This window comes from Eptatretus burgeri, chromosome 1 (genome assembly GCF_056783735.1).
Source record: "Eptatretus burgeri isolate ZD-2024b chromosome 1, Ebu_testis_v1, whole genome shotgun sequence".
Lineage (NCBI taxonomy): Eukaryota > Metazoa > Chordata > Myxini > Myxiniformes > Myxinidae > Eptatretus > Eptatretus burgeri.
The window spans coordinates 120240201-120352700 of NC_140961.1; the positions used below are offsets into that span (position 1 = coordinate 120240201).

Below are 112500 nucleotides of genomic sequence, written 5' to 3' on the forward strand. Positions count from 1 at the left end.
ATTTTGACAAATTTCCCTGACAATATCTGCTGCTCTTCCTTCGCTCCAATTGGTTCTTCTGACCACGTCCTTGTCAAAGTGGACATCTCTCTGGCTGTTATCAGAGAACCACCTCACCGCCGTCGAGTCTGGCATTTCACTCAAGCCGACTGGCAGGGTCTCCGAGCAGCCATCAAACTGACAGACTGGTCTCCTATCACTACTTTCTCAAACATCAACTCATCCTGGGAATTCTTTCAAAGAAACTTGCTCTCCCTCATGCACAGATTTATCCCCTCTCGTGTTCAGTTGTCTTAACCTTCCTCCCGCCCTTGGTTTACTGAAGCTTGTGGCGAGGCAGTTGTCCTGAAACAACTTGCCTTTGCCTCATGGAAAGCAAACCCAACTGAGGGCAATCTCAGTTCTTTCCACAAAGCTCGGAACAAGTGTGTATCTACCCTCAGGAGAGCCAGAAAGCAACATCTTTCTCATCTCAAGTCTGAACTCTCAAACCTCTCTCCCTCCTCAAAATCCTGGTGGCGTTTAATCAAATCTGTTTCTGGTGTATGTTCCCCCTCCATCCCCTCCCTTACCTCAAATGGCCGCACTGCTGATTCCACACGTGATAAAGCTGAATGTCTAAACTCGATGTTTGCAGCTAAATCTTGTGTCCCAAACCCATCACTATCTCTACCCACTTTACCCAGTCGCACCCAACTGTCCCTGGACTCTGTATCCTTTTCTCCTGACAAGGTGGAGAGCTTGCTTTCAAACCTCGAGTCAGATTCTGCAACTGGTCCAGACGGCATCAGCCCACGTGTCCTCAAAGCCTGCTCTTCTGCTCTTGCTCACCCACTCTCTGTTCTATTCACCCTCTCATTTGCCCAAGGTCATCTGCCATCTGCTTGGAAATCTGCTAACATCACTGCCCTGCATAAAAAAGGTGCAAAAACAGATCCCTGTAACTACAGACCAATCAGCCTTCTCCCAATCATCAGCAAGGTGATGGAATCCATCATCGCCTCAGATATGAAATCCTTCCTCTTCTCCAATGGCTTGATTTCCAATCATCAATTTGGTTTCAGACCAGGTCACTCTAGCCTGGATATGCTGCTTCTGCTCTCCCATCAATGGATGGAGGTCCTCAATGCCAGACAGGAAATCCGAGCCGTATCCCTGGACATATCACGTGCTTTTGACACAGTCTGGCACCCTGCCCTACTCACCAAACTCTCTTCCCATGGTATTCAAGGCCATCTCCACTCATGGCTCGCAGACTTCCTCTCCTGTCGCAGTCAACGTGTGGCCCTAAATGGAGTTCTTTCATCCCCTCTTCCTGTGCAGGCTGGAGTTCCTCAAGGTAGCGTTCTGGGCCCTGTTCTTTTTCTGGTTTTCATCAATGATCTCTCGGACTCTCTGGAAAATCCTCTATTTCTCTTTGCCGACGACTCCACCCTCTGCCGTACCATCTGTCATCCCTCAGACCGGCAAGCAGCAGCTTCTTCACTCACTGCAGATCTGGATAAAATCACAAACTGGTCCAACACGTGGAACATGTCTTTCAATCCAGACAAATCTCACACTCTCACTATGTCTCTTCGAAAGGACCGTTTACAAAACCCCCCATCCACTTTCTCAACAATCCTCTGGAAGAAGTCTTTTCTTTCAAGCTTCTAGGTCTCACTATCTGCCATGACCTTTCCTGGGAAAGTCTCATTTCCAACCTCGCCTCAAAAGCCAGTCGCCGACTGGGAATCCTCCGTCGTGCTAAGTCCTTCCTCGGCCCTCTTGAGCTCCTGACCACTTACAAAGCTTTTGTCCGTAGCCTGATGGAGTACTGCTCTCCCCTCTGGGCTGGTGCTCCTGCCTCCCACCTTTCTCGGCTTCACGCTGTCGAAACCAGGGCATTTAAGATCATCGGCATCTCCCGCAATGAAGCTGAGTCTTTGGGCCTCTCACTCAATCACCGCAGGTTGGTCGGTGGTCTTTCTGTCTTCTACCAACTCCTCTCCAGCCTTTCCCCCCCTGCTCTCTCTGCGATTTGTCCCCACCACATTTCCACAGGGCGCTCAAGGTCCGCCAACAACCCCCTTCTGGTAAAACTACCAAAATCACGAATCACTGCTCATCTTCACTCTTTCATTCCTCTTTTTTCCTGCCTTTGGAATAAACTTCCTCACTCTATTCTTTCCCATTCTTCCCTCCAGGCTTTCAAAACAGCTGTTCACCACCACCTCTTATCTTCCCCCATCCAAATCCTCGATCTTTTCTACCCCAATAATCCACCCAAGCCCACTTCCTTCATTTCTCCTGCATTCCTTCCTGAAAGTCCCTGAAATGTCCATCTTCTCTTCGCCATGTTCCCCGTCCCATCCCCATCCCTCTCCCTTCCACAGTTCACCTAATGTGTCTGTTCCCCACTGTTTTGTCCCTTCCACTCCCGCCCCTCTTGTCTCATGCCTCCTTGCTGTGAGTTGTGTGTTAGCTCTCATACGAGCCTCGACCAAGGTATACAAAAAAAAAAAAAAAAAAAAAAAACAGTTGATTAAAAGTAACAGAACAAATAAAACGTTAAGAAATAAATTCAACATCAGTATCAAATGAGTGTTTCAACATTAAACATAAAAGTAACATAACTACATCAGGATATGATTGCAGAATACAAACAATTATGCTTTACAGCCCACTTAACCACACCAAAGAAGAGTATGTGGAGGCAGGGCCAAATCGCAGCCATTATGGAGTCCTGCAGGTGGTATGACGGCTCTCACACTGATGTCTTATCAGCAAAAGTGGCCCCCATCTAAACCAATTATGAAGATCACTGATCTCAGCTGTCAAAATGGATCTAATAGTCTGAAGGGTCAATGGGGTCTAACGGTCCAAAAGGTACATTCCAATAGTGGTTGGGGTCTAAATGGGTTTTTAAAGTATAGAGATGTCTATCGGGTCTTTAGGGATCTAAAGGGTGTAAAGTGTCTGAAAAGGACTAAAAGGGTAAAAGGACATTAAAAATGGACTGAAACGACACCCACCCCATATATCTATATCTCTATATCTCTATATCTCTATATCTCTATATCTCTATATCTCTCTCTCTTTTTCTTTCCCATCCTTCAAAGCATGAGGGCATTCATGGCATTAAGAGATTAAAAAAAAATCAAGGCGATAAATTAAATTTAGAGATTCCATTAAGAGTTTTCATTTAAACCACAAAGATGCCTTTAGATATGTACATTATTTACACCCATTTCAGACCATAAATACACATTTTTACCTTTAGACTATGTAGACTGGACTTCTTTATACCTTTTAATACCCTTAGGACACTTTAAACAATTCACACTCTTTTTGACCCTATAGATCCCTGACGACCATTTAAACCCCGATGGACACTTTCGTCCTTTTAGTTGTTTTAAGTCCCTTTCAACCCTTACACTGTTTAAACCTCTTACACCCTTTAGACCCATTTGACCGTTTAGGCATCTCAGACTCTTTTACACCCCTTTAGGGTCTAAAAGGGTTCAAGGGTCCCTTCACTAGACATAAACGAATGGAACGTTTTCATCAATTCAGGACCCACTCACCCTACATAATTTTCACTGCGTGAATACAATCATGTTATTAGGCCTTTCAGCCCCAAATTTTCCATCAAATTAATCTCTCCGAGTTTGGACTATAATATAATATATATATATATATATATATATATATATATATATATATATATATATATATATATATATATATATATATATATATATATATATATATATATATAATTCCAGCAATCTCTGTGTGTGTGTGTCTGTCCGTCTGTCTGCGACCTCCGTTTCTCGACGACCGCCGGTCCGATCTGATTGAAACTTGCCAGGAATATTGCCGGGGCCCTGCAGATGTGCGTTTTCGAGGTTTGATGTCGATCGGACGAGCAGGTCCAAAGTTACGGCCATTTTACTGCTTTTTCAGTGTTGAAAAGGTGTATATATGGCAGCTGAAGGTGTCGTTCCACCTTCTCACCTTATCATGCCAATTTTTTCCCAAATTATTAATAACCGGACGATCACCGGTCCGATTGGATTGAAACTTGCCAGGAATATTGCTGGAGACCCGCGGATGTGCCTTTTCGAGGTTTGATATTAATCGGACGAGCAGTTCCCAAGATTCGGCCATTTATCTGTCGACCAATATCTGCAAGAGAGGGGGAAGAGAGGAAGGGCGAGACTCGGGGGGATAGAAGGGGTGGCAAGAGAGGGGGGGAGAGAGAGGGGGCGAGAGGAAGGGCGAGACTAGGGGGGATAGAGGGGGGCAAGAGAGGGGGTAGAGAGAGGGTGGTGAGAGAGAAGGGCGAGAGAGGAGGGGGAGAGAGGAGGTGGGAGAGAGGAGGGGCGAGACTAGGGGTGAGAGAGAGGGGGAGAGAGGGGGAATAGAGGAGGGGTGAGAGAGGGGGAGAGAGGGAGAGAGAGGGGGAGAGAGGGGAGAGAGGGGGAGAGAGAGGGGGAGAGAGAGGGGGAGAGAGAGGGGGCAAGAAAGGGGAGAGGGGAAAGAGAGGGGGGCAAGAAAGGGGGTGAGAGAGGGGAGGGAGAGAGGAGGGAAAGAGGGGGTGAGAGAGGGGGCGTCACAATTCAAGAGAGGGAAGAGAGGAGGGGGCGAGAGAGAGGGGGTGAGAGTGGGGGCGAGAGAGAGGGGCGAGAGACGAGGGGGGAGAGAGGAGGGGCGAGAGGAGGAGAGCGAGGGGGGCGAGAGAGAGGGGGCGTCACAATTCTTCTTCATTTGATATGATGTCACAATTGACGCTGGGGACCTGAAAATGTTTCCCAGGTGTTTCCCAAGTTATGGCCATTTATGATACGGTTGGTCCGATCCAATTGAAATAATGCCCCAATCCAGTCATCGTTTACGCCCCTACGGGCCCGTACTAGTATATATAATATCGATAACCCTTTATGCAGCAAATAACTTTCATTGCAATCGACATACGGTGACACGGTTTCATCGTTGTGCATACAATCGACTGCAGTCTGAGAGTTTGTGGGTTTGAATTTGACTGAAGGCAGCAGGATGAAGGATTTGAATTCCAAGCTTATTATGCCATATTGCCGTATTATGTCATCAGCAATAACCCAGCGGGCTCACTAATGACTTTAGTGGAGGGGATAATCGGCTTACCCCTCTTGGATAGGTTTACATCATGACAAGCCATGCCATACAGCATCGTTGATTCTTTGTGCTGTCTTGGCATGTCGGAAGGAGCAAGAAACACGTTACCTTTGAAAAGACATTGCCACCCATATCCCCTGGATGGAATAATCTATCTATATTTCCAGCAATCTCTGTGTGTGTGTCTGTCTGTTTGTCTGTCTGTCTGCGACCGCAGTTTCTCGACGACTGCCGGTCCGATCTCATTGAAACTTGCCAGGAATATTGCCGGGGACCCACAGATGTGCCTTTTCGAGGTTTGATATCGATCGGACGAGCGGTTCCCAAGTTACGGCCATTTATCTGTTGACCAATGACAAGACACAGTGCTATGACATCACGAATAACGTCACAATTAATGTTTATTTATTTATTTATTTAATTAATTTTTTTATTTAATTTAATTTGAAGTTATTAAAATTATTTATTTAATTTAAAGAGAGATAGAGAGATAGGGGAGAAAGAGAGATAGAGAGATAGAGGAGAAAGAGAGATAGAGAGATACGGGAGAAAGAGAGATAGAGAGATAGAGGAGAAAGAGAGATAGAGAGATAGAGGAGAAAGAGAGATAGAGGAGAAAGAGAGATAGAGAGATAGAGAGATAGAGGAGAAAGAGAGATAGAGAGATAGAGAGATAGAGAGATAGAGAGATAGAGAGATAGAGGAGATAGAGGAGATAGAGGAGATAGAGGAGATAGAGGAGATAGAGGAGATAGAGGAGATAGAGGAGATAGAGGAGATAGAGGAGATAGAGGAGATAGAGGAAGATAGAGGAAGATAGAGGAAGATAGAGGAGATAGAAAGAGAAAGAGAAAGAGAAAGAGAAAGAGAAAGAGAAAGAGAAAGAGAAAGAGAAAGAGAAAGAGAAAGAGAAAGAGAAAGAGAAAGAGAAGAGAGAGAGAGAGAGAGAGAGAGAGAGAGAGAGAGAGAGAGAGAGAGAGAGAGAGAGAGAGAGAGAGAGAGAGAGAGAGAGAGAGAGAGAGAGAGAGAGAGAGAGAGAGAGAGAGAGACTGCACATACTGGCACTCACCTGCAGGCACGCACCTACGGGCCCACCCCTACGGGCCCGTACTCGTAATAATAATAATAATAATAAAAAATACACACTGCTTGGCAAAGGGAGTCAGTCAACACCAAAACGAAAACTGTACAAAAAGCAAAGTACTTGTGAGTGTATTCCACAACAATTATTTTCCACTTCATGGCAGCGAATTTGCATACAACAAAACAGGCAGCTGAGGTAAACTAGATTAAGTTTACAAAAGTGAAATAGTGCAACAAATCACCTTTAGCTGTTCTCCAACTCATGTATTGTTGAAATGATAATTCCCACTCTGCAGCACTGAATCCTGCTCTCGTTGACATTTATCTTCTTGTTGCAACCAGGTTGAACTCAGTTAAAATAGCCAGGATAAATTATTCTGCCTTCAATTAATTACATTCTTGGCACAATAAAAAGTAAAACAATGTCACGATATTTGAGGAATGTGTGAGGACTGAAAATTCCTTCGTGTGGAAGGGGTTAAGTTTAGTGGACCTCATGGCATGAGCAGAAAGATGATGCTGAGCATTCCACGACGACCTTGGTGGGTTTAAATAGGATGCTCGAAATAAGAAGGGACATAGGAGAAACCCAGGAATGCTCTATTGGCCTCTTCAACGCTGGCTGTGACGTCACAGTGCTCCGGAGAGCGACCCACAGAGTTCGGAACAGGCTCTCTCGTAAATTCGGGGTCAAAGTGGCTCAGGTCTGAAGGCCCCTTCTGCAAAATCACAAGCGAAGCCATGAGTATCAAATTAGTATCACATTTTGATTATCATGTTGGGAATCGTTTGAAAAATATGCAATTGTTTACTTGTATTTAAGGAGGACTTCACTCATATTTAAGGGATTTCCCTCTTATTAGTCTGTTCCACCACAAAATATGAGATGGGGTTTTGCAATCGTGTGTGTGTGTGTGTGTGTGTGTGTGTGTGTGTGTGTGTGTGTGTGTGTGTGTGTGTGTGTGTGTGTGTGTGTGTGTGTGTGTGTGTGTGTGTGTGTGTGTTGGTGAATTTGGAGAATCATTTTCCGACATAGTACACAACACTTAAGAAGCCTATTACAGGATTGGTTTTCCATTTGATAGATATTGGAGAGACTCCAAAAGAGTGGGCACAACAATGAAACGCAAGCATGGCTTACAAAGTGTGAGATGTCCTGCAGAAACTACAGGTCAAACATTATGCCACTGGAAGAAAACAAAGAAGATCTTGCCTTGTTTCTATCAGATCATCTGATTGAACTAGTGGGCCTGTTGTTCCATTGGACCAAATTTCCATCAGTTGTCACAGCCTTGTAACATACCTGCCTGCTGTACTGCTTGAGCATAAGCTTGCCTTTCACCAAAGCTCAGATGTGTTTGGGCAACATGGGGATTATATGTTCATTCTCATTCTTATTATTGTTGTTAATATTGTGACGGTTTTGGAAATGTACCGCAGGGGGAGAGCATACATGGACACGGAGGAAACCCGAGGATGAGTTATTTATTTCGTCTATGTGTAGGTACTCCTTTGCCCTTGTCTAAAAGTTTTGTGTGGCATTTGTTGAGATTAGTTCATGTTTTCCTTGTATGATTTCTTCTCTCCTTCCCACCCCCCTCTGCTACTTTCAATCTTTCCTCCTTCACCCTATTGAAAAGTAAAACTGATGGGGTGAATGCGGTGTCAAAATGAGGCTTGGTGAAGGGAATTATTGGTGGATTAAGAAAGGCAAAGGAGAGATTGTTGTAACAGAACAATCAGACCAATCTGTTCCAACAATCTCTCCTTTGCCTTTCTTAATTCACCAATAATTCCCTTCACCAAGACGCATTTTGACACCGCGTTCACCCCATCAGTCTTACTTTTCACCCCACACCAGGTCAGTCTTCCCTTGGACTGTCTGTGGTCATTAATCCTTGGGGTCGATCATACAGACAAGGTGAACCGATCTGCTCCGGAGGAACCGATCTGCTCCACATCAGAGTTTGTCTCTTCTCACAAGCATGTCCGTGGCACGAAGTGCAATGCTTTTCCCCATCGGTATTAAAGTGTGGCACATCTTGCAGGCAGGATACAGTGGCGCACTGTACAATGAATGCTTGCGCGCGTGAGGGAGGGACGGGGGCTCTCGTCATAGCCTTGGGTGAGTGAAAGGATGGGTGGTGGCTGTGTAAAAGTTCCTTCAGAAACTGCGCCGTTTCCCACATCGGATGTGGACAATTGAGGAAGAGGCTCACACAAGACAAGATGGGAGAAAGCCATCATGAGAGGAGAAAGGGGCTCGGAGCTGGTCCTCATCCTATTTGGGAGAAACGTATGTCGTGTGGGGGGGAAAAGGAGCTGAGAGCCGGTCCTTGTCCGTGTCCTGAAAGTTTGTCCTGAGAGGAGCAGACAGGTGCGCAGAATGTGGAGGAGAGGAGCAAAGAGGTTGTGGTACAGATGAGAGCAGTGTAGAAAGCTCAAGGTGCAGTTTGATTTGTGTGGGGCTGCTTGTCTCAGGTGCATTGCGGAGATGGAGTTGCTTGCAGCCGCTGTACCGGGGATGCCTCTGAGAGGGGTTTGCCTGTGTCTGTTTGAGCTGCTCTCGTTGGAGTATGGAACAGAAGGACGTTCGTGTGTGAGCTGCTTGCAGTTCACATATCTTGCACGCCAAAGAGGACTTTCCTACTGGGTCTGGATGCCTCAAAGATGCAGCTATGCATCCCATCGCTTCGCATTGTTACCCCACTGCCAATCTCCAATCTCCGCATCGTCACTTCACGGCCAATCTCCACATCCTTGTTGGGCTGTGTGAGGTGAGGGAATGAGTCAACCTCACACTCCATGCTTATATTTTCTTCTCAAGTTCTTGTCTTCTTCTTCTCCATGGAATGAATGATGGCCATGTGTCTTTTGTGTAAACAAGATTTTTTTTGTCCTAAAATTGATGACACCCCCAATGAAGCATCGCATGTACCTATACTGTTGGAAAATCCATAGCTGCAAAAATGAAATAAAAGAATGACATCAACATGACGTCATAATGATGTCATTTTCCCGAATGCATTAAATATAGCGTGTCGCTGAGATCAAAGATCGTTATATAGATGAGAAATGTGCCACTTTATCACCGGAAACTCCTTGTAGATGATCATGCTTTCAGAAAATATAAGCTTGCGGGGAAGATAATGTACGTAAAACGTCAAAATGATGTCATAACGATATAATCTTGACGGATTTTCATAGATTCATATATAAAAGCTGAAAATCTTAAAGATTACTCCCCAAAAATGAACCAGATTACTGGTTGAACCAGATAAAAAATGAATGAAAATCTTAAAGATTACTCCCCAAAAATGAACCAGATTACTGGTTGAACCAGATAAAAAATGAATGAAAATCTTAAAGATTATTCCCAAAATATACATGTTTCTCACCGTTTTATGTTCAGCTCTTTCATGTTCTCGCTGATGAAACGCCACTGTTTGCTCTCATGTATGACTAAACATGGCTTCCAATACGGATTGGCTTTGTTGCATCCTCTGTTGGGCGAAGACTTCTGAGGACCTGCGACGTCCTATGAAGAATAACTTGAAATTTTTGGCAGAATTTTGAAGAATTCCAAGCTCTTGATGCAGCACCCATCAACGTCAGCATTGGGAACGTAACGGCACAAATACTTCTGGGAAATGGTGCATCCTGGAAGAAGGCTTGTCACCAATAGTTCATTAATTCAATGCTTGAATGTGCAATGGCAAAGCGACATAAAGAATCAACAGACTCAGATGATCAACAGACTGTCTGCACAGTCAACTTGGAGCTCTTATCGGTAGGTGACACAAACCTTCTTGCACATTGCCGAGAACCACTTTCAGATGATCACTTCCTCGTCACCTCATTTCCTCACCTTGGAAAGATCTACATTGCGACTATATGATAAGACCAGCATGAGCGGTTTGGTTAAAGAAGCGCGCTGTGAACTGTTCAGCAAGAAAGGAAGAAGTCTGGAGACTATTCCCTCCACTAACGTATCTTTATGTGGAAACAAGACCGACCATGCACATGAACAAATCTTGCTGTTGATATGATATGAATGGAAAATAACTATCTTTTAGGTAATCATTGAGTCATATTTTTCTTCAGGATGCCCTACTTCAACATACAAAGCGAGTTGTGTATCACAGTGGTATCTGGATGAAAAGCCAAGCAGCTGTCCAGTCTATTCCTTAGCCAGAGGGATGGGGATGGATGAAATACCTGCCGACTTGGAAACCCGTCTGGATGACTATTCCCGAAGCAGCTCAGGCCTGCAGTGAGCTCATCAGGTATGGATGCAAATTAGAGAGAGGGTGCGTTAACTGCAAATACATGAAGGCAGTACTCCCATATACAGAACTCTGTTCCTGTGTAATTGATATCTGAAATTCAAACACAAAATCCAGTCTTAATCCATTTTGTGTGTAGGACTGCTGTGATCCTGGTGAACTTTGACTTTTGGCTCATTAAGATCACATATCGGGACAATGAACAAATGCTTGAGATACAGCCTTGAAGGGCACCTTCTTTGAACACTGATACTTCAAAGCAAGCAGTGAATTGGACAGTTACTTCACGGGGTTGGCTCTTTTCAAACTATGAAAATACAAGTTGAATTCGGTGAAAGAGTAGAAATGTTTCACTGGAATTTAATTTAGTTTTTCTCAGAACTTAAGCACCAAAACACCTAATGAATCTCATTGTTTGCTTGTAAGTCACCATGTTTTACACTGGACATTCTCCATATTTCCTGAATTATTTCACTGAAACGACAGAGAATATCTTAGAACACCAATGTACAATCAAGGACCAGCACATTACACAATTACATCCATTACACAAACAATGAGCTACTTCACACTAAGCATAGGTTTGTAAAACAAATGTAACTAGAAAGGCACTCAGTAGAGTGCATACCTCTGCCACGTACTGCCTCATTCAGTAGAACATATTGGGGCCAATAATTTTTTGAAAGATCATGTTATATTGTTGCGGGGCCGGGTATCGGTGGCGAGCACGACCGTTAGGTGGAGCAGTAGAGTCGGCTCCACCGAACACACCGGAATTTAGGTCGTGACCCTCGGATAAGTCTGAAACGCACGGGGCCCTTACAGGACGATGGATCGCCAATAATTCGACCGCGTGGAGTAGGGTCAATTGCCAAACTTTAATATACCTAATTGCCCACGCGGCAAAGCTACCGGGGAATTCACACCCTCGACGGACCTCGAGCAGAACGAGCCGTTACCGTGCCCGAACCGTGTGTAACCCGAACGGAGGTTACCAAGGCCTGTCGGTCCAAATGAACAATTTACAGCCTCGCTATTTCTCAAACCCGCACCATGCTAAGCCAATGAAAGAAACACAGAAACAAGCTGGAGCATTTAACAAAAGGGATATTTACTTATAATGGGGCAGAGGATCATGCAAGAAGGCAGAGTTAACCGAATAAAAGGAATGGAATTTACAATGAAAAGAAAACACTTAAACAGCTCTACTTAACAGACGGGGCCCTCAGACATATACACACGCACACGCACACGCACACGCACACGCACACGCACACACATGCACACACACACACACACCCAAAAGAACTGGACCCCGTGGGTCTATCTTGGTCAAGCCGGGCCGGGGTACCTGTCCGCTTCGTGCGGCCACACCAACTCCGAAACCACCAATGTGGGACCTGAACCCACGACCCGAAGTCCACGGCCCATGAACGAAGCCGCTCAACCATTCATCACCAGGGTCTGAGACCGCTCCTCGACAACCACAGACCGCGCCACAATTGCCACGATCACCGTCTGCAGAACGCATTCACCACGATTCTTGTCTGCCCAATTATCCTCCAGACAACCACTCTACTCTTCCTTTGAGAAGGGAGGGGCTTCTTCTCCCCGCCATTTGCCTCCTGATTGGACGGTGGGTTGTCAGGCGACTCGTGGTGGCCTCCCAATTTGCTGGGGCGCACGTGTGGTGCTCGCCCTCCGCTCATTGGCCGGGGTGTCATGGGAAAGTCGCCCTCTGTGCGTGATTGGACAAGGGGTGGAGTCAGAGCTGAGGCGATGAAAATCTCCGCCCACATACGTGGTCAAACGCACGTGGGCAATGGCATCAGTGTTGTTATTGTAGTTGGTGATGTAGAGGATGTAAAAACCTGACTATACAATAATTCGTAGCGCACACATGTAATTCCCATTAGACAAAGGGGGGATTCTAACTGTAAACACATACTTATCAAAATAACTAAGCTCAGGGACTGCTGTCTGTCTGTGTGCAATATGGCTGCCAGATCCGTAACAATATATCGTTTTTTGCCCAATCTCTCAATGGTGAAGAATCAGTTTAAAAGTTTAAAAAAACCTCTTGTATCCAGATCTGAATTAGGATCTTCACCAAAATCGAATCAATTTGTCCTTGTCATATACCCAACCTGTCCACCAAGTTTCGACCGATTCCATCCACAACTTTTTCAGATATTGTGATATATATATATATATATATATATATATATATATATATATATATATATATATATATATATATATATATATATATATATATATATATATATATATATATATATATATATATATATATATATATATATATATATATCGGTTTAGCCCCATCTCTCAATGGCAAGGAATCACAAAAAAAATTCTCGTATCCGGATCCAGTTTCGGATCTTCAAAATTGAAACAATTCGTCCTTGTAACAATACAAACATGTCCAACAAGCTTCATCTGAATCTGAATCTGTCCACAACTTTTTGAGATATGCTATTTATCATTCTTGGCCCAATAATCTCTCAGTGGTGAAGAATCACTGAGAAATTACAAAGATGCTTGGTAGGACAAAACTTTACTATAGGCATAAACAGAGAGATTTTGAAGGACATTATCAGAAAAAGAAAACCACAAAGCTTTTCGTTGTGCTCTCTTCAGGTGAAATTGGCACAAAGTGAGTGAGTGATGATGAAGAACAGTCTAATAGACACCGATCAACAAAGTCAATTCTGATTGGACATTCTCCACTGATGCATCATCACCTCCCAATGGTCGAGGTGGAAGGAGCCTGATCGGTGTTCAGCTCTCCAATTGGAGGTTGCAGAGTCTGAGGCTGAGCCGCTGAGACTGTGATACAATTTTTTCATAACCATCCGTGATCATGAGACGAGTTCGTTTTCCTCTTATCCTTTGTACAAATAAGCAAAGCGAGTGGACAAACTCTTTTTGCCGACATAACATACAGTAGGGTCCATGGAATAGATAAATGTCACTTCTACTATTGAGATGCATGAACTTCATCCTCTACTCAATATCTTCAATGCATCCACATTATACTGTTCAGCATAGTTTGCATTCTCAATCAAATGCTGTCCAATAGCAGATGCACACGATGTTGGGATTGATGCTGGGACCTTCCTACAAGCACGTACCGGCTGTGTCCTTGTACCAATTGTGTTCCACCTGATGGACAAAGGGACATGCTGTTTGATTCTGTCAGTCGGAGTCTGGGTAGTTCTGCTTACATACCGAGCATCACATCGGCACTTGAACTCATAAATAATATTGCTAAGTTTTGAGGCAGGCAGAACATCCGTCTTAACTGCAGGAATCAGACGTCGAGAGGTGAAAATCACTCTTGGACGAACGGCCAGATATGTGTTTGAGACATCTTTTGATTTGTTCCTCATATCTTTGTGACATTTTCCCTTTCTAAGGAATCTTGATGTGGATCGGGCACTCTTCAGGACCCATCTTCTGTTCATCTATAGCAGTGAGGAATTTGTGCATAAACCTCCTGATGATATACTCAGGATATCCATTCTCACTGAGGATGCCGGCAATCTTGTCCATCTCTGTATGAAACTTGGAGTTGGAACATATTGTTACGTTTGAGGGGGGGTATGCATTCAAAGGGTAATTAGGATGTTTAATTAGGTATGCCATGCTGTTCGAGTTTACCAGGATCTCGATGTAATAAGAAGCAATTCAGTGGTGATAAGTTGTCTAGTAAATGTTCATTTCTTCAAGGGGGAAATGATAATTGTCACGTAATTAGATAGGGACACGGGATAGGGTAAGTGTGTCTGCGTAAACCCCTTTTAGTAGTCCCTGGAGGCTGGCCGTGACATCACAGAACAGTGCAGCGGATGGCTCCGCCCCGTGATCACGATTGGCAGAAGGCGACGGCGGTGGGCCAATAAACGGCTCGATTGGAAGTGACGAGGACAGGAGGATAAATAGGTTCTGTTCGGGGTCGAAAAGGAAGAGGAAGAAGATCAGGACAAAAAGATCATGTTTTTTTGGTGTGGAGGCTGTTGCGCGGAGAGCATCCTTGTTGTTGTGCTGATTCGATCGTGTTCTTCATCGTGTCTTGGAGCCTTGCTGAGCCTCGTGCCTCACCTTGGTTGGCTCTGGGGTTCTGCTGACTCGGAGTACGGGGTCGAACGGCGGGCAGACCTGCCTCCCTCTCCTGCTCGCAACTTGGCGCCAGAACTGGTTCCCTGGCGGCTGTGAGCGGACTTGGGCCAAGACCAGGAGGTCGACAGCACCACGGTTTCTCCTGCCCCCCTGACAAGAGCAAGGCCAGCTCGTCCGACGCCGATCCAGGGACAGTTGCGTCCACACCACGGTCCAGCCTGACCACCAGAAATAGTTACGTTTTGTGTGTGTGTGTGTGTGTGTGTGTGTGTGTGTGTGTGTGTGTGTGTGTGTGTGTGTGTGTGTGTGTGTGTGTGTGTGTGTGTGTGTGTGTGTGTGCTTGGCGCCTTAGAGGGTTTGAGATCTGTATATTCATTGGAATTGTCTGTGTTTTTCTCCACGCCCGATCACACACCATCCCGTCGAATCGCCCCGGATCCCTCTTCTTGCCGAGTCTTGTTATTTCTGGTTAATAGTAAAAACAAATAAACATCATCAACTCAGTAAAAAGTGACTCGTGCCACCTTCCTCGTCCCGTTTGCGGTAGAGCGATTAGAACCGCCTTGTTTGGGTTATAAATAAATAAACCGCCTCCATCGCTTCGGCTCATTCTACGTTGGCGGGACTGTTCAGGTCCCGTGGACGTCACATTGGTGTCAGGGTGTTGGATGTTTGAACCCCTCTAAATTATATTTGGTATCGGGAGAATATACCAAGATTAAAATCTCGCTACAAATTGGAATATAAAATTACTACAGAAAAGCGCGCGAGCGCGGGAAAATTTTGGCGGGATTTTTCAAATTTAAATTAATTGGTGGCAAACGGGACTTCTGCACCATGGCGGATGCGCAGATGTTTGAGGAGGAAGGCCACGTGTCTGGCAGCGAGTCGGGGGAAGAGGGGAGAGACGGGGGTAGGGTTGGAACCTCCCCCATTCCGAGCGTGGACCGTGCTTCATTGCCCGTAATGGAGCCGGCAGAGCCGGAAACCAGCGCGATGTCGATCCAGACACTGTTGGAACGTTTAATAGGGGACATGACGGTACAAATGGCAAATCAATTCGTGACACAGAGGGCAGAAATGACGGCACAAATGGAAAATCAATTCGTGACACAGAGGGCAGAAATGACGGCACAAATGGCAAAAATGACGGCACAGGGGGCAGAAATGACAGATCAATTGGGGGTAATGGGGGAACATTTAGGTGCACGGATTGATTTAATGAGGGATGAGTTGGGGGAAAAGATGAAGAAAATGAAAACTGAGATGCAGGAGTGTGTGGATGTTAAATTGGGAGAAATACAAAGTAAATTCGAGGATAGATTGGAGGAAACAAAGGTAGAAATTACATTGGAGGGGGAAAATATACGAAAAAAATTGGTAGATAAAATTGATGCAACGAACATTCGGGTTGATAAAGTGGATGAAAGCCTGGAACGTCATCGTGCCTGTGTGGATGCTCGTATGCAGCTGCAAGTTGAAGAGTGGGGAGAGCTGAGGAAGCAAGGGATGAATTTGGCGGAGGAGGTAAAAGGATTGGAGGCTCGTTTGGACGAACAAGATAAAATTATGAGCCAAGATGAAGTCTTGGATAAAGGCCTGGTAGAGCCGTCTTTTGTAAGTAGAGTGTCCAGGTTGGTTGAGGAGCAGCTACAAACTCGCGACGGAGGCTTGGAGGAGGTTGTGCGGACCCAGAAGATCCTGCGGGAAGAGGTGAATCGGTTCATTCAACGTTTGGAACAGGAGGCAAAATTGACCCATGAGACCCTCACCACAAAACGTCTTTGGCCACAGTGGGCTCCAAAATTGGATATGCAGCCACAAGGGTGTTTGATCCCTGGGCTGGATTCGGACAAGGGAGAAACTGAGAAGCCGGCCACCGTAAAAGTGATCCCCCTGGTAAATTTTGACGGGTCAGGGAGCCTTGAAGCTTTTCTGACGCAATTTGAGTGTATTTCCCGACTAAACGGGTGGAATGAGTGGGAACGTACAGGGAATTTGGTGGCAACGTTGCAGGGACCAGCCGCAGATGTGTTAAACGTGATCGCGGAGGGGATGTTGACCAGCTCCCACATTTGCGAGGCGTTGAGCCGTCGGTTTGGGTTCGCGGCAAACTGTGATCTGGTGCAGGCCCAGCTCCAGCACCGCAGATTCAAGCCGGGTGAGACAGTGCAGGAGCTGGCACAGGACATTTACCAATCAGTCAGGATCGCGTATCGGGACCTAACAGTGGAGGCGTGGGACAGACTGGCACTAGAGAAATTTTTAGCTGCTCTTCCTGACCCTGAGGTCCGAGCGCTAGTGGAGCTACAGGATCCACCCACCGTGCACCAAGCGGCCGGGTCGGGTGCCCGAGAGGCCATTGGTGACGATCCGACAGGCGGAGATCCAGGATCAGGGAGGGGGGCTGGGAGAAATTGGCATTACCCAAATGTTTCAGGAAATTTGCCAGAAACTGTCAAGTTTGATAAAGGTTAATCCGGTAGTTGGTGCGCCAAAGCGGCGGGGTCCAGCCCAGCCAATATAGCAATTTGATTATGGCCGAGGGGGTCCGGAACCGGAAGAGACATTACACCGATACTCACAGGGGCCTTTATGGGGAGTTGTTTCCGGTGCGGGCGAAGAGGACACATGCAACGATATTGCCGGTACCCGGCGATGGAGGGACCCTCCAATAGACTTTTAGACTCGGAGAGGGTGAATCCTCCTGCTGAACCGCCAGGTCTATCCGAGATGCCCTTTCATAGGTCGGGTCCGGAGATCACTGTCGGAGGTCGGGGAGACTAGATTGGGCTGAGCATATACGGCCATGCTCGGCTGCTGAGGTTGTGGCGAAGTGCCCTCCTTTGGTGGAAAAAAAATGAATTGTGGGAAAATTGGCATGGGTTTGTAAGTTCTGCTGGGTTTTAGAGTGACAATCGGGACAGTGGGTAATTGGTAACAAAGCAGGCCCAAGTGGCTGTTCAATGGCAGGTGCGTGGATCGGGTGAGAAGTGCTGTGTGAATTGTTTTAAGTTAAGAAGTGAAATGTATGGTGCACACATTGATTTTTTATTGGACATGGTGTGGTAACAGGGAAGGTCATGGTCGGTGAAGTGTTAGAAATGCAGGTGTCACATGTAAGGCAGATGGGGTGGAGGAGTCATGTGGGTTTTGTGGGTGGGGATGATGTGCTTGTCCACAGGGATTGCTGAAGCTCACGGTGAGCGGGAATTGCGACCCCCTTCAAGGAGATTCACCCCTGGTGGCTAATGGTGACAGTGTCTGGAGCCAACTGGGAGAGGGTCTGGTTGGGCGACCAAGGCAGGTAGGACCTTGGCGACCCAGGAAGGCCAGAGGAGCCAGTGAGACCGCTTCCAGAGTGTTGTACGGGATTAGAGCTGATGGCTACCAGGGGGGAGGGAATCAAAGGGAGCGGGGCGGAGAAACGTCCGGGTTGGACTAAAGCTTACCTGTGGGCATGGTTGCACCTGAGATGCCCCCATCATCTTGTGGTAACCCACCCCACAGCCATGACGGGATTCAGCCTGCATGATTAAAATGAGGACCATGACCTAGAAATGTGATGATGACCATGGTGTGAGTGTTGTGAAGATGTATGAGTCCCACTCGATCCCGCACAACTTGACATGTGCAGCAAGGGCATGATGTCCGCATAATTTTGGGGCAAGCAAATTTGAAAATTGGCTCCCCAGGTAACGCTGGGTCTATTAGCATCCACTGGGGGAGGCGGTCAAGTGTAAATATCCTGTGAATAGTGTCGTTAAGGCTTAGAGTAGGAATGTAAAGTATAAGTGTTGTGTTTTTGTGGAACCTTTTGTTTCCCCTCCCCAGATCACTGGAAGAGTGCTGGGCAAGAGCGATGATCCAGACGATGGAGTGCAACTTCGCTCAGTGCTCTCATGTGATAAAATAAAATAAAAAAATAAAAAAACGAATGATTGTTTAGGCGAGGATAAGGCCATAAGGGGGTAGGTAGTACATTAAGCAGGATAGGTAAGTTAGCTGCGACTCGCTGCCCATTGCCCCTCCTACTTTATTTTGTTAGGTTAATTAGGTGTGAGTCAGTAAGTGTTAAGGCTGGTACGGTAGCGCCTCTGATATACCTTGCAGGAGCTGCGGTACCAGAGGAGGGGGCAGTGTTACGTTTGAGGGGGGGTATGCATTCAAAGGGTAATTAGGTATGCCATGCTGTTCGAGTTTACCAGGATCTCGATGTAATAAGTAGCAATTCAGTGGTGATAAGTTGTCTAGTAAATGTTCATTTCTTCAAGGGGGAAATGATAATTGTCACGTAATTAGATAGGGACAAGGGATAGGGTAAGTGTGTCTGCGTAAACCCCTTTTAGTAGTCCCTGGAGGCTGGCCGTGACGTCACAGGACAGTGCAGCGGATGGCTCCGCCCCGTGATCACGATTGGCAGAAGGCGACGGCGGTGGGCCAATAAACGGCTCGATTGGAAGTGACGAGGACAGGAGGATAAAAAGGTTCTGTTCGGGGTCGAAAAGGAAGAGGAAGAAGATCGGGACAAAAAGATCGTGTTTTTTTGGTGTGGAGGCTGTTGCGCGGAGAGCGTCCTTGTTGTTGTGCTGATTCGATCGTGTTATTCATCGTGTCTTGGAGCCTTGCTGAGCCTCGTGCCTCACCTTGGTTGGCTCTGGGGTTCTGCTGACTCGGAGTACGGGGTCGAACGGCGGGCGGACCTGCCTCTCTCTCCTGCTCGCAACTTGGCGCCAGAACTGGTTCCCTGGCGGCTGTGAGCGGACTTGGGCCAAGACCAGGAGGTCGACAGCACCACGGTTTCTCCTGCCCCCCTGATGAGAGCAAGCCCAGCTTGTCCGACGCCAATCCAGGGACAGTTGCGTCCACACCACGGTCCAGCCTGACCACCAGAAATAGCTACGTTTTGTGTGTGTGTGTGTGTGTGTGTGTGTGTGTGTGTGTGTATGTATGTGTGTATGTATGTGTGTGTGTGTGTGTGTGTGTGTGTGTGTGTGTGTGTGTGTGTGTGTGTGTGTGTGTGTGTGTGTGTGTGTGTGTGTGCGCGCGTGCGCGCTTGGCGCCTTAGAGGGTTTGAGATCTGTATATTCATTGGAATTGTCTGTGTTTTTCCCCACGCCCGATCCCACACCATCCCGTCAAATCGTCCCGGATCCCTCTTCTTGCCGAGTCTTGTTATTTCTGGTTAATAGTAAAAACAAATAAACATCATCAACTCAGTGAAAAGTGACTCGTGCCACCTTCCTCGTCCCGTTTGCGGTAGAGCGATTAGAACCGCCATGTTTGGGTTATAAATAAATAAACCGCCTCCATCGTTTCGGCTCATTCTACCTTGGCGGGACTGTTCAGGTCCCGTGGACGTCACAATATCCTCTTATCTCGACTCACTAATACATTGATCAAACCAATCTTGTATCTCGTTGAACTAAAAGAGTCCCATCGAGTATACTGGCCGGTGAAAGTGGGCTTTCTATAGATGGACGTCGTAAATTAAGATGCTGATCTCGACGAGGACGTCCAGAAAGGGTAAGCAATTAGAGTGTTCCAATTCCGTCGTGAACTTGAGGGCAGGGTAAAGAGAATTCAATGCATTCAAGAAGCGGTCACAGACCACGAGATTCAAACAGACAAAATATGTCATCCACATATCTGTAATATACGATGGCGGATTGTGTCACCTGCAACTTGGTCAATTTCCACAGTTCTTTATAGCCAAAAAGATGTTTGCTAATGACGAACCTAAAGGAGAGCCCATGGCCACTCCATCAATTTGGACGAACATAATGTTACAAAAGCTCAACTCAACATCTCTTGTAGCCATGTTCATCAGTTTGACGAAAACAGATTCAGAAATGGGAGAATGCTCAAGTTCCATGTGATACAGCAAATGTGTGCATATATCGATAGTCTCTGTCAAAGGGACATTTGCAAATAGGCTATCAATGTCAAAAGAACACATCGCATTCTCCAAACCAGTAGGACACGTCTCTCTTATGGCATCAGCAAAAGTGAAAGAATCTTTGATGACGAACCTGGAGATTGACTCGAGCGCTGGTTGCAGTAACTCTCACAGCCATTTCGCCAGCTGATGCTGGGCAGAACCAACCATGGACAGAATTTGTCTCACTGGAACATCCTGCTTGTGAACCTTCGGTCGACCATACATTCTCGGACGAAGAGAGCCTACTGGCTTGATCCTCTTGTAATATTCCCTTGACAGTTCACCCCGTTTATGCAGTTAGAGCAACCTCTTACCGATTTCATTCTCCAAACGTGATGTACAGTCATGTATATCCACGCATCCCAGCTGTCGAAACTGGGACTGATCCTGTAGGATAAACAATATTTTGTTCACGTAGTTCACCTGGTTTAAAATAACCACACCAGAGCCTTTGTCAGGTTTACAGATGTGGATTTCAGGGTTTCTTCTTAAATTATTCATGGCAGTCATGCATTCCCTTTGTAAATACAATTCAGAAAGGTCGTTTGGGGCCCCATAGTAGGCATATGCCTCATCACAACGTGGAGCCTTCATCGCCTGATCTGCTTCAATGGAGACTGCATTATGTTTACTCAACTGCTCATAAAGAAGCTCAAACTCTGGAAAAACTTCCTCTCTTTTAATGTTGTTGTTTGGAATGCTGAACTCAAAACCATAAGCGAGAACAAACCTCTCGGTGTCAGATAAGGTATAGTCCGACAAATTGAGAACATGCTTTGAAGAATCACGAATGATAGAACCAAAATGTTTCGATCTTTTCTCTGTCTTGCAGCCAATTCGACACGGTCATCAATCTTTGCGATATATCTACACAGACGGACCATGTCAAAGAAGGACATAAACAACAGTGAAAGCCGCCACTCTGTTCGCAAAGCGTGACGTCAGCCCGAGGATCGACGTTGTGTTCTCCAAAGTTCATCCTGCAAAAACATGCACTCAACAGACAGACTTGATCTCATTCTGGAATGTTGAATGCTTTTCTGGATAAATACAGGAACGACTGTATGGTGGAGACAGGCCCGGAGATATCTCTCGGTCAATTTGCCCGTCCTACATTTTCCATGTAGACAAACCAAGTTGTTTAACTGCTCCACCTGAGGACGTGAGTACGGCCCTCCAAATTAATTAAACAAGCAGTCATAGAATGGTACTTACGAAATCGTCAACATGAATTCTGACCTTGTCTAATAAAAGCTGTCTCAAGAGAAGGTGGCGATGCAAACCAGAAATTTCTAGGATGATTCTGTACCAAACCATCAAAAATCGAATGTTTGACCTAACTGTGACCTTGACCTTTGAGCGATTTTGACCAAAATCTAATTAGCGCTAGCCATCACCCTCCTGAATCACGTGGTGTAATTTGACCTTGGTAGCTTCTCCCCGTTCTCGAGTTACCGCAGATTAATGTAACGTAAAGGTCACAAGCGACGCACCCCCCCCCAACTCGAAAGGATGCCGGGGCGAGCGCAATGACGTCAGCGCGCACACGCAAAACCTTTACGTGACTCAACGACGCGTCTGCTCGAGAGAGCTGTGCCACGTGACGAGCCGAGACGCGGCGGGTGAAATATTTTTATACAATCTTAAAACGTCTCCAAAACATCCGATTTTTACCAGAATTTTGACACCCGAGTGTTAAGCGCCCTAAGCGATCGCAAAAACCGAAGACAAAATTAAAATCAAAGTTAAAACAAACTCGTAACGTCGAACCAAGCAAAAATACTCCATTTCTCCACAGGAATTTGCGGAATTATTTAATATTATTTTATCAAAGTCATAAAACCGTTATATTCGGCCATCCACAAACAATCTTTACACCATCCAATGGCGTAGCGAGTCAGGCATGCGACGATAAGCTTCATTGGGATGAAAAATGACTTTTAAGCACAATCTTTATCGAAAACACGATGCGGCCTACAACTAGGCAAGGCGTTCTGCGCCATGGGTGCTAACACTGAGAAATTTAAAACAGCCATAACTCGACGAATTCACACACAAATTCTGCCGAACTTACTTCGATCTTCCAAATTCATGCTCCGTCAACAATACCTGTGGTAACTATTCTCGAGTTATGTTTTGGATGTTTGACCTCACTGTGACCTTGACCTTTGACCGATTTTGACCAAAATCTAATCAGCGCAAGCCATCACCCTCCTGAATCATGTGGTTTAATTTGACATTGGTAGCTTCTTCCGTTCTTGAGATATCGTGCCGACAAACAAACAAACAAGCAGTCATAGACTGGTACTTAAGAAATCGTCAACTTGACCTCTGACCTTGTCTAATAAAAGCTTTCTCTGGAGAAGGTAGCGACGCAAACCAGAAGTTTCTATGATGATTCTGAACCAAACCATCAAAAATCGAATGTTTGACCTCACTGTGACCTTGACCTTTGACCGATTTTGACCACAATCTAATCAGCGCTAGCCATCACCCTCGTGAATCACGTGGTGTAATTTGACATTGGTGGCTTCTTCCGTTCTCGAGTTATCGTGCCGACAAACAAACACACAAACACAAACACACAAACAGAGGACGGAAGTCATCAATATAGTTACGAAATCTTCAGATTTCGTAAGTAACAAGCAGCCATAGACTGGTACATACAAAATCGGCAACTTAACCTCTGACCTTGTCTAATAAATTCCGTCTCTCGAGAAGGTAGCGACGCAAACCAGAAGTTTATACGATGATTCTGTACCAAACCATCAAAAATCGAATGTTTTGGATGTTTGACCTCACTGTGACCTTGACCTTTGACTGCGTTTGACCAAAATCCAATCAGCACTAGCCATCACCCTCCTGAATCACGTGGTGTAGCTTGACATTGGTAGATTCTTCCGTTCTTGAGTTATCATGTTTTGGATGTTTGACCTCACTGTGACCTTGACCTTTGACCGATTTTGAGCAAAATCTAATCAGCGCTAGCCATCACCCTCCTGAATCACGTGGTGTAATTTGACATTGGTAGTTTCTTCCGTTCGAGTTATCATGCCTACAAACAAACACACACACACACACACACACACACACACACACACACACACACACACACACACACACACACACACACGAGGAAGTAATCAATATACTGACGAAATCTTTAGATTTCTTAAGTAAAAAGTCTGAGCGCCTCCACCTCAGACTCTGCAACCTCCAATTGGAGAGCTGAACACTGAACAGGCTCCTCCGACCTCGACATTTGGGAGGTGATGATGCATCATTGGAGAACATCCAATCTGAATGGACTTTGTTGATAAGTGTCTATTAGACTTTTTCTCATCATGACTCACTCACTTTGTGCGAATTTCACCTGAAGAGAGCACAACGAAAAGCTTTGTGGTTTTCTTTTCATGATAATGTCCTTCAAAATGTCTCTGTTTATGTCTATATTAAAAATTATAGTAGCCGGATCCAGATCCAGATCCAGAACTGTATCTTCACCTAGATCAAACCACTTTATCCTTGTCACACACCCAACTTGCCCAACAAATTTCATCAGGATACGTCCACGATTTTTTGTAATATCCTGCGCACAAACAAACAGACAAAGAAACAAACAAGCAGTCATCGACTGGTACTTATGAAAACGTCAACTTGACCTCTGATGTTGTCTAATAAAAGCTGTCTCGAGAGAACGTAGCGATGCAAACCAGAAATTTCTATGATGATTCTGTATCAAACCATCAAAAATCGTAACGTCGACCGAAGCAAAAATCTCCATTTCTCCACGCAATTATTTAATATTATTTTATCAAAGTCACAAAACCGTAATATTCGGCCATCCGCCAACAATCTTTACATAATCTGACGGCTTTGCGAGTCAGGCATGCAATGATAACCTTTATTGGGATAAAAAAAGACTTTTAAACACTATCTTCATCGAAAACACCGTCAGCGCGCACACAGAACACCTTTACGTGATCAACGACACCTCTGTTCGAGCGTGCTGCACCACGTGACGAGCTGTGACACGGCAAGTGAAATATTTTTATACAATCTTAAAACGTCTCCAAAACATCGGATTTTTACCAGAATTTCGACAACTGAGTTTTAGGCGTCCTAAGCGATCGCAAAACCAAAGACAAAATTAAGATCGAAGTTAAAACGAACTTGTAACGTCGACCGAAGCAAAAATACTCCATTTCTCCACATGAATTTACGGAATTATGTTTGACCTCACGGTGACCTTGACCTTTGACCGATTGTGACCAAAATCTAATCAGCACAAGCCATCACCCTCCTGAATCACGGGGTGTAATTTGACATTGGTAGCTTCTTCCGTTCTCGAGTTATTGTGCCTACAAACAAACACACAAACACACACAGAAACAAACACACAAACACACAAACAAGCACTGATAGACTGGTACTTACAAAATCGTCAACTTGACCTCTCACCTTGTCTAATAAAAGCTATCTCGAGAGAAGGTAGTGACGCAAACCAGAAGTTTCTACGATGATTCTGTACCAAACCATCAAAAATCGTAATGTCGGCCAAAGCAAAAACCTCCATTTCTTGACGCAATTATTTAATATTATTTTATCAAAGTCACAAAACCGTAATATTCGGCCATCCACCAACAATCTTTACATATTCCGACGGCTTAGCGAGTCAGGCATGCGATGATAACCTTTATTGGGATAAAAAATGACTTTTAAACACCATCTTTATCGAAAACACCGTCAGCGCGCACACGGAAAACCTTTACGTGACCAACGACGCCTCTGCTCGAGCATGCTGCACCATGTGACGAGCTGTGACGCGGCGAGTGAAATATTTTTTATACAATCTTAAAACGTCTCCAAAACATCCGATTATTACCAGAATTTCGAAAACAGAGTTTTAAGCGTCCTAAGCGATCGCAAAAATCGAAGACAAAATTAAAATCGAAGTTAAAACGAACTCGTAACGTCGACCGAAGCAAAAATACTCCATTTCTCCACATGAATTTATGGAAATATATTTGACTTCACTGTGACATTGACCTTTGAGCGATTTTGACCAAAATCTAATCAGCGCAAGCCATCACCCTACTGAATCACGTGGTGTAATTTGACATTGGTAGCTTCTTCCGTTCTCGAGTTATCGTGCCGACAAACAAACACACAAACACACACAAAAACAAACACACAAACACACAAACAAGCACTCATAGACTGGCACTTATGAAATCTTCAACTTGACCTCTGACCTTGTCTATTAAAAGCTGTCTCGAGAGAAGGTAGTGACGCAAACCAGAAGTTTCTACGATGATTCTGTATCAAACCATCAAAAATCGAATGTTTGACCTCACTGTGACCTTGACCTTTGACCGATTTAGACCAAAATCTAATCAGCGTTAGCCATCACCCTCGTGAATCACGTGGTGTAATTTGACATTGGTAGGGTCTTCCGTTCTCCAGTTATAACTTTTTTTTGGATGTTTGACCTCACTGTGACCTTGACCTTTGACCGATTTTTACCAAAATCTAATCAGCGCTAGCCATCACCCTCCTGAATCACGTGGTTTAATTTGACATTGGTAGCTTCTTCCCTTCTCGAGTTATCGTGCCTACAAATAAACACACAAACACACAAACAGATAAGAGGACGGAAGTCATCAATATACTTACGAAATTGTTAGATTTCGTAAGTAACAAACAGAGGACGGAAGTCATCAATATACTTACGAAATCTAAAGATTTCTAAAGATTTCGTAAGTAACAACAAGAAGACGTTGTGCAGGGCATGATACTTGCAAAATCCATAAAACAAATTTGACCTCAAAGATATTTGGCTGGTTTAATTCAGTGACCTGAAATATAAATCCTTTTCAAATTTCAAGTCAATCGGATGGAAATTGAGGATTTTAGAAATACTGCCTTCGTTGTTGACCTTCGGCCTATTTTGATCTTTTGACCTCAAAAACAATAGGCTTCTTCCTTATGACAAACTCTATCATGTGGTGAAGTTTCGTGAAGATCGTCTTAAAATTGTGACCTGTTGGTGATGAACAGAGAGACAGACACAGACACACAGACATGCGCAGTAGGGCGTTTCATATTGCAACTTTTTTGGGCTAGTCAAGTTGGCTACCCGTTGTACCTTTCCAATATGGATAAAAACGCCACTCGCCGATTTTTTGAATATTGTTCCAAAGAATGGCCGCCGGCGGCCATTTTTTCCAAAATGGCGGCCTTTTCGCGTTTTGACACAGAAATCGACTCCTACACCTGCTAAAATACGTTAATGTTACTTGATATGTGTATGTTTTTAGATGATTATGATTGCTATGTCTGCTAGCAGTCGGGGACTAGACATTTGGCATCCAATATGGCAGAAAATCCAAAATGGCGTCCAAGATGGCCGATTTTTGGCCACTGGAAAGTTGTTTCCTCCGATGTGGGTTCCAATATGTCTAGTTATAGGTTTTTGGGTGTGCGGAATTCGTTTTTATGCTCTAAAATGCAATATATCTGTCACAGAGACGTCTGCGGGGGTCATGCTCTCGCGTTAAGAAGTAGATCTTGCAAGTCCGAAGAAGAATTTTGAATATTCTCGCCCTCATTGATATCAGAAAATAACAATTAAATATTCAAAGGTCAAACATGTATTTATTTAACATGTACAGTATATACACGAATTACTAGTATACTAATGCCATAATTAATGTTCTAATATGAATTCATGTATGCGTGCCTATCAGACTCGATCATCAATAATATTGGCCATGGCATGGCATACATGGCTGTAGCGACATTTCAAATTAAAATTTCCATAGTTCAAAACATCAATGTTCACACTTCGCTTCATATAGTTATCTACATTTTCTGAAGAGTGGATTTCGTGTATCCAGGATAATTCTGCCTGTGCCACTCAACCACTTGAAGCAAAGCTTGCCTTTGCTGTTCATCCCTCGTTTTGTCTATAAAATCCGAAATCAACTTAATTCCATGCTCTGCAAGGTCATTAACTATGTGAACATTGTGCACATAGTTTGTGAATTTTTGGTAACCATCACTTTCTGGCCAGGTGCTTGCAGGCTCACACATCCATTCTACATCTAGTAAATCATACAGTTCAAGAAGATTGAATAACCGCTACGAGTCGTCATCTATGAAACTGCTGAGACACAGGTCACTACTCTCATTTTCATCCACGGCGGAAATTTTGGCTTTCCTGAGCCGAGTTGATCATGAGGTAGTCTAGGTGTCTGATGCAACAGTTTTGCCATCGTTTCTTGCTCATCTGTGGGCACGTTGGAATTGGCAAGAGCGAAAATTACCAATTGCGGTGTCAAATACCATAGGTGTCGATCACTCCTTCATATATAAGTGAAAATGAAAATAACTATATGAAGCGAAGTGTGAACATTGATGTTTTTGAACTATGGAAATTTTAATTTGAAATGTAGCTACAGCCATGTACGCCATGCCATGGCCAATATTATTGATTATCGAGGCTGATAGGCACGCATACATTAATTCAATTAAAACATTCATTATGGCATTCGTATACTAGTAATTCGTGTATATACTGGACATGTTAAATAAATACATGTTTGACCTTCGAATATTTAATTGTTATTTTCTGATATCAATGAGGGCGAGAATACTCAAAATTCTTCTTCGGACTTGCAAGAATTACTTCTTAACGCGAGAGCATGACCCCCGCAGACATCTCTGTGACAGATATACTGCATTTTAGAGCATAGAAACGAATTCAGCACACCCAAAAACCTATATCTAGACATATTAGAACCCACATCGGAGGGAACAACTTTCCAGTGGCCAAAAATCGGCCATCTTGGACGCCATTTTGGATTTTTCCGCCATATTGGATGCCTAATGTCTCGTCCCCGACTGCTAGCAGACATAGCAATCATAATCATCTCAAAACATACACATATCAAGTAACATTAACGTATTTTAGCAAGTGTAGGAGTCGATTTCTGTGTCAAAACGCGAAAAAAGGCCGTCATTTTGGAGAAAATGGCCGCCGGCAGCGATTTTTGCGAGAAAAATTCTAAAACCGGCGAGTGGGGTTGGTATCCATATTGAAAAGCTACGACGGGTAGCCAACTTGACTAGCGCAAAAACGTTGCAATATGAAACACCCTCAATGCGCAGACACAGACACAGACACACACACAGATGCACACACACACACACACACACACACACACACACACACACACACACACACACACACACACACACACACACACACACACACTCACAGACACTAAGACACACAGAATAACAAAATCGACTGACCAATATACTTTAAAAATCTTCGATTTTGCAAGCAACAAACAGGAAAGATGTCATGCATAACACATTACTTGCAAAATCCAAAAAAACAAATCTGACATTAAAAATAATTGGTGGTTGAATTCAGTGACCAAATATGCAAATCCTCTTCAAATTTCAAGTCAATCCGATGAAAATTGACAATTATACACATTTGGCCGATGTCGAATTTTTGGCCTATGTCGACTTTTTGGCCTATGTTGACATTTTGGCCTATATTGACCTCAAAAATACTTGTTCGTTGAATTTAACGACAAGATTTGCAAATCCACTTCAAATTTCAAGTCAATGCGATGACAATTGAGAATTTTAGAAATTCCACCCAAGTTGTTGACCTTTTGGCCAAAGTTGACCTGTGAACCTCAAAAACAACAGGCTTCTTGCTTATGACAAACTCTCCCATGTGTGGTGAAGTTTTGTGATGATCGGTTTAAAATTGTGACCTATAGGCGATTGACATACAAACAAACAGACAGACAGAATAACACACAAGACCAACAAAAAAATCTTCGATTTTCACATGTAACAGACAGACAGAAGACAGACAGGGGTGAAAACATAACCACCTTCCAACTTCAGTGGCAGAAGTAATAAACGCTATATGGCGGCCATTTTGAATTTCACCATGGGGATTGCTTCCATATTTGTCAAAGTAGGATATCGAGCTCACGATCAACATTTGTTATGATGACAACCTTTTCAGAAGTGTCCAGGTGTCTGTACTGGGGCCATTTCAAAAACACGAGAAATTGTCTTTGCACGAACCTGTCTCCACACCCCCCTGTCAGCAAAAATGTAATAATATCCATCTAATTAAGAAATGAGCTTGCGGCCTTGGATCTTCTTGCTCTCAGAGCTCCAGTCAACCATCATGCAGGAAATTACACTTTTGGCCAGCATCTAACTATCCTTAGATTTTTCTGCATTAAGCCACTTAACGAACATACTTGAATACTCCAACACAAACCACCTTCATAATCCTTCCACAAACAATGCTATATATCGATATATAGCAAGAGATTTATTTCTTCGTTACCATGCACTTGCATGATGCCACAATATTGCTGCGCCTGGTGTGTATTCAGTTACCAAGCAGTAAGCTAGTGCTTGCTGAGCCAGTTGTTCCTTATCATTGGTTTCAAATGGAGTGCTTGCATGAGTGGTTAAGTCACTTTGCTAGTGCACTACAAGAAACTTGGTAACTGAACGCACCCCTGGTGTTTATGTAGCTGGATGGTGGATATTGGCGGTTAAGCATTGGAGGTGGCATGCCCGGTGGAACTTCGGGGTTGCTGGTGAATGTCCTGACCGAGCTGTTTCATCGCAGGCGTCAACTTGGGCCATGTGGTCACCTTCTTCCTGTTCGGTGTCGAGCTGTACTCAGAGTTGGCCACAGTGGCACACGTGCACTCGCTCGGTCTGACTACATGGAGAACGAGCTTCATCCTTGGATGGTTGCGAATGGTGGGTGGTTTTCTCCATGTCTTGCTGGAAAGCTGTTCTCACTGCTGGTGGTGCTTTACTGCAGTTGGGGCGGGGCCAAGGTTGCAGTGCTTTGCATGGGTTTCGCGTTGCTCGAGTTGGGCTGAAGACAGCTGCAAAGCTAGTTTCGCTATTGGCTTGTGTGGTGACAGGGCTGACAGAGCACATCCCCTGTCCCTTTTTCAAAATCAGCACTCTACTGCTGCTGCAAAAATCATTTTTGTTACAAGTGGGCCCATTGGCCCATTGGACCAAATTTTCATTATTCTTTATGGTGTTGTAGCACACCTGCTTACTGCACTGCTTGAGAATTAGCTTGACTTTAACCAAGCCAAGAATGATGTGCTTGGGCCAATGCTGGGATTATACGTTCATTAATATTATTATTATTATTGCCAAATTATACCACTATTATTATTGTTGTAACTATTATGAGTATTAATTAATATATGTTTTGTTATTTATTGCGTAATTAGAATGGCATGTCGTGGAAGGACATATTGAGCTGCTCGATACACATTAACATGGTGTGCATTTAAAACGTGGGAATTCTTCTGGATTGATTGTAGTTCGGTAGGTCAATCAATCAGGAGTTCATGATGATCATTTTGGTGTATCATATTCCACATCAGAAAGCTCCAGTGGAACTCCAAAAAATATGCCTCACACACACAACTTGTCCATTTACAGGATCGGAGCCATAATAATATTGGGCCTGTTAGTCAAATGGACAAAATTTTCATTCGTCATCACAGCCTTGTACCATACCTGCCTGCTGTACTGCTTGAGCATTAGCTTACCTTTCACCAAGCCCAGATGTGATTGGGACACAGAAGGGTGGTCGGGGGGGGGGGGCAGGAAGGGTAACATTTTATGTTTGTTATTATTATTATTATTGCCAAATGATACTACTATTATTATTTTTGTTAATATTGGTCGTATTTATTGATATCTGTTTTGTAACAATGTTGACATTATTTTTGTAATTTGTTTCGTAATTATAATGACATGCTGTGGAAGAACGTATTAAGCTGCTCTATACTCCTTTAACATGGCGTGCGTTTGAAACATGGGAATTGTTCCGTATGATTTGTAGTTAATGAGCTTACTCAAATCAGGAGGTCATGATGTTCATTTTGTTGTATCACATTCCACATCAGAAAGCTCCAGTAGAATTAGAAAGCTCCAGTAAAACTGCACACAAAACATGCCTCACACACACACACACACACACACACACACACACACACACACACACACACACACACACACACACACACACACACACACACACACACACACAAAAACAAGCGCGCGTGCGCACACACACACACACACACACACACACACACACACACACACACACACACACACACACACACACACACACACCTCGTCCATTTATAATAAGAGTAAGATGAAATGGAATTTATATTTTATATTATCTGCTTGTTTGTGGAATTGTGATTCAAGTCTTGAAAAAAATGTACTTTGTGAAACCCATCCATGAAAATGATCATGATGGGGCCAACAACAACCCCAGAGAAGATCAATATCGATGATGATGATGAGGAGTATGATGATGATGATGATGATGATGGTGGTGATAGGGCGTGGCATGTTATCTTTAAAATCATTATTTCATATAAAATTGAAGTATATACTCGATCACTGTGTGGGTTAACGTGTTCTAGGAACTAGTGGCGTGCAGAGGTCTGGTGATGCCCGGTGCAAATCTTGATTGTATGCCCCAAAGACTCAAGTATAAAACCTAATATACTGAGAAATATTATGAGAAAGGAAAAATTTTGAATGTATAAACACAAATGAAACATGAAATAAATAAAACGCTTTATTCGATTTTTCATATAAATCAATCAAATTTATTAAGTTATTTTCCCCAAATGATACCTCCTGTCACAAAACACCTGAACTTCTTCACTTTTTACATCAGCTGTGAGAAATTATTTTTCAATGCTTATTAAAGCCAAGTTGGTCAGTCGCTCCTGTGACATAGAAGACCTCAGATATGTTTTTATTTATTTCAGTTTTGAAAATGACCTTTCACTGCTTGCGACTGAAAATGCGATTGTAAGCAGTAATCTGTATGAAACGCACAGCGTCGTTAAGACATCCCTCCCATAGTGCAGTAAAGACTCCAGAGCATCTTCAGGATCAGGGGGAACTCTATTCCCTCCAGCTCGAAGGAGCATCACAAAATCAATAATTTTGTCATATAACTGAATTGCAACCACATCATTAACATAATAATTTGCAAAGTCTGAACATTCCTTTTTTAATTTCTCTCTTTCTTGTTCATCTTCAATCACTACTGAATTCAAGTTCAGAAGAAAAGAAAATCGGTCACTGAGTCTTTGAAGATGGACAATGCGGTCTTCAATTCCAGTTTTTAATCTGTTCACAATCTCTACCATTACTCTATTCATTTCTTCTTATGCCGTCAGTCCACTACCTCTTGCTGACTCTCCAGGCATTATTCTTCTTCTCCTTGTTCGTGCAATTGGTATTCCCCAATTTTCACAATATTCATTGGCTAAATCTATTGCATTGTGGATAATTTCATCATTCTTCAAATTCAAGATATGAATAAGTCCTCTCAGATCACAAGAAGCTTCATGGAACCCCATTTTCGGATCCTGCAAACGTTTTGAGACTTTCTCCACTGATGATAATACTGAGTACCAAAAATTTAATAAAGCTATAAACGGGAACTGTTGAATAGAGTTCAGTAGCGATCTTGCATCAGATTTAGTTTCCCTTGAAAATTCTCCTTCCAGCAGGTTTTGAAGGCTTGCAATAACGTTGTCACGCTCTTCGTGGATTACTTGCACAGCATCATGGCTGGAACTCCATCTTGCGTCACACTTTTTTCACAGTCCGAGTGACAAAAGATTTTAACACTTCCCAACGAGAAGTAGATGAAGAAAAAAAAAGTAAAGAGTTTTTCCAGAATTCCAAAAAATGTAACAACAACAGGTAGTACCTCACTTGCATGGACACAGGCCAAATTGAGGCTGTGGTTCTCGCAGTTCACAAACACATCTTTTGGGTTAACTTCAATAATTTTTTGTTGAACACCTCCTCTCACTCCAGCCATAACTGCTGCGCTATCATATACTTGACCACGACAGTCATTCATGGAAATTTTGTCTTCTTCCAATTTTTCCTGAATTTTATTTACCAGGCTGACTGCATCTTTCTTGTTGACTTGAAAAAAATCCCAGAAATGTCTCCTTTATTTCTACTTTTCTGTTTTCATTAATATGAATGTAACACAGAATTTCAGAAACCTGATCTTCATGGGCAATATCTGGAGTTGAATCCAGCATTATGCTAAAATATTTTGCGTCCTTAATTTCGGAAATTATATTTTTCTTGAGAGTTTCACCAAGAAGATTGATTATTTCGTGTTGAATTCTGTTGGACACGTAGGTGACACTTTTTGGTTTCTCTTTCCCTCTCTGCAAGTGTTTTGCTAAGATGTCATCATATTTGGCCAAAAGTCTGATTGTTGCTAGAAAGTTTCCTGTATTTTCACTGACTGTCTCCCCTAGCTCTGATAACCCAGATAGTCCTTCTCCTCGATGTCCACAATAGGCCAGATTCTGTTTTGCCAGAAAGGATATATCCTCGACAATCCGTTCAGTTATAGCTTTCCATCTTTTCTTTTCAGCAGACATTTGCTGTTGAAGTTCAGCATCTATCATAGTTGAATGATGGAGTCGAACTACGAGGTTCAGGTATTCCCTCATGTGAGCTCTATGAGAAGCGCTTTTCTCATGGTCAGGTATTCTAGGATTTAATTTTCTCCAAGTGGAGAAACCGTCTTCCTTTCCAAAGTTTGACACAGATGACAAATGCTCCTTTGAAAACAAAAAGCAAACAAAACAATAGCATGCTTTCCGATATGGAGAGTATAACAACCATTTTCTCTCCACAATTTCTCCGTTTGTGGAAACTTTATCAAACCACTGCTTGGAAAATGATCTCCCATCCTTCTCAGCAAATGGACCACTTTTATTCTGATATCTTTCAGGGCCATGTTGTAATATTGTCATCTTCAAATGATCTGGAATCGGTTTCTTCAAACAGCCAAAATTGCTTCTTTGCAAAAAATATGCTAAAATCTTCTTTATTTTCTTCACACGGATCACCATCCTGACAATGAGACTGAGGAGAGAGTGTATTATGCTCTGACCGAGCTGAATCCATATCAGAAAAATCCTTCTCTGCACCCACATCATCTTTTACTTCTCCAGGTTCTCCTACTTCTTCTTTACTTCTTTTTATCCATGCATCTAATGCCCCTCTTTGATGGGACTCATCTTCGACTCTGCCCCTCTTTTTTTTCCTGTTCTGTGCTCCACTCGGTAGTACTTTCTTCATCTGAGACGTCTGAATATATATATATATGAAGTAATTACTAACTTACACACTTCTGAGACAAGCTTATTTTCTCTTGAACAAATATTCATTCTTGTATTTGTAGATAATAAGAGAACAAAATATCTTACTTGGAGATAAAACGATTAAACCATTAGAATTAAAACAATAATATTGTTATAGATAATAGCTCCACCACCAACTCCCTGCTCGTTGCCAACGCGGCTTTTTATAGCCTAAGGGGAGAAGCCGTTGGAGGTTTCACCACCCAAAATCGGCGCTTCCCCCTTTCACCTCTGAACCTTCACCCCAGGCTAGCTCCACCCCTTTCACCACCGATTGGCTGGCCTTTTCCAGGACAAAGCCCGTCTTGATCCGTTTATGCAAATTAGCAGTTTGGACGGCTGATTGCACACGGACGCTGGAATATGGCTCCCCCTGTTGCGCCGCGAGTTCGTAGCAACAGCATTTTGCGCTGTTTGCTGAGGAGGACGCTGTGTTGTGGAGATGGCATGGTTGTGGAGAATAAACTATACTGAAATAATTCTGAAACTCGATAATAATAAGCACACAAAATACTCGTAACATTTCATTTTCTATCTCAAAAACCGTAAGACGCATGAGAAAATGGGAAGAAAATGGTAAACAATCGGTCAGTTGCAGATGGATAAACCATATTTCATTTCTTTGTTCCTTCGTATCAAATTATTTCACACTGATTCTCCACTGATAATTTTGTGCAATTTATATCATAGACTTGCAAATTAGTGGTATCTGTATTCGAATATTAACATGTTAAGGAATAAATGTCTCCTATTCCGAGATTAAATGCCATAGCAGTCCTCTGATCATCCAGGCTTCACTTTTACTACGTCCCACGTAAATATTTCATTAAATATCACCAAAAAACCTATAAAAAACGTAGTTGCACCCGTTCTAGAGCTATTCACTGACCTGAATAGGGAAAAGAACTAATCTAGATGCACAAAAAGCTGATATGACGAAAAGACGAGTTATGACTCGAGGAAACGCAGGAACGAACAGCCACGTTTGCTTGTTGCTTTTGATGGTTGCACCACGTACATCATGCGCATGCATGTGGGGGGATGGGGAGAAGCACCATTTTCTCGAGACAGAAAGGGTACACCATGTTAAAGGAATAAAGGGCTAACAACTGGCTCTGCAGGGCAGTGAGCCTCCAAAAATTGATTTATCACCGCTGAAATTTTAAAATTACTATCTTATTTCCTTCTCTGATTGAATGCCCCCATCCAATGGATGCCCGGGGCCAACGCACCATCGCCCCCCCCCTCCCTCTGCAAGCCACTACTAGGAACTCCTGTAGGTGTTACTGATTTAGGCATAATTAACTGCCCGAAACCAAGTTTACACCGCCAGTAACTTTAGTGAGTCATCCTTAATTATCAAGTTTTCAGGTGCATTATGACGTCGAACTTCCACCATTATCCATCACACAGGGAAGCAAGCTCACCACATTGGGGTTGAATGGGGGCTTGATCCTTTTGGCATCAAGATCTTCCCAAATGATACTGGAGAAGAAAGTGTGCATTTTGATTTCCAGCTGAGGAAAAAAACCATCAAATTAATTAATATTACAGCAGAACCAGTTAGATGCCTTCGCTCACCTAAAATCATAAAAATAAAATATTTAATAGACCACATGAGAGTTACATTTTCTGATGGTTCCATTAGTTTTTGCATCATTCTCTCTTTATGGGCATACCACTTCATCAGAGTAAAATAAAAATTATGAGGAGTTTAAGAATAAAACTTACTGTTCGACTCAAACTGATGTGTAGCTGCCTATTCAAATCACTCCAAAGCAAATGAACTCTACTGTGCTTCATACAAAGCAGAATTATCAAATAGGAAATACTAAAACTTTCTCCTGGTATGTAAGAATCACCCATTGTGTGTAAATTGAAGAGATGTGCAAGTGAGTTGGCATTAAGTGGAGAACACTTTTAGAAAGCAGGACACTTACAAAGTCCATATGAGCTCCGAGCCGCAGTTCCCTGTCTTTCTGTAGCAATCCCTCGAGGATGCAACGTGCCGCGTTTGAAATGTTTGGCTTCAGCTGTAGTGGCTGATGGAGGATGTTGTGATACATCTTCGCTGTGTCTGTGTTGTAGAAAGGCGGCTGAAGCCCATAATGATAAGGAGAGTAGAAGATTAAAACGTCGGTCTGACTTTTCACCAAATATACCCACATAGTGCATCAGGTCATTGTGTTTTGCATTGATGTGGCTAATGGAGTGCAGCGACTCTGGATACAAATGGCAGTCAAAAGGTTTTCCCCTGAAATATAGAGCAATTGGTCTGCACCAGTGAAATTCAGTACAGACGTTTGTATCATGATTATAAAATTAACTCACCAGCCCATAAAGCATTTCATACAACACGGATCCCAGGCACCACCAATCAACCGTCCGGTCGTAGGCCTGCTTCTGCAAAACCTCTGGTGCGAGGTACTGTGGGGATGAAGGAGGAGCATGATCACTTCAACTTGCAATATATGCATCTCATTGGTTAATGACTTTTGGTTTGTTACCCAAAAAGAACACGTTAACCTAAAAAAACCAGATTATAACATGATGTTGCTCCTTTAGGGACACAGCATGCTGATGATCTAGCTTTTTGAGCAAATGAGATTTGTGGCACACAATTGGGAAGAACGACGTTCAGCTGAGGATTACTGTGATCCTGAGTTTTGATTTAACAGTTGCTCGCACTTGGCAAAAGGGTCTCATTCATGTCACTCACTTCAGGGGTGCCGCAAAATGTGGATGTGGTGTCGTTTGGGAGAATTCCTTCTTTGCAAAGCCCAAAGTCTGTCAGCTTTAGATGTCCCTGTGAGTGTTATGGGAGGAGTCAGGGAAGACCTTCAGACATATACAGACAATCTATATGAATATGCCAATTGTAGAACAGTGCGAATAAATTAATAATTAATACCTCAGAATCCAGTAAGATGTTTTCAGGTTTGAGGTCTCTGAAAAAGAAACAAATGTTTGCAGCATTAAGACGTTCATGGTTACAAACCATGTCGTTGTGGAAGAGTAAATGGTGTAGGTTGTAAATGATCCCCTATTATGTGATTGCTTAAAAATAATAATTTGTCCTGAAAAGTGCCACTGAAATTCATAATTAACTTCCTTTTTGCATTTGAGGATTTAAAGGCAAAACCGTGGCATACTTGCAGTGAGATTTTCATTTTATTAAAAAGCCAATCACTTCCGAGAATACAAGGAAATACTGTCCTCTGCTCCAAGGCGCAAGGAGAGGCCATTTGGTCCATCATGCCTGTGTCAGTCACATGCTCAACCCCAGCTAACCTTAAGCAGGGAATCTGGCAAGGTTGTCAGCACGCAAAGACCTACTTTTTTCAACAGATACCCTGAGATCATTAATATCCACAGCGTAAAACACAAGTAGCATACTTCTCTTTACCCGGTATATTCTGGGTTTGACCCCGAACCTAAATATAATATGTTGCCCTGATGCACAGCAGGCAGTTGGAGGATGAGGCTGGATGCACTCTGTGACTGCGGAGGAGTTCAGACGATGGAGCACATCACGTCACACTGCCCCTTGCGGCAGTTATCGGGAGGACTCTTAGCTCTCCACCAACTCACCCCTGAGGCAGCCATGTTGCTGCAGAACCTGGACATTAAACTTCAGCACAATCTATATTGGCTATAAACAATAAGAAGAAGAACAGTGGGCAGAATGTGTTGCTTATTTTCTTTAACAATTGCAGAAGGCTCCTCGAGGAGCTTTCTTGTACATAAATCGCATGGAGTTCAAAGAAATTTGTTGATATCGGCATACTTTACAAGAATTATAAGGCCACAAGTAAACAATATGCCTGGTATTGGCTTAATGGTTAGGGTGGTGGGCTTGGGATCCTTGGGTCCTGAATTCAAATCCCGCTCAGCTGTTGAATTAATACCAGGTGGGGTTAACTGCCATCCTTCCGAGGTCGGCAGAATGAGTGCCGGCATGTTGGTATCCTGTGTCGGAGTGGCGACCCGTCCAGGATTGTGTCCAATAGCCAAGGAGACTGCTTTGGCAGCACCAGCGCTCTGCACAGAGTATGGTCCCAATGGATGGATGGATGGAAGTAAACAATGGAGTAGGCCTAACACATCTGCTATAATATGGGATTTAAACCTGGGTTACTTACTTTATGCTAATCCTTCACTTGACACCCTACGAAATAGATATGATGTCTTTTTCCGATTTCCTAATTACAAAGAAGATAAATTTGCGATTAAAAGTTGATACTCTTCTTCTTCAAATTACACTGAACAACAATTTCAAAAATTTTTTTTTACTGGAGATGTGTAAAGTGATTAAGACTAATTTGGGTACGCTGATTTCAAAAATCATAACCGTTTTGCTGTATCACGTCAGGATTTTCAGGAACAGAAATATTCCCATTGCCTAGAAGTCAGGATTTCAATGAAATTTACATATGTCTTTAACATGTCTATTTCGTACAATTGTTGTTAACTTGTGTTATATTTCTTTCTTTCAGATAAAGATGAGTAGGCGTTCCTGTACCAATCATCCTGACAACTTCTGTTATGTCTGTGGTCGGTATACCAAAAAAGATCAACAGCGAAGTATATCTACAGCAGTGAAAATGAAGGCCGCCTACTTTCACTACTTCGGGTGTAAGGTGGGGGACCAAGAACAGAGCTGGGCACCACACATCTGCTGCACAAGCTGTCACACAACCTTGACTCAGTGGTTGGTGGGCAAGCGCGTGAGCATGCCATTTGCGGTGCCCATGATATGGCGTGAGCCGCAGAATCATCATGATGATTGTTACTTCTGCTGCACAAGCATCGCCGGCTTCAACAAGAAGAATAAAGGTCACATCAAGTACGCTGACTGCGTCTCTGCTCGTAAACCTGTGCCTCATGATGACGAGAACCCCGTTCCAACACCTCCAGCTGATCAGAACATAGCTGTAAACAGTGGTGAAGAGGATGGTGATGATGAACCTTTTGAACCCGACACTCAAGAATCACACCTTCTGAACCAGGGAGAGTTAAATGATCTTGTAAGAGATCTCTCGCTGTCAAAGGCGAAGGCAGAGCTGCTTGGATCAAGGCTGCAGCAGTGGAATCTACTTGAACCTAACACCAAGATATCCTTGTTCAGAGCACGTCACAGAGACATGGCTGAGTTCTTTGAGATGGAAGACACGATGACATTCTGCAGTGACATCAACGGTCTGTTGAAAGAATTTGGGTGTGATCACGATCATGCAGACTGGCGCCTCTTCATCGACTCGGGGAAGAACAGCTTGAAGGCTGTTTTGCTCCACAATGGCAACGAGAAACCATCAGTCCCACTGGCTCACGCGTTCGGCATGACAGAGACCTATGAGACTATGCGGCAGCTGCTTGATTCCATCAAGTACAATGACTTCAACTGGCACATCTGTGGAGACTTGAAAGTGGTGGTGCTGTTGTTAGGGCTGCAGTCAGGCTACACGAAATACATGTGCTTCCTTTGTCTCTGGGATAGCAGAGACGACAAGAATCACTGGACGAAGAAAGATTGGGAAGAGCGAAAAGAGCATGTACCTGGTCGACACAACGTGAAGCATGTCGCCCTTGTCGACCCAGCCAAGGTTTTCCTTCCACCACTCCACATAAAGCTCGGCTTGATGAAAAGTTTTGTACGGGCAATGGATCTGAATGGGCGTGGGTTTTATACCTCAAGGAAAAGTTTGGCAACACCTTGTCGGAGGCCAAGATCAAGGCTGGTGTCTTTGTTGGACCGCAAATCCGACAGATTATGAAGGACGAAACTTTTCCGACAACTCTAAACCCCAAAGAGCTGGCAGCGTGGAGGAGCTTCAAAGCTGTGACGGACAACTTCTTGGGGAACGAGCGCGCGGACAACTATGAAGAAATAGTGCAGCAGCTGCTGGAGTCCTTCAGGAAACTTGGCTCCAGGATGTCCCTGAAAATCCATTTCCTACACCAGCACCTGAACTTCTTCCCTGACAACTTGGGAGCAGTCTCGGACGAGCACGGCGAGCGATTCCACCAAGAGATTTCACTCATGGAGACGCGTTACCAAGGGCGGCACAACCCGAACATGATGGGCGATTTCTGCTGGTTCCTGCATCGTGAAACTGACACAGAGCAGCACAAACGCAAAGCCAAATGCCTAAAGCATTTTTAATTACATTCTAGTGGAGTTTTTCTGTAATTTCTATAATTTTGAAGCATTCATGATGAAATAAATGAATAAATGAATTTTTGTAAATTTCATTGAAATCCTGACTTCTAGGCAATGGGAATATTTCTGTTACTGAAAATCCTGACGTGATACAGCAAAACGGTTATGATTTTTGAAATCAGCGTACCCAAATTAGTCTAAATCACTTTACACATCTCCAGTAAAAAAATTTTGGTGTTCAGTGTTATCTGTGACGTCGACCCACGGAAGTCGACGACCACATCCTTACTGTGCGTGGATTACATCATGATATGATTTCACTCAAACAGAGAATAATTTTCGATTTTCCACAAACATTCGAGTCAGTGCATCCTTGGTGGTTGTAGTAATGCAAACCGAGATGGTTTAGTTATACACCAATGGAAAAAAGCCCCAAAGTTTGCTAGAAATAGGATGAGGTTTGACCAAAATAAGCGCATATGGATTAGGCCTCGAAGATGTTCGCTTTTGTGCTCGGAACATTTAACAGAGAACTGTTAAGAAGCAACAGAGATGGCTTGAACTTGTGGTTATCCACCATGTCATACCCACGATAAAGCGGAAGAAAGTCGTCGCTCAAAACTGGAACACCATCTCTTACGAGCTACCAGCACATGTACACAGGCAATTTCAGTGGTGAATCAAACACCTGTTGCATTGCCCAGCAGTAACCATAAGAGCACCTTAAATGGTTCTCTATATCAACACAAATTTGTACAAATCAAATGAACCACCATCTATTCATAATGGACAAATGTACGTACATATGTATGTATGTATCATCTACTCCTCCAAGAGGATTTCACCTCGGACGCTAAAACTTTTAGGGTCTCCTGCACCCTTCACCTCAACACCAGATCCACTCCCCTCTCCACAATCCCACATCAACCATCACTCCCACAAAACTCACCACCATCCCAACCCCCCACCTCCACCATCCCCTATGAACCACCACCACCCCACACCTCCTCTTCCCCCTAGCACCACTCCCCCATCCACTCCCCCCATTTAGTCAAATGTTAGACCTAGGCAGTGTGTTCTTGAAGGATTTGGGGAAAAAAATTTCCTTGGCCGACACACAAGAAGGTGGGAATAATTGGGGCCATTAAATAAGTTGGAGAAGTCACACTAGTAAAAGCACAAGTCGTAGTTTTGGGGCGTTTGATGCATACACCTTAAATTACTGTCGAGAACAAAGTTCAAACATACCTGACAAGTCATTCAACATCACCATTTTCAATTCTTTGAACTCAGGAAAATTTAAGTAGCACTAAATTTGGCTGATTAAGAAATTTATCAGAGCTAATTTACTTGGGAATCTAATCAGCTTGGTTCTGTAAATTTACACAAGTCTATAAACAAGTAGTTATACTGTCAAACATATGTTATGTACACTTTAAAGAGCCACACCTGTAAACAATGTTGATGGAGTGCAAATATCCGATTGCGCTGGCAATCTCAGCGGAATAAAATCGTGCCCTGGGCTCCAGGAAACACTGCTCTTTTTGCAGGTGGAAGAAAAGCTGTTAAAAAAAATAGTCATTGCAGGTCAACATCTCTATGAACATGATAAATAATTGTTAATGAAATAATTCTGGTAGCGGTTATACCTCTCCCCCATTGATGTAATCCAAAACAAAATAAAGCTTGTCTGTTGTTTGGAATGAGTAATGCAATCCAACCAGGAAAGGATGTGAAATGTTCTTCAGCAGGACATTTCTCTCTGCCATTATGTGCTTTTCCTTGATGGGAAGAGAGAAAAGACAATCTCTGATATTACCCCTTCTATGTTAAGTTTCAGTCATTCACAAAGACGTTTTAAGGACAAGTTACCTCTTTGCGTTTTATGATCGAGCGCTTTTGAAGAACCTTGATGGCATAATAGTGGCTGTCCGCTTTTCTTCGTGCGAGAAGGACTTTTCCAAAACTTCCTTTGCCAATGACTTTCAAGAAGTCAAAATCTGAAGGGCTGTCACTGATTTCAACACAGACAAAGGCAATAGAAAGAGGTTATTGGCCACTGCGAAAATATTAATCGAGATGTGTGAGCTACAGGGGAGATGAGAAGACTCACTGAGGGTTTGCAGAAGGCCCAAGATTGACATCACTGCTTGACTAGAAATAGAAGCACGAAAGAAACAAAAGAGTTTAGTCAAGCTCGACCAATTCATTGTGGAAAAGAAAGCAAACACACAATGTCATCATCAAGCACTCACGTTCTGCATTCTGGAGTTGGGGCTGTCTGGTGGACTCAAGTCTAGAATGGATTCACTCTCTGAGCTGTGACCAAACAAACAAACAAGTAATCTCTTAATCTCTTTTTCATGAAAAAAACGATTGACTTGAACAAAGCCTTTCATTCAATGACATTCTTAGAAAAATAAATTCCAGAAACTTGAGGAAGGATTAAATAGGACACAACACTAGCAAATACCATCATCAACTGTTTCTTTTTTCCTCCAAAGGTTCAAGTCAAACCACAGTAATGCAAGGATGGAGGCAAAGGGGGTGTCATCGATGATAGTGGCTGATAGCGCACTTACATATTTAAGCTGTCTAGTTTGAATTGATTCCTAAGCTGACTATAAATGATGGAATTGGTGCATCTTATCATTTCCTGCGGAAGACATCGCAATGTTTGCCATCCCTCGGATTGATATTAAGCCAGGTGTCACATCTGCCAACATTAGCTGATGGAATAAAAGTTTGCACTGTCAAGCTTGACCAGCTGGTTCATGAAAGACTTGGGCTAATTGTTCATACCATGATCTGGAGTCCAACTTATGGGAAATGGCTTAAGGAAAAGAGGATAGAAAGGGATATGTAATGGGACAGCTCCCCTAAAGTATCCACAGATTAAATCAGGCTGGTTTGTTTTGTGTTCTTTTTCTGAACCATTGGTTCATGATGCAAGGAACCCAGGTTTAAATCTCATTTATCATGTATTTGTATTTTGTATACTGATGTCCTTGTAAATTCATGAAAACGTACACTGCTGTCTATGGACATCTGAATCGTCCTGCAATAAGCCTTAGATAATAATAAAAAATGAAAAGGTAGTATTTAGAAATGTGGGAATTGCCTACCCAGTAGTGCCAATGTCCTCCTCAAGCATAGTGTTGTTTGGAGACAGCACCCATCCGGAAGTGTGTATTAGTGCTGTTCCCGAACTGAGTTCCCAAAGTGGAACTCGGCGAATTACGCTTCTGAGCCCAGTCCGAGTCAAGCCAGGTTTGGTTGTCAACTTGGAAAAGAACTCGGATACTTTCCTGTCACATGAAATGAAGTAATTGCAGTATTTTGCATGTGTGCGGTTGAAATGTGCATTTGTATATGAATCGGATGTGCTATAGAATGGTCATGTTGTTTCTCTTTGTGAATTTTCAAAGCAAAATGTTTTCGTAATTGGTCACTGTAACTGTTACCTGGCTAGTTCTGAGTTAGCCTTGACCACGGGTCTCACGGTGTGGCTAGCACTGGGTTAACTCCGATCGACCTCCGCTGTCCCGCCAGAGGGTAATCCAAATGTAACCGTACATTCTGCTGGCAGTTGAATATTGATTTTCTCACACAAGTGTTCTATGTTATTGTTTTCAAGACTGGGTTATTTAGACTTTAGTAAACGCTCAATGAGGGTGATGTTTAAATCTGGAGAAAAAGTTAACCCGAGAGTGCACCATGGTAATGATGGACCAAACGGCCTAATTTCCTTGTTTCAGGTCAGTTGATTGATTTTCAGACGTAAAAAAACATATATACAGAGCCTTGCAGGGATGGGTGTGTGTGTGTGTGTGGGGGGGGGGTGCAATATGCCCATAACCTGACCATGGGAACCCCCAAGGCATATGCAAAATTAGGTTGAAAGTCTCAGCCGTGTTTTTCTCTAAGATTTTCGGATGTGCACACAAACATATGGAGAATCGCCTTGTGGAGAGGGGGTGGGGGTTCTACCCATGACATGACAGTGTCATGACCTCCAGCAAATTATGCAATTCGATTGGCCCAGGCATACAGGTGGAAACCATACGTGGGCTGTCCACCCTCATGTGGGTGAGAGGGGGAGGGCAGAATTATGTTTTTGTGCCTATGAACAGAAACTGGGGACCCCCAGCTTGTATGCAAATTGGCCAAGCCATGTTTTTTTTTTTTCTCAAAACCTACACAAACATACATGCATATTGTGGGGGTGGGGGAGGGGAGTTTGGGATAGCTTAAAACCTTGCTCAGGTTCTGAAGTACGGTACCTTAACCCAATATTTGGGGCCTATAAGTGCTACGGTGTGGCCATGTGAGAATAATGCATAAACAAGAAAATGCACAAGCACTTGCAATTATTTATAAGACTCGCACAAAAGCCTGTCAAAATGATGGGTTGGAGTTCTTTTATTCAAAATATTCAAGGCACCTGGAAGATATGATATTTGGTAGCAAGAAAAAGCGTTATTTTATAACATTACATGTACAAATGTGACCATATGTTCTTTATCTTCTGGGACGTTTCATTCCACTGGAACAGCCTCGTGAGCATGCCAAAGTCTGAAACCTCGGCCTAGTGTCAAGTGTGCTTCTATCTTCTTCATTTATTAGACATCCTACACATGTAAATGAACACACGTTTTACTCTGCACATGGAGCACATTGCGTGCAGCAAATTTCACTTCCCTACACCTTGTATTTGTTTTTAACGTTTCTGTACACAACCCTTGTGGTTCGGTTTGCAAGTCACCATCGACCATTCCAAGAGAAGATATGTAATTACTGTTTCATGGAAAAAAAATCGAGTTTTTTACCCTAAAAAATAGACCGTAGTGATCACACAGTCATGATAAAAGATTGGCTATTAAAATCGCACTCAAATTGTCCTTATGAAGTGGAACAGACAAATACATGCTGTGTTTTATATAGGATGATTGATTATAGGATGAAATAAATGTAAATAAACTCTTCACTATCAAACAAGAAAAAGAGCAATCAGAGATTGCAGACCCTCGGCAGGACTTGTTTTGTGTGGTCTTTGTGTAGTTTTGTGTGGTGTGATGTTTGTGTACTGGTGTTTGACATAATTAATAAGAGACATAACTAGAACTCCACTTTATAACTGCAGGCAGTGATGATGTCCCACTTGGATCGGACACCTGACACTGACCCATGGTGGCTATAATTATTATTCAATTTAATTCAGAACGGGATTAAAATAAATTCAATTCAAATAAAATGGAAGACCAAATAGGTGTCATCCTGCATTGGAGTCATCAGAAGGAACAGATACAAGCAAAAAGCAAAGATTGAGTCATCAGGAGGAACCTGAATAGGATTCACATTTCATCTACCCTCAAACCCCAACATGCATAGCCAAGTGAGCATTAATCAAAAAAATATAATCAAAGGAACCCAGATTCAAAAAAATGAATAATTCTGGCTGTCCGACCATGTGTCCAATCAAGTTGAAATTTAAAACATACATTCACCATCTCTACTGGATCATAATTGTGGTTTCATGTCGGTCGATTAAGTGGTTAAAGAGAAAAAAAAATTCAGATTTTTGTTCATTCCCATATGGCTGCCAGACCATGTGACATATCAATAATTCATGAACACCTTGTTTCCCCAAGGCTTGGGGAACATGTGTTAGGCTTCCACTCGATCTCTCCAGCCATTCTGGAGAAGAAGATTTTTCAAGGTTTTAGGGATAATCCATTATGGCTACCAAACCATGTGACCTGTGACATCAAAGGATGGGAATGTTTTATTCCTAATAGAAAGTCGGTCATACCTGTAAAGTTTCGCTTCAATCTGTTCAGCCGTTTGGAGAAGATTTTTGAATGTATACTGAAACGCAAAAGAAACTTACCACCTTTTAAACCTTCAAATATCAACAATAACACTGCGTGTCGTAAATGTGTGCACTTATTTGTGGACAGACAAAACTGTAAGACAAAACGGTCACGGATGGTCACTTGAACCTTCAATGGTCAATTCATAGCACAGCTGTTGAACAGCCGTTTTGACTCTCAGTGATTAGCCAAGGGGTACGGGATGATTTTAATGAGCTGCACGTGATATCTTGATATTGACTTTAAAAAGGCCAGTGCAAAATGGGCATTTCAATCAACATGCCACGATTGTCAAGGGGGTCAACGGCAGTGTGATTTGGGCATACTGCAAGGCAGATTGAGCTTCCGTGAGGTGGCACGTCGCCTTGGCTGTTCACACCAGACGATATCGGCCCTGGTGGACAGAGACACCCTCCACAACTCTGCAGATGACAGACCTCGGTCAGGGAGGCCAAGCGTCAGCACTGCAAGGCAGGACAGGCAGATGGTCCAAAGTCAGATGGCTTCAGACATTGAGGACTGAGTGGGACAGAATCCAGCAGCAATCCATCCAAAGACTAGTAGGCAGTATGCGCCGACGATGCACTGCCTGTATCCAAAACAATGGTGGCCACACACACAATTGCAAGGGGACTGACATTGCTCCCTGTGCTGTTCTGTACTGTAGAACAAACTTATGAGATGGTGTATCTTGGTCAAAAACTTGACATGTCATCAATAAAATGCCAATGTTTCAATTAGCAATTGTTGGTTTGTTTTATTTTATTATTTGTTACAATTTTATTACATTTCAAACAAGTGGTAAGTTTCTTTTGCGTTTCAGTATATTTTAAAATATATATATATATATATATATATATATATATATATATATATATATATATATATATATATATATATATAATCCCTGTGTCGTAAGAGGCGACCAGGGTTGCGTCAGGAAGGGCATCCGGCGTAAAACATGTGCCAAATCACTATGCGGATCATACGGATGATCCGCTATGGCGACCCCTAACGGGAGCAGCCGAAAGAAGAAGAAGAAATATATATATATATATATATATATATATATATATATATATATATATATATATATATATATATATATATATATATATATATATATCCTATATATTATTTCTGTTAACGTCTGTGGGTAATTTAACGTTTTTCCTCTGAAACTGCCAAACGGATTGTTGCCACTTTCGGCATGCGGGTGGTCTGTGGTGTAATGAACAGCATGGGCAATGTGAGATCGTGCCAGACGGAGAGGTTTGGGGATTTTTGGCGATTTTCTAATTTTTACATTCGTTTGCATGGCGATGTGTGACATCACCGCTGAGAGGTATAATGACATCATGACATCATCGGTCATTCTCTGACGTCATCACGTCTGTCGTCGACAGACCATCACCGCTGAGAGGCGTAATGCCACTCCGAGAAAACAGTGTCTGCAATGTAAAACCCTCTTCTGCACATGCTAACTATCTCAGAAGGTGAATTTGACACAAAAAATGTAACAATAAAATTGTATGTAAAGAAATTAGATAAATCACATTGTGAACACTGGATGAATTGACGTCCTAACGAACCCTTACTTTCTGAACTTCGCTCAGAGCATGGCTTTGGCTAGTATATATATATATATATATATATATATATATATATATATATATATATATATATATATATATATATATATATATATATATATATATATATATATATAATTTCTGTTTTTATGTATGTATGTTCACGAAATCCAGCTAAAATGGTACATGATAGCGAAAAAATTTTCAGCCCACCTTACTCAACATTCTTCTGTGGTGTGCAGTATCAAGTTTCGTTAAAATAGGTCAACGAAAAAATTATTTAAAAAAATCAATTCCCGATTCAGTCAAGTACTCTTCGGGAAATTTGATCAATGCAAACCTCAGCGGTATAGTTCGCTGGAGCTATTTTTTTTTTCTCGAGAAATTATTTATTTAAAAATCTCAAACATTTAGTATAGACAAAGAACGATTTATTTTTAAGCATAAAATAAACTGCCATTTTGATCTAATACTTCTGTGTTCATTAATAAATATAATTGTGTTTCGAAGATTATGCACAATAATTTCTTCAACTTTCTTTTCTCCGTTTTTTTTCACATTGACGCGCAATATCAAGTTTTGTTCAAATCGGGCAACGAAAAAAATTATTAAAAAATCAATTCCCGATTCAGTCAAGTACTCTTTGGGAGTATTTGAACAATGCAAACAACCTCAGTGGTATAGTTCACTGGATCTATCTTTTTTTTTTTTTTTTTCAACCGCTGTCACAACGGGAACCCAACGGGTTCACGGGTCGTCGAGTATACATATAAGTATGTATGTATGTATGTGTATATATATATATATATATATATATATATATATATATATATATATATATATATATATATATACATATATACATACATACATAAACATACATCTTGCAGAGATGAGACGTTCAACATTGTTGAATCTAATCCCTATATTTGGGATTAGATTCGACAATGCTGCCCCTTAGCTGCAGCACACAAACCTGATATCCTAACCACATGCACATATTACAAGATTCAAAATGTTCGAAGAATTTACTTGAACACAAACTGGAAATAAGACCTTAAAATATCCACTGGCTGAAACCCCAAAAGTAACAATATCAGTGCAGGTGTATTGGAATTTGACAACAGCAGCAGCAAACAATAGCCGACTAGTTTTTAAAGGTTTAACGAAATCCTTGGTGTCCATAAGTGATTAAACCTGACATCTGATCGTTTGTTGAAGAGAATCTCTTTGGCAGGCTACCACAGTGACCGATGTGGAAACTGGATTATTAATTGAATTTATAAGAAAGTACAACATGAAAATTAACTTAATTTAGTGCTCTGAGAAATAATTTAATAAATATATGCTGAGAAAACGAGGAGAGGGCAGAATACACACATTCCTCTGTAGTCGTTATAAACCTTGCAAAACCTTATCCATCTGATGACCATCTGAACCAGCAATATCTCCCCCCTACACCCTTTCCCGGGGCTATAGGCAAGCTCCAAAACAGACCAATTATCCTTCGATGTTGCAATTTTAAAGTTCATGAAGTTCCATCTGTTATCCAGACACACATTGCTAAAACTGTATATATAGTCCAGGTGCTAGGTGACTTTTATTCAACATGGAAGGTGCAGATGTTTAAGGGTGCCTATGGTGTAGAGTAGGGTTGGCAGATCCCAGAAACCCAATTCTTAAGTTGCGCCAGTGGTGGGTGTGGTAGGTGGCGCCACCCAAATCCAATATGCTAACCCTAACCCTAAGCCCTCAGACCAATATTTAAAACATTACAGGGACTATTTTTAAAAAAGGGGACCCATTCCCAGAAATGGAGGAATTCCCCCTTTCCTCCAAAAATAGTCAAATTTCCAATCTATTTTGCACTAAATTTCTTATTTCCTCATAAAAACATTCCATTTTGTTAGTTATACATGTTCTTGGTACTGTTATGAATTATATTTATACATTATTTCATGTTGAAAGTCTTTAAAATGTTCAAAATCTCACCTTATTTGTTGTTGCCAAGTTGCTGGAACTCTGCATGACACTTGAATTTGTCAGAAATTTGTCACATGACATAAGGGGGGGGGGGGGTGATCCCAATTCTATTTATAGCTTACTTTAATATGCCTATAGCTAAATAAATACTTGTCTGAGAGCTTAGGTATGTATTGGGCACAAATAGGAAATCAAGTATGGGGAATCATTTCATGTCATCAGATTTGACCTTGAATCAAAGGGTCAAGGTCAAACGCATAGAATTGACCAAAAACTGTGATATTGACCTTTATCTCATGACATTGACCATGGATGATAATGACACCCTCTCCATTAGATTGGGCATACCCAAAACTAACTATCAGAATGCATACCAAGATCATTGGAATCGGCCTCGTATTACTTGATGTATGACAATATTGGTTTTAGCCTATATCGATGGCAGTCATCTTGGAATTGGGTGGCACCACCTACCACACCCACCACTGGTGCAACTTAAGAATTGGGTTTCTGGGATCTGCCAACCCTACTCTACACCACTGGCACCCTTAAACATCTGCACCTTCCATGTTGAATAAAAGTCACCAAGCTCCTGCTCTAATATATACACAATATTATATGTAAAATTAAGTCTTCAGCTTGCAACGATGTAGCAGGCTGGGGCTTTCCTCCTGTGTACAGGAGTGTCTTTTATTTTATTGAATAAACAGCTTGCATTGAACTAAAGTTTTGCTGTCTTAAAGTGGCAAGAAAAAGCTTCGACAGAAATGGAGATGAGGATGGGATTGACAGCCTCCATCCGAGGAGAGGGGCTTCTGCCAGTTGATGAGTGAACACTGGTGAAGCCAACAGTGAGAGATCTCTGCTGGAGCACCTGTTTCTACCAGGCAGACTACCCACCTCTCCAGAGAAGTTGCGCAGTCCCAAACCAGAGATTAAAAAAGGTAAGGATATGTACAAAGTGGTTTGTTGAGTAAAATAAGACTTTTGGGGTTTTCGTCGGGGTAAGGGGCTGGCGTCAACTAATAAGGAAATATTAAAGGAAATAAGGGGTTTATTCTTTAAGACAGGATAACATCTGGTATGTTTTGATAAAAGTGTCTACACTGATGAGCCAAAACATTTTGACCACTGACAGGTGAAGTGAGTAACATTGATTATCTTGTTACAATGGCATCTGTCAAGGGGTGGGATATATTAGGCAGCAAGTGAACAGTCAGTTCTTGAAGTTGATGTGTTGGATACAGGAGAAATGGGCAGGAGTAAAGACCTGAGCGACTTTGACAAGGGCCAAATTGTTATGGCCAGACGACTGGGTCAGAGCATCTCTGAAATGGCAAGGCTTGTGTGGTGCTCCCGGTCAACAGTGGTGAGTACCTATCGACAGTGGTCCAAAGACGGACAAACCACAAACTGGCGACAGGGTGTTGGGCGCCCAAGGCTCATTGATGCACGAGGGCAACGAAGGCAATCCCATCTGGTCCAAACCGACAGAAATTCTACTGTGGCACAAGTCACAGAAAATTTTAATGGGGGTCATGGGAGGAATGTGTCACAATCCACAGTGCATCGCACCCTGCTGTGTATGGGGCTGCATCGCCGCAGACCAGTCAGAGTGCCCATGATGACCCCTATCCACTGTCGAAAGCGCCTGCAATGGGCATGCGAGCATTGGACCTGGACCTTGGAGCAGTGCAAGAAGGTCGCCTGGTCCGATGAGAGAGGTTTTCTTTTAGATCACATGTATGGCCGTGTATGTGTGTGCCGCTTACCTGGGGAAGTGATGGCACCAGGATGCACTGTGCAAAGACGACCAGCCAGTGGAGGGAGTGTGATGCTCTGGGCAATGTTCTGATGGGAAACCCTGGGTCTGGCCATTCAGGTGGATGTCAATTTGACACGTGTCACTTACTTAAACATTGTTGCATACCAGGTTCACCCCTTCATGGCAATGGTATTCCCTGATGGTAGTTACCTCTTTCAGCAGGATAATGTGCCCTGCCACACTGCACACCTTGTTCGGGAATAGTTTGAGGAACATGATGAAGTGTTCAGGGTCTTGCCTTGGCCTTCAAATTCTCCAGATCTCAATCTGATTGAGCATCTGTGGGATGTACTGGACTGACAAGTCCGATCCACAGCGGCTCCACCTCACAACTTACAGGACTTGAAAGATCTGCTGCTCATGTTTTGGTGCCCGATACCACAGGACACCTTCAGGGGTCTTGTAGATTTCATGCCTTGGATGGTCGGCGCTGTTTTGACGGCACACAGAGGACCAACAACATATTACACAGGTGGTCATAATGTTTTGGCTCATCAGTGTAAGTGTCACAAGGTGGAGAACCAAAGGCATTGTGCAGATGAGTTTGCAAAGTTTTGTTAAACAGTGTCGAGGAACTGTGTATTGGATCAGAATCGCTGAGCCACGAAAAGGGAGAAGAGGTGCAAGGATGGCCAAAACGGCTAGTAATGGGGGAACTTTGTTGCCAAAGGTTGCAAAAGTCAGGGTCCAAGGGGTTAACTCACTGTAAAGAAAGAGGAGCGCTGACGAGTGCTCGGAGCGACTTAGAAGTATAGTTATGGGGAATCAGCATCGAAAAGCATGGGAAGGCAATGTGCTCGCTCCTATCGGGTCAAATGCCGAGTACATGAATGATACCTTTGGGTTGAGAACTTCAAAAGATGTGAAGTTGTGGACAGACAGAACAGAAAAAGCAAAGATTTCATTGAGGCGGAATTGAAAACGTGAGAAGGGAGAGAAAAACGGAGAGAGAGAGATAGAGAGATAGAGAGATAGAGAGAGATAGAGAGAGAGAAAGACTCGCAAACCAGTCGATTGGAAAATCTGTGGCAGGTGGGCCGAAGAGAGCCTCAAGAGAGAAAAGACGAGAAGTGCGAGCATAAATGGGAGTTTAAAAAGACGCACAAGCTACCCTTAAAGAGGTACTGAAAATGTTACTGGCAATAGCTCTCCTCCATCCGCAGGGAATGTGGGGAGGAAATATTCAAATAACAGCGCCAGTAGCGAGAGTGAGAACGAGAGAGGAGGTACGATTTAATTTATTGCGTATGGAACAAAAGTTATTTAATGTGAGGTGTTTATATTGAGTCAATATTCTGAAAAGTGTCTGAAATAATTTGCGTACAATCTTTCAGTGCATGTGGGTGCATGTGCGCCAAACACATATGCAGTTGTATTGTGGTTACAACCGTGAGAGAATTAAAATGACATTGACACGAAGCTTGAGTGTGGAGCGATGATGCACGCACAATCTTTTGCCTGGCTATGCAAAGTAGGTTGCAAGGACAATTGACCTTCAGATCTAGCATGAACGCGTGAGATCATCGTGCTGGATGCAGTCGAGAGATTGTTGAATACAAGATCCTATTTAAAGAGAATATTTAGTTTTAGTTTGGTTTTGAGGAAATAAAAAAAATGAATCTGCACCTAAATGGAGAGACGTAAGTAACATCTGTTTGCCAAGATTGAAGAAAATACCCTGCTGTGAAGTGGAGGAACTTGCCTGCTTGGCCAGGCTGTGTGTGAGATTTGGCTGATAAGGGGGAAAAAAGCGTGGGGGCAGCTCGTCTTTGAAATACTGGAGAAACTGGTTGTAAGAAAAATATGTTTTGTAAAACTGAATGAAATAAGGAAATTAGCGTTTGTTGAAAAAAGGATTGAAGCTCGAAGAATTGTTCGATTTTTATTTGCTGATCGCAAAGTGGACTGTGATCAACGTGTAAAAACGACAATTCTTTGAGCACAACAAAACTTTTATGGTATCAATTTGAATAGGTGGTTGCATCACTGGCTAGTTTGGTTGCTGGTTTGGTTGTGGCAGTTTGTAGTTGGATGATGTACAAAATTGATTGAAAATTGATTGATGTCTTGTTGGATATTGTGGTACCTCATGTGCTGGTTAGCACAAAAGGAGTAGAAAGATTTAAAGTTGATGGTAAGTGTTCTGGATTTGAAACGTGGAACTGAATGAGCCAACCATACAGATGTGGCGGAGGGTGCCGCATGTTGGAGCATGCAGGTACAGGTCACTCATTTTGTGAATGACTGCAGGCAGATACATGAAGGTAAGCGTGTGTGTGTAGGTAGATGCCAGCAGGTGAGAAGACTGTGCTTGCTATAAAGGGTGGGTTAAAATGCTGAATTATTCCAAGCCTACCACCCAAAACATTAAGCCAACACCAGGCATGGTGATGTGAAAACATAAATTTGCAGACATAATATATAAATGGACATCATTGCTCAAGCTGTTATATTCGCAAACAGGCAATGTATCAATGTACGTTCCGCCTCTCGGATGGACGTTGATTCGATGGCCCATCTGCTAGCATTGGTTTATGAACATTAAAGATCTCACAATATCCTTTGGAAAGAGTGGGCAAGTTATCGCAAGCATGATCCAGAGTGTGACATACCGGTGATCCGAGGTTGAGGTCAGTCATGTGTGTTTAATGAGTTTGTTTAAAAGGAACTTTTAGTGCGGTATCTCAAATTGCACTGTTTGAACTTGAGTGTTTCATGTCAGAGTTCCTTCAGCCTTGTCGAGGTGATTGTTCAAATCAGGTCAATTGATCAACAAATGAAATGTTTCTTGGGCATGGCTGGATATTGTAGACAATGAGTACCTGATCTGTGTCAGAGTGGTGACCCATCCAGGATTGTGTCCAATAGCCAAGGAGACTGCTTAGGCAGCACCAAACACTCTGCACGGAGTATGGTCCTGAAGGATGGATGGATGGGACCTGATTATGCAGTACTGGTTAGACCACTGTTAGACATGATGCTGGATAAAACACCGGAGCCGGTGGAGTGGACGCAACAGGCAGAAGAAAACTTTGGCAAGATCAAAACAGCTCCATCAATGACACCAGCCTTAGGTTTACGAGGAAAGGGCGCCGACTACTGATGGAATTGCAGCACTACAAGAGGCAACTGAGGCAAGTGAAAGAGTCAAGTGGGAGAAAATAGATTGCTGTTATAATGCAGAAAAAAAACTTTGGATCTCAAAGGAGGGTAAAGTGGTTGCCCCAATGGAGGTTTTGCCATGGCTTGCTCGCTTGGATCATGAAAGTGGCCACACCAGCAAAAGGGGGATATAGAAGGAGGTGCTACCAACATGCCACACTCCAGGATTTGCAGCTGTGGCAGAAATTTTTTGTAGAAGCTGTGTGTATTGTCAACACCATAATGTTGGTAGGGTGTGCTGCCTTTTTGGCTGCTGGTTGCATTGTTGGTTGGGGCGTGGCTGTGCCGCTGATGCGATGCCCCTATTGCCAGTATATTGATGCTCATTTTTGCCAGCCTCGGAGGAGTGACAGGCTGAATCAGCCCCCTGGTGTTGGTTCGGTGGCTAACAGGACTTGAGCTCTGGACTCTAGGATCCCAAGCCACCACCCTAACTGCTAAGCCAACACTCGATTATAATGTTGGTAAAGTGTCTATAAAATATGTGATGAAACAGGTTTGAAATGGCCAGAGGCTATTCCTCTGGCACTGATGTCAATGAGGTTAACTATTGATGGGGAGACCGAGGCTAGTGTCGGTAACTGCCCCATTAACCCTGAAACAGATGGAGACAATGATTAACTTTTGTGTTGCCTGAACAAAGGTTGTCAAAGAATTCCACTTGCAGGTCATACAAGCGCTACCAGAACCAGCTGCAGAGGAACACCACAGCATCCAGCCTGGCGACTGGGTGTACATCAAGGTGTTCAAGCGGAAAACGCACTGAAGGCACGTTGGACCGGACCCCATCAAGTATGGGGACCGGACACCAACACAGCTGTCAAGTGCAAAGGTAAGCTATCATGGATTCACGCATCTCACTGCAAAAAGCACACAGGAAGTTGTAAAGAGAAGAAAGGAAATCTGCAAGTGCGAAGAATGTTACCGAAGGTTCATGACAGATGTAGCAGTGCTTTTGATTAGCACATGCATAATTGTGATAATATGGATGATAACAGACAGTGAGGGCATTATAGGAATGCCATGGAGAGCAGAATGTTTGCTAGGTCAAGAGCAGGGGAAACAGGGAAAGGGTCGTGACTGGGAACGCAGGACAAAAGAAGGTAAACATCAGGACCAATTGCATGAGAAAGGCATGTATGGGACAAACACTTTTTTGACCCTTCCATATAATTATGCACCCCGTGCCACATGGGATGAAGGGACGCAGGCACTGTACGCCTGAAATTAGGCATAGTGTTATATGAAGGGATAACTGGACATCCATTCAACACCTTTTTTGCAATATCTTTACAACATGCTAAAAGTATGAGCAGGAGCAAGTGTTGGGTTTGTTCACAGCGAACCCACTCATCCAAGCATGGACTGCCTCTCTCAGCAGTCCCATTTTTAGGGAAAGATATATGTGGGTACCTGATTCGTAGACAGGGTAACCCAGTCCTTTCGAGAATAGGAGGGACTGCAGGGGATGTAAGGGTGAAAGTATGAGAGATAACATTGAGTGAAACATAACTTCCTATATACAAGGGAAAAAGATGACCAGACTCCCTGATATAGGACAGATTTTGCCTCACTATCTAAGGGGGAAGGATTGGAGGAATACCTACCGCACTTTGAGGTGATGAATAGAGAAGTGGGAATAGTTTGAGGGGGTGAGTAAAAAGGAAATGGACCTTACTAGAGTAACTCAACACGTCACATAAGGGGAAGAAAAAGTAACCATTAAGGGACAAATTACTGGGACAAGGATAGATATCAGGATATGAATAAATAATCTCGTGGAACCCCAGGCATCATTAAATGTACATATCCATGATGTGGTACAACACGTAAGGAAGGCAGCTGCAAAGTATCATGATTACTAGCCGAAACCCCGTCACAGACGGATTCCGTTCATTCAACCACCCTCACCAGCTCACCCACACTCGAGGGACATGGACTGGACAGGGCATGCTCGCCCCTGCCTACTCATCCCCTGCCCCTGCCCCATTCCCCCCCCGCCTTGAACTTGCTTAACCCCGCCCAAAAATGTAATTACCCCGGCCCCGCCTCTTCACTCCCCGCCCCACTTGCCTCCGCCCCCCTGTCCACCCCCTCTCACTCAACCCCGCCCCATCCCCCCCCTCTCACGCTTTCAATTTGCTTACCTCAGCCCAAAAATTTGCTTACCTTGCCCCCCGCCTCTTCACTCCCTGCCCCCGTCTCTTCATCCCCCGCCCCACCTCTTCACTCCCTGCCCCCATCTCTTCATCCCCCGCTCCCGCCGCTTCACTCCCTGCCCCGTCTCTTCATCCCCCCGCCCCCCCCTCTTCAGTCCCTGCCCCCCTCTCTTCGTGTGTGTGTGTGTGTGTGTGTGTGTGTGTGTGTGTGTGTGTGTGTGTGTGTGTGTGTGTGTGTGTGTGTGTGTGTGTGTGTGTGTGTGTGTGTGTGTGTGTGTGTGTGTGTGTGTGTGTGAAAAATTGCCCCAGTGACGACGATGGTGGCACATGAAGTTTCACTGGACTGACCATCTCTGAGAAACTATGAATATCCAGAAGATCCAGAAAACCCAGAAAATTAAAAACCAAGTATAAAATCAAGTCGAGATTTTATTGCAGAATTTATTGCAGTCGAGGCAAAAGCAGATGTCGGTGGGATTTTATTGAAAATATGAAAGTGCAGACACTTGTACCTTTGAGACCGACAAAAACCCTTTCGAAAGAATTCAACAATTGTTGCTAAAGAGGCAAAAGCAGATGGATGATTCTGATGAAGTGATGTGGAATAATAGAGATATCTTTAAAACTAGAGGGGAAAAATAATTTGAGCGGCTTGCTCAAATAAAAACTGATTAGTGTAATTGAAAAAAGGCTATTACCTATTGGGTGTATATGTTCGGTGTCCACAGGGTTCTTTCCTTCCAGATCGCCCGAGCACCCCAACTCTGTGGGCATGGCGATGTGGTAGCCCCTAAAGGCCCGGTCACACCTTGACGTTTTAGCCAGCGATGGCAATGTATTAAAATGTATCTAAAACACTGGCTTACGTTGAACTTTTGATGTTTTTTTTTAAGATTCGGACGTATTCATAGCGACTTGGTCTTATGTATAACGCATTGGTAACGGACACAGAACGTTTCGTTGTGTTATAGATAACTTATACCAACAAATGCTGAACATGTTGTCGGCCTACACAACCGATGCCCAACGATAGTCTAAATTAGGCATAGCGCGTTGCACGCATCGCCGACGATGTCGTGACGTAGCCTATTAAAAGGCTGACGCACAACGATTCGAATCATAACTGCCGTAGAAATGGAAGTGTCAACATCGCGGTCACACCTTGGCGATCTTGCCAGCATATGCCGACCTAAGAAAAATGTGTCTAAAACGTTGGGGCACGTCAAATACGGTATGAGTAAGTTTGGTATACGTGAGTACAACGCTAAAGTACGCTATCATACGTCATAGTAAGTAGAGTACGTCAAGAAATTTTAAACATGTTCAAAATTTTACGACGTACTTGGCGTATGACACACATTCCACATGCGATGGGGATAAGTTTTACACACGATATGTGGACGCTTACACACGTCTACAAAGGCTACTTATAAGCTACTTATAAGTTGAAACACGTCGCGGTAATGTCTTTTTTACGCGAAACTTATTTCTAACTTATGTTTGACGTGCTTTGAACCAATTCTTTACGTAGTCCCAACACACATCGACGTATGTAGACGTATTCCAATGACGTCTTCCGGTCGACAAAAAAAAAAAATTAACGTGTTTCTAGCTTACAACTGCCATATAAAGACGTGTTCCCAGCGGTTTTGGGAATTGGTATATAAAAATGCTGCTCATAAAAGGGGAACCCAACAGTGTTTTCGAGTCCTTTTTGAGTCGATGTCCATGTCAGCAGTAACAGTATCAGTATCAGTATCAGTAACAGTATCAGTAACAGTAACAGTATCAGTATCAGTATCAGTATCAGTATCAGTAGTAGTTTGTTCATGTTGGCAGTAGTAGGTGAGTGTGAGGGGGAGGGTGTTGGTTATGATGGATCGTCCTTGCGTTTAACGATTTAACGATTTAAATGATAAACTCAACGATTTAAATGGCTGCATCTCCACTATTGAAAGTAGACGCTTGCGCTCAACAATTGGATTTTTTTTACACTCAACGACTTTTAAACGGTACCACTCAGCTATTTTCATTGTTTACAATGAACGATTTAAATTGCTGTCACTCGCCTTTGTTTTCTGACGCTGGCGCTCGGAAATTTTAATCGTTTCTATTGTGCTAAATCGCTCAAACCCCACTATTGAAAGTAGACGCTTGCGCTCAACAATTGGATTTTTTTTACACTCAACGACTTTTAAACGGTTCCACTCAGCTATTTTCATTGTTTACAATGAACGATTTAAATTGCTGTCACTCGCCTTTGTTTTTTGACGCTGTGGTTTGGAAATTTGAAGTGTTTCTTCTGAACGTGTTAAAACGCTCAAACTCGACTATTTTAAATAGACGCTGCTGATGGACACTTTGAATCATAGCCAAGCTAGACATCAAAGTGTGAACATCCTCGTCATGCCCAAGAAAAGTTTGAAGAATGCTGCAAATAAGTGTCCTGGCCGTGGCCGTGGACGCTGACGCAAGGACGATCCATTATACCGACGTCTTTCACCCTATGAGTAACTTAAAAGTAACGTCTGTCGATGTGTGGCAACGATCGCGTAACGTGCCAACAACACGTTAATCATAGGTTAGAAATAAGTTTCGGGTACGCGAAACATTACCTCGGCGTGTCTCAACTTATGATTAACTTACAAGTAGCATGTGTTGACGTCTGTCAACGATCGCAGACCGTGCATACAACTTGTGGCCAGTGTAGAGGAACGTGTGAGTCATACGCCGGCATACGTCGTGAAATTTCAAGCATGAAAAAATTTGAGGACAACCAAAAAGTACAACGTTTAAAGCCAGCGTACAACGACGTATGGCAGTGTTTTTCAGTGTGCTCTCAATGTTATCAAAACTTACCCATAACGTATTCAACGTGTGCCAGCGTTTTCGAAAAAAATTTCAAAAATCGGCATACGTTGGCTAAAACGTCAAGGTGTGACCGGGCCTTAAAGGGTGCATCCACCTGCTTGGGTGTTAACTAACCCACCTGCTAGGGCGTTAACCTACCACAGAGCGCAAGTTTGGGTGATGCAGTGGAAACGAGCCTGCTGCTCGCCAACGATAAATTTAGATTTTCAGTAGGTTTGGCCTTACAGAACAAATGATTAGGTTGTTGAGTCATTCCATCTGAAATCACCAAATTTAAGAAAATGTTCCCAATTGATCCCCTCAGATTTACTTTAAACTTTCATAAAATAGTTCCCAGGTATGAAAATTAAGCTGTATAAAATTTTAGGTCCATAGATGCAGTCAACTCCGAGATATTGAGGGTTGAAGATGTGGTTGTGGCCCTATTTTTATGGTCATTGCGAGCATCACAAAATGAACGGCTACTTTTAAACTCCCACAACTTTTTAAATATTAATGCTAGAGCCTTGAAAATTTCAGAGATTATTCTTCTGTACCTGCTCTGTAAGAAACAAACATAAAACGGAGTATACCTCTATTAAATTTTATGACCTGATCAGTTGAAATCCAGGAAAAAATGTTGGTTTTGTATGAAGACCCAACTTTGAGATCCCATATATTTTTATTGACCCTTCCCAGAAGCTTGAATTTTTTTCAGGTAATAACTGTATGGTAGTAGTATTCAATTACATGTTTACTTATCTTAATCAGTCATATATAATACAGTCATGATCCCTCAAAAATTGAAAATTTTCATTTTTCCCTGAAATTCAGGTGAGGATTGCAAATATATAACAAGGTACACCACTTCAAATTGTTCACCATTGGAAAGAGCATATTGAAGTTTACAAAACTGTCAAATATCAAAGTGGTATAATGTTTCTATCAATATTTTTTAAAATATTTGAATAAATGATGTTCTGCTCGTGCTGAGTGCGTTGTGTGTGCTATTTAATGAACAGTCCTTTTACATGTAGTACATATGTGTATTACATGTATATACAATGTACATACATATCATCTGCTATTAGGATACCATGAACACTTTACTTTGAAATTTGAATTTGTAATTCTTTGTTTCTCATTTGTAAATAGCAACAGCTTAACTCATCTGGCTGGGGCTAAAAATAGAACTCAGGAATAGCGGCTGATCTGCTGATGTCAGCAGTGTATATAGTTACATTCAAGGGAGGACATTTGTTGGGTTCCTTTGGTCCATGTGATGAAAGTTATTGCTGCTCCCCGAACGTCAACTGGGAGGCAGCACAAGCTCACACCTGACTTGGAAAAGCAGATCAAGGACCTATTCAAATCATTTACGTGAAATGTTTTATTACATTGTTATTGCAGTATGTGATGTATTTTTGCATTGTTAATTTGAATCATAGAACTAATCATTCATGATTACCATGGTGCCCACACCATGCACACACTTCATGTATTCAAGACTGTGTTAACAACAGTTTTTAAAAAAATATAAAACATATTTTTTAAATATACCACTTTGATATTTGACACTTTGTAAACTTGAATATGCTCTTTCCAATGGTGAACAATTTGAAGTGGTATACCTTGTCATATATTTGCAATCCTCACCTGAATTTTGGGGAAAAATGAAAAATTTCCATTTTTGAGGCATCATGACTATTATATATGACTGATTAAGAAAAGTAAACATGTATTTGAATACTACTACCATACAGTTATTACATGTAAAAATTTCAAGCTTCTGGGATGGGGCAATAAAAATATATGGGGTCTCAAAGTTGGGTCTTCATACAAAACCAACATTTTTTTCTGGATTTCAACTGATCAGGTCATAAAATTTAATGGAGGTATACTCAGTTTTATGTTTGTTTCTTACAGAGCAGTTATAAAAGAATATTCTCTGAAAATTTCAAGGCTCAAACATTAATATTTAAAAAGTTGTGGGAGTTTAAAAGTAGCCGTTCATTTTGTGATGCTCACAACGACCATAAAAATAGGGCCACAACCACATTTTCAACCCTCAATATCTCGGAGTTGACCGCATCTATGGACCTACAATTTTACGCAGCTTGATTTTGATACCTGGGAACTATCTTATGAAAGTTTAAAGTAAATCTGAGGGGGTCAACTGGGAGGCCTCCGGTGATATGAGGTGGAATTACTCTGTTCTGTTTGAACAAAAGGGGGAAATGTGGAAACTGGATTATTAATTGAATTTATAGTAATGTAAATAATGCAAATTAACTTAGTTTTGTGCTCTGAGAAAGAATTTAATAAATATATGCTGAGAAAACTAGGAGAGGGCAGAATGCACAGATTCCTCTGTAGTTGTAAACAACCTTGAAAAACCTTATTGATCTGATGACCATCTGAACCAGCAATATCCCCCCCCCCCCCACATCCTTTCCCGGGGCTATAAGCAAGCTCCAAAACAGACCAATTATCCTTCTATGTTTCAATTTTAAAGTCACAAAGTTTCATCTGTTATCTCGACACACCTTGGTAAAAAATTATATATATATATATATATATATATATATATATGTATGTATGTATGTATGTATGTATATATATATATATATATGTATGTATGTATGTGTATATATATATATATATATATATATATATATATATATATATATATATATATATATGTATGTATGTATGTGTATATATATGTATGTGTATATATATATATATGTATGTATGTGTATATATATGTATGTGTATATATATATATATATATATATATATATATATATATATATATATATATATATATATATATATATATGTGTATATGTATGTGTATGTATATATGTATGTATGTATGTATGTATGTATGTATGTATGTATGTATGTATATATATATATATATATATATATATATATATATATATATATATATATATATATATATATATATATATATATATATATATATATATATATATATATATATCCTGGTGTTGGCACAGTGGCTAGGGCAGCAGCTTGGGATCCAAAAGGTCCTGAGTTCAAGCCCTGTTGGGCCACTGAATTAATACACCAGGGGGTTGACTCAGCCTGTCATCCTTCCGAGGTCGGCGAAATGAGTACCAGTATACTGGGCCGGTGTATTCCCTGGTTAAAATAGGTGTACCATAACCCTGCGTCGTAAGAGGCGACCAGGGTTGCGTCAGGAAGGGCATCCGACGTAAAACATGTGCCAAATCACTATGCGGATGATATGGATGATCCACTGTGGCATTAAGTCTTCAGCTTGTCTTCAGCTAGAATTAAGTCTTCAGCTTGCAATGATGTAGCAGGCTGGGGCCCTTCCTCCTGTATGCAGGAGTGTCTTTTATTTTAATGAATAAACAGCTTGAAAAGAACTGAAGTTTTTCTGTCTTAACGTGGCTAGAAAACGCTTCCACACTGACCAGAAGTGATATAAGGAGGAATACCCTTTTTGCTTAGAACTTTTAAAAAGTGATCAACACCATTTAAAATGTCCTAGCAAAGTGAAAATTATAATCCTACAAAAACGACCTCATATAATAGAAAAAAAACATGATTGAATAATCTTTAATAATGACACTCTTCAATCCAAATCCTCCTCCTGGCACTACACTTCATTGAATATTTAATCAGATCCACAATGCCTGTTGCCTACTAATGGCCTTGTAATTCATGTACACATCCACTGATGTCTCTTTGTCATGGATATGATTATGTACAAGGTCCTCAATGAGCATTAGATCAAAAGTTAAAAATCAATTCTGTATATCCATATTTATTTGTATCAACACAGGGATTTTCTCTGAGTCTTAAATAATTCAGTGCACTTGTTGTGTGCATCAATCCGAGAAAGTTTAAATATCTGGGAAACCAGGCTAGTTTGCTGCACCTCAATGATATATACCTTCAAAAACCTTGCAACTAACTACATTGGCAGAGCATAAAATGGAAAACAAAACCCATAAATGATATAAAAGAAGAAGATTCTAGAAGATATTCATAGTCAAAGTTCGACAACACCAACTGGACACAAACAAGTCTTTGCCCAACCAAATTTACTTGTTCTCGCTTAGACCCTCTAACTCATTGGCATCTTCATTACCCCACGCACTCGAAGCATAAAGCGGGGTTAAGCAATTGGTTCTTGTCCTTCCAACTGTCTGCCTTATCAGTTTTTTATCATCAGTTTATGATTGTGGAACAACTTATTCATATTGAATGTTTTATTTTGAACACAAATCAAAATATGAATAGGAAGACAAGTTTGCCTTTTTCCAGTACTTTGGCTCTGAATTAGTCCCGATCACACATACACAGAAAGAAGTAAGATAATATTTTTACTCTGTCTGCCTGGCAATCAAAAATTTATTTAAAATAATTTCAAACAGGAAAATTACTGTTTTTAAGGATGTTATAAAGGACACAAACAACAGACACGAGGAACTAATGTAACGTGTTCGATTTGGTGATGTAATAGACATTGGGTAAAATGGCAGTACATCATGGAACTAATTTATTTATACGCCTTTCAACCTCATTAAACGTTTATTTAAGATGAATTATATACTTGAACATTGTAGAATACGAATCACTTTAATGATACTTCCAAGAACCTATAGTTTTGCAGTGCTTGGAAAAGGTCTACGGTGGGGTGTACGTAATCGGACCTGTCAAGCGCAGCCCCTGGGAAGTGGGTGTGGCATGTGAGAGGGTGCATTAGCGGGGTGAAGAAGAGGCTACCTCGATGGCTATGTACGATGTCAATTGATATTGCATTCTATGGTTATAAATAAAGTCTCCATGTCCTAAACTGCAACTCAACATCATGTTTTACTGTAAATTTGACTGCTTCACGAGTGCTGAACTTCCAGATTTTTTTTTTGAAACGATCTTTAAAATCATTATATGATTAAAATTTAAGTTTAAACTGGAACACTCTGTCGGATATCATGTTCTATGAACTCTCCAGTTGGGACTGCATTCAGTCTTCTTATCGAATACCAAATTCAATTTCCAGCATCATGACAGCAGTGACTGAACTCATGTTGAAGATACTTACCGAGTGTCATTGCTTGGCTGTGAGACCTTCAGCTTCTGAACAAATTCATTTAGCCCAGAAAATCCTTGTTTGCTGAGAGCTGAAAGAAATGAGATGAAAATTGTCAGGAACATGCTGAGCATGCCACAAATGAAAAATAAACCAAAAGATGCATAAAATAAACTATTGTGGAAGCAAACTCTAAGGAAGAAAAAAAATGGTACATTTTGAAAGAAGTTGACTTGAGGAGGGGAGTGGGGATTAACAAATGCCGAAAAAAAGATCATGGTTTTGGATTTTTATTTTTTGTACACATGTTCAAAGCTCGTGGAAGAGCGAGAGCAGAATGGAATGGAACAAAATGGAAAGGATGAAGCAACATCACCATGGTAGAAGTGAGATTGAGATCAAGGGGATGGTGATAAGGACACATTGGGGTGAACAAACTGCATACAAGCTGAATGAAACACAGCAAGAAGTGGAAGGGGAAGGCAAAACATGGAAAGGGCAAACCAAACAAAAACTAACAAATAAAAAGAGGTGAGGGAGAGGGGAAAGAATTGCAATGAACTGCAAAAAAGGAATGCTTGGGAATGGGGTCATTTGGGGTTAAAATATCATGAGTATGGATGGGAGATGACCTGAGGTAGTGGTGAACAGCTGTCTCGAAGCCCTGGAGGGAAGAATAGGACTGAACAAACTGGGAAGTTGATTCCACAGGCGAGAGAAAAGAGGAACAAATAAGGGGAGGTAAGCAGTGAGCCTGTATTTTTGGTGTTTAACAAGAAGAGGGCTACTGGCAGACAATGTGCACACTGCAGAAACCTGAGAGGGACAGAGCCAAGAGAGGGCAGAGGGTACAAGACCAAAAGGGAGGTGGTCAAATCCAGAGAGATTGCCAGCCTACCTGTGATGTGAAAGTAACAGACCAAGACACAGCTTTGCCACAGGTGATCCAATTATTTTGAGGGTCTTACTTTCCATGACATCAAGAAGGATAAGGTGTGAGGCAGGGGTGTCAGCCAAAATGGGAGAGCAGTACTCCATCAAACTGTGAATGAAGACTTTGTTGGTTTTCAAAAGTTCAGACTCACCAAGGAAAGACTTTACATGGCAAAGTATGCCCAGTGGACACCTGGCTTTGGATGGCATCTTGGAAATATGTTCTTCCCAGGAAGGGTCGTGGCTGATGGTGAGACCCAAAGGTTTGAGGAATGAACCTCTTGAAGTGGTTTAGGAAGTAGATGGTTTGCCAGATGGTTATTTCAGAGAGACAGGATGAGTGTGTGGGATTCGTCAAGGCTGAAACACATATTCCAAGTGTTGGACCAGCTACTTATTCTATCAATGTCTGCATAGAGGAAAGAGACAGCTTCCTGCCTATCTGAAGGGTGAGGAATATCATGACCAAGGGTGGAGTTATCAACGAAGAGATAAAGAGGATTTTCGAGAGGGTGAAAGAGAGATTGTTGATGAAGATTAGGAATAGGACGGTGTCAAGAACACTGCCTTGGGGCACTCCACTCTTCACAAGGAGAGATGAGAGGATTCCATTGAGAGCCACATGTTGGCTATGAGAGTAGAGTAAGTCAGCAAGCCAATTGTGGAGTTGGCCTTGGATGCCACAGCCAGAGAGTTGCGAGAGCAAGACAGGATGCCAGACTGTATCAAAAACTCGAGATATGTCTGGAGAGACAGCCATGATCTCATGACTGATATTGAGGGCCTCCATCCATTTTTGGAAGAGTAGAAGCAGCACGTCCAAGGTATTGTAACCTGGTCTAAATCAGAATTGATGTTCTGAGACCAGGCTGTTTAGAAAAGGAAGTTTAGATGTCAACTGCGACAATTGATTCCATGACCTTGCTGATGGTTGGAAGTAAGCTGAAAGGTCTGTAGTTTTAGTGATCGGTTATAGCACCTTGTTTCTATCATGCGATAATGTTGACTAATTTCCAAGCAGATGGAAGATTATCTTTGGCAAATAATAAGGTGAATATAGCAGAAAGAGGATGTGCAAGAGCAGCAGAGCAGGTTTTTGCGACATGTGAGCTGATGCCGTCCAGTCCAGTTGCAGAATCAGAATCGAGGGTTGCCAGAAATTCTCCACCTTCTCAGGTGCAAAAGACTGAGAGTTGAGGAGAAGTTGGGTGTGACTATATCGAATTTGGAAATGAGAGCAGCTCGGTTGAGGACACATCATTTAGAACAAACTCAGAATTTAGGCATTTGGCCTTCTCACAAGTGGAGTCAGCTATGGAGTCAATGCGGTTCTTTCGAAATCCAACTTGTTAACATCTAAGCTTCTTATCAAAATCTTTAATTCTTGTCAGGCTGCATCTTGCAAAAAATTGAAATAAATGGTAAAGTTATACCCCTCCAATTATTACACTCTCCTAAATATCCTTTCTCCACAAGTTTAACAACTAGATGGTATTCATACAATACTTATCACATGCAGTCTTGAGAAGGACTTGATCGCCGAGGAGAAAAAGGGCGCTGAGGGGGGTGAGGAGTTCAGACGGGGTAACTTCCCTGGAGCCTGGACCTAATCGGAACCCGTAATTATTCCTTCAATTTTTTTGTTTCATATCGTGATTGTTTGTGATGATAACACACTGAGGAAACTTTAGTTTGTATCTTCCTCCAAGCCACTCAGGGTGATTCCCTGGCACGCCATTGCGATGGACAGTCACCCTGACATCCTAGGATCCCATTACCGTATTGCGACACAGGATATCCTTACCTTATGTCTCTTGTAAAATAAACTACTGTGAGAACAATACACATAATCACAATTGCGGTAATGACGTAAAGGAATACAGCAGTGTTGGCTACATCCCATCCGGATGAAGTGTGTTAAAGGAATCCGCATGCAGGAATAAGTGAATAACACCCAAATTTCCCTTAAACACAGCATGTATTTCTGACGACAAAAATATGGAAACCTCGGTATTAGTTGTCAAAACATTTTTTTGAAAGCGCCCGGATGAGGGAGGCCCCACACTTAGTATTGCCCTGGGGCCCATTCTGGTTCTTGGAGGCCCTATGTGTGAGCAAATTCTTCTGGTGGCAGATACGTAATTGCATCTATCTACACTTCTAAAGAAATGTGTTCATTACAAATTATACATTGAAAAATGTTGATGTACACTCAATATGAAATGGTCATGTAACATGTGATAAAGTTTCAATTTCCTCCTTTAAACGGTTTTCGATGTACACTCAATATGCGCTACATCAAATGGTCATGTAACATGTGATAAAGTTTCAATTTCCTCCTTTAAACAGTTTTCGATGTATGCTCTTAACAAAATGCAGACACGTACATACGTACGTACATATGCGATCGATTGATTAACCCCGCTTCTCGCTTGGCACTGCGTGGGTTAATGAGACCCTTCATCCAATCCGAAGGCACGACCTCTACTTCCCATATATTTTGAACAACTTCTTCAGCACTTCTGCCATCTCCTCTGGTAAAGTCATCAGCATCTCCACCACTGTTTATCCTCTTGCTGCCTTGTTTGTTTTTCAGTCTCATTATGACTTGTTTTTATCTCTTATTATGTTAAATACCCTGAATACTGCCATATTGGGTTCTCATAACCATCTGGAATATTGTATGGCTCTTCTCCATTCAATATCTCTTCAAAGTGTTCTGTCCATCCCAACAATCGATCCTCTTTGGATGATAAATTATTTCCATCTTTGCTCTTTACTAATACTGCTATGTTATGAATACTTTCCTGGACAGTACTTTGGCAATATGATACAATTAAGCTTCAACTATCATTTTTTCCTTACTGCTTCCTCTGATTCAAAAAATAAATAAATTATTGTTATTGTTTATTTTTTCCAGGAACCATGGACTCTTTCTCTTTTTTGTTTCCTTATCTTTTTCTTTATAGTTTTTATTTCCAGACGTTGTCTTTTATTGTTGAAATTATTTTCTTTTTGAGTTTTTTTCATTGCTTCAGTTAATCACCTTCCCTGATTTATCCTCCTTTGTCCATCAATGCTTGAAATCTATTATAATCCAATGCAAACCAAATTGTATGATTCTACATTGTCTTTCAGTTTCTTTCTTTATGTGTATCCTCTTCCTCTTTGTATTCATTAATGTCTATTTTTTAAGCTTTATTTTTACCTGACATCTGCTAGTTCATGATTGCTGCCTGTGTAAGCTCCTTTCTTTGTTCTTACATCAATCAATGAACCTTTCCATTTCCGATTTACATGCACATATGCTGTATCTGATTTATTTATTTATTTATTTTTTGCACTTCCACCTGGTGACATCCACTCTCCATCTGGTAACATCCACTGTCCATTTGGTGACATCCTGATGAATTTATTGAGGTTGGAAACATGTTCCACAAATCACTAAACCATTCCCACCATAGAAATGAGCAAATTTATATTCATTATCCTTCATTCCACCAGCACCAAATTTTCCCATCACCCTTTCTTTTCCCACATTATCACTTCCTACTTTTGCGTGAACATATGTATGTATATGTATGTATGTATGTATGTATGTATGTATGTATGTATGTATGTATGTATGTATGTATGTATGTATGTATATATATATATATATATATATATATATATATATATATATATATATATATATACACATGCATTGCGCTCAAGGTGATATTGATCTTTATACCTGAGTGATCCTGTCCCTTTGAGTCCAACTCAAACAATGGTCCATCCATCCATGGGGACCATACTCTGTGCAGAGCATTGGTGCTGCCTAAGCAGTCTCCTTGGCTATTTGACACAATCCTGGACGGGTCGCCACTCCGACACAGGATACCGGCAAGCTGGCACTCATTTTGCTGACCTCGGAAGGATGACAGGCAGAGTCAACCACACCTGGTATTAATTCAACAGCCGAGTGGCATTTGAACTCAGGATCCTAGGATCCCAAACCCACCACCCTTACCATGAAGGCAACACCAGGCATAAACAATGATGAGTGCATCTTTATTCTAGCTCTGGGATCGGGTGATGGAAATGTGTCTGGTATGAAACTGGCTCCTTCCAGATGAGAATATAACCAGTGACATTTCATGATGTCACGGACCATTTCTTGTAAATCCATGTGATATGGGCCCAGCATGCAGATATATGAGGACATTACACATGAAGTGCCAACGTAATTCACCTGGGGATCGTATTTCTTTTTTCACGGATCATTTGCGATCACAAACACTCAAATCACCTTCCTGAAAACAGCCTCTGGGGTTGGATGTTCTTCCTATATATATGTAAACTCACAGCATGGGCTATCTCTGAGTTATGTTGCTCAAAACCACAAAACACATGCCGATGGCCAATCACTGTATAAGTGCGGGCATGCGATGTTGTATTGCATTCAGTGATTGTATCAGAAGCAAATCAAGCAATTTAAGTACTTTTCACTTACCAGTCGTGCACTCGTTTTCATTTTTTTGCTTCTTTGACGTTTTTTTATTCTTTGGAAACATGGTTCCACACTGTGAATGGAAAAAAAAATGAGGACAGAATCAGACAATCCTTTCTCCGACGGTGTGGAATGTGATATTGACTAGGTGTTGCTGGTGGGATCACAGACACATTCCAGATTTGATACAAGGGGTTTTCAAAAAGTTTGACGAATCATATACTCACAAGGGTGTAAGACATGCAAACCTTTTCATATTCGAGTTTATAATAAGCAATGAAGTTTTTTGTATTTTTTTAACTAACATTTTTTTTGATGGACCATACTCTTTTTAGCTGGCAGGTTGGCCTACAGGTAAGCACACTCCCTTCTCAGCTGTCTTGCTTCGAATCTCAGCCCACTATAAACTTTCATCCTAGTTTTTCACATGCAGAGTGGTTCATCAATATCTGTGCTGTTCCTTGAATGGGCGTTAAAATGAACGTCCCATCTACCAGCACTAGTTGGTGGATGTTAAAGATCCCATGGTGTCCTTCACAAAGAGTAGACGAGCTGTTGCCAACAACCTGGCCAAATTCCATTCCTGCCATAACCTCAGTTGAACATCACGTATGGCCAGCCAGTTCGTGAAAGATTTGGGCCAAGCTTCGCCCAGCAAACCCCACCGGAATGTGGGAATAATTGTGGCCCTAAAGAGGCAGAAGAAGCTTTATGTATGTGTATGTAATATATGTATATATATATATATATATATATATATATATATATATATATATATATATATATATATATATATATATATATATATATATATATATTCCTTCTATTATTTAGAAATAATATATATGCATATATATATATATATATATATATATATATATATATATATATATATATATATATATATATATATATATATATATTGTTGGACAATTGTGATCAGTATCTCGTTTCAAGAATATTTTGAACATAGATGAGGAAAGGACCTTTACAAAATTTGACTACTGATGTTTATTTTTAAAATCTCTTTTCAAGTCTGTTTTATTACATTCAAATGTGCAAGTCAAGCCTAAGTTAAAACTTCAAAGTGCAAATTGAGATAATTGTTTGGTTGAAAGGTGAAAAATGCTTCACTTTGATTTGGAAGGAAAATGTTTGAAAAAAAAAATGCAATATTTATTAAGAATTTTTCATTTCAGGTCACGGACTTACTGATCATTGGTTAGTATTGTCTTTGTGAAAAGATGGCTTAAGCGCTCAACATAAGCTTGACTATTCCAACGTTAACACTGATGGTGTAGTCGACATCACCCTTCAAACAAGTGTACCCAGGACTTTTGTACTTGCTTATTATAGGTAAGGGGGTGTGGAGGGGGGGGGAGAAAGGGCAGGGGGGTGGCATATACTATGCTCATAACCCCAATCAGGATCAGGAATAACGAAACATATCGGAGCCAAAGATGGTATACAAATATAAATAAAAGCTTTCCTTTGAAATGAGCATCACACTGCAACAACAAAAGTTCTCAATAAACAAGCGTGAACGTCTGTAACGAAGAAAGGTCACATTTCGGGCCACAAGGTATTGCCATTGGTCTGCTCTCTCCAAAATATCCACCGGAGGGCAAAGCAGCCTTCCAGCAGAGAGATCATGACCGAGTGCTCGAACGATCGATGGTCGTACCAGAGAAACAACCTGAAGCCCACGGAGTGTTCCTCTTCTTGTCTGGCTAAGGGACGTTTCATGGCACGAAGCGACCACGGAGAAGTGAAAAGAGACTTTGCACTCTTTGTCCCGAAACCAACCGGAAACAGCAGGGTCTGGCAAGCACCGCCCGCAGCCCGCAGTTGGACAGCCCTTGACGGCAATGTGTTGCTCCATCCACAAACACACGGGGAGTGCACCTCCCAGCATTGTCATCAGGTGATCGGAATGGTTATATTCATTGATGTGGGTCTCTATAATTTTGATACAATTTTTCTGGTGGCAGGTGGCCAGAACACCTGAGTCACTTTAACTCGGGGAGATAGTAACGGTATTAAAGTTTAACATATTTATCATGCAATCTTCAAACTTATTCTTGGAAATTGGTGATCATCGCCTGATGGAGCATACAACTTTACCAGGCTGAACATTTTACGTTTTGTATCCCACTGATAGACCGGATCTGGATCTGTACCTAAACCACAACCGAATCAGCTTGTTCTGATCACCTACCCAACTCATCCTCCAAGTTTTGTCATAATTCGTCCACAACTATTTCAGATATTGTGATACATATGGTTTTTAGCCCCATTTCTCAATGGTGAAGAATTACTTTAAAAATTCTTGTATGTGTAGCAGGATCTTCACCAAAATATTAACAATTTATCCTTGTCACACACCAAACCTGTCCACCAAGTTTTGTCTGAATCCATACACAACTTTTTCAGATATCCAACAAACTGACAGACAGACAAACACGAGTGAAACCTTCAGTGGTGGAGGTAATTATCCAATGAAGAACCTTCTGTTCCATTGTTAGTTTGAAATACAATTTTTTTTATTCTTATTATTTCATGTCGCTCAATTATCCCCATTGTTGCGCCGGCAGGGGTAAAAGTTTCTGGTCCAAGTCTTTTTGGAAACTATACTAGCCAGGCCTGTCGTTTGTCTGTGGCTTGGTCTGATAGCAACCAGTAATTAGTTCATGGTGCCAGTGATAACTTTCCAACTTTTAATGAAAGACACCGTGGGATATTTAATGTCCACCAATGTTCCAAGCGCAGTCAGAGAGGTCCACCGGCTTAACATCTTTCCAATGGATGGCACACTCATATTGATACCTCACTCTGCATACAAAATAACAGGATGACAGTTTATAGCTGGGCCGATATTTGAACCCAAATGAGATGGCTCAGAGACGAGTACATGTACCCCTTGGATATCCCACCAATCCCATTCTATCAGCTATTGCTATTATATAAATACTAATTTATTGAAAAACAAGGAGATTATATTCTCGGTCCCCTGCCTTTTGGGTGTTATGAGAAACAATAAAAAACGTAAAAACATACATGGATGAAATCTCAAAAAACAACCAAATAAGGTCGGAATGACATCACATTACGATACCACAATACGACACTGAAATCCTCTTATGGGTTACCATCATGACATATTTTGACATTTTACTTTTGTTGTGGGATTGTGATGGAACAATGTCAAACGATGTGGTGATGGTAATCCATAGGAGGATTGCGGCGTTGTATTATGGTGTCATTCCTACCTTGTTTGGTTTTTGGGTTTTTTGAGACGTCGTCCCTCTATGTTTTTGCATTTTTTTCAATGTTGTTTTTTTATTATGTCAGCAATTTTTTTAAATAATAAAATGCTTAATATTTTATATATTTTCTTATTTCGGTATGGATTAAATCCTTCTATGTTATTAAATTTGGCTTACGGTACATTCTAACACTCCCCCCTCAATCCTGGCTTTTGCTTTAGTCCACTATGTGGATTACCACATATACGATAAAATGTGATTATCTTTTTTTTTTTAAATAATCATAAAATGCTTAAAGTTTTTTACATTTTGTTATTTTGGTTTGGATTAAATCCATCGATGTTCTTAAATTGTTTTAATACTTGTTTCAGTTGATTTGGAGGGATTCTTTTTTGATATTGTCGCTTTTGCAATGTTACTGTCCATCTCCCCCCCCCCAGCCCTTCCACCATCCTTGCCTGGTTGGGTTGAGTCCACGTTTATGTTCGATTTATTTTCAAAATAAAAAGATTAATGCTTTATCTTCTTCTTCTTCTTTCGGCTGCTCCCGTTAGGGGTCGCCACAGCGGATCATCCGTATGATCCGCATAGTGATTTGGCACATGTTTTACGCCGGATGCCCTTCCTGACACAACCCTGGTCGCCTCTTACGACACAGGGATAAGGTACACCTATTTTAACCGGGGTATACACCGGACCAGTACACTGGTACTCACTTCGCCGACCTCGGAAGGATGACAGGCTGAGTCAACCCCCTGGTGTATTAATTCAGTGGCCCAACGGGGCTTGAACTCAGGACCTTTTGAATCCCAAGCCGCTGCCCTAACCACTGCGCCAACACACCAGGCTAGATTAATGCTTTATATCTTTTTCAATTCAATCAATGGGGCAGCAACTGTTGTCTTTGATGGCTATGGTGCAGGCCCTTTGATAAAGGATAACACTCAGCAGAGACGGGGACAAGCCAACAGCTACCCGACTGTGAACTTCACCGGAGAAACTGAATTTGACGGAAAGAGAGATGAATTCCTATCTGTCGGCAGTAACAAGCAACAGTTGATCACCTTAATAGGTGATCAGCTGGAGAAAGTGGGCTGCACAGTTATTCAGGCAGAAGGGGACGCTGATGTGGACATTGCCAAGACAGCCGTAAACAGCACAATTCTGCATTCCACCACACTAATCGGAGAGGACACAGATTTGTTGATACTTTTGCTCCATTACTGTATACCAGATGGAAAACCACTATATTTCAGATCAGACAACCAGTCAAGAAGCAATCTGAAAGTAAATGACATCAATCGGATGAAGCATCTTCTTGGGAATAAGTTGTGCACTCAACTACTATTCCTGCACGCCTTCACAGGATGTAATTCAACATCTCGTGTGTATGGCATTGGGAAAAAAAAATCAGTCTTTCAGGAAATCGTGGAAGATGATCAAGTCCTCTAGTTGTGTGCAGATACATTCACTTCGAGATGCGTCAGCCACGCTGAAATAAAGAAACTTTGCAGTCAAGCGATGGCCGTTATATTTAGTCGGGAGAGCACAAGTTCTCTGGCAGCCATGCATTACAAGATATTCACAAAGAAGGTCGCTGCTGCTAAGTCTTTCGTTACACCTGAACGTCTTCCCCCAACGGAATCTGCCACCAAGTTTCATTGTCTCCGAGTGTACTACCAGGTCATGCTTTGGATGGGGATAGATGGTGACCTTGATCCTCTGGACTGGGGCTGGGGACTTGAAGACAATCGATTTGTACCTATCATGACTGCCATGAATGCTGCACCAGACACTCTTCTGAAGATGATACACTGCAACTGCACCACAGCTTGTGACACACCCCGTTGCAGCTGCAGAAAGAATGGGCTTCCGTGTACGTCTACATGTGGATCATGCCAAGTGACGTTTTGTGAATATCCACTAAATCAAGCCTCTGAAGAACTAGAGGACAGTGATGAGGACTGAAATTGTAACCTAAACTGCCATTATGTAATGTTCACAAATAAATGTTTCAGTGGCACCAGGTGTTCAGTGATTTTGGTTCAGATGCAAAATTTATTGATTTTTACACTCTTGAATTTTGCCGCCATCTTGGATTTCATGTTAAATACTGATCAGATCTAAATTTTATTGACAACAGTGGATTGCTGATCCATTAAAACCATGGACCAGAACCAACAATTATGTTTTTTATCACAATTATTGAAGAAGTTATAGCTGTTTCAGTTATTTCAAAGCCCAGTGGCGGCCATCTTGAAAATGACTGTTTTAACCCATTTCCGGATGTCAGATTTTGGTAGACTTTTTTCTGTTGATCAGTACTGTATATCTAGTAGGAATGAAAACCACTGAAAAACCTTGTGTTGGAATTTGTTGTGGGTCAGGTGGTATTCTGACCTGACTATTCCTGAAAGTCCCTGTAACGTCCATCTTGTATACCCCATGTTCCCTGCCCAATCCCTCTCCCTTCCACAGATCTCCTAATGTCTCTGTTCCCCACTGTTTTGTCCTTCCCACTCCCGTCCCTCTTGTCTCATGGTCCCCTTGTTGTGTGTTGTGTGTTAGCTCTCAAACGAGCCTCGACAAGGTATTCAAAAAAAAAACCCTCCTTCTTGCAGCTGTGATAGCCATAATTATAGGCAACTAGGCCATTGCAGCATTGTTATAAATGACCCTTAGCATGCTGGGATGTTATTTGCTTACTTAACACATGGGCCACACCTGTGTGGAAGCTGTTGCTTTGTGTCCCTCATTTACCCAGATTTTTGTCCACTACCTGTACTTTGAGTGGCCCTATGAGTAATGATCAGTTATGATACCACATGAGGAGTCCATTATAGATTATCAAATCAAATAGTACCCAAATAGGTAGAACCATACTTTCTCGGACTGAAATAGGTATAAGCCAACTTGTTGTCTTCAAGTCAAAGAGGTATACCAATTGTCTTGAGCCCAAATGGAGTCTTCAAACCAACCAAAACATGCCAAACCATTTTGTGATTCTCTGGATGCCTGGGAGAAATAACCAAGTTTTAGTCACTTGTCCCTTGTGAAGAAGCAGTGGATGTTATTTTCTAACCTCCATTCTATTTTTTTCTGGCAGGATTGCCTAGAGGTAACCACAAGTGTTCACCACAGATGTTGTAATCCCGACCCAACCGTAAACTGTCATCCTGGTGATTCACGAGCAGGATGGTTCACCAATGTGTGTGTCGTCTCTCGGATAGACGATAAACTGGACGTCCCTTCTGCCGGCATTGGTAGATGTTAACGATTCCACAGTGTCCTTCGTGAAGAATAGGCGAGCTATCACCGGCACCATGACCAAAAAATTCCAAAATTCCTGCCTTGACCTCATGTTCTCCCATCCCAGAGGAACAAAGTGGAAACAGGTCAACCCCTAAGGGGTTTGCTATGCTACTTAATTGGGTGTGTGGATGAGTGGTAGTTGTTCTATTTTTATGTAATATTTGATATTCTTTCTCTAAATCAAATACCCACAACACTCCACCAAACTCCAATGGGATTTTATTACATTCATCAACAAAGAAGGACATAGGCTGTTTTCACCTTTGGCTGTCTGTTTGTTTGTTTGTGAGCAGGTCAGGATATCTTAAAGAGTTATGGATAGATTCAGACGAACTATGGTGGACATGTTGGGTGTGTAATAAGGAAGAAATGACAATATCTTGGTGAAGATCTGAATCTGGATCCGGATAGTTGAACTTTTTAAATTATGTAATTTATTCTTCACCATTGAGAGATGGGGCTGAAAACGATTTGTGGTATGATATCTCAAGATATTATGGACGGATTCTGACAAAACTTGGTGGGATGAGATTGGTATGTGAAAATAACAGGTCAATTCGATTTTGGTTCATGTCCAGATCCAGATCCGACTATCAGTGGGATACAAAAAGTAAAATGTTCAACTTGGCAGAAGTGTGCTCGCTACCGAGTGCTTTTCTAGTTTTCGACATGTAAGTCTTCTTCTTCTTCTTCTTCTTCTTCTTTCGGCTGCTCCCGTTAGGGGTCGCCACAGCGGATCATCCGTATGATCCGCATAGTGATTTGGCACATGTTTTACGCTGGATGCCCTTCCTGACGCAACTCTGATCACCTCTTACGACACAGGGATATGGTACACCTATTTTAACCGGGATATACACTGGCCCAGTACACTGGTACTCACTTTGCCGACCTCGGAAGGATGAAAGGCTGAGTCAACCCCCTGGTGTATTAATTCAGTGGCCCAACGCGGCTTGAACTCAGGACCTTTTGGATCCCAAGCCGCTGCCTTAATTCAGTGGCCCAACGGGGCTTGAACTCAGGACATTTTGGATCCCAAGCCGCTGCCCTAACCACTGCGCCAACACCAGTTTTCGACATGTAAGTATTATACATAATTAACAATGAAATATTTTTTCTTACAAATCGCACATACCTATACATTGAAAAATAATAATATTTTTTGTCATTGTTATTAATATTAACACCTTGATATCTCTTGGGACTCTTGCGAATTTCTCTTTCTGAGTAGTATTTGAACGCCCCTCTGGCCTGGTTGGCGAAATCACGCGAGTCGTCGCCCTTTGTAACAAGGCCACACGTTGTCCTCTGCAGAGAAGGTGTGTTGCAATTAGCAACATTTAGATACATCCCCACCTTTGTCCTCCACGGGAGAGAGAATGTGGCAAGACGTGTTTACAATGACCTACCAAAAAATATCCGTCACTTCAAATCGATTGCCTATTGGGTTGTTGACGATTACAATTTGTAACCACAGGTGTTCAAGTTGAACAATGCTGCGTTATTTATCATTAAGTGTAGTATAAGTGTCCCTTACATCATGAAAGGCTGTATTTATAGTCAGACTCTGCAAGACAGAAGCAACATGATGGCCCTGTTGGGAGCAAGATCACTGAGGTGTCCAATCCCCGATGGGAGTCAGACTTAACTAAAAACGTGAAAAATCCCACAGTGTATTTTTTCAAAAAGAATAGGGCATAGTGTTATAAACTTAAAAAAATTTATAAAGTAATCATAAAGGGTAAGGTCATATGAAGATATGAAATGGGGGTAGCATGTTGACGATAAAAAGGTTGTTGTTTTGTATACACCCCATGGTTGCCGGTTGCATCATTTCTGGAAGCACAGTTGTGCTGCTGATGTAGCGCCCCCTGTTTCCAGTAAACTGCTATTGATTATGCCAACTTCAGAAGAATGATAGGCTGAGTCAACCCTCCTGGTGTTGTTCAACACCATGACAGGGGCTCAAACTCAAGACCCTAAAATCTCAAGCCAGCCACCTTAACCATTAAGTCAATACCAGGCTTCTGATAAAAGGTGATGGATCAAGAGAGGCTGTGAATAAAGCACAGTGGTGATGGGCCCAATAACCTCCTCTTGACTTCAGCTTCCTTGTACCAGGTCTTGTGAGTTGGCTGAGCTTGCATTTTCTCAGTGATTGTGTTGGTTCACTCTACTTATCAGTTCACTATCACCATACCTTATTCTCCTGAAGGAAGTAAAATGTGGCCTAAAGCTCAAAGTGCCTCTTTTAAGACAGCCTTGAAGTAATAAACCCCATAATTTAAATGAACTCAGGGTCATAAAGTGACTGATTGAAGGAAATATTTTTGTGTTAAAATAGAAATATAATCAAAACGAACTGAATTGTCATGGTGATTGGTTAGTGTTTGGCCAATATAGTTTATGGGTGAAACTTTAATAGAATCGGAAATATTTGTGCACACAATAATCATAGCTAATAGGCATGCAGGTGAAGGGTTGACACCATTATACTTTATATCTTTAGTCTGTACTGTAAGAGTATGTATATGCATACAGCATACTATATAGGACACCTTTAAAAGCTCTTCCCAACAGCTGAAAAAGGGGGAGGAGAGGATGAGGAGAGGTGAGAGGGCAAGTTATGTTGCAACTACTTTCAAAGCTTTTGAAATACTATAGAGGACTCCATTTGAAAGCTCTTCCGAGCAGAGGGGAGAGAGGGAGGAGGGGTGAGAGGGAATGGCAGTGCGGTATATAAAGAGAGTCTGGCCAACTGAACAATAGACGCCATGTTGCTCCACAGTGAGTGGCAACCACTGATCTAAATATAATTGGATCTCTGGTTTGCTGAAAAAGCTGGTCACTGGCCACCATCTTGGTACTCACCGGTCACCACAACTGCAATGGCGGCGCACACAATGCCAGCGTGTGCTGCATTTGGGTGCAATAACAAACAATATTTTGGCTGTGGAAAGTCATTTCACAGGTGTCGAACATATAACTGTAACTCGATATACAGTGTAGCTTTACTTAGGCGGAGCTGAATCTGAGTTATAATATCTAAAATGCAGCCTTACTGGCTACTGTAATTCATTCATTCATTGCATATTTCATTAGTATACAGCATTTAATGTAAAGGGAGAATGTAAAACGAATCTGGTATTAAAATATTTTACCACGTTGTTTACTGCAGAACTTTTGGTCGGTAACGAGTCCCAATATGGCGACCGCATGGCATCATCAGCAGCCGGACTCTCATCGGCCGGTAATTCCACCATATTACAGAGCTCGGTGGCCGCGACCCATTGTGTGCGTACATATTCGTACTAATATGTTTATCATTGCAGATCTATGCAATTTACCAGTTGGTGATATCATGAAAAGAGACATTTTTTACCCTTCAAATTCCATCCAAAGATTATATTTTCAGTACTTTTCCTGTACTCACCGATTGATTTCATGACACGCCAGCTGGCTTTTGACTCTGGCGAAATTCAGAGAACTGTGGCCACGATCCAGCACGTCAAACGGCCAGCTTGGACAGCATGAAAGAGAAAGAGAAAGAGAAAGAGAAAGAGAAAGAGAAAGAGAAAGAGAAAGAGAAAGAGAAAGAGAAAGAGAAAGAGAAAGAGAAAGAGAAAGAGAAAGAGAAAGAGAAAGAGAAAGAGAAAGAGAAAGAGAAAGAGAAAGAGAAAGAGAGAAAGAGAAAGAGAAAGAGAAAGAGAAAGAGAAAGAGAAAGAGAAAGAGAAAGAGAAAGAGAAAGAGAAAGAGAAAGAGAAAGAGAAAGAGAAAGAGAAAGAGAAAGAGAAAGAGAAAGAGAAAGAGAAAGAGAAAGAGAAAGAGAAAGAGAAAGAGAAAGAGAAAGAGAAAGAGAAAGAGAAAGAGAAAGAGAAAGAGAGAGAGAGAGAGAGAGAGAGAGAGAGAGAGAGAGAGAGAGAGAGAGAGAGAGAGAGAGAGAGAGAGAGAGAGACAGAGACAGAGACAGAGACAGAGACAGAGACAGAGACAGAGACAGAGACAGAGACAGAGACAGAGACAGACATTTAACATTTTGTTCTTCTGTATTTGCAGGAATCATTGTGCACAAGAATCATAAACCAAAGGCAAACATTGTACAGAGTTAAAATGAGGAAAGAGGTAGTACATAAAAAACAAGGCAAAATCATAAATTAACTTTCAGGACACCATCAACAAGTTCACATAATGATTCCTTCACACACCACTTCTGTGAAAACAATGTAAAATAAAATCACTGAGTTGAAATTCAAAGTGCAAACGTGATGTGACAAAGACTTTAAAAAGATGAACAACATCATCATCAGGATTGTCGGTTTGTTGCATTCTATGCTTCCTTGACAGGTATACAGCGAGTTTAGCCTCAGAAGACAAATAATTTGCTCAAAGACACTCATTTTTGCATCGGTAAGAGATACTAAAACCGAAGATAAAAACACAATGTGTAAAAACAAGGCCAAGCCCTCGGAATACATGTGATAAGATCATTAAAAGGGGGGCCAGCCTTGGGCACTCAATAAAAATGTGGAAAATATTTTCAATAGCACTTCAGAAAGTACACAATTCCGTGTTACTAGAACATATGCGATGAGACAAAACATTCGAGGGTAAAATGAAATGTAGTGCCCAAGCCACCACTGTAAGGCCTAAGTCACATTTGGCTCGGTGGCTGTAGGGTCTACAAAATCTATGGCCACTCGCAATTATAGGGTGGCCGCAGTATTTCCACGGTCACACAATGTAGCAGTCACATGTTTTTATTTTTTGGGTAGCCACACGGGGTATTTAGAAATTGTGGAGACTGAAAACGTGGGGGTGCCGTACGGTCTTTGATTTGATGTCGCACGGTGACCTTAGGGCGTCCCTGCGGCGGCCATATAATTTTCAAGGCAGACGCAAGGTAGCCTCAAGGTGCCCGCAAGGCGACCGCAGGGGGGCCCTAAGGCGAACGTGCGGCCAGATGGACGGAAACGAGTGGGTATATATACCAGTTCTTTTTCTACTGAAATAAAAATATAACAGTTCGGAATATACCAGTATATTTATATAACTGAATATACTATAACTATAATATATATAACTGAATATACCAGTTCGGAGTATAGGCAAACACCTATACTCTGATCTCGAGTAGTAGCGCATGGTGGACGAACGGTCGACACAGACTGCCACGGAGGCCGTACGTAGGACGCACGGCGGGCGTAGGGGAACCGTGCGTCGACCCTGCATTGCCTGCAGGTAGTCACACAGACCGCAAGGCCACCGTACATTGAACACAGGGAAGCCTAAAGACTACCCTTCGGCGACCGTGGAAATAGTGCGGCCGCCGTAGTTTTTTGGGGGTTGGCAAAATTCATTTTTCATTCATAAGAGCCTACGGCAACCGCACGAATAACGCAAGCCCACCGTACGCCCTACGTACGGTCGACGTGGAACACATCTACGTCACAGCTTGGCTTGTCGAATTGCTACTGCCAACGTAGAACTGAAAAAAGTTATAACTCTGCGCCATAATTCCACGGCGACCCCGACGGCCTGTAAAAGATGGCCATATGGCGTAGGGCCACCCTGAGGCCACCTCAGAAACTCTGCGGCTGCCGCACGTTTCTGTCAATTGAGGGGTGGTATGGCCGCTGTATCCAAGCCGTAGAGCAAATGTGACTTAGGCCTAAGTCTCCAGAGTGCTTGGCAATGGGCATCTTACACATAACAAGCCATTGGATTGCAGTGGATGGAGTTACACGGAGCATCCTCTTCCAGTGCACTTGTGGTTCTGCAGGTCTCTCAGGAACAAGAGTTTTAACACACAAAAAATAAATGATGTTTTTCCATTGAGTTAAAAGGAATAAAACGTTGAAAGTGAAGTAAAAGTGATGGAAAGGGGTGTTGAAGCGAAGGTGTGGAGTCCAACTGTGGAGACCATTTTAACTTGGACTGCTTGAAAAAGCGTAGCATTACAGAGAAAAGTCTCCCTATAACCAGAATCGACCGAATTCCAGTGGCCACAGCGACCTTGGCAGCTGGCTTCCACTTATAAGGAAAAGGAGTTCGAAAATCTTTAACCTTGGTGTATCCAGCATCAATAAAAATTTTGCATAAAATTGCGATCACCACAAACCCCTTTAAAAAGAGGGTTTAAAAAATTGGGCTCATTTAAAAACATTTTGAGAGAGTAGCTACTGTCATCATGGCGGACGGTGACTACCTGCCATGCCTCCAGCATACTTCTATAGAACAGGGGCATTGATGTGATGTCAACTTTCTTGGTGTTCATGAAAAAGAATTCCTGATCATAGCTGAGTTTCTCTGCCTGTCGAAGCAGGCAGTGAGCGAACGCATTCCAAGAAACATCCGTGTATAACAGCCTGCACAACGAAAGGGGGCGAAAAGCCATCACTTTGCTGGTAACGGCAACCAGCCCCTGTACGCCTTCGGCAATAGGCAGGCTTAGCACACTAGGCCAGAGCCAGTGCTTCCCCCCCCAAAAGAAGTCAATAATAATGGATAGTAGTTTTTTTAAGAATGAAATCTGGGGGCTGTAGTGCCGTAAAAATATGCCAAAGCATTGACGCCACAAGGTTAATAACAAGGGTTCGCCCCTGATATGAGATTTGACTAAGTAGTCCCTTCCATAGTAGTAACCGTCTCTCAGTTTTATTGATGCTCCACATCCGTAATTGTCTGGACCGCAGATGTCTCAGACAGTATGCTTTTGGAAGAGAGAGGGATCAACATAGGTTCACTTTCAATGTCCGTGACATCAGCAACCACTGAGGTGGTCACAACTACTTCTTGGGGCACAACACCGCCCTCTTGTTCATGCTAGTGCTCATCCTGTACACATCAAGAGCAATGTCAACATCCACCGGGGCTATAACAGCAAATTTGTTTTCCGTTTCCAAAGCAGCGAGCGAGCTGGCTGTATTGACATGAGAGCCATGTAGCTTGCTCGATGGTGCAAGCTTTTTCGAAACACTCACATTACATCATGACCGTTGATGTTAGGACGCTTGTTTCTTCGGGAGTGAATGGTAACAAAACCCTCGTCGCCTACTTGAGATTCTTTGACTTCTCCACTCACTTTGCAGGGCTGATTGTGGGAGGTGTCTGCACGTTCTTCCACTCTAGATGTACCACTAGTGCTTGGCTTGCGTTCTGCAGCCCTCGGTGCATCATTCGTGCTTGGTCTTGGCTCGTGGCATTGAGATTACTCATTAGGCTCCACATGTTGAGACTCACCACTAGAAATGTTTGGTTTTGGACACGCATTCTTTAAATGAACATGCTCTCCACAAATATTGCATGTCATTACCTCAGTGGTGATATGAACTTGGAAGCTGCAATCTTTCTATTTAAGAGTCACAGCAGTACTAAGTGACCGTGCACCATTCTTCAAAACAATATAACAGCGGTGTCGGAACAACATAATGTGCTGAACCGAAATGCCAGAACGCAAACGTAATGGGATCATGGAAGTCTGTGATACATCCGTCCCAAAGTAACTTAAAGCAGAGATAATCTCTTCGCTTTTAAAGAAAGGTGGAATATTTGAAATAATAATTTTAACATCAGGTGTGCCCAAAGGACTTACAGAAACAAAAAGATCCGACGGAATAGACAAGCCGGTTTCAACTGTCTGAGCAACGTGTTGCTCTTCGGACAAAAATAGCACAACACATTGATTCATCCTCGACGCTACGAGAATATGTTCGAGCCCAATGAGCTCTCCGAAACCCATTACGACATCATCAACACTGACTCCGTCCGGTGGATAAACTCTGTCCCCGTTCTTTGGAGTAAGTGCCTCATACGTTTGCCATTGTGTAAAGCAATAAAAAGCAAATTGATGAATCAAAGAAAACAAAAGCAAACCTACCACAAGCAAAACTAGCAAGTGGAGAGAAACAAAAGATTAATATGAATAAAGTACTTAGTGAAGAAAAAGGCTAAACATTGAAACACAGCAAATAGTAAAGCAGGCCCAAAAACCAAGAAGTCCTGAACAGGCCTGCAAAAACACTTCCTGTGTGCACTCTCTTTCTCTCTCCTGTCTCAAAAAAGAAATGAAACACAGGGGAGAACTTCACAAACACATACAAGGACACAAGGGGAGCGAAAAGGGGAAATAAAAAACACCAACACAACACAGTACTCACAGCTGCACTCGCAGAGCCTCCATGATGCCACACCCATGCACAACTCACCAACAACCAGCAGGGGGTGAGAGAGACAGAGACAGAGACAGAGACAGAGACAGAGACAGAGACAGAGACAGAGACAGAGACAGAGACAGAGACAGACATTCATTAAAAAGTACAAAGGATAAAAATTCAATACAACAAAGCAAAGGATTATATACAAGAGTGGAAAAAAAAGAAGAGAAGAAACCAATTCAATTTTCAAGTAATTGAAAAAGCATTGATAACAGTTTATACACAAGTAACACCCCCCAAAAAAAATACATCAGAGAGAGGAGAAGAAGATGATAATAATAGAGAAAGCAACACAAGCTCCACATGTACCGCCGGAGACTGAGCAACAGCCCCTTGCGTATGCACGTGCGTGCCAAGCGAGAGAGCGAGAGAGACTTCTCCCCTTTGTTGAGAAAATTCAAGCTTCACATGGTGAAGTATGTTAGTACAAGCATCAAAATAAATAACCAGGAAAGGAAGGGGTAACAAAAAGGTAATACTGTATTCAATTTATAAATTGATTCTTGGAACACCACCAACCATGCCACATAAGGATTGTTTCACACACCACCGGTTTTTAAATAAAGCAGGATCTTGAGTTTCAAACTCAAAAAGAACACGTGACGTAACCAATGCTTTAAAAATAGTTAAGACGTCATCAGCTAAAACATCAGTGTTCTGCAATTTTCACTTCCTTGATAAATAAATGGCAGTTTTGCTTCAGAACACAAAAAGTTTGCTAAAAGACATTCATTTTTACATTGATACAAGACATTAAAACCAAATATAAAAACACAATGTGTAAAAGACAAACTGAGCCCCCGGATCACACGTGACATTATTCCAAAAAGCAAGGCCAACCTTGAACATTCAATGAAAATGTGAAAAATGGTCTCTGGGGTGTCGCAAAAGGGGCACAATTCCGAGTTTTCAGGACATATATGGTGAGACAGGATGTTGCAAGGCAGGATGTTGTGCGCTCTCCACCATTGTAGATCGCCTGAGCGCTTGACAATAGGTTCTTTGCACATCACTTGCCATTTTATTGTTGTGGAACGGTTAGCTTGAAGCAGCGCTCGCCAATGAGCTTGTGGCTCTGCAGGTTTGTCAGGAAAGAGGGTGAGAACACATAGATTGTACACTGAGGATTTTTCCATCCGGTTGAAGGGCATAAAACTTTGAAATAAAATTAGCAGATTTGGGAAAGGACATTGGGAAAGATGGAGGGCATCTTCAATGTCTGGGTCCCATTTTAACCCGGTTTGCTTAAAGGTCCTTAGGATCACAGAGAAAATTCTGCCAATAACTCTGATGGACTTCACACTGGTGGCCATGGCAATGTCAGCAGCTGGCTTCCATCTATGTACAAGGGGGTTCCTGAGGTGTTCAACTCTGGTAACACCGGCATCAATAAACTTTTGCATGAAAGATCTGTCACTACAGACCCCATAAAAAAAAGGATTTAAAAATGTTGGTTCCTTTAAAAACATCTGAAGGGGGTAAACACTGGTATCACGGCGAAAAGAAAACGCCTGCCATGCTTCCAGCATGCTTCGGTAAAAAAAGGGGGACCGATGTCATATCCACGTGCTTCGTGTTGAGAAGAAAGAGCTCGTCACCATAACCAAGTTTCCCAGCTTGCTTAAGCAAGCAATGGGCAAAGGCTTTCCATGGGACGTCGGAGTATAGAAGCCTTCGTGCTGAGAGGAGGCGGAAAGCCATCACTTTGCTCGTTTCCTCTATTAGCCCCTGTCCACCCTCTGTAGTCGGTAGGCTTAGTATTCCTGGCCGGCGCCAGTGCTTTCCCCCCCAGAAAAGGTCCACAAAAAGACTTTGAAGTTTTCTTAGGATAAAAGCTGGGGCCTGCAGTGCCTTAAAAACATGCCATAGCATTGATGCCGCAAGATTATTAATGACCAGAGTACGACCCCGGTAGGAAAGCTGCTTCAATAGTCCCTCCATTTTGTTAACTGCTGCTCAGTTTTGGTAATCAGCAATTCCCAGTTTTTTGAAATAAAAACTGGAATTCCAAGAAAGACACCGAGGTAGTGTATTCCTTCATTGGTCCATTCAAGCTGCCCTGGCATTGTTGGAGGGGGAGTCTCATTCTGTGGACCTAAATAAAAAAGCTTTGCTCTTTTCCATATTAACTTTAGTCGAGCTAGCCAGGCTAAATTCCTTGACAGACTCAACCAAAGCACGAACATCGTCATCTGAGTGCACAATTGCACAGAGATCATCCGCATAAGCAATGGTTTTTACGGGATTTTCTAATGGCAGAGGATAAAACCCTTGTAGCCGCGTGCGTAAACGATGTAGTAAAGGTTCAATTGCTCGGGAGTATAGAAGGGCAGACAGGGGGCACCCTTGATGGACACCTCTGGTAACAGAGAAAGGGTGACTTAAGATGTTATTTACTTTAAGCACCCTAAAAATATTATTATACAATAGTTTGATATAGCAAGTAAAATTTTCCTTAAAACCAAACCCCCGTAAAACAGCAAAGAGATAAGAATGATCAATTGTGTTGAAAGCTTTTTCTTGGTCTAAAAACACCAGAGCAACATTTCTATGTTCAGCAATACAAATATCGATCATGTCACGGACAATAAAAATACTATCGTGTATTGGTCTTTTAGGAATGCAATAAGATTGATCGGGGTGTACAATCTCCTCAGTCAAAGGTTTGAGGCGGTTGGCAAGAACTTTCGAGAAAATATTGTAGTCCGTGCAGAGGAGCGAAATGGGACGCCAATTTTTAAGTTGCCGGAGGTCTCCTTTCTTAGGTATGAGAGCGAGTGTGGCCCTGCGACAGCTAAGTGGTAACAAGCCTGACCGTAGGCTATCAACCAAGAGGTCAAGCAGCTCATGTCCCAACAAATCCCAGAAGGCTTTGTAAAACTCTGCAGGGATTCCATCAAGTCCAGAAGCTTTACCTGTGGACAAAGTTTGCAAAGCAATAGAAAGTTCGTCAAGAGTCACTTCCTTGTCAAGTTTTTGACATGCAGATTCAGACAAGGTGGGCAAAGAGGTGGTTAAGGAACGAATCATGTCTTCCTTAGTGTTTCTGGCACAATACAAGTCAGAGAAGTATTGTTTGGTCAAGCTCCTAATGTCTTTTGGATCGTGTATTGCTCGGCCTCCTGGTGCCCACAGCGAAGTTATTTGCTGGTTTCTCTTTTTTTGCGCTTCTAACACAAAAAAAACTTGGAAGGAGTATCGATGAATTTGTAGTTCTCCATTCGCAGCCTTATTAGAGCCCCTCTGGCTTGTTTTGTACAGAGTTGAGCGAGGAGGGCCTTCTTCGTTGTTAGTAGAGAACTAGTCCTTTCAGCACTGGGAGTTTGAAGGCTTGACTGGAGAGACAATATTTCTTTAGCAATTAGAGATTGCAGCGCAGATTCATTCTTGGTACAAAAGGAGCTATATTGCTGGCAAAAGATCCTGATATGGGTTTTCGCATTGTCCCACCATTGTGCGAGGCAGGAGTAGGAAGGCTTCCGTAATCGTTAAACTTCCCAAAAGGCTCGGAAGGCGACAGGAAAAGCATCATCTTGCAGAAGACTCGCATTGAAGGTCCAATGGGCAGTGCCACGATTTCGAACCGGGGAAAGTATATGAAGAACAACCATGTGATGGTCCGAAAAGCCACTTGGGGTGATGTTAACATGGTCTATGACATTTAAAGAGTCATTATTGATGTAAAATCTGTCTATCCTTGCAAGAGATAGCCAGCCATTTGCACATCGGCACCACGTGTATTGTCATGCAGATGGGTTCTGGAGTCTCCATACATCCATAAGGGAGAATTTGGACAAAGCCCTCTTTAAGGTGCCATACTTGGTCGGTGGGGCTCTTCTCCATTAAGATCAAGGGTGGGATACAATGTGCAATTAAAGTCCCCACACAGACAAACAAGACCATCAAAAACAAGGTGTGTGAGGAACATTTCTAACTGTGTAAAGAAAACTAGTCTTTCTGTGCTCGTACTGGGTGAATATACATTTATTAAAGTGAGTTTATAACCATAACAAAGGAAATTAACTGAAACTAAATGCCCTTTAATAATCTCCTTGAAAGTGACATTTTCAGGACAGAAAGAAGGATTTAAATAAATAGCCGCTCCAGCACTAGGACAGGTCAAGCTACTAAAGCACCATTGTCCTTTCATGATGCGAGTCCATTCGCTCGAGCACGAAGAGCTACATCTTGTCTCTTGCAAAAGAACAACATCAAAATGTTTTTGCTCGACAAGCAACTTTACCTGAGCTTTGTGCAGGGGTGAACGTCCCCCATTTATATTTAAGGTTACAATAGAAAAGGTCATAGTGTAGGTAGGGAAGGTTTGTCAGGTAAAAGGAAGTTGGGTTGTATTTGTCGCTCTTTCCGGGCTTTCAATACACACTTCCTAAGGCGAAATACTTGTGACTCAGTCACACCAAGGTGTTCAGCCTTGAGGAGGAGACGTCTTGAAGAGGTTATAAAGCCAGACAGGTTCAGGAAGGTTATAATCTTAACGTTTTTCTTTTGAAAAGTGTCCTGAAGAAACTGGAGAATTTCCATGGGTGATAAATCATCATCATCCTTCAGTTCCTTGGCTATTGCTGGGTCATTCCAGACCTCGCTACCAGCACTAGAGGCAAACGACGAGGCCCCATCTGAGTCGTAATCCGAATGGTTTTTATTTTTCTCCTCACACACTGAAGTCGATGCTCTCACAACGGGAAAATCGTCTTCTGCTAAAGGTGAAGCTGTTTCCACAGAGGGAGTTTTAAAGACCGTAACAGGGATTACCGTTTTTGTATCGGAGGCTTCGCACTCTCCCTCTGGGGCTGTTACTTCTTCCTCCTCCATTACCTCAGACACTTCGTCCTCAGCAGGGCGCGGGACGAGAGCAGGTTCGTGGTTCTTGATTTTAATGTCAGTGACCAGGGTGGTGACCACAACATCTTGGGGCGTTGTGCTCGGTCCTTGTTCGTGAGAGGAATGAACGGAAACGTCTCCTCCCTTTTCAGCAAACACACTGAACCTATTCTGCAGCAGAGGACCAGCTGGAGGAGCTTCTATTTCTGGGATAGAAACATTGTGTTCATTCGACGGCGCTATCTTTTTCGAACAGCTCGCCTGTGTGTCCTCACTTCCACTTCCTCTTTTATAATTCCTCTTGGAGGACACAGTGATAAAACCGGCGTCATCAGCCGGAGAATTATCGGTTTCCGCGCTCGAATGTGAAGGTCGATCTCCCGTTGCAGACGCGCCATTATTATTACTAATATCGACTCTAGATGTGCCACCAGATATATACTTTTTACTACCACCTTTTAAATGTCCGAAGGCACCAAACGTGAACACGTCATTGTTTCTGTTGCAATGTACATTCTGTAATTTCGATTTTCAACTGCCAACGTCACTGAGACATTGAGCGATTGAACATTGTTTTTTAACACTATGTAACAGTGCCGCCGGAAGGTCATGATATGGCGGACTGTGGAATCCGAACGAAAAGGAATCATGGAGATTTTTGACACCACCGTGCCAAACTGTTTTAAAACGGACAAGATCTGTTCGCTTTTAACGAAAGGTGGCAAATTTGATAAAGTGAGTTCAACATACTAACGTTAACGAAAATATCTGGCGGTAAAGACAAACCAGTTTGAACCGCCTGAGCGACGGAGCGCTCCTCGGAAAGAAAAACAACAACTCGTTGGTTCATCTTTGAAGCTGCTAACACATTTTCAAAACCAACGAGTTCTCCCAAGCCCGTCACGATGTCCTCGACCCGAACTCCGTCGGGTCGACTAACTATCACCGCATTTTTGTGAGTAAGTGACTCCTAAACGCCATTCTGCAAACGGCTGTTCGCCATAGCTGAAAACAAAGGAAGCAAAGACCTGTCATGAGCAGAGTTCGCAGGCGAAGGTAAAATAAAATAAAGAATGAAAGTATAAGGAGAAAAAAAAGAGTATAAGGAAGAAGTTAAATCACCGATAAACGGCAGGCCTATGAAAACAAGGCAGATGAAAAGTAGACCCGGAAACCGAATGTTTCAAGGAAAACCCACAAAGCACCAACCGTGCGTGCTCTCCCTCTCTCTCTCGTCTCAGCAGGAAGGGAAAACGGGGGGGGGGGAGAACCTCCACAAACACGAACAGTGATACAGAGGGAAACGAAATGGGGATAGGAACGACAACACAACACAGTACTCACAGCTGCACACACAAAGCCGCCATGACGCAACACCCACGCACGACTCACCAACGACCAGCAGGGGGGGGAGAGAGGGAGAGAGAGAGAGAGAGAGAGAGAGAGAGAGAGTGAGAGACAGAGAAAGAGAGAGAGAGAGACAGAGAGAGAGTGAGAGAAAGAGAGCGAGAGAAAGAGAGAGCGAGAGAAAGAGAGAGCGAGAGACAGAGGGAGCGAGAGACAGAGGGAGCGAGAGACAGAGGGAGCGAGAGACAGGCAAAGAGAGACAGAGAGAGCGAGAGACAGAGAGAGAAAAGGGGGGGAGAGAGAGAGAGGGGGGGAGAGAGAGACAGACAGACAGACAGACAGACAGACAGACAGACAGACAGACAGACAGACAGACTCTATTTTTTTGACTTTATTGTCCTTTTATTACAAAAGTATAAAATATATTTCACAAACCATTTGCAAAACGAAGAAACAAATGTTAAGGAAACATTTGTGGGAAACAGAACATGAGAAGCAATTCATGAATACATCAAAAGGTAAAAACAAGTGTTTCATTTGTTACACAACAAAGAACATTTTTCACACACCATTTATCAATAAAGTCCTGCTCTTTCCCATACCTGCTACAGTATAGGTACTCCAGCTGCATTTGAGAAGAAATTAAAGTTCTGTAAGTCAAAATTATATTACAAGCAGAAAGATCACCACTTTCCACATTCTTTTTTTCTGGTTTTAGAAATTGACATTTTCGCCTCGGCGATTAAAAAATTAACCAACGCAGTTTCAGGACATAAACAAAACCAGTCGTCATACTCCCTTTTTTAAACCCATTTTGAACCCAAAAATAAAAGATTGAAAAATAAATGTGAAATTCATTTTGAGAGACAAAAATTTAACTAATTAAATACAGAGGACATAGCGTAACCATAAATAAATTTTACAAAATAAAAAGCAAAACCCAGTTTCAAAAAAATTTCATGTAAAAAATTAAACAAGGGAACAAGTCTTGCACTCTCAACATCTGCATGATATAGCGTTTCACGATTCTCACAAAAAGGGCACACTTCCAAATTTTCATTGGAAAATTTCTGCAACAAAACATGACAAGGAAGAATCCAATGCACTAATCTTGATGGCAAGTCGCTTGAACGTTTGAAATTGGAGCTGTGTATAGACTTCGCCATGCAGGAATAAGCAAAGAAAGGGTTGAAAGGGTTGACAGGTGCTCTTTCCATTTTACAGCAAAAGGGCCTTTAACTAAATCAGCAAAAATAAAATGAACACAAAGGTCATGCAAAGTCTCTTTCTCAATCCAGTTAAAAGGTACAGATTTGCCATTATAACTCAAAAGCAACACAGGGAAAGCATATCGGTTAAAAACAAGCTACCAGATTCAGAGGTTCTTGAATTCTACTCCCACATTTTTAAACTCCAAGAAAAACAAACAGAAAAATTAAGCAATACTACATATTTTAAAAAGATTACATAATTTTCGGAATTATATCAAAAAAACTATACTAATTCATTTTGATTTTCTTCACATACACCTTCCAAGCACCATTTTTCCACAAAAATCAAGAACAGGCATGGCTTTGGAAAAGTTAAGTTAAAGTTTTAACCTTGCAGAAACAAGCACACTGAAAAATGACAATGCATTACATTGTTGAAGTAGTTTAGTATTTTCCTTCTCCTTTCTTCATAACTATATAGCAAGTTTTGCTCGACATGCAAAAAAAAAAAACCCCACAGTAGTTCATACTTTTTGTCATGTTTATAATCTCTTTTGAACCCAAAAATAAAAGATTGAAAAGCAAATGTGAAATTCATTTTGAGAGACAAAATTTAACCAATTAAATAATGGAAAAAGTCTTTCGCAGTCAATAAAAAGTGAAAAACATCCTCGTTTACAGAGCAAAAGTGGCAGCATGCAGATATTGTGTCAAAGTTCCTGACATGTGTTACATGGGATAATCCAGTGGGCAAGGCACCACTGGAGATCTGCTGTTCTTTTGGTGATAAGTTTACAATACATTGACTCCCATACAGGTCAGTGGGGGACTGGCAGGAAGTAGCCTCTTCCAGCATGTTACTCCGTTTAATGGTGAAACACCAATAATTATCTTTAAAAATAATGTGTACAGACTTGCTTGTGGAAGCTTGTAATTCATTTGTCCCTGTGCTAACAGGGGATAGATCTCTGGGAGAAGAGTCAAACATCAGTTTAGGGAAAGAGGACTGATCAGGATCAACATGAGCATTTTGAGTACAAAATAGTCTAAACTAATGATTTTTTTTGAACAACTTTCCTCATTATTAGCCCAATTGTCCTCTTGGATTGAATCCATTGTACCCACCTTTCTGTACCCACCTTACCCAGGCACACCCAGCTATCCCTGAACTCTGTGTCCTTTTCTCCTGACAAGGTGGAGAGCTTGCTGTCAAACCCCAACTCTGATTCTGCAACTGATCCAGACAGCATCAGCCCACATGTCCTAAAAACCTGCTCTTGCTTACCCTCTCTTTGTTCTGTGCATCCTCTCATTTGCTCAAGGTAATCTACCATCTGCTTGGAAATCAATAAACATTATCAACCTGCATTAAAAGGGGCAAAAAGAGATCTCTGCAACTACAGATCAATCAACCTTCTCCCACTAATCAGCAAGGTTATGGAACCCATCATCGCTTCCGACATTAAATCCTTTCTCTCCTCCAATGGCATGATTTCCGAAAATCAATGTGAATTCAGACCCGGCTACTCAACCCTGAATTTTCGTCACCCTCATAACAAAAGTGCCGAAGTCATTTTATTCGTTGATGAAGCTTAGGCACTTTTGTTATGAGGGTAATGATATGCTGTTTCTGCTCTCCCAACAATGGATGGAGATCCTCAATGCCACACATGAGATCAGAGACATCTCCCTCGACACATCGCATGCTTTTGATATGGTCTGGCACCCTCCCTGCTCAACAAACTCTCTTCATATGGTAGCCAAGGCAATCTCCACTCTTGGCTCGCAGACTTCCTGTCCTATCACTGTCAATGTGTGGCCCTTTATGGAATTCTCTCATCCCCTCGACCTGTCCAGGCTGGAGTTCCTTAAGGCAGTGTTCTGGGCCATGTGCTTTTTCTCATTTTCATGAGTGATCTCTCCGACTCTATGAAAAATCCTCTCTAAGCCTTTGCTGATAACTCAACCCTCTGCAGTACCATCCACCGTCCCTCAGATCGGTAACCAGCAGCCTCTTCACTCTCTGCAGATCTGGATAAAATCACAAGCTGGTCCAACACATGGAACATGTCTTTCAATCCTGACAAATCTCACATTCTCACGATATCTCTCCGAAAAGACCATCTGGAAACCACCTACCCCATCTACTTTCTCCTCAATCCTCTTGAAGAAGTTCTTTCATTCAAACGTTTTGGCCTCGCTATCTGCCATGATCTTTCCTGGGAAAACCACATCTCCAAGTTGGCCTCCAAAGCCAGTCAACGATTGGGTATACTCCAATTGTGCAAAGTCCTACCTTGGCACACCAGAGCTCCTGACCTCATACAAAGCTTTAATCCGCAGCCTGATGGAGTACTGCTTTACTCTCTATGCTCGTACTCCTGCCACTCACCTTTCTTGGCTTCACGCTGTGGAAACCAAGGCATTGAAGATCACTGGTGTCTCCTGCAATGAGGCTGATCCTTTGGGTTTCAAACTCTTTCCCTACAGGCAGGTCGGTGGTCTTTCTGTCTTCCACTGTCTCCTCTCTGTCCCCCCCCCCGGCTCTGTCTGCTATTTTGTCCCGCCCATATTTCCGCAGGACGCTCATGGTCTGCTAGCAACCCCTTTCTGGTTGTCCTACCAAAATTTAGAATCACTGCTCACCTTGATTCTTTCATTCCTCTTTTTCCCCTCCTTTGGAACAAACTCCCACACACTCTTCAATCCCATTCTTCCCTCCAGGCTTTCAAAACAGCTGTTCACCACCATCTCTTATCTTCCCCCATCCAAAACCAAGATCTTTTCTACCCCCATTAATCTATCCCAAACCCACCTCCTTCATATTCTCTGCTTTCCTTCCTGAACGTCCCTGTGGTGTCCATTTTGTTTACCCCGTGTACCCCACCCCAACCCTCTCCCTTCCACCGATCTCCTCATGTGTCTATTCCCCACTGTTTTTTGCTTCCCTCCCCCATCCCTCTTGTCTCCTACTCCCTTTGTTTGTTACACGTTCTATGCGTTAGCTCTTGTATGAGCCTTGAGAATGCATATAAATAAAAATAAAAAAATTAATAAATCTCTGTTGTAGTTGAGATTTTCTCCACAATCTTCCACCCTACACTGGGGTTTGGCTGTAGGTGCCATACTTTGTTTATGCCCACATCATTGAAACATTAGCACAATTCACAACTCCTGCATATATCAGAGAAGAGAGGATTTAAAAATAGCGGCACAATTTCATACATCCCTGGGGAGTATGCATCTGCTTTCCGACTCATGGAAAGCCCTTTCCAGGCATTGAGAAGGCTGTGGTAAGATATGGGGAGTACTGATGTATCCACAACCTTGATGTGGGTCAGGAATACTTCAAGACTATAGCAGAGTCTGCTCTCCTGATGCAAACTGTGACAAGCCAAGGGGTGGTTTGGCAGGTGTTCAGCATATAGAAGGTGTTTGATGGAGCTCAAGTGAAAGGCCATGATGCGTGATTTCACATGAACAAGGTTTTGACCTCCATCAGACGAAGTATTGCATATTACGTTTGGCCGCAGCCAATGATAGCCTCCCCAAAAAAGATCCACCAGTTTTGCCTGGATCATGCCCAGCAATACTTCCGGTGGTTGCAGGCAAATAAGTTGATCCCATAGAGTTGCACCAACCAAGTTATTAGTCACCAAGATATGGCCTTTAAAAGATAGGTGTGGTAGGGCTCTTTTCCACGTGTTCAATTTTTTCATTATTTCTTCGGTCATGCCTTCCCAGTTCTTTTTAGATCCTCGTGGAGGATCTCTAAGTCTTACTCACGTTGTTGTTCTTGTGGACTTTTTTGTTTCACAGCCTACAGTTTTCATCGAAACTTCCTGAAACTTGGCATATGTATGTAAAAATACCCTGCGCAGACAGTAACCATCTCCGATTTTGAAAATTCCTCCAAGAAAAAAAGTTATGACGTCAAAATATCTCTGCTAATCGAAATCGCCTAAAAATTATCTCCGAAACTAGGCAAGCGTTTTGAATTCTGTTTGTGGGAATCGAACAGGGCATTATCAGTGATAAATTAACACACATATGATACATCACTCTGACGTCATATCAATTTTTATGACGTCATTCCTATTTTTTGACATTTTTTGTTTCACAACCCAGAGTTTTCATCGGATCTTCGTGAAACTTGCCATGTATATGCAGAAAGCCCACGTGCAGACAGTAATCATCTCCGATTTTGGAAATTCTTCCTAGAAAAAAAGTTGACGTCATAATATCGCTGCTAATGGAAATCTTCTATAACATTATCTCCGAAACTAGGCAAGCTGTTTGAAATTTGTTTGCAGGAATCAAGCCGGGCATTAGCACAGATAATTTATCGCAAACCTGATACATCACAATAACGTCATATTCATTTTTATGACGTCATCATTAAGAGGACGAGGATCTTAGCTCATTCGAGCTTGTTTACAAACTGTGTGCAACCCAGGGAAACATCAAGATTTGCGACACCTTCTGTCTTCCACTATAGGTTTTCGAGAAGAGGGGATGGAGCTGTCAAGACAGGAAAGTGACTGTTAAGGCATGGCATACAGGGAGCCTTACTTTTCTTCCAATGAACTTTCAGGGAAGAAGCCAGAAAAAAAACTTCTCAAGCATTCAACAAGTGCAACGATATCTTTTTTGTTCCTGATTATGACACAAACATCATCAGCGTAAGCCGATATCGTCAACGGAGAACTCCTTGGAAAGCAAGTTAGACCGGAGATATTCTCCTTGAGCGCATAAAGTAATGGTTTCATTGCCAACGTAAAAAGCAAGCCTGAAACTGGGCAACCCTGCCGCACCCCTCTCTAAACCTGTATCGGGGAAATCAATTCATTCTCAACCTTAATGATACTAAATATGTCAGTGTATAATAATGATATAAAGGTTCTGAAAATAACCCCAAATACATGTGCTTCAAGAATACACCACAAGAAAACATGATCAATACTGTCGAAAGCTTTATCCAAGTACAAAAAAAATATTCCAGTCATTTTGATCATGGAATTTAGAAACCAAAATCCCGTCCATTAAATCCCGAACCAAAAAAATGTTGTCAGAGAACGACCGGGGATACATAAAGTCTGATCAGGTAGGACGAGATCACCAATTACTTTCTTCAATCGATTTGCCAACGCTTTTGAGAAGAGTTTATCATCGGTGCAAAGTATTGAGACAGGTCGCCAGTTTTCCATCCACCGAAGATCACCCCACTTTGGGAGGAGGCTCACCACTGCCCTCTGGAGACTTCATGGCATTACACCAGTTTGCAACGATTTTTGGATAACGTTCAAGAGCTCTGGACCCACAAATCCCAAAATTCCAAGTTAAAATCAGCAGGTATGCCATCAATTCTGGGTGCCTTTCCAGAGTCCATTTCACACAGGGCTCATTCTAGTCCATCAAGGGTTAACGGCTCCTTCCTCTCCAGATGCTGAGACTCAGTCAGGGCAGAAGTGTGATGAGGGTTTTGTGCCACTTCAGACATCAATAGCTCCAGCTCCTGAAAAGATGTTATGTGTCATTAGGTGCAACTGCCAGGCTGAATGTAGCACCATGAGATGCACATGCAAGAAGCACAACATTGAGTGCACTCAAGCTTGTGGAAACTGCAGGGGCTCTGGCTGCACAAACACTCCATGTGACAATGATGAGGATGATGACGACATTGTCGAGTTCTAACTTTAATACGCTTGATTTTTTCTCAACATGTATAGTAAGTTTATAATGGATGTAGTTTCTGAGTTTAATGCGAATTTTCATTTTCATTTCGAAACCTTCGTCAGGCAGGTGTGATTGCCCTGAGTGGAATTGTGAATTTTGTCATGTTTCAATGATTTACATAATTATATTGTATTGCCATAGACTTGATTTCATCTTGTCTTCAACATTTCTTTTTTTTTTGGTCCAGGAGCCAAAATCAGTATCAGGTAATTTTTTTTTTTTTCGGGACAAACAAATTGACATTTTTGGACAAAAAAGCTGTAATTTTTTTTTATTTTACCCTCAATACATTTCACTTTTTTATAATTATTCTTGTATATCAATATACTGACCATAACTAGAAACAATTAGAATGCAGAAAAACATATTTACATATTAAAATATCAATCTTTACAATTTTCTCATTTTCCCTGAAGCCGGGTGGTGGCCATATTGGATTTCCATGATTTCTGAACTCCTCCCCCCCGTAGGATCCCTTAGGACTTTTTTCTGTCACTGAGGACATATCCAGGAGTCAAAATCTGTTAAGTTTGCGTTTGTTGCAATTTGTGGGAGGTCATTCGACATTTTGACTGTACTACCATGGTCTGAAAGAACCATATACACTTGCCTTTGAAAACTCATTACATATTGTTGCAGTCACGGGGGTACTACGAGGGTAGTGTGTATCCTTAGTTCTCCCCATACTCACCAGGAATTGTAGGCCTTAGCACATGAAGAACTTTGTGTTGCGGTGGGTTGCTAAATGACCGTGAATGCTAAGAGCTTGACCACTTGACTTGGGGTCCAAAGTCTGACATTGTTTACGAAAGAACACATGATCTCCTTATCAGGGAATCACACCCTTAGCAATTATGCTATTATCTTCATTGGATCGTGATGAATGCAGCCGAGATTTCCATTAGCACAATGCCGGAGTGATACGAGAGTCCATTAGTGGGGAATTATAACCTCCCCTCTAATCTACAGACGGCATCTCTGGACCAATGAAAGAAAGGACAACGATGAGCAGATTGGAAATATAACAACAATAATTTATTTACAATGAGCATTGAGGGGTACGGGAAGGAGGGAGGGGAACTTAAAGGCTTTAGTGGCGAAAAAGGGAAACTGGGGCAGGAAAAGGTGAGATGCAATAAAAAGAGTGTAATCAAGGTGTGTATTTATAAAAGGGAAAGCAAATGTACAAGATGCAGACTTAACCTATGCCTTACATACCAGCTAACAAAACAGGGTACCCATCAAACCACACACATATGGGGAGACAAATTGGGACTGGTATGTATGTCGCTGTCACCCTTCCCAACTTGCTTCCGCTCTCTGAAATGTCCCTGACACGGCTCTTCACCACCAAGGGTCCACCATATCTGTTGGTAGCATGAACCAATGCATCTAGGACCAGGGAGGAAACAAGTGTGACGACCCAGGCAGAGAGAGAACGAGCGCACGCCACAACTAGGACCCTGATAGCTCGAGGGAAAAGAAGAAAGGACAGCGCAGCAACCAGGACCAAGTGAGCTTGGGGCCAACGACAGAGAGAGAGAGAGAGAGAGAGAGAGAGAGAGAGAGAGAGAGAGAGAGAGAGAGAGAGAGAGAGAGAGAGAGAGAGAGAGAATCAGCACACCGAGCACAGCTTTACAGCCCTGGCGTCAGGTGGGGCCAAAAAGCCACACGTCAGATCCCACGAGGTGGCCTGGGACCAGCCATTGGGCCATGTCAGAGCCCATGAGCTACAGCCCTATGCCAGCCATTAGAGGGGTCCCCCGTAGCCCCACCCATTCTGCCGCATGGCCGGATATTCAGTGAATTGGTCCTTCTGGCTGTCGTTATGAAGAGCTCCGCACTTAACAAGGGGGGAATTCCTTCTACCCATATGCTCTTGGGATGAGCCCCAAATGTCCAACAATGTTCATGGCACAAAGCGAGGGAATGGGGCAATCATTGAGGGAGGCTGGGTTATGTCTTGGTTCGTTTGCCAGTCATTTCGGGTGGAGGGGAATAAATGGGGATTAGGGAAACAAAATACACCACAGGGGGAAAAGGCAATAAATTGCATTACAGGGTAGACGTCCATGCAGATGAAAAGACAAACAAAGACTGTGTGAGGCTGTTAACAATAAAGGGGAATGGGAAAATTTGGCATGCACTCCAGAATGCTGGTGTACGGAGCACACATTGAATTCCAGGGCAGTAAAACACGCATGATCTGTGATGATGGCTGTCACAGCGCATGTCATCATGCGCTGATGTGTCTATTCTCCCAGCGGGTTGACAGGGGGTGCTAACTACCCAACCCAACGCATTTAGTTACATAATAACCCCTATAGGGAAGGCACTATTCTTAACGTTCATTTCGGAGATAACTATTCTCAAAGTCGACATGCTGTGTGCGTTTCAATTTCAGCATGCGGTTAATAAAACCACAACAATATTTTCCACGTTCATTCTGACAACCGAGAGGAATCATGAAAATTCTGGAAACCATTTTCCCATAACGGGACAACACGGACATGATCTTATCCTTTGATATGAATGACGGAACATTTAGTGTTACTCCTCTCATTGCGGGAGTTAGCATCAGCAATGCCATCATAAAATGACCGCTTTCTGTGGTTATTACCATACTCATGACCTCATGAACGAGTGCATTGCCAGGAACAAAAACAACCACTTTCTGATTCATACATGATACAGGGTGAATATCTTAATTACCAATTATATTCCCAATCACGAGGATAATGTCCTCGACAAGAACTCCTTCAGGAGGCACATACACAAGCTCATGCTTCCTGGTTAATCCCTCAAATGCCTCACAACGAGAGCGTGTATTCGCCATGATGGAGATATTATCACCCCCTTCTTGTCTGCAGACAAGAAGGTATCAAACTGAAATAAGTCAAACTAGAATTAAAAAACAAAGATGCATTATAAGCAAACTGGCTTACAAAGCGTCGTCAAAGCGGGTAGGCCGCGCCCAGAATGGTCTCTCGGTCTCTGTCTCTGTCTCTGTCTCTGTCTCTGTCTCTGTCTCTGTCTCTGTCTCTGTCTCTGTCTCTGTCTCTGTCTCTGTCTCTGTCTCTGTCTCTGTCTCTGTCTCTCTCTCTCTCTCTCACACTCTCTCTCTCTCAGACAATGGTGGAGAAAATCGAAAAGAAAAACGTCAAAAGTACATAGGATGGAAAGGGATGGAGGATGGAGGGGGGAGGGTATCAAGTGAAAACAGGAACACACTCAGAAGACGTGATAACACTCCACAACACAGAGCAGCTGAACACAGCTGCCATTACGCTACAACCAACTCACAAACGAGATGGAGATTTGTACGAGACAGAATCAAGAAAATGACAGAATTTTATTGAAACAAATATGGACACCATGATTTAAATCAAGAATATGAACGAACAAAAATAAAAATATGACACTTGTGACAAAACCTGGAGCATGAAAACCAAATTTACAAACCGACATCATCATTCACAGTTCATGTTTGCGGAGCATCATAGATGGGCATGGCACATGATAACAACCGGTTAGATATGGCTGATGATGCTGTGCATGGATGTCTAGAATTCGAGCACTGACAATGGTTATAGGATGCTGGTCTGGAATCCTAGTGCTCAACATGAACACAGTCGAAACGTCAGCAGTAGAAACAGATTACAGATCATTTGAATTTTTTTCATGATGACACACATGGCCACATTCCTACTGCTGAGTTTACCTCCACATTTTGAGTCCTGTATTCTTCATTTTCGAATGTTTTTTTGCTTGTGTAGAAATTTTGGAGCAATTTATCCTTCATATCACGGCGGGATGGAAGAGGAACATCGTGAGTGAGGTCATCAGCTTGCTTAACGAGTTCCACTAATCTTCTTCTTCTTGTGTCAGGCAGCTTAGCTGCCGGGGTAGCTATCATTTATTGGAAGCGCGACTGTGTCGCTGATGCAGTGCCCCTCTAACAGTACACACTGGTACTCATTTCGCCGACCTCGGAAGGATGACAGGCTGAGTCAACCTTCAGGTGTGTATTAATTCAACGGCAAACGGGGCTTGAACTCAGGACCCGAAGATCCCAAGCCCCCACCCTAACCACTAAGCCAACACCAGGCTGTTCCACTAATAAGTTCTTCCCTTTCAGCTGGCCTTCGACCACTCAAAAGTAGCGCTCTCCAGCGATGAAGAGTTTCATTCCTATGTTCGAGCAATGGGTGAGACAGCGTTGTATCCCTTGAGCACATTCAAGCTATTCACGCTGTTCAAATGGGAGGGGGGGGAGGGAAACATGGTATCTTGAAACCACATGAGTGTGCTCGAACAATCACAGCCTCTCCGTGGAGAGATCAAAAGATGGCCAGACTCTCTTTATATATGACACCAGGGGAAGTGAGGAGCACAGGAGGCGCGGGGGGGGGATATGGGGGAAGGGAGAAGAGGGGGGAGAGGAGAAAGTGAAAGAAAGAGGAGGGGGATGGGGGAGAGAGTGGGGGGAAGGGAGAAGGAGAGAGAGAGGAGTGAGGGAAGAGGGCAGGAGGGAAGAGAGAGGGAGAAGTGAGAGAGTGGTGGGAAGGGAGGGAGGAGAGTGGTGGGGGGGAGGGAGGACAGTGGTGGGGGGAGGGAGGAAAATGGTGTGGGGGAAGGGAGGGGGAGGAGAGAGGGGGAAGAGGACAGAGGAGGGTAGCAGAGAGGGGAGGGGAGCAGAGGAGGTGAGAGGAGGACGAGGAGAGAGTGGGGGAGAAGGAAGAGACGAGAGAAGGTGAGGGGGAAAGGGAAAGAATGGGAGAGAAGAGAGAGGGGGAGAGAGGAGAGAGTGGTGGGAGGGTGAGGGGGAGGAGAGAGGGGAGAGGAGATAGTGGGGTGGGAGGAAATGAGAAGAGATTGGGATGGTGAGTGATGAGGGGAGAGTGGAGATGGTGGGGGGGGGGCAGAGAGAGAGAGGGGGAGTTTTTTTTATACCTTGGTCGAGGCTCGTATGAGAGCGAACACACAACTCACAGCAAGGAGGCATGAGACAAGAGGGGCGGGAGTGGAAGGGACAAAACATTGGGGAACAGACACAGGTGAACTGTGGAAGGGAGAGGGATGGGGATGGGACGGGGAACATGGCGAGGAGAAGATGGACATTACAGGGACTTTCAGGAAGGAAAGCAGTAGAATTGAAGGAAGTGGGCTTGGGTGGATTATCGGGGGTAGAAAAGATCGAGGATTTGGATGGGGGAAGATAAGAGGTGGTGGTGAACAGCTGTTTTGAAAGCCTGGAGGGAAGAATGGGAAAGAATAGAGTGAGGAAGTTTATTCCAAAGGCGGGAAAAAAGAGGAATGAAAGAGTGAAGATGAGCAGTGATTCGTGATTTTGGTAGTTTTACCAGAAGGGGTTGTTGGCGGACCTTGAGCGCCCTGTGGAAATGTGGTTGGGACAAATCGCAGAGAGAGCAGGGGGGGCAAGGCTGGAGAGGAGTCGGTAGAAGACAGAAAGACCACCGACTAACCTGCGGTGATTGAGTGAGAGGCCCAAAGACTCAGCTTCATTGCGGGAGATGCCAATGATCTTAAATGCCCTGGTTTCGACAGCGTGAAGTCGAGAAAGGTGGGAGGCAGGAGCACCAGCCCAGAGGGGAGAGCAGTACTCCATCAGGCTACGGACAAAAGCTTTGTAAGTGGTCAGGAGCTCAAGAGGGCCGAGGAAGGACTTTGCACGACGGAGGATTCCCAGTCGGCGACTGGCTTTTGAGGCAAGGTTGGAAATGTGACTTTCCCAGGAAAGGTCATGGCAGATAGTGAGACCTAGAAGCTTGAAAGAAAAGACTTCTTCCAGAGGAAGTTTGGGGGAAGAGTACCATTTTACCTTACTTGGAATTTCCACGGGTCCCTGCTCGTCATTATATATATATATATATATATATATATATATATATATATATATATATATATATATATATATATATATATATATATATATATATATATATATATATATATATATATATATATATTCTCCACAAGTCTGTCTGTCTGTCACTCTGTCTATCCATTCAGGGCAGAGCTTCAAAATCAATCGCCACCATTTTATTTGCGTTGTAGAGGTCTCAGGCTTCATTGGCCTCTGGTGTACAGGACCAATGGCATGTTGCTTGCATTGATGCTGCAGTTATGTGACTGGGTCTACATATGGATATTTGGAGAGACATTTGTTTCCTGAGAACTATAATGGCACTCGGGAGAGCGCATACCTCCCCCAGGCTGAACAGTTCACGTTTGGTGTCCCACTGATAGGCCAGATCTGCATCCAGACCTTAACCAAAATCTAATCAGCTTGTCCTTCTCACATAACCAACACATCCACCAAATTGTCATAACCCATCCATACATTTTGAAATATCTTGCCATATATCGTTTTTTCCCCCTATCTCTCAATGAAAAAGAATTGCTTAAAAAATTTTGAATCAGGATCCAGATCCGGATCTTCACAAAAATCAAATAAATTTGTCATTGGTAGATCCCCAACCTGTCCACTATGTTTTGTACGAATCCGTCCATACCTTTTTGAGATATCGTGCATTATATCGTTTTTGGCCTTCATCTATCAATGGTGAAGAATCACTTTAAAAATTCTCGAATCCAGATCTTTCACCAAAATCTAATCAATTCGTCCTTATCACACACTCAACCTGTCCACCAAATTTCATCCCAATCCATCTACAACGTTTTGAGATATCCTGCACACAGAGAGACAAATAGACAGGGGTGAAAACAAAACCTCCGTCCACCTTTGGTGTTGGAGATAATAAAGTAAGTCATGTGTTTGTGGCATTTGCTATTTTGGTTTTATTTGAGTTTATAAAACATTGCATGTTCTGATGCTCCTAGGCCATGCCTAGACTTGTATGTAGGCCACGTGCCGTTTTTCACAAATAAATGGGTATAAATTAATGTTTTCAAGTAAATGATGCATTTCATGACATGGCTGAAGTTGAAAGCGCTGAGATTTTACAACGATTAAAGATGGATGGATGAATGGTTTTAAAAAATCATATTGTGTGATGATGCCTGCACTTTCTGCCTCCCACGCAGCTTCATCTTGATTCTAATTCGCATTGTCTTTCATTTTTCACAGTCAACAATATGATATAATGTTCGACTAAAATAAAATCCTGAGAAAATCCAATGTTTTTTTTTTAAATCAATTTTCCCTCAGCAATTAAGATGAAACTGATCCGCTGGCTGAGGGTGTGTGTAGCATTGGGGTTCTCAGGTATGTACGGCCTGTGCATGTTTTGCAGCTATAGAGGGACTCAGTGAGACAGGGGCATCGAAAGCCAGCATGGGACCCGAGGCAACCAACCTCGAGGCCCCCACCCCCACCTTTTTCTCTCTTACAATTATATTAAAAAAATTACAGTTACAGGAGAAGCTCGGGCCCCTCAACAGACCCCAGGACCAGAGGCAGTGAACCCCACCACACGCCCACCCTCGAGATGCCACTGCAGGTAGAGTTTGAAACAGGAAAGGGCTTACGTTGTGTACTTTTTCATGGTTGTTGTATGCAGCTTTCTACAGCGAGAAGAGCATGAGCCTTTAGTTCCCTTATAGCATGGAATTATATTGTACTAATTCAGATTTTTTCCACTTTAGTTACACATCATAAACCACAACTTTCAAGTGAAAAGCAAATTCTACAAATTTCACAAAATTAATTTAAAATACAAAACTAGAATATCTTGGTGGGATAAGTGTCCACCCCCCTAAAAATAGCAATTGTAAATTTGCTCAGGTGCAACCAATCACCTTCAAAATCACACACAAAGTAAATTGGCTTCCACTTGAGTTAAATTGCAGTGATATACATATATGTGTGATTGTATATATGTATGTGTACATATGTAAATAAATATATGTGTATATGTCTATGTATATAAATATACATATATACACTCCTGGTCCAAAGTTTTAGAACACTCTTATTTTTCAAGTTTTTACTAAAATTTAAGCAGATTAATGTTTCAATGTACTCTGAAATTAAAGCATAGAACAAACAAACAATTGCAGATAAAAAATAAATCATGGAATCGTTTTGTTGAACAAAATTTAATCTAAATTTTTGACTCATCAAAGTAGCCTCCTTTTGCAGATATAACAGCCGAACATACTCGTGGCATTCATTCCACAATGGAAATCAAATATTGTTCAGAAAGTTCTTCCCAACACTGTTGCACAAGTTCCCACAAATGTGTTGCACTTGTAGGTTGCTTTGCTTTCACACTTCTGTCCAGTTCATCCCAAACCAGCTCGATGGGATCCAAGTCTGAAGCCTGTGCTGGCCATTCCATGATTTGAAGCCTACCATCTTGTTATTTTCTTCAAAGGTACTGACATAGCCTGGAGGTATGTTTTGGGTCGTTATCTTGCTGGAGGATGAATCCCTGATCAACCAGGTGTAGACCAGAGGGTATAGCATGGTGCTCCAAAATGCTGTGGTGGCCCTTTTGGTTCAGGGTGCTAATCACTCTGTGCAAGTCGCCGACTATTGATCCAGCAAAAGAGCCCCAGATCATCATGCTTCCTCCTCCATGTTTGACAGTTGGTGTCACATGCTGAGAAACCATCCTTTCACCTCGACGGCGTACAAAAACCCTGCGTGATGAACCAAAGATTTCAAATTTTGATTCATCAGTCCATAAGACCTTCTTCCAGTTTTCACTAGTCCACTGGCGGTGCTTCATGGCCTAGGCAAGTCTGCTTTTCTTATTTTGCCGTCTTTGCAATGGCTTTCTTACTGCCACTCGACCTGTCAAACCTGCAGCTCAACGTCTTCTCTTCACAGTGGAAACTGAGACTACCTTACTTCGACCAGTGTTAAGCTGTGCTTGAAGCTGCTATCCTGTGAGCTGCCAATCACACAATAGTTTGACTCTCAGAAACTTGTCCTCTGATTGTGTTGTGGTTTTGGGTCTGTCAGACCTCTTCCTGTCAGAGTTTCCTCCAGTTTACAAGTTCCTTTTGATGGTGTTGCAAACTGTACTCACTGACACCTTGGCCTCTTTGCAATTTCTCCAAAGGAAAGACCGACACCTTTTTTCTTCTTCTTCTTCTTTTGGCTGACCCCCATTCGGGGTCGCCACAGCGGATAATCCGTTATGATCCGCATACTGATTTGGCACAGGTTTTACGCCAGATGCCCTTCAGGACGCAACCCTAGCCACCTATTACGACACAGGGATAAGGATTGGGTTTCGCCATGATTCTGGGCTGTCCTACACCCTCTCATAGCATGGCCAAGCGCAGAGCTCCCTTCCTCAAACGATACTCCAACCAAAGCCTCCTCGTAGCCGGATTACAGGCACACGCCACTATGCCCGGTAAAGACCGACACCTTTAAGGGTTATAATTGTCTGTCTGTCTTCCTTTGTTAATTGTCTTTTTCTCGCCATTATGATAGCAATATACTACTTCCAGCATTGCAGGTCAGGGTCAGGTATGGGAGCATGTGCCAGAACAGCGTGTCGCTGCGACCAGTTTCCGCCGGTACTCCAGGGGCCTCCGTCTGGTCATCCCCCAGGCAGATACCAGGCCCATCTCCATCTCCTTGAGATGATGGTCAACCTGCTGCAACCACGAGGCATGTGGTCAGCCCACTGGCCTCCTCCACTCATGAGACTCCCTCGCTGAGAGAATCTGGTGAGCAGGATCAGCATCAGGAAAACGAGCCACATGTCCATACAGCCGCAACTAATGCTCACGGACTATGCAGGTAACAAATCTCATCCGAGTCTCTCTCAGCAACCGCTCGTTGGACACAAAATCCAACCAGCGATAGCCAAGGATTCTCCGAAGAGACCTGGTACCAAAGTAATGAAGTCTCCGTCTCAGATCCTTGATCAGAGTCCAAGTCTCGCATCCATAGAGCAAGACTGGAAGTACCAAGGACCTGAAGACTCGGACTTTCGTCCTCCCGCACAGGTACCGGCAGCGCCACACCCCATGATCCAATGAATCCATGACTCCCCAGGCCCGACCCAGATGTCTTTTGACCTCTGACTCACAGCCAGCAGAGACATGAATATCACTACCAAGGTAAGTGAATCTCTCCACGACCTCAACATCCTCACCACAAACAGACACAGACAGGACGGCAGCATCCAAGATGTCACCGAAAGCCTGGATCTTAGTTTTGACCCAAGAAACCCGTAATCCCAGTGGCTCCGACTCCTCATTCAGCACCTCGAGGGCCCCCAAAAGGATATCTAAAGTCTCAGCAAAGATGACTGCATCATCTGCAAAATCAAGGTCCGAGATCTTGACATTCCCAAACGATGCACCGCAGCTTGATCTCTCTGACATCCTCCCTAAAATCCAGTCCATACAAGTGATAAAAAGTGTGGGGGGGGGGGCAGTACATATCCCTGACGAACCCCAGTAACAACTGGAAATAAGTCAGAGATGGTACCACCACGCTTCACAGCACTCTCAGTACCAGAGTAGAGTTCAGACATCAGATCGATTAGTTTTGGTGGCACCCCACGAAGACCAAGAATCCTCCAGAGGACATCAGGATTCACTGAATCGAACGCTTTACAGAGATCAACATAGGTGGCAAGCAGCCCCTGCCGAAACTCTCGTCTGCGTTCGGTGAGGACACGAAGAGCAAGGATACGGTCAATCGTTGACCTCTTTGGTGTAAAGCCTCACTGCTCTGGATGCTGGTGCTCAAACAGATGGTGGCGAACCCTATCAAGAATTATTCGAGCAAAGACCTTGCCCGGCACTGAAAGCAGCGTCACCCCTCGGTAGTTGTTGCAGTCTTGGCGATCACCCTTCCCTTTCCAGAGAGGGACAACAAGGCCCCTCTTCCAATCAGTTGGGATGATGCCAGTGTTTCAGGCAGAGCACAAAACTGCATGCAATAACACGAGTGCAGCATTTCCACCAGCCCTGAGAAGTTCAGCATGGATGCCGCAGATCCCTGGAGCTTTTCCCCGTTTCAACTGGTTCACCGCAGCCCGTGTTTCCACAAGCGAAGGTGGACCAGAGTTGATTCGAGGGTCAGCAACAGGGATTGTAACACCCTTGATGTCGAACTCCACATTGGGGGGATCAGCCTGGTACAACCGCTCAAAGTAACCGGCCCAGCGGGCCTTCACTTCAGACTCCTCTGTCAAGAGCCTACCACTCTCTGCTCTAACTGCAGTGCTCCGAGGGATGGGCTTGGATGAACGCAATGCGCGAATTCCCCTGTAAGCGGGACGAGAATCACCTGTCCACAGGTGATACTCTACCCCCTCACAGATTCCTCGTACATAGGCCTCCTTGTCCACCCTCAGTGCACGTACAGTTTTATGCCTCAGCTCCCTGAACAGCTCAGCTCTGCCATTCAGCCTGGCCCTGCAACTCTGGTCAGTGGTATCCAGTGTCCCTTGAGAGACAAAATTCTTCTTTGCCCTGTGGTGAGTTCCAAGACATCCACCAGCAACATCAAGGGCGGTGGTCTTGAAGGCACTCCACAACTCTTCAGGACCCCCCAAAGCACCCAGACCCCGAAAGTGTCAACTCAGCCTGTTCGCAAACACCTCAGCTACTCTCTCATCCGTGAGCTTGCCAACATCCAGCCTAGGCTGGGATGGTAACATTCTCCAGGATTTAAGGTGCAGCTTTAGAGTTGCTACAACAAGCCTGTGGTCAGTATTGAGGAACTGAGCACTCCGTTAGACCCTGCAGTTCTGGATCATCCTCCAACGACCGTCAATGAGGACATGGTCACTCTCCTTTGCCACACCGCCAGCGTTGGAATACCAAGTCCAGCGATGAGCTTGTGGGCGCTAAAACCATGAACCAGCCACACTAAGTCCATGACTTCTTGCAAAGTCAAGGAACTTAGTGCTATTCTGGTTCATAGTTCCTGACCCATGGGGACCAACACACACCTCATAACCATCCCTATCAGTTCAAGTCGATGCATTGAAATCCCCAAAGACGAGAAGTGTATTTCGTCTGGGGCACTGACGAACCACAGACTCGAGCGCGGCGTAGAATGCATCCTTCACGGTGAGATCACTCGCCTCAGTTGGCACATAAACAGAGACCAGGGAAATGACACCTAAGGAGTGACGAATCCTAAATCTCATAATATGCTCGTTGACCGGTGTTACCTCAATTATCATTGGAGTCAGCTTATTGGACACAGCTACAGCAACTCCTTGGGTATGGTAACCATCAGAGCGACCAGACCAATAGTAGGTGTAACCACCCACCATTATCTCGCTGCAATCTGGTCTCCGAACCTCAGAGAGAGCTGCAATCCCGATGTCCAGACGCTTGAGCTCAGATGACAACAGAGACAGGTGATCATCCTCTCTTAGGGGTAGGACATTCCAGGCACCCACCAGAAGGGACCGCCTCAGGTTAACCCAAGGAGACCGCCGTCTGGTGGACGACACCTCAGCACCACTCCAACACACTCTCCCGCAATCTGACTCAGGGATGTTACCCCGTGGTTTCCCTCCTTTCATCAAAGATTGGGGGTCCCGAAGGCTTTGCCCCAAACCGTCATCCGGTGAGCTGCCCTGCGAAGGGAAGCTGCACAGGAGGTATTCCCATGGAGTGGGTTTTCAGATTTTTTTTCCGTTTTTGTGTTTTGCGGAATGAAGGGTTTTACGGTGGCTGGAGTGCAAATCCTGCCACCAACCTCCTAATAAAAAGTAACCCAACTGCAGGAGGGCGTCCGCAGACACAGTTGGGCACTAGATATGGATGGCCGTTGGCTCACAAGGAGCTCCTCCGCCCTTTGACAGGTTTTGTTTTTAATCCTGCTGGGTGTCCATATCCAAACACCCTCCTCACCAGAAAACCTGGTGGGGGAGACGGTTTAGTCGCCGACAACCCGACCATGGAACAGGTTAGTACAGGTTTACATGGTACCTGTAGCAGGTCACAGATCTAACCTGACCTGACAGGGATTGCAATATTATCCAAATACTGCTTCAGAGGGTGTGGCAACACAGTCTGTTTCAACACTGCTTTTATACAGACAGAGGGTTTGTAACAAATCAACAAAAGTTGGGACACCTGTAGGAATTGTTTGCATCAACTTCCAAGGCTTTATTTACTTCCATTGCTGAAGAACAGCTGCAGTTACTAACCCAATACTTGTTCCCTGAAAAGGGAATTTTTTAACAACTCTGAAATTTACATTATTTTTCAGTTTTTGGCAAACTAAACTTTTTCTTTTTAATCTCTGGAAGTTTACTGCTTCGCTTTGTACCATTTCAGATTATTCACTGGACTTGAACTGCTTAAATTTCAGTAAGAACTGAAAAAAGGGGTGTTCTAAATCTTTTGACCAGTCGTGTACATTTGTGTGTGTGTATATATATATGTATGTATATATATATATATATATATATATATATGTATGTATATATATGTATGTATATATATATATACATATATATACATACATATATATATATATATATACATACATATATATACATACATATATATATATATATATATATATATATACATACATATATATATATATATATACATACATA

The 112500-nt window shown here is 42.6% G+C and overlaps 1 protein-coding gene across 2 annotated transcripts; it reads right to left on the bottom strand.

Annotated features, from left to right (window-relative positions):
- Positions 1 to 6335: 6335 nt before the first annotated feature.
- Positions 6336 to 72861, bottom strand: LOC147035291 (serine/threonine-protein kinase Sgk1-like). Of its 2 annotated transcripts, XM_085896495.1 has the most exons (15): positions 72710 to 72861; positions 71029 to 71098; positions 65610 to 65688; positions 44184 to 44366; positions 43314 to 43377; positions 43172 to 43212; positions 42931 to 43072; positions 42708 to 42839; positions 42508 to 42620; positions 37810 to 37846; positions 37618 to 37704; positions 37230 to 37325; positions 36839 to 36994; positions 36326 to 36415; positions 6336 to 6941 (listed from the first exon to the last, which is right to left on the bottom strand). In XM_085896495.1, exons 2-15 carry the CDS (start codon positions 71087 to 71089, stop codon positions 6771 to 6773), a joined length of 1452 nt encoding a protein of 483 aa, XP_085752621.1. In that variant the 5' UTR covers positions 71090 to 71098; positions 72710 to 72861; the 3' UTR covers positions 6336 to 6770. The 2 variants fall into 2 exon arrangements, with proteins under 2 accessions (XP_085752621.1, XP_085752630.1); XM_085896504.1 differs by lacking the exon at positions 44184 to 44366.
- Between the last annotated feature and the right edge of the window lie 39639 nt (positions 72862 to 112500).

Bases quoted from the DNA above. Each gene is read 5' to 3' on its own strand.
- LOC147035291 (XM_085896495.1), bottom strand. From the start codon at position 71,089: ATGTTTCCAAAGAATAAAAAAACGTCAAAGAAGCAAAAAAATGAAAAC. The intron at 43,213-43,313 runs GTGAGTGCTTGA...TTCTATTTCTAG, and splicing joins CCAACTCCAGAATGCAGAAC to TCAAGCAGTGATGTCAATCT. The intron at 42,840-42,930 runs GTAACTTGTCCT...CTTCCCATCAAG, and splicing joins CGATCATAAAACGCAAAGAG to GAAAAGCACATAATGGCAGA.